This window comes from Papio anubis, chromosome 19 (genome assembly GCF_008728515.1).
Source record: "Papio anubis isolate 15944 chromosome 19, Panubis1.0, whole genome shotgun sequence".
Taxonomy (NCBI): Eukaryota; Metazoa; Chordata; class Mammalia; order Primates; family Cercopithecidae; genus Papio; species Papio anubis.
In genome coordinates this window covers 56,415,508-56,559,686 of record NC_044994.1, presented here as the reverse complement: position 1 = coordinate 56,559,686, position 144,179 = coordinate 56,415,508, and the positions used below count along the sequence as shown (strand labels likewise).

Here is a 144,179-nt window from a genome sequence, read left to right as displayed (position 1 = left end):
TTGTTTGTTTTGTTTACATTAGAGAAAGAATGGCTTTGTGCTCAGTCTGTGTGTTCCATTTGAACTAACCATTCCAGAATTTTATTTTTGCAGGAAATAGTTTCTATAATTATATGAGTCTCATTTCCCCCAGTAACATTTTTCTTTTTTTCCTTATTTTCCTACAGACTTGACCAGGGACATAGGTGTAAATTAAAAATAAATAAATAAAAGCAGAAAGAAAGAAAAATTTTATCAGCATAAAAATGAGAAAATCAAAAAGTTGCAATATTTCAATGTATTATATACTTTCCCCTTGCTTCCCACTCCTATTTTTTTATTTTTATATTTTTAATTTCTTGGCTTGAGCAGCATTAATTGTCATCTTGTATCTCTTTGGCTGCTTCTGGAAGTACTTAAGTTGGAAACTATGGTGACGCAGATATCAGCTTAAGCACTAGGGGGAATTTGCAACAAATTCTGGGACTGTGTTATTAGAGTCTACCGAGTCATTTGTATAGCATGGGGCACGCAGAGTTACTCAATGAGAAATACTCTAGGCAACTAGTAAATGTTTAATAGTACAACATTACCAATACTTCCCAAGTAGTCACACAATACAGATTATTGTTTAGTTATGTCAAAATATAATTGCTATATCCCATCGAAAGCCATTAAAATCTAAATATGAGGTAGAGGAAATTGACAAACAATCTCATTGCATTGCACAGGCATCATTGGAATGATTCACCTGACCAAAGTGACCAATGAAATGGATTAAAGGAAGTGGTTAACATTAAATTTATTGTAGCAGTAAATTTAAGCCGAATGGTAAAAAAAAAACTTCTTTAAAGTTCTGATAGGAGCAGAGATTGAACTAATTGTGAGTTGAACTGTGACCCTGCCCCCGAAACTCACTTAAAAGGAGAGATATAATTCAAATTTTTAAAATCTGGGACAAATACCCAAAACTGTTTCTCTGAATCATTCCCACCTGATAAAATCAGAAATGCAGAATGAAGCAAGATGATATCCCAAGGGTAAGTAAGTAATTGTCGTTAGATAATTAAGCCTGCAGACAACATGACGCAGGAATAAAATTCTTCCCATAGAGATAGAAAGCAAAGAGGAAAAAGGGGAGAGACACAGCAAACGAAGGCATGACCCAAAGAAGATTCTTCGGACTCCTTGCCCAGGGCTCCTAGACAGGTGCACATTTTGGCTGCGTATTATAAAGTTAACAACTTAGCCAACGTTTTCTTTTATAGAAAGAAACTTTTGATTCTCCTAACCATCTTGTAAAGGAGGCAATGTTGAATGTCTGTTTTGCAGAGGAGGAAATTCACCTCTGAGAGGTCACTGCCTTGCCCAAATTTGTCAATTACTAAATGCACCCATTTAGGATTTCAATCTGGATCTGCTGACACTAAATTCAGCGCTTTTCCCATCATGTTTTCAGTGGGATCCCCTGAGGGGAACCACGAATACCTGGAGGCAAAGGGTAAACAGAGTTGGATGATAAGAAGGTAGGAAGTGGGGAGAGGAGAGGAGCACAAGCAAAACAAGGATGAGCATAAAATAAAAACACATTTTGCCCCTTAAGTGATTTCAAGTATGGAACTTCTTTGTAAACTTGACAATGTTTCATGAATGTATTTGTAAATGGTGTCCAGTCTTATACAAGGAAAATGAGGGCAACCACTCCCCTGCCTTTTTTTCTGCTTCATCTTCTGCCATAGGAGCCCTGGCTCTGGGCCTCAAAATGAAGGTGGGGGAACTGGTGAATAGAACAGGGCAGGATTGTAGTCACGAGTGGAGGTCTTTCATCCAAACTTCTGAGTTTGACAATTCAGTCTGACCCTTTCCACTTGTGTGTTAAATTATAAACCTAAGTCTCCGTTTCCTATCTTTAAAATGAAAAAAAAAAAAAAAATAGTGCCTCTCAGGGTTTAGGTGAGAATTAAATCGGGTCATTTCTGTGACATCCTGTGCAGAGTGCCTGGTAGACACAATACACCCGGTGAGGGCTAGCTTAGGTAAACAAGTTTTTGTGAACTAACTTAGTAATCTAATCACACAATAATATTGTTTTATTGGAAACGTCATTCTAAATTTTGACAACCTATAAATGAGGTTTTGAGTAAGTTATAAACTGCCTAAGAAATTGTGTTGATCTTAATTTTTAAATAAATGCAATTAATAGTATGTTCTAATTTTAATCCCTGGAAAATGAACCAAGGAAAAATGAGAGGGCTACCTACATGAGACGGTTGAAAGAAAAACACTGCTGAGAAGCACAGTTTAGACCGAGTGTGGTGGCTCATGCCTGTAATCCAAGCACTTTGGGAGGCCAAGGCCAGAGGATCACTTGAGCCCAGGGGTTTGAGACCTGTCTGGGCAACATGGCAAATCATCGTCTCTATGAAAAAATACAAAAATATCCAGGTGTGGTGGCATGCCTGTGGTACCAGCCACTTGGGAAGGAGATTGCCCTGTTTCTCGTCCACTCTCCACATGTTATCTTTTCTGGCTTTTCTTCATTCTGTTTGTCCTTACTGGAAGGAGGCTCATGTTTGCAGTGACTCATTTAGACTTTTTTGGGGGGATGGAATTTACTGGGAGAGAGGCGTTTAGACATTAACCAAAGCAGCATCAAGAAAAAAAAAAAAAACTATTTGCATGGAATTTACATTCACCATATACCAGTGAGTAACTATCTGCAACTCATAATCATTTCAGAAACCAGGGATGACTGTCTTCATTTAGAGTGGTGAATCAATGTTAGGCATCCTAACAGGAAAAAATTAGTTGGCCATAAAGATCTATACTCATCTCTCTGCCCTACTCTTCACTCCTTGAGATCATTGTATCAAACTGTACTCACACTTGAGAATTTACCTACTTTTCAGAGATCTTAACATTGTTCTAAAATGTTCCGTTTTCATGACTCAACCCAAGGATATCAAAGTACACCCAGAGTGTTGAGAATGTAATTATGTAGCTAATATGAGTTTGTGGCAAAATTGTGCTCAGATTCCAATTGTGCCACCAACAAATTTAGTGTTCCTATAATAACTATGGGAAAGAAGCCTTCAATAGTAATAATATATCTAACATAAATCATCATTAATTACCAATAATAACTCAAATATCACTTTGTAAAAGAGGTTTTCCCTGATCATCCTACGTAAAATAAATACTTTCCAACCCTGTCACTATCCCATGTCCATGTTTTATTTTCATAGCATATAGTAATCATATTATTTCTACAATTGTTTATTTGCTCGTATATAAATATGTTTACTTACATATAAGAGCTGAGATTTTGATTTTGTAGCCATGGTCTTAGTGAGTCTGAGCAGACGTTTTAACAGCAAGCCTGGAGGGGGCTGAGAAGCCAGAAACAGGCCTCTAAGATGTCACAGACACTAACTTGTTACGAAAACTTAAGCAAATCATAGAGTCGCCTGGTCTCCAGGTTTCTTTCTTTGCCAAACGAGCTAGTAGTGCCGGCCCAGCCTGCCTCTCAGGCTCAGTGAGGATCCTGTGACCAAAGATGGAGACAGGGTGGAGGGGAGGACGAGATGTTCCCAGCAGGAGAGAAACAGCTGTGAGCAATGAAGAACCCAAGAGAAGCCCAAAAAGCAGATAAACGAAAGGAAGGCAGGGATTTAAAGAAAGCTGCTGAGGAGTGCTTAGGTTGGTCTAGATCACCACTTCCCAGGGCAAGAACACACAATGTGGCACAGCTGGGGCTACAAGAGACTCAGAGGAAAGTGTCAGAGAAGCAAGAAAGGGGCAAAGATGAGCATTGCATCTGCACGTTGCAGCCTTGAGTGTTATATGGAAATAGATTCAGTTGGTTGGCAACAGGTCCGAAGGAGATGCCAATATGTAATATGTCAGAAATGCATGTAGAACCACAACAAAAACCTGCAAGGACCAAAGGAGAAAAGCACATGACTATGTTTTGAACACCTAAGCTTTAAAAAGTACAAGCAACACATTCTAATATGTGGGCATTTACTTTATTTGGGGGTTCTGCTTATTTTTTTAAATGGACAGGCCGCCACAGGAAGTAGGAGTGCACGCGGTTACTTTAACCTCAAGCTTTCTACATGTGTCATTCTCAAGCACAGAGCCTTTCTCTTGTAACTACAGCTGTGGAAGCTCAGTGGTTTATCTGTTCCAGGTGGATGTCCTTGCTGGGTAGGACAGTGACCACATTCAGGTGATCCTCCATGTTGGGCATCTCAAGGACTTGTGCAGGAAGGTCCTTAGTGGAACCTCCTTTTAAAGTTAAATGGAGCATGTATCATCTCCACAGGTTTGCTCTGAGACTACAAAAGTAAAAACAGTGAAATAATAAAGCCAATCTCTTTTTCTTTTGCCATTTAGGACATAGAAAATTTATGTTTATATTCATCCTCCAAATTGCCTACAGTTGGTGGCAAAACAAAACCGTCCATCCATCTTTAGAAATATCTGTGATTGAACGTTATTGTGATGACATAAAGAGGGGAGGAACCTAAACAAAGCTGCTACTAAAGTCCAAAGTATTCAAGTTCCCTTATATATTAATTTCATTCGAGTGTACTTTTTTGACTTCCAGATGCAGTTAATTCACTTCAAAGGGCTGGGAAATACCCACACCATAAGATCTTATCAGGATAACGATTTTTAAAGGACAAATCCGTCCTTTCAAGAACATAATTTAGAAGCCTCTCCAGCTCAAGTAAAATCTGACTCATCTTAACTAGTCTGCAACGTTGAGCTGATTCTGATAATTTCTGGAGTTACTAAATAGCTAAGAATGTGACAATGCACTAGGTGAGTTCTCATAATTGGACTACTTTAGGGAAATTTTGTTATGACCATAATGATACTTTGTTTTTCTCTTTGAAATGCTAGTTAACAGGTATATACACCTGCATTGTGTATATAAGCCAAATGGATGAGATTTTTCTGTGAAATAAAATATTCTGTTTTGTTAGCTGCTTTCTCCAGCAAATCTATTTGCTGTGGGGTATGCTGACCCCTTTAAGCATGTCTTTATGAATCCTGCTAAAATACCCCATTTTCTACACACTATGATTCCCCAACCGGGCTGATCCTTGGAAGGACCTGAAGGGGCTCTTCAAAAATATGTATACTGAAGCTCATCTTACAAATCAGAATCCCCAGGAAGGTGGCCCTAGAATCTGCATTTTCAAAAATCACAGCCATGACATCTATATAATTTATTGTTCATTTTATAACCTCAAAATGTGAATGTGATTGTAATATTATTGGTAAGGGCATTACTACATACTTCCAGATATGACCCATGTGTTTGGCTAGAGGTTTATGTTTCTCCTTAAAGTAATTTGCTACTTATTTTATATGAAAAGTATTTATTCAGAAATAGAAAGGCTATTCTTACAGTTGACAAGAACAAATGTTAAATTTACCTGTAATTTCAAGCATTCCTTGGTGGGCTGGAATAAATGCGTTTGATAGCACAGTGGCTTAGTCATTGCATGCAGATCCGTTCCTTCTTGTTAAATAACATGTCTTATTTTGGTTGTGGCCTGATATTTGGGACATTTTTGGACACTCAGAAAAGTTGGGAAACCTGAGGGTGCTAAGTAGAAGAGCAGGGAGCCTGGAACCTTCCACCTTGACTGTGCATTTTGTTCACCAGTTCAGCTTGGCTTTGTAAGGAAATCATACTCATTTTACAAGTGACCTGCTGGTGCAGCAAACCACCATGGCACATGTATACCTGGGTAGCAAACCTGCACGTTCTGCACATGTATCCCAGAACTTAAAGTATAATTTAAAAAAGTGACCTGCCTGTTAGTTCCTCAGTTGTCTCTTGTTGTTTTTTCCTATTGCCTGACCTTATTTCCAGTTAGCAAGAAGTAAGTGGCTTGATAGTAGTTTAAGCGGTCTTAACCAAGGCTTATTTTAAACACTTTCAAGTTCTATATTTCATATCATTTTTTAATTGTACAATTGTATTGCTAAAATAGGATTTCTATTTTTATACAGGGTAAAAGACAGTGGAAATTTTTAAAGAAAGATTCAACAACAAAATAAATATTTTATAAATCAAAATCTACTTTTTATTTCATATGTAGCTAGGATAGCCACTTGGAAATTAATTTGCCTCCCTAAGGCCAGAAATAATTTAGCAATTCTTAAGGACAAAAATTTTGAGGAATACTTTTAAGAGATAAACAAATTAAGCTGCAAGACTACAAGAGACCACCTTATCCAACCTGAAAGCCATTGCTTTTGTTTGGTCTTTCTAAGGTGCATTTTTTCTGGTTCTCTCTGAAGGAGATGGCATTAACCAACACCAGCTGATTGGAAGATGTGAGGTTCTTGGGTGATAAGAGATCCTAGATTTCACCCGTGGGAAGTGAAACGTATGTGTGCATGTGTCTTTATAGTAGAATGATTTATGATAAACTGTATTTGTCCATTCTTGTATTGCTCTAAAGAAATACCTGAGACTGGGTAATTTATAAAGAAGAGATTAATCGGCTCACAGTTCTGAAGGCTATACAGGAAGCACAGTGGCTTCTGCTTCTAGGGAGGCCTCAGGAATCTTCCAATCATGGCACAAGACGAAGGGGGAGTGAGGCGTCTCACATGGCAGGAGCAGGAGCAAGAGAGAGAGATGGGGGAAGCGCTACTCACGTTTAAACAATCAGATCTCATGAGAACTCACTATTGCGAGAATAGCACCAAGGGGATGGTGCTAAACCATTGATGAGAAACTGTCTCCAAGATCCAATCACCTCCCACCAGGCTGTACCTCCAACGCTGGGGATTACAATTCTACGTGAGATTTGGTGGAGACACAGATCAAAACTATATCATAAACTATGAAAAATTCATGCTTCAGTCGGGTCTGCCTAAAATACAATTGAAATTGTTACAAACTAGCACCTGAAAGTTAGAATCCTAAACTCTTTTGTATTTTATATGAAACAAATTCTTGTATAAAATATATTTTATATTCTATATTAGCATGTATTTATCTATCTGTAATATCTTTTTTATTTTCCCACAGTTTTGCATGCATTTATCTGTAAGATCTTTTTTTATTCTGCCACAGTTTTGATAGCACAGGCAATTCTAGAGTAGACTAAATAAAGACAGAAACAAGAGGTTTCCACTTTATTTATGGAAACATGTTTTATTGTAACTTACCAAGAGAAGTGGATGAGCTGCTTCTGCAAAAATTCCACTTGCCATGTGGACTTGATTGCAGCTGGAGTTACTGATTTCAGACAGGAATGCTTGAATATGTGAATAGACTCTTGTATCTTGATCACATAAGATAGAGTTAGAAAATGCTTGAAAATGGGAATTGTGGTATCTAGTACTTTAGTATTAACTGAAGTTGACAAAAAAAATTAAATACTATTAATTCCATTATTTGTACATGTTTATTTTATATGAAAAGTATTTATTCAGAAATAGAAACTCTAATTTTACACTTGACAAGAACACATTTTAAATTTACCTATAATTTCAAGCATTTCTTGGTGAGCTAGAATGAACATACTTGATAGCACAGTGACTTAGTTATTACATACAGATCCATTCTTTTGTATTAAGTAGCATGTCTTATTTTGGCTGTGGTCTGTTATTTAGGACACTTTCTGGGCACTAGAAGTAGAGGTTGGGAAGGCTGAGGGTGATAGAAGGGTAGTAAACCTAGAGTGTTTTGTCCATACTGTGAATTTCGTTGACCAGTTCTGCTTTACTTCTGAAAGAGATAATGTTCATTTTACAGGTGACCTGCCTGCCAGCTCCTCTCTATGTCGTGCATTGCTGTTATTTCTCATTACCTGACTTTATTTTCAGTTTGCAATAAGTAACTTAAATTCTTGCTTTTCACCAAAATGTGCAGCCTGACCATCTGAATAAACGTGGAGAGCAGGCGTCAGAGCAACACGAGAAGTAAAGGGAGACTTGGTACATCCCTGCCTTAGACAGAATTCATCCTATCTTCCCCACCAGCTGGCCCAGAGCAAACAATACTGACATATTAATTTTAGTACCGTTGACATCAGGAATATGTACTTGCTGTGTGTTTTAATAAGAATTATGAGCCATAAAATTTTGTCTTATCAGCCCCCACCATGGATGATACTGGGGAAGCCCACATCTTTTATGAAGTGACAGATGGCTGTAGACAAATGAAGGTATATGTTATACATTTCCCCCAGAAATTAACATATATCAATAAAACTCATAAAGTCAAACCATCTTTATATAGTTACAATTTCAAAATATGATCTATTTGTCTCTTTGTGGCTAGCATTCCCATATTCATCTATATTTTTTGATCCTTGTATTTGTTGAACACTCACTATCATCTAGGGACTGTTTGAAGCAATTCCACCTTCTGGGTGGCTTTTGGGATTGCATTATGAAATGTCTGTGAGAATAATCTCCCTTTTGCACTTACTGTTCGTGGGAGAGAATAGCTCTTTTTCTTCAAGGCACATTGTGTCCAGCTTAACTATTTGAGTTTTTTACTTTGTCACCTCTTATTTCAAATCTCAACATGATGAATCCTTTTAAAGAAGCAGAGTAGGAGTTTGTGTATATATCTACATTCTAGACACAAAGGACAAATACTAGAAGAAATACTGTTTATTTCTGTAAACATTTAATCCTCATGGATTGAAGATGGACTGCTGTAATCGAAGTAAAAATGAAAGCAGAAACAATATCTACCTCCTCATTTGAAGAACTTGAAGTTCTTGTTAATTCATCCAAGTGGAGCACCTACAATAGAAAACAAAGAACCATCTTCAAAGGCTTTGCAAATGTTATGCCAAAAGACCAGATAGTGACATAGCAGGCCATTTTCTTGCCATAAATGATACACTTTTTACATTTTTATGAATTTTCTGTTATTCATTCCACCTGTCCTTTTTCTGTTTCTTACTTTTGTTCCTCATTTTTAAAAAAATCATATTATTTTAAAGAAGAAAAGTGAGTTTGAAAACAAAATCCTTCAAGTGCTCTTAGGCAGTGTTCTGAGTGTCGGAAAGTTAAGAATGGGAGATAGGCATTAACTCATATATATGTATATTCACCATTATAACCCTTGTGTGAGAAAGCAAACTGAAGGTTTAAAAAGGTTTTAAAATAAATTCAGGCTTGCTTAATTGTATTTCACATTGACCTCAAAATTATATGCTGGGTATAAAGAAACAGGACAGAAGAAAAAGTACTTGCTATATTATTCCATTTATTTGAAATTTTAGAATAGGCAACCCAATCTATGATGGTATAGAAAAAGCAAACTGAAGGTTTAAAAAGATGTTTTAAAACCAATTCGGGCTTGCTTATTTGTGTTTCACTTAAATTTGTTCATCTGTGCTTTGCTAGTTGTAAAACATAGTAGGAACCTCATAAATATTTGATGAATGAAGGATGAATAAATATTGAATGGATAAATGAATGCATTTTAATATCATTTGCAGGCAGTTAATATTATTTATTATTCCCTGACCATATACAAATAGTGACTTGAATTCACATAATCGGTAATTATTTTCAGGTTACCTTCACAAATATTATCTGATTTGCTGTGCACAGTATCCCTTTGAGACTCCAGGAGCTGATATGATGTTTCTTCACTACTATTAACATGTTTCCTGTAGTACTGTAGTCACAAGGCAACTTGATATGGTTTGGATCTCTGTCGCCACCCAGATCTCACATCAAATTGTGATCCCCAGTGTTGGAGACAGGGCCTGGATCATGGGGGTGGATTTTCCCATTTGGTTTTGTTCTTGTGATAGAGTTCTCAGGAGATCTGGTTGTTTAAAAGTGCGTGGCCCCTTCCCCTTCACCCTCTCTTCCTCCTGTTCTGGCCATGCGAAGTGCTAGCTTCCCCTTCGCCTCCCACCATAATTGAAGCCACGCAAATGCTGCCAGGCTTCCTGTACGGCCTGCAGAACTGTAAGCCAATTAAACCTTTTTTAAAAAAGGAAATTGCCCAGTCTCAGGTAATTTTTTTTGGAAATGGAATCTTGCTCTGTCACCCGGACTGGAGTGCAGTGCACGGTCTGGGCTCACTGCAACCTCCAATTCCCCGGTTCAAGCAATTCTCCTGCCTCAGCCTCCCGAGTACCTGGGATTGCAGGTGCCCATCACCATGCCAGGCTAAGTTTTGTGTTTTTAGTAGAGACAAGGTTTCACCATGTTGAACTACGCTGGTCTCAAAACTCCTCAGGTGATCCGCCAGCCTCGGCATCCCAAAGTGCTAGGATTACAGGCGTGAGCCACCATGCCTGGCCCAGTCTCAGGTATTTCTTTACAGCAGTGTGAGAATGGACTAATACACAACTACTTGGCTTACTTGAGGTATAAGCATAATTTCCTAAGGTCTCTATCAGAGAACAGCTAAATCAAAAACCTGCAGATCTCTTCAAATATTTAAACACTGAGTGCTTTTATCATGTTTTGTGTAGTTCTTAAGAGTAGAAATGAAATACACGGGCAGCAGATACAGAACAGATATAATAACCGATATTAAAACAAACATGAAAGAGAGCTTGGTGTGCATGTGTCTTTAAAGAACAAGAAAATTATAATGGAGCAATAGTTATAGAGAAGTAGACACTAGCTCAATGTGAGGAACAGCTTTCTAACCTTTAGATCTGTCTGAATGTTTTTGAAAGGCCCCTAAGTGTTAGAAGACACAACACTGCTCCATAATCTAGAGAATGCATGAATGGCGCTCCCTGCCGTTGCTTCCATCATCATCATCATCATCATCTTCTTCTTCTTCTTCATCAGCTCCATTACCGCCAGCATCAAAAGAAAAGTACAATAATTAAGCCTGCAATTTTAAGCATTTGGCTCAATCTTTGAACGTTTTGGGGAAGAATCATTAAGAAGAAAAATATGAGAATTTTTCTTCATTTTGCATGGGAAGAAGAGAAGGAAAAGTTTATATTATTTGGTTCTGTTCTTACCCAGCCAGCTTGGCTGTCAGAAACAAAGAATTATTTCCACTCTAGACTCTCTGCCTGACTTGTGCCCACAGCACTGCAGGCCACACCATATCTCTGGTTGCAAAACCTGAGGCAGCACAAGTGCAGCCAAGGCTCCCAGCCAGTCTCTCACGATGAAGAAAGGGGGTGAGGACAGAGGGATTCTACCCTATGCGTCCACATCCCAAGATGATTGCAAAGATTCCCACAGCTTCCTCATTCTCAACTATGTCTCTGTCTCCACAAATATATACTTACCAAACACATATTATGGGTGAGTCACTCAGGAGCTATTCGAATGCATGGAAAGAGAAACAAATGAAACACAAAACAGCTTTTACATTTAATTTTTCTTTTTCTTTTTTTTTTTTTTGAGAAGAAGTCTCACTCTTGTCCCCCAGGCTGGAGTGTGATAGTGCGATCTCGCTCACTGCAACCTCTGCCTCCTGGGTTCAAGCGATTCTCTTGCCTCAGCCTCCCAAGTAGCTGGAATTACAGGTGCCTGCTACCTTGCCTGGCTAATTTTTGTATTTTTGGTAGACACAAGGTTTCACCATGTTGGCCAGGCTTGTCTTGAACTCCTGACCTCAAGTGATCCGCCCACCTCAGCCTCCCAAAGTGCTGGGATTACAGGCGTGAACCACCACCCCTGGCCAATTTTTCTTGTTTTTAAAAATAACATTAAATGCCGTATTCGATTACAGCTTCTCAATTAACTTCCAGTTTAAAACCCAAATTGGGAGACGCCTTGTTCCACTAGTTAATTATTCCCTCTAAAATAAAGTACAGAGATAATTAAGGCAAATTGAAAGATCCCTACTAAGAAATATCTTCTCCACTCACCTGAAATTCTCAATTGAGTTGCAGCACTATTTACTCTTAGAAGTGTAATTGTGTGGATTGTAAATTCTTTCATTAGATTATAAGCCTCTTGGGGACAGAAGCCTTGTGAAATATTCTTTATGTGATCTGTAGTCATTTGTTTATTCTTTTTTTTTTTTTTTTTTTTTGAGACGGAGTCTCGCTCTGTCGCCCAGGCTGGAGTGCAGTGGCCAGATCTCAGCTCACTGCAAGCTCCGCCTCCCGGGTTCCCGCTGTTCTCCTGCCTCAGCCTCCGGAGTAGCTGGGACCACAGGCGCCGCCACCTCGCCCGGCTAATTTTTTTGTGTTTTTAGTAGAGACGGGGTTTCGCCGTGTTAGCCAGGATGGTCTCGATCTCCTGACCTTGTGATCCACCCGTCTCGGCCTCCCAAAGTGCTGGGATTACAGGCTTGAGCCACCGCGCCCGGCGATCTGTAGTCATTTGTTTATTCATCCAGCAATTATTTAGTCAATGGGCGAAAATAGTTTTTTAAAGGCTCCTTAGTACTGGGTGCTAGAGGCACTGGTCATTTACGATGCAGAGAGCACAATTTTGCACATTCCTGAACATTGTATACTTATCATCTGACTTGAGTTATCCACTTGTGTCTTAAAACACATTAATTTCAGTCCACCTGGCACCCAGATTGTGTTTTGAGAAAACGGAACACATAAGAGGAAGTAGAAGAGAGGAAGTTAAAAGGGCCTGAATTTTGGGAAGCATTTTGGGCTGCTGACTCATAGCAGGATGGCTCTTGGGAGCTAAGAATGTACAGGAAGGGATGGAGCTGGGGACTCCCAATTTTCCATGGGCCAGGTTGGCCTCATTGAGTGTGTCTCCTCCTTCCAGCCTTGGCTATCCCTTCTTCAACTGCTCCACAGAAGAAAGCTGGGGACACTCTTACCTTTTACACCCTTTTTCGAAGGAGGCAATTTCCTAGGAAACTTTAGGTGAGAGTGGACCTTCTCTTGTGTTTACAGAGCCCAGCATCCATAAAATCTCCATACCATGACAATGTTTGAAATTGTAACCTGATTGTCTTTTAGACATGACTGAAAGTGTGTTGTGATGCACCTTCTCCGTGTGAGATACACTGTTGCCTCTGGCTCCAAAGAGCCCCACAGCCAGGAGAGACAGGGCAGTCAAGGGACAAAAGAAGAGATTCTCAGTTGTGTGGCCATAACTCCTTTCTTTAAAGACATGAAAGCAGAATTGTGCATTTGCTGCACTGAAAGAGCCTCTTTCGCTACTTGCATCTGGAATACAAAGGCAAACATCATCAACAACAACAAAAATATAAATTGAAACACCACTATTTAACAGTGTATTTCAAATTAGGGCAAGACTTACTTTTATTTTGTCAACACAAGTGCTCGGAGAGGGACTTTGGGGAAGCAAAAATAATGCAGATTTTATAACTAAATGCATTTCCAACTCTGCCATATTCTAATTTTATGGCCAGTTACCTAAGATCTTTTGGCCTTTATTTCCTTTTCTGGAAAAGTGCTTAAATAACAGCTTCCTTATAGGATTAGTGCAATGATTAAATCATGTGATATTTACGGAGTTCCCAGGACAGTGCCTGCAAATGGTGGTCAAGTATGGCCATTTTGTTACTATTGCTGTTGTTATTGTTAGCTTAGTTTATTTCCCTTTGTCAGAGTAGTAACAAAAAAGACAATGTTATAATTTTGATTCCAATAGACACATGACCTCACTGCATCTTGCAGAAGTACACAAAAGGTGCTAAAAGAGAGGGTAAGTATGCACCAGCCAAAGCGAATTCCCATCCCCATTTCCCATTGGAAAAACATCTCAAAGTGCACATCCTTTCACAGTGGGTTGGCAGTGCCATCAACATAAATAAAGGAGTATACTAGTTTATCTATATTTTTAAGGTGGGGAAAAATATAACTAAGCATATTATCATCCTATAGAATGAATATTCTACTTTCTTCTTTGGAGTCATCTTCAAATATTTACTGAGAGACAGTTTCCTGGTCTAAGGTTTTTGGAACTGGCGGAGCACACCTGGGCTTAATGCCTTTCTGAAGTGGTTGCTCACAGCCAAACTAGGGTTTTGGAACTCTGAGTCTCTTCAGAGAGCTAACACAAAGCCATATGAGAGAATTCCAGGAAGAACATTCCTTCATTCCTGCCTTCCTCCATTCACTGAATCCTCCCTTGCACTGGGCACTGTCTGGAGGAATAAGGCTAGATAACAACTCGGGAAGTTCAACATTGCTGCTGCTGCCTGGTGCCTGCACTGAAGTTGCAGATGGAATCAGGCAGTGGGAGCCCATGTACTGTGTTCTGCATCTCCCTTCCTTGCCGGCGGCTGCTGCGTTAAAGAACCATGGTGGGGTCTATGGCCCCTTGGGATTAGTGCTGGGACTAAGATGAGGGGAGACCCTAAGGAGTCCCTGCTGTACTGTGTGGACTCTGTCCTTGCAGGGCCCTGAGATACCGAGAGTGAGCTTCTCTTTAAGAATGAGTCACACTTTGTATAACATTTAAGGAGGCACTAACACTCAAGGTCATAGAGTACAGGGCTGGTACCTGAGAGTCAGTGTCTCCTTAAGGTTTGCACCTTAGCAGCCTCCTTTGCCTCACCCTATTCCTGGCCCTGCTTGAGACACCTGGTCAGGTCTTTGGATACAGCAGGGAGCAAATCTTTTGGTGGCTGTATTTCTGTCTTACGTCACATCACAGCTCCAGTGAGCTCCTAAAGTATCAGAAGTAAAGTGTTTCTGCTCTCTGCTGTTGATGCAAATGGAGCACCTCAGTCAAGCAAAGTCAAAAGGTCTGAGGAAAACAGGAAAATGCCTTGTTCATCCTGCAGGTTTTAAAACGGGGAAGACACTCATTATGAAAGATTCCTTTAAAAAAAAAAACATGAAAAGGAAAACTTGTGGTTGCTGGGTTTGGGTGAGAATATGAATGGGAAAGTCATAATCCTTTCTTCTGAAAGATTTAATTTACTTTGTGTCTTGCCAGCATCCGGAGGCCCTGCAGCAACTCTCTCAGCATAGGGATGTGGTTCCAATAAAACTGCCTTAAGAATTACTACACAGACAAGAGTCAGCTTAAATACTTTGACTGGCTGGGTGGTTGACATTTCGCAGAGACCAGAAATTTTACCACTTGTTTGGAAAGCTAACACTCTGGTCACATCAACACAGAAATAAAAGCCTCTAAGACACCATGTGTCTCTGTTGCCTAGTTGTCCCAGGACTAGAAGGTCACACAACTGGGAAGAAATGGGAGAGAAGGAAAATTGGGGATCAGATAGGGTTCAAGTCACAAGGAAATATAAATAAAGGTAAAGGCATGGCCATATTTCTAAGAGCTTGCAAAATACCGACTTACTGGTTTTTCCTCTTCACTCAACTGAGAAGCCTGTCCCTTGCTAACTCATATGGATCATTCTAATTAGACCCACAGAATCCCAGAAGCGTGTTTGCTCTGCTGTAGGGACAATCAGTTGAAATGCCCAGTCTTGGGTCCTTATAATGGAAAGCTTAAATCAGACAAATTTGAGTTCTAATACAAAACCTGTCTTTTGCTATGTATGTAGCAACTTACTTAACTTTTCTGCACCTGTATACATAAACTAGGGATAATAGAAGCTACCTTACACTTCTACAGTGTTTGTTAAATGTGGCAATGAATAGACAGCCTCCAAAGAGAAAAGTCACTCAATAATGTTATCTTCCTTCGCCCTTCTAAGAAATATAGTTTAACCCAAAGAGGAGTCATGGATTTGAAAAGAAAAGGATCTGCCCCCCAAATCCTACAAGTGGAGAAACTCAAGGGAGCTTAGGAGGGCTACCTGACTTGCTCAAGTCCACACATCTAGAAAACACCAAATTCAGAATTCTAAGAGCCAATTTTCCTCTAATTTTCCAGCACCTTTCCCTCTAATTTGACAGATAGAGACAAAATGGCCAACTAAACACAGCCAGTAAGCATTGCCCCCACGAAGAGAGAACAAAATATTCAGTAAACTGACATACTTTGAGGAGATCTCTGGAGTAGCAACACCAATAGTTGATAGAGAAAAGATGCAGACACCAAGCCTGAAGAGGAGGAAGCTAGGAACCCTGCATGGGGTTGCTCAATGCTAGGGCTAATTTCTAGGCCTGAGCAGTTTCTAGGGAAGGGGTGAGTGTAGGGCTGGAGGGGCATTCCACTCTTGCCACAGACCTCTGGGATCTTAGCTACAAGAGATGTCATGCCCCTTATAAACATTTGAGCTGGCAGGAGGAGCTCCCTGGAGAGTAGGCAGAGACCCAGCTCCAACCTGGGCAGAATCCAGGGAGTTTTGCACATGTTGCAGCTGCAGCAGCAAGATGTCAGAGGTGCCAATCCCCAAGGGGACCCCATCTCCCTCTGAGTAGCTCTAGCCCCAGCTGACTGCAGGGCCAAGAGAGAGTGGGGCCGGTTTCTCAGCAGGACTGGGGTACTCCTGTTCTGCAGGCTCTCATGCCTGACAAGCCCTCCCAGGGACGCTGCCTGGCCACTCCCACAGAAGCAGGTGCACAACACAGCCTCCACTACTTAGTAAGAGTGTTTTACCAGTGGCTCCACCTGAGTATTTCCCTGTGGCCAGGGAGCACTTCACATCTGTTGCCTGACTCCAAGGGTCCAGAAGACAGAGCTTCAGGCCAGTCCTGGCACTCCAGGGCTGCAGTGATCTATGGCTAACACTCAGTTGGAGAAGGACACCCCACCCCCACTCTCATAATACTGAGAGGGGTGAGACTCATGGGTTTGCAGGCTGGCATGGGAATAGGGTATGCCTCCCTACGTAAGACCAGACCAGGAAAAGTGTGGCCTGTCTCCTAGCCATGGCACCTGCCTGAGGGAGCCCCACAGCCCTGTTAACCCAATAAAAAAACACAGACACAGTACCAGTGTTTGCAGGGGGCTCTCCTGAGGCCCAGGAGTGAACCTAGTGAGGGGGTCATCTCTCTGCATCCCCACCACAGAGCATGGCTACTAACACGTGGAAACACAAAATAGCCATGCAACTGAGTAAGGGCCTATCTGCTAGCCATCACTCTTAAGCAACATCCACTGGATCACAGCCCAAATCACATCAAAAATTATTCTTCCAATAGACATTCCCACGACACTCAGGGCAAGAATCCAACCACAAATAAAGATCTTGTACAGAGACTTAGCCCTCTGAAAGCATCCAGAAATAAAGCCAATTGACTATACTCAACTTATGCCATAGTTAAAGAAACACCAGCCCTTTCAGATGAAAAAGAATCAGCTGAAGATCTCTACAACTCAAAAATGCAAGGTATCCCCTTATCTACAAATGATTCCACTAGCTTCCCAGCAGTGGTTCTTAAGCAGATTAAAATGACTGAAATGACAGACATCGAATTCAGAATATGGCTGGCAAGGCAGTTCATTGAGCTTCAGGAAAAAGCTGAAACCCAAACCAAGGAATCCAGAGAACCCAGTAAAACAATCCAAGAGCTGAAAGACAAAATAGACATTTTAAGAAAGAACCAAACTGAACTTCTAGAACTGGGCAATTCACTACAAGAATTTCATAATATAATTAGAAGTGTTAACAGCAGAGTAGAATAGACCAAGCCAAGAAAAGAATATCAGAGCTCAAGCACCAGTTCTTTGAATCAATGCAGCCTGACAAAAATAAAGAAAAGTAATCTTAAAAATGAATCAAACCTCCAAGAAATATGGGATTTTGTAAAGAGATAGAATTTAAGACTCATTGGTATTCCTGAAAGAGGGACGAGGGTAAGCAACTTGGAAAACATATTTGAACATATAGTCCACAAAACTTTCCCCAATCTTGTTAGATTGACATACAAATTCAAGAAACACAGAGAACCTTGGTGAGATACTATACAAGACCACCGTCTCTGAGGCACATAGTCATCAGATTCACCAAGGAAAACATGAAAGAAAAAAAATCTTAAAGGCAGCTAGAGAGAAAGGGCAGGTCATGTACAAAAAGAACCCCATCAGGCTAGCAGCAGAACTCTTAGCAGAAATCTTAACAAGTCAGAAGAGATTGGCGGCCTATTTTCAACATTCCTAAAGAAAAGAAATTCCAACCAATAATTTCATATCCCACCAAACTAAACTTCCTAAGTGAAGGAGAAATAGAATCCTTTTCAGACAAGCAAATGCTGAGGGAATTCATTACAACTAGACCAGCCTTACAAGAGGTCCTAAGAGAGTGCTGAACTTGAAAATGAAAAAATGACACCTGCCACCATAAAACTACACTTAAACACACAGCCCAGAGACACTATAAAGCAACTACACAATCAAGCCTACAAAACAACCTGATATAAACACAATAACAAAATAAAACTCTCACAAATCAATATTAACCCTGAATATAAATGGTCTAAATGCTACACTTAAAAGGCATAGAATGGTAACTGGATAAAAAGGCAATACCAAACTGTCTGTTGTCTTCAAGAAACCCATCTTACATGTAAGGACACCCAAAGGCTCAGAGTAAGGGGATGGAGACAGATTTACCATGCAAACAAAAAACAAAAAAAGGAACAGGAGTCACTGCTCTTATATCAGATAAAACAGATTTTAAATCAACACCATTCAGAAAGGACAAAGAAGGGCATTATATAATGATAAAGGGTTCAAGTCAACAAGAAGACTTAGCTATCCTAAATATATATTCACCCAACATTGAAGCACCCAGATCCGTAACAAGCCCTTCATGACCTATGAAAAGATTTAGACAGTCACACGATAATGCTAGGAGACTTCAACACCCCAGTGACTCTGTTAGACCAATCATTGACACAGAAAACTAACAACGAAATTCTGTATTTGAACTCGACACACAACCAATTGGACATAATAGACATGCACAGAATGCTCCACCAATCAACCACAGACTACACATTCTTCTCATCTGCACATAGAACATATTCTAAGATCAATTGCATGCTTGATCATAAAGCAAGTCTCAATAAATTAAAAAAATTGAAATTATAACAAGCACAATCTCAGACCACAATGCATTAAAAATAGAAATCAATATCAAGAAGATCTTTCAAACATACACATATACACAAAAATTAAGCAACTTGCTTCTGAATAATTCTTTTAAGGCAGAAATTTAAAAAATTGCTTGACGTTAGTGAGAGACATCCAGGATGCATGGTCTATATTCTCAAGAAGACCTAGCTCTTTCAGAGAGCCAACTCACCTCACTCAAAGGAGCCATTTAAAACAGAGACAGGAGACGGGGGATCACTCATTGAGGAGCTAAGGACTTGTGTGGAAACACTTGAGTGAGAGAAGGGGACAGTATTCTTCTTGCTCTGGAGAGAGGTGAACTATAAAATGAATATTAAAATCTTCTCTAGGTTCAAAGAAACACACCTTGAATCAGGTCGTCCAGCAGTTTGAAGAACCTGACTTCTCTCATCTACAGTCTTAAGGAGGATTTGGATTCAAGGAGGAAGAGGAAAAAAAAAGGAATTCATAATGAAAGAATAAATGCTATCAACTTCTCAGAGACCCTGATGCATCTAGAGACACTGTTCACTGATAGACCCAAGGAACAGACACTTTTTAAAAAGTTAATATTCACTAAATGTCTAGTCACAGAACCAGAGGTTATTTGCAAAGAGGTGGCTGGGTGTGGTCAATGACATCTATGCTATTATCTTTAATGAAACATTTACAGGTTGCTCTTGCCTATAAAGTCTATTATCTATAAAGACTCTAATTAATAGTTAGGAGTGAGGTGGTGCATCTCTTCCTATTGTACAGGATGTTTAAAGGCACAGATCACTGGATATGGTCACCCCTAGAGCCCTAGTCGCATAGAAACTGCATCTATCTAGTGGTCCATGGCTCTTACACTTGGCTTTCTTTGTGCTACAATGGATGGCTCCCATCTGGTATGCCCTAATTTAGGTATAAGTGACAGGGATTTGTAACCTAGGGAATCTGTGAATGGGATTCAGGAACTCTTTGAACTTCTTAAAATTATATACATAAATTCTTTCTGTGTGCATTTTTGGGTATCCCTAAATCTGATTTTCAAAAGGAGTGCTTATTTCAAAAGTAAATAAGCGTTACAATAACAGCTCCAGTGGCCTTGCGGGATGCCCCTGCCATCCAGCTTCTCCCCTTCTTCTGTCATCTCCTCCCCTCTGCTCTGGATGGTGATGTTTTGGTTGTTTAAAGATTGTGAAGTTGAAACTTGAGAAGTCCTCCTCTTTTACATTCGTTCAGTCATTCACAAAGTCCTGAGCAGTCAGGCTGCCTCCCAAATCTGTCACCTTCATTCACTATGTGCATTCCCAAGATCCATCTTCTGGGTTAGGCCACCATCACTTCTCACCTGGACCATTGTCCAGTTCTCCCTATCAAGTCTCGTAACACTCTAGCCCCATACCCAGAAATAGCAAACACACGCCTTCAGAAATTCAAACCAGAGAGGTTCACTCCTCTCCTTAGAGCCCTTCAATGCCTTTGCAGTCATCTTAGAACCACAGCAAACTCTTCATCCTACTGTCCAAGGCCCTCTGTGGCCTGCTTGCTGCCCCTCCCCAGCCCACCTTTCACTGCGCTTATGCCCTCTACATCCTTGCAGAGTCTGAGGAGCCTGTGGTCTCTCACTGTGGGCCCTGAATCATACTGTTGCATCCACTGGAACCCTCTCTCCTTCTCCTCCCATTCCTCCTACTCCTACTCGTTGTTCCACATCTGAGCCACAGCATCCCTTCCTCCAGGAAGTCTTCCCAAACTTCAGGACTGGTGTAGAAACCCCTGCTTCACACATCCATAGCTCATCTGCCCTTACTCATCACATTTATCTCCCTGCTATACCTGTGGAAATTGTGACCACTCCTTCTAGCCTGAGACTAAGACTCTTAGTCACACTGAAGGGTATGGTTTGAAGAGGCACAACCACGGGGTGGGAGAACAGTATAATGTAAAAAAGATTGCGTTTCAAATGTCTAGAAAGAATTTCTGTTCCATCCACATTTTCCTTTCCATTCTGATCACTTTTTCTTTCTTCTCAAAGAACTAATAATATAGAGTTAGGTTATTTTGCTTTGTTTAAATTATACATCATTCATTAGAGTCAAACTATTAGTCACTTTAGTTTCACTAAAGTATTCTTATATTTCAAGGACAATAGAATTCTTGTTTTGGTTCACAATGCTATAGGCAAGGAACAAAGAGTATCAAGGAATGTCCAACTATGCAATTAAGTTTTGTTAGCCAGGCTGTTACCTGTTTTATTAGGTAAGACTTCTGTGGCTTTCTTTTTTGAAGGTGCTGCTGATATCTAAGAGGAGGTTTATGTTTATAAATACTATTCTAGCCATGGGTTTTCACACATTCTAGGGTTGTCTGCAGGAATAGAAATAAAACATTAGTGTCAAGAAATGTCCAGATGATTAAAGATACATATACTGCCTTTCCCTGGATAACTAGCATCAATCAATCAGTGAAGTTGTCTACAATGTGCCAGAGATTACAAAGGGGGCAGAAGCTGTCTCTTCTCTCAGTGAGTTCATACTTAAGAGTTTATTATTTGGAGAGATTGCAATATTATTCTTGTTATATAACCTCTCAGGAAGATTATTATAAGTAATATCAAGCCAAGGGAAATCACCTAAATGTCTAAACGACCCAAACATAAGAACACATAACCATTATGGACTTGTCCAAGTTTGTAAGAGGTGTGGTGTTCCAGGAAAATCTGAGGTCATCAGCGATGCTTGATCAGTCAGTAGGAATGTCAGGGAAGAAGTGAGCCATGTGACGTCTGGGGCATGAGATGAGAGGACTCTGAGCACAGCTGAGGCACAAGTGAGCATGTTATGATGGAAACAGCACACATGATCCTGGGAAATTGCCTTGCCTCTCTGAACATTATTTTTCTTACGAAATAGGAATAACAATAATCATCAGAGTAACTCCCACCTTACACAAGTGTTCTGACAATTGAGATGAAGCCTGGGAAAGTGTTTTATAAGTGATGAAGCAGGAATGGCAATGAAGAAAATGATGGTGAAGATGATGACAGCAATGCTTCGCCTGGGCATTGAGAGAGGAATGAAACACACTTCTTCCTACCCCTCTAAGAACCGAAGATCCAGTAGTGCTGCTTCTCCCACCTCAGAAATCCGGATTATGCCTTCATACGGGCTTTGGCATGTGACTAGCAGGACACAGAAAGTTCTCAGGAGCCTCTGGTGGTGGAGGTGGGAATTAGGGCTGGATACAGTCTGCACTTGTACTCTGATTTTGTTTCTTTCTTAGGACTCTAAGGGAGTTTTTTCATTTAAAATGAGAAAGGGATACCTACCACATGCCATTTTCTGTCCTTAAAGAGTTTATTATCTAGTGAGATACCACTCCACACACATGCACACACATACACATATAAACATGCACACACACAAACAGGACATGGCAAGAAATCTGAACCCAGCTCTCACGCAAGGATGCACAATGTGTTCTTTGAGTCCAGCTGAGTGGAAAGCTGTACAGAGAACGTGAACATGGCCAGTTTCTTGAACAATTAAACGAGTTTTATCAAACAAAGATAGAGAGAGCATCCCAGTCAGATGGGACAAGCTAAGCAATGTGAGAGTAGTGGATTTGGTTTCCAAATAGTACAAGGTACCTTCAGGTTAGAGTCTTTGGCAGGGAGTGGCAAAAACAAATAGGAAAAGGAAGATAGTGTAACATTGTGGGAAGGCTTTGAATATTGTACTAGGAAGTTTAAACTCTATCCTGAGAGGGTGAAGAGCTGTCAGTGTTTTATAAGAATATGAACTTAATCTGATCTGTGTTTTAGGTAGAAAACTGGCATTTATAGATGAAAACATAGAATATCTTCACAACTTTAAGTTTAAAAGTCAGAGAAAAGTAAGAGTCACAAGAGACAGGTAGATCAGATACAAGACCAATCTAGAGAAGAAATGCAGCCTCAAAAAGGTCAGTGTTGGTGAAAAAGAAGAAAAGGGGATATATTCAAGAGTAGTTTTCATGGTAATACCAAAAAACAGTTCCATTGTGAAAAAGAAGGAAGATACAAGCATCATCTTGATGTTTCGTTCTTGAGTTTTAGACAGTGAACCAAAATGAGCACCAAAGACCATCTAACAAACTCAAGGAAATGAGTATTTCCTCTTAGATATGCTTACTTTCACTCTAGGATATTCAGGTGGATTTACCAGGAGGCAATTGTGAATCAGGATGAAGTTAAGCATATAGGTAGTTGTCATCAGCAATTATTGAAGCCATGTGACTGTATGGAATTACATATAGAAGGAATTTTGAAAAAGAGGAGAAGAACCCTGCAAATATCTGTGGTTAATAAACAGATTAAAGAATTATGACCCTGAAAGATGAAAAGTCATCTTTGTATAGAAAAGAATCCATTACAAGGTCAGTGACATGGCCTGGCCTTATACTAAAGTGGTCTTTCCATCTCAAATCATGTTTCTGAAACTAATGAGTATATTTATTCTAAAAATATACTGAGCGCCTACCATATATCAAGTATTGCTCTGGGACTGTGAGGATAATAAACAAGTCAGACATGAATCCTGTCCCAGGAAGCACGAATTTCACTGGTAAGAGAGGAGCTGAACAGATGTTATATTTGCTACCATTGAACCTGATGTTTGACAACATTCAACAGAAAAGGTCGATGATTCCACAGGCACCACAGTTTCAGAAGCTGTTTCAAGCTTATGAAAGTTCCACTTTCATGATCTAAAGCCTAGATCATGACTACACAATATAGCCATTCTCTGAATAAGTTAGGACCCTTAAACATGAGGTGGACATACGGGCAGGACCAACCAACCAAAATTGCAAGGCAAGTTTGTATTTAGTTTGGTGTGAATGGTATGCTATAGTGTGAATGTTTGTGGTCTCCCCAAGTCCCTGTGTTGATACCTAACCCCCAACACAATATGGCCACCATCTGAATACATGTTCCCATCACCTGTTTCCTAAGGTCATGCTTTGAACGGTAGTAGATGGGAACGGTAATCAGAAAAATCAATTCCTCTCTCAAAACATGCCACTTAAATTCACTCTCCATAAACGTCCCTTAAAGGTGTAATAGTTCGGGTGCTGCAGGTTAGTGGTTAAATTATTTTGGTCAAGAGATTTTCTACATATTTCAAGTCATGTCAAATTTACTAATTTATATCATATTTTTAGATTCCACAGTATTTGTTGAAAATTAGGTATCTGCCAGGTCTGGTATTAAGCACTGCAGAGCCATGCAATAGGCTATCATTGATTTATACGGTTCCTATTCAGGTAAAAGTCTTTTTTGATGAAAATATAATTCAGTGGACTCTCATTGTTTACAAATTCATAAGTAAGTTCCATGATCTTATGATTCTCAATTTATTTTTCTTCTGTTTATAAAATTACAGATGGCTTATTATAAATATTCATATATACAAATCGTTTTCCCTCATGAATTTAAATCCTACTATTTAAAATTAGTTAATCAATCTATGTATCTGTATAAGCAATTTTATGTGTAATAAATGAGCCACATTGAATCAAATCAAACATATTATAAAAGAATTCTTGCTTGCTTGCTTGCTTGCTTGCTTGCTTTGCCTAGAAAACAAAGAAAGCCCTAGTTGTCCTACAATTGGTCAGAGGAAAACAATCACACTATACAGGTATATTGTATTTCTTTATTCTGATAAATAGAGAAAAAACTTATAAACTACACAGCATATGAAATATGATTCTGTAAATCACAACTGCCAACAGTTAAAAGATCTTTAATATTTGAAAAAACTATGTACATATTAAGTCTTATTAAAGAAAGGCCAAAATTTGTCAATTGAAAGCATTAATGAAATATTTTGGTTGGTCCTCAATCCCAATTCTATATTTTTTACCATCTAGATTATACATTGATTTAAAATCAAACGTATGAAGGTAAACTCTAATATCTTCATAGGTCAACAACAAAAATTTATCCTTCACACTTATTTCTAGAAAGCAGCTGGGCTTATTTCCTAGATTGTTTACAATGAAGCTAGAATATCTGCAATAACTGTAGAGTTTCAAAAAGGATCCCTAGGGCTACTTCTACATTCTCCTTCCCAGTTGAGCACTCTCCATAATTTCCAGATGGGTCATGGAGAAGAAACGAGTGTGGGAAGAAAGACAATGAAATTAGAAATGGGCGAGGCACATGGTGGTGGAATGCTAAGAGCAGGGATCAGGACAATCAACCAGGTGTCTAGGAAGGGACAAGTCACCAGTGTCATCTGCTGACCAATGGTAGGAAGAAATAAACTCAAAGGAAACACCACATTTTTCTAATTAAACTCAAATCTATTGACTTGTGGTGGTTCTTTGATGTTGTGGGGACTGCTGTAATAGAAACCAGTTGGATTTTCAAGGGCAAGAAACTTTGCCACTGAATAAGATGATGTCATCCTTCCTGATGACAAATAGGAATGGGTGGTCGGCTCTAAACAGCGTGGACTCAGGGAGTTGCTTTTCTACAATATTACTTCCTGTGGCAGCAGTAGCCTCCGTGCCCTCCTCATTGACCTCTATGTAAGATTTGTGCATCAGTCTTGATATATACAGACGACCCCCTGAAGCAATCCCAGAGAGATCTGCTTTGGATTCATCAAAGATATCTTTCAGCCCTAGGGGTCTCAAATATTGTTTCATTTCATAATTCTTCTCTATCTTGAACTGAGGAAAAAATACCTCAACATACTTAGAGGTCATTCGCCTTGGATTGGTCCATTCCATTAGATTCTGAAAGGTCAGTTTGTTTTCAATCTGTAAAAATAATTCAAAGATAATTTAGAATCATATGGTTAAGTGATAGATGAAACAATAGCTACAAAGATACATAGTTTTCTATAATTTATCCCTTCCTGGATATTTGTGTTCAAGTACATGAATCGGTCCTTGGAAGTCTTGAAACAGAATATGATTAAAATGAATAGTTCAAGTACTTTTTAACAAATCCAATGTTTAATTTGCTCTACTAGGAGAAGGCATGATTTATTTGCATCTTAGGGCAATTCCACTCTCTGTTCACCCATGAGCAGATACAACTAAAGTGGAGCAAAAGACGGGTGAAGGAACCTGAGAATCTGAGACCATCAGAGGGAGAAAGGAGCCCAGTGGTCATTTAAATCAGTGTTTCCTAGCCATCTCCTCATCATGAAAGATAGATAAAGTAATGTTTGCGGAGCTTAGTGGAGTAAACCAAAGGGACCCCATGTGGCCTGAGGCAAGGAGCCCAGAGCTCCAGCCTCGAAGGTTTGGGTGATCAATATCTCCCAGTACAGTTACCCATACTGTATCAAATCAATTTCTTGTTCTCAACAGATGAGGCAACTGAAGTGCAGGAGGCTGTAGTTCGATATGCCTGAAGGCAAAGCAAGCAACCTTAGTTACACAGCTAGAAGAGTCCTTAGCTCTCTCTCCAGCAGCATCGCTGCCTACAAACAATTCACAAAGCCAATTCACCAGCTCTTGAATACTGAGAATTGATCACAAATTCTCAATTTAGAATAAGAAGATTTTTCAGAAACACTGTTTAGAAATCTTACGTAAGGACATTTCTTCTCAAATTCAGGATCAACTTCAATCTTAAACAACTTTTTACTGATATTAAATTCAACTTGTATTCTTATCAAGGACCTAAATTTGTACAGTCAAATTTAGTCTAATTTGAATTTTTTGCATTAATTATCCAGTTTTGTGGTTAATCTCTAATATAATTTTACCCTGTTGGAATTTTTTTTTCATTTAGTGCACTGAGATCCAATTTCCTCATCATTTTCTGGTTATGAAGGATTATGCAGGTATTTAAGATTGTATAGTAAGTAGGTTTATAATAGTCAGATTCGAACATTATTAGGTAAATCTATTACAGAAAAGGAAAATTCAGACAGTAAGTGCAAGAACAAAACTATGTTGTTAGCTTACTTTGTCTGGGCTACTTTTTCTGTTGCAGATTATTTCAAGTTAAACTAATTGCTGTATGCTAAAATCAGATTATTATGAAGATTATCAAGTGAATAATAAATTTAATATGAGGACCAATATTTTATATGGTCATACTTTAGATTTAATAGTACCAATGTTATGACATTTCTCTTGCTTCTCATGTCAAAACAATTTAGATGAAAATGTAATGAAAGAAAGTTATTGCTAAAATTTAGTAGTCTTTGTCTATGTAGAAAGTGTCATTCCAAAGCTTTACAGTCATGTTTTTAAATCATAGTAATGTCCCTTGGATGGTAGGCATGTCTATTTATTTATATTCATTCCACTGTCCTGTTAGTCCACAGCAAATATTCATTATTGTCCAAGTCAAAACAAAACGAATACTTTTAAGTGTAGTTGTAACTTTTCAGTGTAGCTGACACACATATATGTGTGTGCACATACATACACACAAATATGCATATCTACACATATGTGTCTATCAGAAAAATTGACTAAATTCTATCAACCTCCCTTCCCTATCTCCCATGCTTGCTGTAAATATCAAACAAGATAATGTAAATGAAGCTCAGAACACATGGCCTGGGATGTAGTAGGTGCTAAATAAATGGCACCTATTATTCCTTTTAAATGAGAGAATAGAGAAGAGAGATGAGTCCAGGCCTCTGAGATTGCAGATCAAACTCAAAGAGCCAAGTTCAGGAGGAGGAAAAGCAGAAAAAGGACTGAAAAAAGATCAGGCTTTGAGATACAGTGGTGGTGTCTGGCTTGCACGGCCCCCACCGTCTTCCCATTGCACTGTGTTGGTCCATTTCTCCTGCCACATCAGTCACAGGGCAGTCCCTAAACTCTGCTTTTCACTTGAGACACAGCAGCATGGAAGGATGAAACTGCCTTTGGAAATTACAACAGTAGGAAATCTGACATAGTTGACTCCATCTTGCTGCTAACCTCCAAGCTGTTGTTGGTCATTCTTTGGCATAGGCTAAGCTAACTTTGGAAGAAATTTAGTTTATAGTTTAAATGTAAAGCAAGAATCATAATAGCCCTTCCCAAAACTAAACCACCTTTGTAAAACTAATGAAAGACCGCACGGTTATGATTATGAGAGAGGCCTGAATTCCGCCACGATGTAGGCATAGTAAACATTAACCAATCATTGTTATGGAGGCCATAAAATTTGTAACTCCACGAATGACTTTTGTAGATAATATCACTATTGTAGAACCTAAGACTGGCCTTTTGAAATGTCTTTTCAGACTTTTACATTTCTGATACTAACTCCACTTGGACTCATGACTCATGACTCAACCGGTCCTGTGGCTCCCACAGAGTCCAAAGGTGGACTCAGTGCATGAGAACAGTTTTACACACCCTTGTGATTACATCCCCACCCAATCAACAGCACTTATTCCCTAGACCCCTGCCCGCCAAACTATCCTTGAAAACTCCTAACCTCCAAACCTTCAGGGAGATTGATTTGAGTAGTAGTGATCTCATCTCCCAGGTGGCATGGTCGGCTTCGCATCAATTAAACTCTCTTTACTACAATGCTGTGCCCTCAGTGACTTGATTTTTCCTGTGCAATAGGCAGGGAGACCCTCTTGTGCAATTACAGTGAGACCATACATTTTAATTCTCAAAGGCTCAGGTCTGTATCACATCATACCTGCCTAAAGATGCTCAGTCTAGCAAAATTTCAATAACACATAAAAGACTGTATTCATGACCGAACACCAAAAATACCTAAACTCACGTCTTTTTAATTCCATAGCTGACATTTGAGAGGGTTCCAACTTGATCAGTATTCAACTAAAATTATGCTAAACTGAGTTAAGTCAATCTCAGCAACTATAATGGTGTCTGGCTCGTACGAGGTACTCCTTAAATATTTGTCAAATCATTTAACAAGCAGGTAAGTCTGTAATATCTCAATACCCTGAAATCTTGCAGTTTATCAATGAACACTGAATCAGCAGTATCCTAAAAGTCTTATTTCCCAGTAGTGAAAATGACAGTCGTAACTTACTTCAGAGAGGTCATTGTCAGGCAGCAGAACGTACATGTTTATGCCACCATTGTATCTGAGCTCAAGAACCTTCATTGGCGGGTCCTCGATAACAGACAAATTGAACTTCCGCTCCTGGTGCATCATGGCCACTGACTTCCCAGAGCACTGAAAGTCAAGTCACAAAAAATTATTTATAATCCCACTTCATTTTACTTATTAACCAAACACATATAAGAATATTGTACTTGGTCAATAAATGATTGCTCAGTTGATCCTGCAGATTTTTTCCTGACAAGTTACTAACGGTGGTTGCATTGGTGCAAATCTTAGTGGTAAAGCCAAGACTTCAAGTTTGATTCCTTGAGTTTAAAATAACTGCGTGACCTTGGGTGAGTTACTGTGCCTCTCTGTGCCTCCATTTCCTCATTTATAGAATGGGAGTGACTATAATCCCTGCTATACAGGATTGTTGTGAGGATTACGTGAATTAATATGTCTAGCACTTGGAACATTGCCTTGCACTCAGTCTTTTAACTGAAAAGTCTCTATAATAAGTAATGAAAATGTACTAAATAACATTAAAGTGAAAAATGAATGCTATAGGTTTTTTTTCTCTTCTCAGAAGTAAAATACAGACTAGTACTAACAAAATTACACAATTTAAGACCAGGTACAGTGGCTCATGCCTGTAATCCCAGCACTTTGGGAGGTCCGGGGAAACTACTTGAGCCTGGGAGCTCAAGACCAGCCTGAGCAACATGGCGAGACCGCATCTCCACTAAAAATCAAAAATAAAAAAAAATAGCTGGGTGTGGTGGAACATGCCTGTAGTCCCAGCTACTTGGGAGGCTGAGGTGGGAGGATCACCTGAGCCCAAGAAGTCAAGGCTAGAGTGAGCAGTGATTCCACCACTGCACTCCAGCCTGGGCAACAGAGTGAGACCCTGTCTCAAAAAACAAACAAACAACAACAACAACAAAAACACAATTTAAGCATGAGGTCTTGGAAAAATAAAAATTCCTGCAAGGTATTTGATAATGTCCTTCAAATTCACCAGGGCAAAAAAAAAAAAAACAAAAAGTAGCTCTTATCTTGAGAATATCATTTACAGATTTAGAGACACCATTGAGGTACAATAAACTTTCTCCTAGTGATGTTATAATCTGCAAACTTGTCAACATTTCTGTAATATCCCCTTTTAAGAACAAACATCCTACATGGGGAGGACAGAAAATTCTCTGTCCTTGAACTGAAGGTCCTTCTCTCTCTGGAAAGGTTGCCTTTTTTGACTTAGAGTCCAATCCTCAGAAAGAACATACATGAAATCTATCTGCTTAGTGAGACAGGTCCGCAGAATTGAGCCTGATACACATGGGGACTGGGATGTGACAGACAGGATGTCTCACTGGGGCAGGGGAAGAATCACACATCCGGGTTATGCTGAAGAGATTATGTTACCGATTTTTAATATGATAGAACTAACATTGACATCAGAGATCCAGATTCCATAGCATGTTACATTACAAGCTGTCTGTTACAGCTACATTACATAGGGTGTGTGGACCAGCAGGGAGAGTGTTTAAAACAATGTTATTCTATAGTAATGCTTTTTAAAATAAAAAAAAATAGGAGAAAGGAATAACACAGGAAACAGGAATGCAGCTTCTGTGAAGCAAGGCAGGAATCCTAACACAATATTCCTGACTGCAAGAGCTTTGTTGTTTCTGCTGTACAAAGATTACTGTGTACAAACTGGTTTTAAAACCCAAGAATATATGTTTTATAAAGGTTGGTAATAAGATGTTTTAGATCAAAAACAGAACTAAGTGAAGAAATACATATGGCTTATTCTTGGAAATGCATACCTTTACTAAACATAGCTTTTCCCCTTGTAAAAGAAAACGCATTTCCTACTGTGACTCAGGAAAATCATTGATAGTAAATGATTTTAAGTGCAGACCCCATGGTTAAAATAATGAAAAATGAAAAATACACTTTTGTCATATGTTTTCTTATAGGCCTCCAATTATAATATCTTAAGACACATTCATGCCACTTCTTTCCATTTTGAATGTATTTTAAAGAATACCAATTTACAAGACACCTTTGGCGATGTTTCATAGCCTGCATGACAGGGAAAATAGAAAGTTTGCTTTGTAAAGCAACTGACCATACAATATTGGTAATGCAAAAGAAGAAATGAGTTAAAAACGGTGAATCCAGAGTTTACTATGTAACTATCACAGTCCTGCAAAGGAATACTATTGAGGAAAAATTCTAAATTAAACAGGAGATTGACAACATACCTTGGGAGATTTGAAACGGCAATTTGTGGTTTCACTCTTGGTGAAGGCTGATTGCCACTTGCCTTTGAAGTACACAGCGTTCACCAGCACCATTACAGCAGATGAGCTGATGCCACCGTCACCAATCACGTTCTTGATTTTGCCTTTTGAAAAAAAAAAAATTGAGGGGAGAAAGGTTTATTTTAATATAATTTTTAAAATGATTTAAAAGACCATTAATTGGTATGAAGTTTTTTCTTATCACATAATAACACCAATAAGAATATTAAGAATAACCTATGAGCAATTAATGTGTCCAGCACTTTCTAAGCCCTTTAGATGCAATCTTTGGTTTAACCCTCACATAATCCCTGTGAGGTAGGCATTATTATTGTCTCCATTTCCTGTTGATGAAGCTAAGGCACAAAGAGATTAAGACACACAACAAGAAAATGATAGCAATAGGATTCCAACCCAGGAAGACAACCCCAGAGTCCCTGCTCGTAGGTACCAAAATGCCTTTACTGCATTGACTAGGCCACCTTTTGCTACTACAGTACTTCAATCCATTGAAAGGGTAATACCCTCCTTCATTCTACAGTAACGAGATTTTTGCTGGACGCTATGCACTATTCTGCATATTTGAATTACAAATGTGAAAGACATAGCCTGTGCCATCATTGAGCTCCCAGTCCAGCACAGAAGCGTCAACATCCGAAGAGCAGTTGTAACCCACCAGTAACATCGAGGTCTGATTTCAGTGCACTGTGAGAGCACAGATTAAAGGCACCCAACTTTTTCTGTGGTGTTCTGCTTTAGCTGAAGGACAGTGGGGAGCAGGGAGAGCTTCCATAAAGCAGAGACTATTTATTCAAAGGCACAGAAGCCTGGAAGGGCAAGGTGTATTTGTCGGGGAGAATAAGTTGGCAAGATTGGAAGCAAGGGCCTGATAATGAAGAGGCTTGAATGTCTGGTAAGAATTTTGTATTATTTTGAAGGTGATGGAAAATAATTGCTCAGGATTCATTGAAAGACAAGAAAGGTCATGGTCATGATGGATCTGACTTGCCTTTCAAAAGGATGGTTCTGGTATTGTGTGGAGGATGTGGGCTTCAAGACCTGGGTAGGGTTGTTTAGAATACTGGCAACATTTTAAAGGGTTTCCTCAAATAAATATTGAGTACATATGCTTATGAAAAATTAGAGTAATTATGCATAGATTTGCACAAGAAAGGAAGACAGAGAAATAACTACTCTAAATAGAAAAAATTGTTAGCAATCTGATGCCCTTATATTATATACTAAATAGAATCCCACCTAGCTTTTAGAAAAGGAATAATTACACAGTTTCTCTTGATGTATAAGTGTTATATTTGAAACATGTAATGGCTAAACATCAAAGTAACCCACTATGAATATAATGAGGAATGAATGAATAAAAAGAAAGCTTATACACTGCATTCTTAGTCCCAGGACTAAGTGTATGCTGCTGAAAGTTTGCATTTAAAGTGCAAGATATATTTAGCTCATATTTCTGAGGCATAGCTAGGCTCAGTAAATGCAGGTACAATGTTTAGAGTACAAATCAAGGCCAGCCCTTAGGTAATGAAACAACTAGTAGCTTTGGAATTGGTTGATGAACAAAGTAAGGATTAATAAATTTCTTTATTTGCTTTGCACTAAACCAGAACATTAGCTGGAATTCAGTTTTTAGTTGTGACAGAGACTTACCAATAAAGAGCTGTACTTTTTCTGGAAGGTACTACCTTTGTTACATAAATTATTTTGGTAATTAAAGAACATTTTAAAATGAGAGATATACTATACATCCTTGGAAAAAGCAATGTTATGAAAATATATTTCTTTGACGGTAGAATGTTATAACTTTAATAAGATTCAGTCCATAAAGGAATAATAAAGTATGAAAATCCACCCTATCTTTAAAAAATAGGTTGATTATTAAATGAAATGCTATGCTGTGGTCATTGAAAATAATAATGTGGTCATTGAAAGTAATGTCAATAAAATAATAACTTAGTTTTTGTTCACTAACTAGGGTGAAATATTGAGGTTAATTTATCAAATTAACTCAGCTTGTTATTAATTTATGAAATGATCACAATACTATGTTTGTCCTGAAGGTTTTACCAATGAAATGAGAAAATGTAAAAGACTGAACTTCTGAAAAGTGCAAAGCATTCAAATTATTAAAATTATTCAAAACCACATTGCAGACAAATACTAAAGCAATTTTAAGTAGCAGCAATCATTACTTTGAACTAGGAGCTCTTCCATGTATGTACAAAAGACTCCCAGCTTTTGTTCTCAGTATTAACATATAACTGACAAATCTTGTAGAAAAATAGGGTATTTCAATACTCACCATGTGTTTCACTTTCAACCCACTTATTAATTTTACGTCTAGTGTCTTCTAAATGATTTGTAAAGTCAACTCGCTCCACTTTGGCATCGTATAATTTTTCGGCACACTCAATGTAGTCCTACAAAGAAGAATATAGGTCTTGCATTTACAAATCATCACCAACTAAGTATATAAGAAATGTATTTTTGAACTTTTTATTTTCACTGCTTTATTCAAAGGTTCAACTCTGCCTCAGAGATAAGTATGTAAATATAGGGATATATAGAAATCGGGCTGGAAGGGGATCTGGTGAATTTGAAGTTGAATTTGTACAGCAAATACTCTGTTTAAACTTAAGTTTATCTGAAATGGATTTGAGGAGGCTAATAGAGAATAGATAATGTCCACCCTTTTACCACTGCTTTCTCATGTTAAATAACTCAACAGCCTCCTAACCAGTCTCCCTTGCCTGTGTCATCCCTTCCTGCTGCAAATTTTTCAAGGCTACATTATTGCTCTCAAGACAAAGCTCAAGCCCTTGAACCTTGCCGACAAGGCTCTGCTGATCCCCACCCTGCTTACGTCATAGCCACTTTCTCCTTAGTCTGCTCTCCCACCATACCACATTCCTGACAGTTTCTCAAAAATGCCATGTGTCATCTCTCACTAGAGGTGTTTGAACAACGTTCCTTCTGCCTGAAATGGCCCATATACCTCATGATTATGTCTTACCCATTGTCTAGTTCCAAGTATGGCTGTCTGTCCTTGACAGATATCTTCTCTAGGTTCCACGTACATTTTCTTTCTTTCTTTCTTTTTTTTTTTTTTTTCCTTTTTTTGAGATGATGTCTCACTCTCGTCCCCTTGCAGGCTGAAGTGCAATGGCGTGATCTCGGCTCACTGCAACCTCTGCCTCCTGGGTTCAAGCGATTCTCCTGCCTCAGCTTCCCAAGTAGCTGGGATTACAGGTGCCTGCCACCATGTCCGGCTAATTTTTGAATTTTTAGAGATGGGGTTTCACCATGTTGGTCAAGCTGGTTTTGAATTCCTGACCTCAGGTGATCCGCCCGCCTCAGCCTCCCAAAGTGCTGGGATTATAGGCATGAGCTACCGCGCCCGGTCCCATCTACATTTTCTAATAGTCTGTTTACCTTGATTTTTTTCTTAACAGCTGTTATCATAATACATCCTTTTTACCTTTGAGATTGTCTGAGTCCTTCACAAAACAGCAAATTCTGTGAAGTCAAGACTATATATGCCTTGCTTATGATTTTATTCCCAGTACCTAGCACATTGCCCTGGACATAATAGTTGCCTAAGAAATACTTGCGGCCGGACGCGGTGGCGCAAGCCTGTAATCCCAGCACTTTGGGAGGCCGAGAGGGGCGGATCACGAGGTCAGGAGATCGAGACCATCCTGGCTAACACGGTGAAACCCCGTCTCTACTAAAAAATACAAAAAGTTAGCCGGGCGAGGTGGCGGCGCCTGTAGTCCCAGCTACTTGGGAGGCTGAGGCAGGAGAATGGTGTGAACCCGGGAGGCGGAGCTTGCAGTGAGCTGAGATCTGGCCACTGCACTCCTGCCTGGGGGACAGAGCGAGACTCCGTCTCAAAAAAAAGAAAAGAAAAGAAATACTTGCTGTTTTTAATTTTTAAAAAGTCACAATGATCTAATTTATCAATACATTAGTAATTCAACAAATATACACATATATATCTTTGTGGAAAGATGTTCAGAATTAGAAGAAAAAGATGTATTACGAACCAGGTATTGTTAGTGGATTTCCTATTAAAGTTTATAGGATTTTCATCCTAATAATGAAGATTCACTAGTTGTCCTTTGTCTATCCACAGGAAAAGACTAGCTCTCTAATGCAAGCTTTGTGTGTGATTTCCTTGGATACAGCTCTTTTCATCTACTGATTAATTCATTCTTCTATCCACACATCCATTCATCCACCCACTTTGACACAAAGAGTAGTTTTAAGTAGTCCATGGCCCAGGAAGGTTGATACGTGCAAGAGGTTGATACATGCAAGATGTCAGCAAGGAATAAAGATAGCAGTCGGAAGGGACAGGATAGTTACATAGATGTTGCTATTCTCTACCACTTCCAAGAAACTCAGACCAGACATAGGGGCTCATGCCTGTAATCCCAGCACTTTGGGGGGCTAATGTGGGCAGATCACCTGAAGTCAAGAGTTCGAGACCAGCCTGGCCAACATGGCAAAAACCTGTCTCTACTAAAAATACAAAAAAAAAAAAAAAAAAAAAATAGCAGGATGTGGTGGCACGTGCCTGTAATCCCAGCTACTTGGGAGGCTGAGGCAGGAGAACTGCTTGAACCCGAGAGGCTGAGGCTGTAGTGAGCCAAGATTGTGCCAATGCACTCCAACCCAGGCAACAGTACCAGACTCTGTCTAAAAGAGAGAAAGAGAGAGAGAGAGGGAGAAAGAGAGAGAAACTCTAGAAGAGCTAGAAGCCACTAAGCATTTATACTTTTTAAAAAAGTCCAACTAGTATGTCATGTTGATCTCCTTCTAAGACTTGTCTATGTCCTTAAAAAATACATAAAACTTAAGTGACATAAAAAATAAAATTTGGCCAGGCAAGATGGCTCATGCCTGTAGTTCCAGCAATTTGGGAGGCTGAAGCAAGAGGATCACTTGAGCCCAGGAGTTCAAGACCAACCTGGGCAACATAGAGAGAACTTTTCTCAACAACAGAAAATTTAGCTGGGCATAGTAGCACGCACCTGTGGTTGCAGCTACTCAGGAAGCTGAGGTGGGATTACTGCTTGAGCCCAGAATGTGTTTCCTGCCATGGATACCCCTAAATGGGCTGACTGCTCCTCCATTCCATTTACAGCTCGACATCCCTACCAATGGACACATTCTCTTCTGTTTTGAAGCCTGTCAGTCTAGTGAACCTGAATATGTGGATTAATTGGGTAAAAAGTTGAACTTTGGAAATGGTGATTTTTCAAGACATCTGAGAACATAATAAGTAGCAACGAGAAACAAAACCATCTTTGTATGACTCAGTAAAAAGACACAAGCCTTTGTTCAGATAATGGATTTAACAAGATTCAGGTCCTTCTAACAGAGGCAGTTTCACCTACCTTATGAAAGCCATACACTTTTTCCGCAAAAAGACCGTTCACAATGCTGAGATCATAATCCTTGTGGGATGCATTTATATCAGAAAAAACTCTTTTCAGTTGAGACTGGAACCCTGGCTGTTATTAAAAAGATGTATAAAAATTTAATTTTGGACTGCAAAGATATGCATAATCTCATTTACACATAAAATAGAACATGCATATTATACCATAAAATAATTTTTAAAAATACTTTAAAAATAGCAAACAAGGCCACATACATCTGTGTCTTACCCTTTCTCAAAATAGTGTCTGTGATCAAATGAAATAATTTACTAAATACTTGGCCTTAAAATAAAATTGTTAACAGAAGATAATGATTTTGCATAATATATATATTAAATAATTAATTTTACCAATGTAAGTTGTCTATGAATATACAAAGAAAAAGGCAAAACATTTAACGTCATCCTTTCTTGCCAAAATATGGCCAATATGTAAATAAAATGTTAGTAAATTAATAAATAACAAGTAAATTATCAAAAATTCTACTTGAAAAATCCACAATCTGGAAATCTGAATAAAGCATGTTTCTTAGCTTTGAAAGGATAGTTCCACATTCTCCAACCTCCATCTCTTGGGCTCAAGCTAACCTCCCCCATAGCCCCCCAAGTAGCTGGGACTATAAGCTAATTTTTGTATATTTTGCACAGATGGGGTTTTGCCATGTTGCCTAGGCTGGTCTGGAACTCTGGGGCTCCAGTGATCCACCCGCCTCAGCCTCCCAAAGTTCTAGTATTACAGGCGTGAGCCCCTGCACCTGGCTCACCATCTCTTTTTCTAAAAGAACGTATTGTCTTTACCTGACTATTAGAAGAGTTTCCATATCCTGAAGCAGTGTTAACGTGAAGCACCTGTAAACAGGGCACAAAGAAAGCAATCATTAGAATCAGGGGTTACGAGAACAGTTTGCAAGAGGTTTTAAAAATAAAAATATTATTTCCCAATAAATGTGTCTAATTGCCATTCCAAGTTCATTAGTGTCTTAGAGCTGATTCTCCCCATGACTCTGAATGCACATCAACAGGCATACTTGGTTTTAATTTTTATTGCATTTTCTTTCTTTACCACAACTTGATTTTCTCTTAGGTTTACCAGGATTTTGGAATCTGTGTCAATTTACATAAATGCTATAGTGACATCGCTTCCGGTTAAATCATGCTTGTCCAGTAGTCAGTCCACACACGGATGTTAATGCCTCAGTGCACAGCTCTCCCAGTCTGACACTGAATGAAAAGCATATTTCAGCAGCGAAACTCTACAGTTTTCAATATAGTCAGTGAAATGTGACCACCATCCTCACTATACAATGGTGTAACTCAGAATACCTGTGGACTGGTCGGGCGCGGTGGCTCACGCATGTAATCCCAGCACTTTGAGAGGCCAAGGCAGGCAGATCATGAGGTTAGGAGATCGAGACCATCCTGGCTAACACAGTGAAACCCTGTCTCTACTAAAAATACAAAAAATTAGCTGGGCGTGGTGGCGGGCGCCTGTAGTCCCAGCTACTCGGGAGACTGAGGCAGGAGAATGACGTGAACCCGGGAGGCAGAGCTTGCAGTGAGCTGAGATCTGGCCACCGCACTCTAGCCTGGGCGATGGAGGGAGACTCCATCTCAAAAAAAAAAAAAAACAAAAAAAAAACAAAAAAAACCTGTGGACTATTTTGTGATTTATGGAATGAATAAGCCTCTTTCTGAAGTGACCGGGCAGCTATAATTTTAACATTTGGGCCAATACAAATTAGGTCATCAATTCATGTGTTAATTTAATATTTCTTAAGTTTTACCTACCAGATTTTCCTCTTATTTTTTGTAATTTTGGAATCATGGAACCTATCAACATTTCCTACCAATGATTATTCCTACATTTCTTGAAATGTCATTTAACGTAAAAAAGCACTGTTTTACTTAAATAGGCTCTAAAACTCTATGTCATCATCATTTTTAAAAAATATTTATTTTTATTATACTTTAAGTTCTGGGATACATGTGCAGAATGTGCAGGTTTGTTACATAGGTATACACATGCCATGATGGTTTGCTGCACCCATCAACCCATCATCTACATTAGGTATTTCTCCTAATGCTATCCCTTCCCTAGCCCCCCCAAACTACTGACAGGCCCCGGTGTGTGATGTTTCCCTCCGTGTCCATGTGTTCTCATTGTTCAACTCCCACTTATGAGTTAGAATATGCAGTGTTTGGTTTTCTGTTCCTGTGTTAGTTTGCTGAGAATGATGGTTTCCAGCTTCATCTGTGTCCCTGCAAAGGATGTGAACTCATCCTTTTTTATGGCTGCATAGCATTCCATAGTGTATATGTGCCACATTTTCTTTATCCAGTCTATCATTGCTGGGCATTTGGGTTGGTTCCAAGTCTTTGCTATTGTGAATAGTGCTGCAATAAACATAGGTGTGCATGTGTCTTTATAGTAGAATGATTTATAATCCTTTGGGTACATATCCAGTAATGGGATTGCTGGGTCAAATCCATATGAACACTTAAAAGTCTTTCTTTCTCCCCTTCCCTCCCTACCCCATGTTTTACGGAGTTTTCAACATGTAGAGCTTCCGCTAACTTTCAGCTTATTGAGAGTACAAACTCATAGTTAGAATTTGTACTATCTCTAATATTTGATATTATCCCTTATATTTCTGTCTGATTGTTTATAACTACACGTTGTCTCACACAAAGGCCGCACTGTACAAATTTAGTTAAGGTAGTCATTTGTACCGACCAAATTTAAAAACTATATTTTGTGTATCAGGCATAATTTTGACCATATTAGTCTGATAGAGGATTTTCTCACAGCAATGTATATACAGAATAACAGTTACTAAATGCTTCCTCCCCAAAGCTGACTGTTTTTAATCCCACCATCATTGCGTGCATCAACCTCACCGTGGTAGCTTCTGACAAAAGAAGAGAACTTTTCAGCACTTGCCCCTTCTGTTCCTTTAATTCAAAATTATTTTATGGAGGTTTATAAAATTTAAAATGTGTTGAATTTGGAGATTTTTACATTAAGTGGGTTTAAAGAAAAATTTCTTAAATTCATAGTATAATAAAACTGGAATGCTTAATATTTTTCAGTTTAGAAACGTCCATACTTACAATAAAGTTCAAGAAGTCATTGCAGTTATTAAGTTGTAGTTTGCGGGCCGGGCGCGGTGGCTCACGCCTGTAATCTCGGCACTTTGGGAGGCCAAGGTGGGCAGATCACGAGGTCAGGAGATCGAGACCATCCTGGCTAACACGGTAAAACCCCGTCTCTACTAAAAAATGCAAAAAACTAGCTGGGCGCGGTGGCGGGCGCCTGTAGTCCCAGCTACTCAGGAGGCTGAGGCAGGAGAATGGTGTAAACCCGGGAGGCGGAGCTTGCAGTGAGCTGAGATCGCGCCACTGCACTCCAGCCTGGGCGACAGAGTGAGACTCCGTCTCAAAAAAAAAAAAAGTTGTAGTTTGCATCATCTGATTATTTACAAGTGATTTTTATTTCAATAGTGACTATGCATGGCATGTTTTCACCTATGGAAGAATTCAAAATTCAAAATTTTGAACTAGGACCTCCAGCGACTGTGTAACAGAAACCCTTGAACAATTCCAGTTCAACAGCCCATGGGAACATCAGCATTTGATTTATAGAAGAGCTTTCTTAGTCTTTAGATCTGTAGATTTGATAAACTGTCACTGTGAGCCTATGGTATTGAAGGACCTGTCACATCAGTCTACAAGAACATCTATGCATGTTATGATAAAGAAAAGACGATGAAAACATAAGAAGTCTTTTAATCTTCAACCTTTCACTATATTTTGAGAATCTTGCATCTTCGCAACAGCTCTACTTGAAAATAGAATAAGCTCTTGGCCAACGTGGATTTTCAATGCCTTTAAAAATATGGCAGTTATCTCTTCCCAATTGAAAGAATTCAGAGAGAGAATATGCTGAGTACTCTGTATCCTTAAACAATCCTGCCTCAGTTTTTTAGTCAATTTTATTGTGGCTGCGACTTCATTGGTGAACAGTGGTGAACAGTGGGGTTGGTCACTTGCCACTAGGAAAGGAAGATTCAACAGGGACCTTCCACTCCATGGAATTATTTATTTGGGCTACTACAAGAAAGGAAATAAAAGCATGTATATTTATACTTTGGATTATATCATTATAATTATTTCATCCTATGTCAGAAAATAGATGAAGTTTGTCTCTAAGGGCTCCCAGAATGAAAAGTTTCAAATGAAAGTCATCACTGTCCATCATCTCAGTATAAGATGGAGAGAGAGATAAGCAGTGACCGGCTGGAACTTAGGTGGTCCCTTTGTATCCTTCTTTCCTAAAATGAGGGGTCAGGAGTTGATGGGACCAGCTCATTAATCTTTGAAACAGTTCAAGGAGGAAGGTTTAACCAGTAAAGGCTGAGAACATATTGGAAGTCATATTTGATTATGAGATAATGTCTTGAGCAAAATATACATAGCTATGTAAATTTATATAAATATAAGTTATAAAATATAATTTGACTGATATCTGCTCTTCAAAGTTTTAAACCTTCTACTCATTACAATCATGCATCACTTAACTACGCGGATTTTTTCTGAGAAATGTATCATTAGGTGATTTTGTCATTGTGCGAATGTTACAGTGTGTACTCATGCAAACCCAGATGGTATGGCCTACTACACAACTTGGCTACATGGTATGGCCTATTGCTCCCCAAATACAAACCTGTAATGCATGTTACTGTACTGAATACTGTAGGCAGCTGTAACACAATGGTAAATATCTGTGTATGTAAATACATCTAAGAATAGAAAAGGTATAGCAAAAAACTGTATAAAAGATGAAAACTGGCAAAACAGTATAGGCACTTACCATGAATGGCACTTGCAAGACCGGAAATGGCTCTGGGTGAGTCAACGAGTGAGTAATGAGTGAATGTGAAGGCCTAGGATGTTACTGTATATTGCTGTAGACAAGCACTGGACACTTAGACTACACTAAATTTATGAAGAATAATTTTGTCTTCAATAATAAGTTAACTTTAGCTTACTTTAACTTTTTTACTTTATAAACTTCTTATTTTTTAAAAACATTTTGATTCTTTTGTAACAACACTAGGCTTCAAACACAAAGACATAGTACAACTGTACAATTAAATTTTTCTTTATATTCTTATCCTATGAGATGTATTTATTTAATTTTTTAACTTTTTAAACTTTTTTGTGAATAAGTAAGACATAAACACTTTAGCCTAGGCTTACACAGAGTCAGGATTGTCAATATCACTGTCTTTTTCCTTCACGTCTTGTCCCACTGAAAGGTCTTTGGAGCATTAACACGCATGGCACCATCATCTCCTACGATAACAATGCCTCCTTCTGGAATCACTCCTGAAGGGTCTGTCTGAGGCTGTTTCACAGCTAACTTTTATTTTTCATACGTAGAAGGAGTACACTTCAAAATAACTACTAAAAGTATAGTATTGTAAATGCATAAATCAGTAATAATCACTTACCATTATCAAGCATTACGTGCTGTACGTCATTGCATGTGTTAGGCTTTTATATAACTAGCAGTCTAATGGGTTGGCTTATGCCAGCATCACTGCAGGCACGTGAGTAATGCATTTCGCTATGATATTATGATGGCTGCAACATCACTAGACAATAGTAATATCTCAGTTTCATTTTAATTTTACCGTACTGCCCTCATACATGTGGTCCATCATAGACCAAAATGCCATTATATGGCCTGTGACTCTACCTTGTAAAAAGAACCTAGTAATTTATGTGAAGCCTTGCAGAGAAAGGAATCTCCCCTTCTCATTGGCCAAAATTTATCTTAAGACAGACTGTAACTTTTTAAAACCTCCCTGCAGTTCTTTTCTGATTTTATTTTATTTTTTTAAATAGTCCTAAAGCTACCATTGGAAAGAATTATTTAGGAATATACGCATGGAACAAAAATATAAAATACCATGTTAAAGTGATTCAAACATGCTAACATATTTTCTGAGATAATGCTTGTGGCACCCAGGCAATAATTTTAAAATTATATGACTATCCGGAAGTCATTCTCCTGAACTTTTTGAATAAAACTTTAATAAGTTTAAATATTTAACATTATTCTTTGATCATTACTAGTATTACTCTCTTTTGATATGAATTTTGTTGATTTTCTGATATTCCTAACTGAATGTTAGTAAACTGGAAGGGTCAAATATTGAAATGATATGTGTCTGTTTTTATCTTTACAAAGACTTAAGAAACTGTAGATTCAACAGTAAAACTACCATGACTAAAGATGCATAATGATGCTACAGATGGAGCATCCTAATCCAAAATCCAAAATGCTCCAAATTCTGAAATTTTTGAGCATCAACATGACACAAGTGGAAAATTCCACACGTGATCTCATGTGATGTGTCCTGGTCAAAACTTTGTTTCATTAAAAAAAAAATTTTTTTAATGTTGTATAAAATTACCTTGATGCTATATGTATAGGTTGTATACGAAACATAAATAAATTTCATGTTTATACCTGGGTCCTATCCCATCTCATGTATAAACAAATATGCTGAAATCTAAAAAAAAAATCCCAAAAGGGAAAAATTCCAAAATCGAAAACACTGGGTCCCAGGCATTTTAGATAAGGGATAGTCAACCTGCAGTAAATATTTGTGTGTGATAAATATTAGATAAAAATTCAAAGGGCTTGTTTATCACAATTCTTCCTCTTCTTACTTTTCTCATCTAATTTTTTGGTGTTTCTACCTGAAATACAAGGTGTGCTATACTTTCATGTTCCCTCATATGCTTATGTAGGGAAATCAGAATTTTTGTTTCTGATAAGTGGTTAATGAATTCAGATGATGGCAATGAGGAAAATCATGGGTCTATACAGTGTAAGCAATTTCAGGACATTTGGATTAAGGATTTTTACAAAAAAGGATACTATGAATCATCCTTGGGCTTCTACCTGTATATTCATGCCAAATTATGAAATTATTATTTCTTCTTACAGAGTGGTAGAATAAGTAATATATATTAATGATTATTTTTAAATGCTTTTTGTAAAACTCGGTTGCATTTTAGAAAATTCAAATTTGTAAACTTTTAAATAAGATTATAATCCAAACATATGACTTCAGAAAAATACATATGTGTGTATATATATTCATAATGTATTTCAATGGAAATGTCTTGTGAGAGAGAAGAAAGTCCAAACATATGACTCTCATACATATGTAATCCAAACATGTATAAACTGTATATAATATATAAAATAATGCATTTCAATGGAAATATGTGGGGGTGTGTGTGTGTGTATATATATATATACACACACACAAGTATATGTATAATGAATTTCAATGGAAATGTCTTGTGAGAGAAGAGAGGAGCGGGTAGCTTATGAAATAGGAAAATCACTTTTTAAAACTTTTATATTCAAACATTATAAGAAAGAAAAGCATTATTAGAGCTAAAAATGAAAAGAAAAAAACCGGTCAGTCTGAACCCATGACTTGGTCAGTAAATACGCTTTTCCAGCTCTTTCACTCAAATGGTGAGCAGCCTTCATGGCACTTCAACTGTATTGAACCTCCAGCACACTGATTCTTGACTTTACTCAAGTAAACATATATATTTGCTCTATAATATATATTTAATAGAGTAAACGAGCCAGAGTTTCATGAGGAATAGCTGAGCTCCTCTTGGAGCCAAGATAACTCAAGATAAGCCCAGAATGTCTTGTCAGAAAGCAAAAATATTGTAAAGTTATTGGGAAGGATTGTTTCAAAAGATTGGGTTAAAGAGATATCTACTGGCCCAGCTATGACACTTTGAGCATCAAAAGGAAAAAGAAACACAGATCCCTGGGGATGCTTAAAAGAGACACACAGTTGGAAGCCGTAAATTGAGTCTGGATTCATCTAAAATAGAAATGTGTGATTCATGGTGACGAGGGTCAAGTGTTGCAATGAGAAACAAACTGAGGCAGGGGAGAAGCTGAAAATTAATTTCCTAGAAGACATTTACAGAGGATTAAAAGTGTGCACAGATAAATTAGATGAATGCTTTTGTGTCTCTAGTTGCCTTTTCTCCTCTTACATAGTTTTTCATGCAAGATCATAATAGTAAGAGTTATAAAAAGTCACACAAAAGTCACACATGAGAGTAATTGATGAGGCAGCAAAGAGTACAGAGCAAACTCCAGCAGAACAGTAGCTCTCTCAGTCCACTGTGACTCATGAGCTGTTGACCCTGGCCCACCAGGCACAAGGTGCAGGGCAAGGAGACCTCAGAAGGTATACCAGACAGGATCTGAAAGATTGCCCCTCACACGAAAGCACACAGTAAGTAAAAGCAGTGTCTTCTGTTGCATTAAAATCAAGCTTTAGTCATAGGCATGGTGCCTGCACATCATTGTCTAACACATTGAACAGTGATAACGGTAAGGTTTTTTTCTTTATTTGTTTTATCATCAAATCAACATCCTCTGTGCACAGGTGAAGACACTAGTGCCCACAGAGATGAAATGATTTTCCCAAGGTCAGAACTTGGACCCAATCTTCGAACTCCCGGACCAAGGCTATTTCCAGGATACCAAGTCATCTCACTTGGTTCTGAAATGTTATGAATTTTTATAAATGAATACATTTTTATTTGTTGAATGTTTTTCAAGGGCTTTATATTTATTTATCAAAATACTGACTTGAAAATACTGAAGCTTCACAATGATGTACTTTGAGCTATAATTTCAGTTTGGTGGCTTCAGAGCAGTTCTCAACTGGAGACTGATTTTGCTTTTGAGAGTATTCTTTGGAAATACCTGGAAATGTTTTTGGTCGTCATGCTGGGGGAGGGGTATGCTGCTGGTATTTATTGATGAGAGGCCAGGGATGCTGCTAAACGTTGCATAGGACAGCCCCTCACAACAAAGATGTATCCAGCCCAAAGTGTCAGTAGTGCCAAAGGTGAGAAGACCAGTTGTAGAAGATCGTCCTAAGTTTGAATCTCAGGTCCACCATCTACCAGCACGCAGTATGGTCACCCCTCCACAAAATCAGGATAATATTCCCACTTCAGTGTGTCAACGTGAATATCAAATAGTATCATATTCTTAGGGCTTATCCCGGATCCTGAACACTGATAAGGTTCTCAGCAGACCGTTGTTACTATCATCTCACTGAAGTGTAGTATCCTATGTTCTAGGTTGTAAACCACTCTAGCGCTTGAAAAACGGCAGTCTAAGACTCTGTAGTTGTTCTCTAGCAATTAGTATTTACTAAGCTATCCAGATAAAGGAAGGAATTATTCTAGCTTAAATTATCAACACAAATGATTTTCCATACGAACTGAGGTATGACAGGTTACAACAGGCACCAGATTCCTCTGGCAAGCCCTTCTGAACTAAAATAGTGGGAGGAATAGTGCAGCAAGGAGTGGGCATGGGGAGGTGGGGACAGAAAGGGACGACATCAAGGCCTCTGCATGCAGCCTGGACCTGGCATCTCACCTGCTGTTGAGCTACTGAGTTTCAGTGGCAATTTTCTGAGAAGGGAGGGAAACCTTGACCATTCTACTTCCCTGTAAAGTGCACCCAGAGCTGTGTGTAAGGGTGTGTTAATAAGCACTCCCTGAAGGTGGTGGTGCGGGTGGTGATGATGACAATGCGAGGACTACTCAGGTACACTGCTATTATCTGGAATGTACTATGATGTTATTTGTGCCCAGGTAACGAGTCCTGAATCTGGGACGTCATTGGAATCTCCTTCTAACTCTCCTATCTCAACCGTGTCTACGCAGGCAGTGGTTCTCAAACTTTCAGGTGCACCTGGAGAGCTCATTAAAACCCAGAGTGCTGGGACCCACACCCATAGTTTCTGATTCAGTACTTCTGGGGTAAAGCCCAAGCATTTGCATTTCTAACAAGTTCTCCAGGCGGTGCTGATGATCCTGGTCTAGAAAACACGCTTTGAGAACCACTGCACTAAGGGAAAACGTCAAAGCTGCAGTGCTTGGAATATTTCTGCTGCCTCTTGGCTCACAAACAAGTGCTGCAAGCTGTGTGCTTTCTTCACACCCAAAGAGGGCCTCGTGGAGATGTGTGAAGATGTGACACCTTGTGCCCTCATGATGACCTCCATTAACATGGGGACCACTGCAACGAAATGTTCTCGTGGGAAAAACAATTTGTCCCAATGATGAACTGCAAAAGCTGAGACTGACCTTATCAATCTGAGAGACACAGTCACCTCGAGCACCCAAGCGGACCAGGGCCAGGGCAGCGAAGAGGCTCAGAGAGGAAAAGAACACATTTCCATTTCCTTGATTATCATCCATCTCTCTGAACAGGTTGAAGCAAAACTCTGCATTTGCTGCAGCAAGGGAGGCCATTGTGAAATGGACTGCAGCCTAGAGGACAATGAGAAAATGAAATTAGCTCCTGGTACATCTTCTAGGAATATTATATTTTTAGATTTAATTATTTTTTATAATTTAAAGCTTCATTTTTTTCAGCCTTGGAGGTAATCATCACATAACTCTAACAAAAAGGGAAAAGTTCCCTTGGCCCAGTATCCTTGTCACTAATACCCTAAAACTGTCTCTTCTCATTGGTGGACATTTCTATCCTCAGTGGCCTGTGAGTGGCCTGTTTCCGACCACCAAGCAGACACATTCATGGAGCTCACTATTTCTCAAATCACCCCAGATTTCTGAACTGAAAGAGAGCAAAAGTAAATATTACAATATTAGACAGTCTACTTGAGGCACTACAGCCTTTGCTTTCTAAACCATCTGTAATTCAATGCAATGTTAAATTTTTGAGGTTTAACACATCATTTTTAATCCATTCTCTCCATATGGCCTCTGCAAATTCTTAGAACAATCATACATTCTACTTTTTTTTTCAAAACTGTCCTAATTTTCAGTGTTATGCATCATTGGTCCCATAAGTGTATTAATTTGTTTAAAACCATTTTCTGATTTTTTTGGAATGTAAAATGTGATTATCAGAGTATGGATCAAGAACATGTACAAGACTTTTCAACACATAGGCCTATTTCTTGCCAGAGAACCCAGGGCGCAGTAGCAAATTGGAGATTGTCTTCAAATTCACGATGTTGTTTCTGAAATACAGAGGGCTGCCATTGCCATGGAATTCTTCAGGGATCCACTTGGGTAATTTTTTTTGCAGAATTTCTCCACAAGTCAAATTGATCTCAAAATCACAGTTGGGGTTGTCTCAGACTAAATGAACTTACAGGAATTCTCCAAATTATTCCTCTTGAGTGTCCAATAATATTACATCTGATGGTGTGGCAGGTGCCGGGTGTTGCAGATGCCAGGAGTCACAAACCCTTAGGGGACTTCATCCAAGTCCCAACCCTGTTGCTGCTGTTGCTAGTAGTTGTGTGAACTGGGTCAAGTCTTTAATTTCTCTGAACTTCTAAGTTTCACCTTGTTCAGTGAGATGATCTATGTACAGGATCTAGCATAGTGATTCTCAACAGAAAATCATACTTCCTTGTACCTTTTGTCCCATAAGAAGAGCACACATAGGCATCTGGGGACTGGCATGCTGTGGGTGAGGAAGGGGGTCACAAGGAGGGAGAGCCTGAAAGGAGAATATTCTAAAATTGCCATTGTGTTGGCTTTGTCGCAGTCGCAAATACTTAAGGCCTTTTAAATTGTGAATGAAATTAAAATAAGTTTTTTTTTAACTTTTATTATGTCAAATGGGAGTTTGAGTTAAAAAATAAAAAAAATAAAAAAAACATTTTCTAGTACAATGCGTGATCCAGAGTAGACATTCAATGAATTGAAGCTGCTGCATTTACTATTTTCTGTAAAGTGGTAATAGCCTGTCCTGTCCTAAAAGACAGCAAACGTTTCCAGAAAGAATGTCCCTGAGGGACCCATACTCTGCACTGTGGAATTCCAAGCACAGAGAACACCACCGAGGCATGACACCCTACATGATGCTGTTTTCCAGGGTCAAATTTAGCTATGTAGAATTCGTTATAAGTCATACTCCTCAGTTACACCCAGGCACATAAGGTGAGAAAATCATTCACACCCCACATATCTTTAAGAAAGAACACCTATGTTCTTTCAAAAGTCACCCAGAAAAAAAGTATGTTGATTTTATATCTAATCCAAGTAATCCAGGGTAAAAAGCTGTGGCAATTGTGATTAAAGCTACAGGAGAAACTATTTGCAACAAAGGAGATGAGAAACAATGCCAGTTAGGGCTGGGTACACAGGATGGGAGTTGGCGGGAAAAGGATGGCTTTATACAGTGAGTGATATTAGCAGTGCCAAAGGCCCTCAAACTTTTAAGGGATTCAAATCGTATTTTAGACCTAAAAATAAGTATTCCTTCTAAAACATGAAAAAAAAGATCAAAATTAACAAGTTTACAATTAAATATCTGAAAACGAAATCTATGCTGATGTTTCTATTTAATTTAGTATTCGTAAGAATTTCATTAATTTTAGAAGGAAATGGTGTGCTGGATTCTCTCCATCCTAAAGGATTTCCAAGGCTTCATGCTGGTTGCTGAAAATCAGACAGTAGTACATGAAATCAGTTGTTCTTAGGAAAGTAACTTCGAAAGCAAAGTCATATCAATCCTTTCAAAGTATTTACAGTGAAAATTATATTTAGTAGAAGATGGGGTGTATTGCAACGTTTTGATAAAATGTGAGCTAGAGCTTATAAAATAAGACCTGAAAGATTTTTAAATGACACTGTTCAGAAACGTGCTTGCACAGGTCAATGGGTATCTGGAAGCTATCATGTCCCAAAGTGCAAAAATACACTTTAAGGTACATTTTTCTTTGTTCAAGTTCCAATTCTTCTTGTTGTTTTATAAATTATGCCTTACTATTTTAACCTTTGGGGCAAAAAAACATTTTTATACTTTTGAATAGTATTCTTTAATCACTTTCTAAGCACCAATCACAAATTTTCACATTCTAAACTTTTAGGCATCCTATTTCCATGGTAAATTATTAATGAAACTATAATCTTATTAAAGAAAAGAGAAGCTACACAAAAATGTGTTCATTCAAGATACAGAATACATAAATGTTTAGCTTAGGTAAGTTTTATGGCAGAGAAATCATACTAGAAAAAAAATCATGACAGAGAAACATGAGCCAAGACATTCCTAGATAATTATAAATTCTCAAGTCATAACTCTTAAAATGATAGATGATACTAAATAGTATATACTTTAACATTCTTGTAGAGACATGTTCATGTATGTTTAAAATAAATACCAAAAAGTATGTTCCATTTCACATAATTATTTTTATTATCTTTCTCTATGCAGGTGCACTGTTTAAGTTCCAGGAATAAAAGTAAGATTTGTTTCTCCTCATCTGACATAAAGTCTGATTCTCATTGGCAAATAAACAATTATATTTAAGGCTGAACTGATCGTTTTACACACGAAAGTTTTCATCAGGTGACACATAAATAAAAATTAGTATGAGACCAAAACTGTGATTTTTCCTTTCACCTATAAATACTTTCACAGCAACTTAAATAGATTAAACATTAACAAAAAATAAACTAAGTTCAGGCAAGCCACCAAGAGCTACCAATTGACTTGAGTCCCAGTTAAACAACTAAGAAAATCGAAAAGGAAAACAAATTGCATTAAACCTACCTAAGGAAGGTGTCAATATGACACTACCCAGTATTTCATTGTCTGGACATGGCAATGCAGGAAAGTTCTTTCCAAATTATAAAAGAACTTGGCTTTATAGTCTAATTTTCCATTTTGCTAAAAATATATTATATTCCTCTGTGTCTTGCATAAATATTTTAGCTTAACAAACAAGCAAGCGATTAATTTATAATTTTAAACTTAACACAAATTAGCAAGTACTAATGGATGTTTTTACATCCCAAACTTCAGACTTGAGGGTCTAAAAGTCCACGGCAGCCTGAAGCCTATTTGATTCCTTATGGTCTATTTTAATCTGAGAACGTTTTTATCCCTTTCATCCTGTAGCCAATACATTATTTGTGTCAAAACAACAATAAAAATAGATATTTTCTCACTAAAGCTTCTTTTTAAAGTTTAATTAAAAGCAAATGGTAGTTTTTAAATAACGCATAAGAAAATTCAGGCACAAAACACATTCAATGAAACATGAAATTATGATACTATTTTATGGACCTAAACTTATTACACCTAACTGATAAATTATGTGCCTTAAATGCTTGATAAAAATATTATCTAGTCTTAGGATACTTTTGCCTGTACATAGAAAACTAATTATAGTTCATGATACATTATTTTTTTAAAAACTTTTACATTTACTGAATTAGGATATATATATATATAGGAAAGAAATGAATAATCACTTGAATGTGATTAATTTTTATTCTTATCAATAAGTCAAATACGATGCTACACAGATACTGCTGGGAGAAATATTTTAAAATCTTTGTATTTCTTTTAAAAACATAGTTTCAAATTTTGATAAACCTCTAATCAAAATAGTATATTATGCACTTAAAAGAGTTCAATTCTAATCTCAAAATTTAGTATATTCCAACCTATAATGCCTTAAATAAGAACACAGGAAATATAGAATCTAGATTTGCACATAATCCCCACTTATCTCTTCAAAGATGGAACATAAATTTTTCAGCTGTCATCCGATTCCCATGGCATTCTCCCATGACACCACTTAAATCAGTCATAGACAAGCTGTAAGGTGGAGAAGCAGACAAGAGGACCAGTATCCGATCTGGATATTGTTTATGAGTTTAATGTCTCAGACACAAAGTAACCAAGATCTCTCTCTCTCTCTCTCTCTCTCTGTATGTGTGTGTGTGCTTGTGTGTGTGTGTGTGAGTGTGTCTTTTTTCGAAGGATCTGGCCAGACTTTAAATTATGAACTTCAGAAATATTTACCTTACTGTCTTCATAGAGGAAGCTGGCCGCTGGTTGGGTGAGTCTGAAAGAGTTCCTTGCATTACTCTGAAATATAAAGCCTCTGACTCAGACACTCCCAATTTTTTTTTTTTATGATGGCCATGATAGTTTTAAATAATGTCATTAAAATGAATATGTTCAGGTGCTTTATAGAGCAATTTAAAAGAAGTCTGTAGAATATTAACTACAGCTCTAATTCAAAGTAGTCAAATATATATTTTTAATGAATCAAATTTTAGCATGAAATGTTATTTCATTTGATATTTAATATCACATAGTATTTTTATGTAGTGAATTTAGATATCCCTACATTAAGGCACAACTGGCACTTCCTACATGTGGAAATTCAATTACTGATTTTTGTTGTTGTTTATTTGATTCCTCCCTGCTCCAATTTTGGTGTTTGATGAACATGACTGAGCCCCACCTGAAATAATTCATATTCTGACATCTATAAATTCAGCTATCATAGAGGAGTAGCACTGCAGTCCCAGAGAGGTGAAGAAAGCAAAGTGCTATAGAATAGAGTGGGCCTTTTCTCATCCATAAAATAAAAATTCACACCAATTACATTTTCATTAGTATACACACACATATATATGTGTGTGTTGCTATTTATGTATATAATCACCAGCATAGTATTTACGCTGTATTTGGGGAGGTAGGTGAGCTGTCCCTCTCAGGAGAAGTAGGGTTGTACTTAGTGTTTCTGACTTTATCTTACACATTGTTTCCCACAAGTGTTTGCCCATACTGCCTTTATTTTCATTGTATGGTTAATGCTAAAATTGAGTATGCTGACTGTTTGAAGCTCTCTAAGGTGAATATGCTATCAGAGAGAGAGATGCATTAGATTATATTGAGCACATGGAGAAGGATATCTACCACCAACAGAAAAGAAATACGTTAGTGATAGGAACTTAGAAACCAAACAAATATCCAAAAATGAGTAAATTTGATAATTATTAACTCCAGAGAAAGCTTACATTGTGAAAAGTATATCATAGTACACTTTATAGATCAACTGTGGATAAAGTTATCATAGTCGTAATGATTTAAACCCCCCCAGTCCTCATTGGACGTCCATTGGGACCCACTTCTTCCCTTTGTCTACCCGAGCTTCTCACAGACCTTGGTTTATCTAGTATACCCAAAAACTATGCTTCACACCGGCACATGGTCTTTCAGTTTGCACTATCTTAAGGCACACAAGAAGGTTTCTGACCACAAAACTCTACCCTCATCTTCTCAAGACTGTCTGAAATCACCATGGTAGTAGCCATCAGTTCCCACACCACTGATAGAAGTAAGGTTTAGAAGGCAAATAAGTCAGGCACGAAAGAATACACACAGTAAGATGCCCTTCATGAAAAGATCAAACCAGACAAACTGTTCTTTTAAGGATGCTTACGTGGGTGGATAGACTAAGCCAAGGATATAACTGCTTTAGTTACCCTAGTGGGAGGGGAGGTTTTGTTGGTAAAAGAATGGGGAGGGAAGTTTTAGAGGTTCTGGCGATGTTCCATTATTAAGTTGTACGCATCTATTGAATGCACCTTTATGTAGCCACATTATATTTCATTATTTTAAAACTCAACAACAACAACAGCAAGAACAAAAAACCAAGAAGCCAAATGACCAAATGCCTCTGAGATAGGGTCATGGCACATTGTGTATAACTGATAATTGATCTATTCCTGATAGCAGGTTTTGATGGACAATGGGATGGGACCCCAAGCCAAGGATACACAGGCGTCAGTGAAGTAAATGGGATGCAAAATAAGTCCAAGACTGACTGACATGGCCCAAGGAAGAGACTAAGTGTCACAGTGTTCTCTCCAGCAGAATCTAAACCCAAGCACATTTGTGTATGGTGATACAAGCTGCCCCACTAGAAAAGCATCCCTCCAAGGAGGCGACCTGGAGAGATTTCAGACCTCTGAGCATGATCATTGGCCATTTACATCTTCCTTGAGATTCGTTAGTGAACTTACCTCTCACCTACAACAGAAGATAAGAGCAACAATGCAAATCAAAAATTGGATAAGCAAATCAACAATGTACTCATGCTAGCATCTGATACCCAGAAGCAGTGATGGCAATCTGATCTCCTTTCTCTAGGTGATCGGTTCTCACTCACAAAGAAAATGTTTCCATTCTCAAGACAGTTCAGCCCTAGGTGTTTTTCCCCATGCACTTAGGAAGGTGATGAAGGAGAGCTTTGAAGGGAGCCTGTTTTACCACTACCTAATGAACCAAAGTCAGCATTTCTAGACAAAAATGTGTTCTAAAATTCTGAGAATTCAGTTTTAAAGGCTGTCCAAAGGTGCAGCCTGCACCCTGCACAGGCAGCTGCTTATTGATGGGTAGACCTGGCTTCTGGGATGGCTTCCCTATGACTCAGAGCACAGCACTGTCTCTCAAGAATCTTATAAGCATTTAGGTTTTGAACCATGTTTCAAAATAGTATCTGACTAAGGTGGTTGTTATGTGGTTCATTCAGTTTGTATGTGAATCAGATTTGAGGAGGCGATATTCCCATCTCTGTTTCTTATAATGACAATGGTTTTAACATAACCATAAAAACAAATTTCAGAATCAACAGTATTTGTCAGCCCGGGTCAAAACATACTCTTCTGTGAGAAATGCACAAATAGACTAACTAGACATCAAATCAACAAAGGCACGATAGCAGTGACAACAGTGACTTGGTGAGTTTAGGGTGCCATTTTATTGCAACTTGCCACTCATCTTATAGCCTAATTTCTTTCAACCCTATCCTGTGTAAATTTCCCTGGCATAATGACCTAAAATAGAATCTCACACAATGTTTTTTATCATTCTCTAATCTCATATTTTCATCTTGACCTCTGACCTTTTTAGCTGGCTTCTCTGTACTGCTTTCCATCCTTCCCTCTTTTTCCCAATTTTCTCTGGCTTGGAATTTTCCAGAGAAACATTTGCGCTGTTAGTTATTGCACCTGGCTTCTCTAAATGCTTACCTGAACTGAGCAACTTCAGATAGGAGGTGAAACTTGGTGTGTTCATTCATTCTTGTCATCCTGCCAGCCTCTCCTCCACCCTTCTGATCTGGCAATGGAAAGCCACGTCTGTACCACCCAGATCCTTCCTCCTATAATACAGGCTAGAGTTTGTTAAAGTGGGTTTGCACTTTGAAAATTGGCCAGGTGTAGGGAAAGGTATGTTGGGCCCAGTTGGTTGCCTACACCTTTGCCATCAGAACACACCACAGAGGGGCAACAACACATTTCAGTTTCTGGCTCTAGCCTCATGAGGTTGAGCTGTACGTTGCACCTACCTTCACCTACTATGCACGGAAGTGATTGCAAGCCTGGTCCTTCTGCCTGAGTGTTTTCAAAACAGCCAACACTTATCCAAGTAACTGGGTTCTCTATTGTAAAAAGCTATTGGAATTAGAAGGTACCATCATCTTCCACTTGCTCGCCTCTCAATTTTGTGTAGTTTTGCCTCTTTCCCAGGAGGGGGTCCTGTTAACTTGTCCAAAATCGAATAGAGTAGTTATTGCTCACCTCCATGATTGTTTATGAGTAGTATAATCATAGAGAAAAGTAAAGTTGCAGATAATCCCTGAAATTTAATTTTGATTTAGCAGTTTTGATGAACTTTCTGAAGGAGAAGGTTGTTATTAATATGAAAAAAAAATAAGCCTACAAATGGATTCCCTGTTCTCCATATTCTAATTGCTGTGTTCATAGGCTGAATATTTTGAATCCCACATCCTTTCGATTTCTTACCTACTGAGGATATAAAGTACTTTAAAGTGGTGAAATGGTCAATAGGTAAAAAGCAAGTGACCCAAGTGACACACACCCTGGATAATCTTCTTGGAATTACCAAGAGTCATCCATAATTAAGGCTCTACTCACCATTGTTTTCTTCTTCACTTTAACTCAGACATCCTTCCCACTACTGTATTTGCAACAGTTGATTTACAATTAACCAGTCCCAAAGTGACATAAGTCTGAGAAGGAAGCAGTCATGTGGATTGATGTGTTACATTAATTATTCTCCCTTGCCATACAATGATAATCGAAATTTCCATTGGCCTTGCCAGTTCATGCATATAGATGAGGAAACATGAATTGTAATAACCTACATTTTACTGTCTCTTGTCCTCACTTACCCAGGGCTGAAGCTTGCTAAGAAGTTTAAGGCTTCCCAAGGAAACAGATTTGTTCCTCAGCTGCAGCCACCACACGGGTCTTCTGTGCTTCTCTTCTCCTGCTCTGAGCCCTCATCAATGTTCTCAGTCTTCAGAGAGCACCAGTGTCTCTGTCAAGAATACTATTTCCCCATGCCTTCATAGACACCAAGCCACAGGGTTAGCATCATCACTTGGTCCCATGAAGAACTGAGAAGAAGAGCCCTTCCTCACTCTTTTGATACCAGGCACCAAGCAGGGAGGCTAATTGTCCCTGCATCTTCTCTTGGTTGGCATCTCATCAGTTCCAGTGGCAGATGCTTATCCTTGGGACCAGTTGAATAACAGAGACTCTTGTGTTTCCTCATTCACCCACCTTATCCATCATTACTCATGCATTCTTTTTGTAGGTTCCTTGACTCAATTAAAATGAACAAGTGTAAGGAGACACTTTGTGAGGCTTCCAAACCATCATATCAGCCAACTACTTTTCAATCCTTTCTACTATTACCACTAAATACTCTATCTGTAAATTTTTATATGAAGGCTTTGTCCAAAGTATTTCTCCCCTTTTTCCCTAAATGAACCACTAGCCATACCTTCTCTCTAAAGGCATAATATAAAATAAATTTTAAATGTCCACCTTTCCCATCAAAAGCCTTGAAAGCAAAACAAAGTGGTCTTATCTGGAGCCAAAGTTATTCTCTTCTCCAAAACTTGGGTGTCCTATAACACTAGGGAGTGATTTTTAAGTAATTAGGGGATGACCAACCTGAGCAACATAGCCAGACCCCATCTCTCTAAAAATAATAAATAATTATTATAATTAGGGGAAAGCACTGCCTTTTCACAAGTCATTCTCATGCTAAATCTAAAAGAAACGTGATGGTTTTCCACATAGATTTGATGTCACAACTGCCAATCTCAAAAAGGTTTTATTCATAGTAATTCTCCAGCTACCTAAACAACTTTTACCATTTTTTGAAGATTTGTTTCTTAAATTAACTGAAATTCAATACATGGGTGGCCACAATTATAAGGCTATATTCTAGATACCAGGAGATATAAACTCCTTCAGTCCAAAAACCAAAACTTATTCCTATTTCTTTCCCATTGTGTATTATAGTGTCTGTTAAGATACTTAGGGCTTAATAAATGTTACTGAATTAACGAAATGTGCTAAGGTAAAACGAAACAAGTGATAGGACAGAAAGGCAAGCAAATGGAAGTGCTCAGGATGAAAGAATTGGAAGTGGGAGTCTTAAGTAGGCCTCACAAATAAGCTAGCATTTGATCTGGATCAGGGAAAATTAAGATGAAAAGCATCCCAGGGGAGAGAGAACAGCATGAACAAACACCCACGGAATTAGTGTACATGATGTGTTCTAAGAATAGTTAGCAAATACCTAATAATCTGGTGTGGAGTGGTGGGGACACTGTAGGCTTGACTGTCTGATGATGATATCATTAAGAGACAGAGAATTCAGCAGGAGGACGATGAATGATGGGGAAAAAGGAAATAACAAGTTTGGCTTTGAATACATTGAAATTGAAATGCCCATAGAACATCCATTTGGAAAAAGTAGTTGAATATTTAAGCCTGTATATAAAAGAAGTGGCTGGTGATAAAGATGCTTGTTTGGAGTCTCTGACATCTAGATGGCAGCTAAAACCTTTGATGTGACTTCCAGACAGAGTCCAAAGCAATAAAAGGAAAAACATTGGGAAGATCCCTTGGGAAATTCCCACACTCAAAGGATAGGCATAACAATAATCCAGACTTCCATAGAGACTTGGAAAGGCCAGACAACCAGCTGTGGCTAGAAATTCAATATTTGTAGAGGAGCTAAGTAGCAAGATTATGTGACTTTTCTATAGTCGTAATTGAAAGTCCAAGAGCAAGGTAGAGAAAAATCAATGGTTAGGTTGCGAATTATGAATGCAGATGTGGTGGACTAGAATTTAGCATTAATGAGAGTGCAGTTGAAATAGCAGACCATGAAGACCAGCCTGGACAGTGCACAGTAAAGAGGTGGGCATAACCCTCCTCACGATCTTCCAGAGATTGTTTCAAGACCATGGATATCAACACATCAGGTTCCCACCCCCAAACTCTTGTAACTGGTGAACATAGTGAGCCTTTATAGGCTGAATATAAAAGAAACTAAGAAGGCTTGCTGGACTTTAAGATTATAGACATCATTACACCAGAAGACAAGGTGTCATTAAGCATGTTTAATGGGAGGGTGGAGTACACAAAGGCTGTGATTGCAGGTAAAGAGCTCAGAATTTCAAAAGTGAACCATTTCCAAAAGATAAAAATGTCCAGGGGTGCCCAACAAAATGGAGTGCTGAACTGGTTAAATGGCTAGAGAGTAGATGGTATCCAGTGTGAACACTCGGGACAGGGATAAGCTGGAAGAAAAAACTGAGGTACAGATGTCAAAATCCTCGACGATTCTGAAGGAAGAACTTGGAGCTTGGCAGGTAGTCATGACCAAGCTTGGAAAGAAGGAGCAGATGTAGATGTGTAGGGCTTCAAAGGAGGAAGAATAGTAAAAGAAAACGACCGAAAAATGACTTAAAAATGATGGCAAAGAGCCAGAAGAAAAGTCTTTTTCTCTTCTTGGCCTAAATTAAGGTGCACATGAGAAATGAACAGCTTCCACATGAGAGGAGTTTAAGGAAACTACTAGGGATTAATTCAGGATTACATGAGGTGTCAGTAGAGGAGGCTGTGAACTCTGGTTACATAGAGCTCTGTATTTAGGCTGAAGATTTAAGAATTCTTTGGTGACCAAATACTAATGGCAAGGGCATGGTAAGGGGGTGCTAGATTTAGTGTAGTGCCCAGAAAATGGAAATGACCTGGGTATACTTCATGTTCCAAATTAAGGGATATTCTTTGCACATCCTTAAATATATAAGCCTATTCCCTGGAAGCTGATGCCATTTGTGTTTTGTTTGTTTGCTTGATATTATTTTTGTTGGTTCCAAATTCCAGACATTGAAATTTTTATATAAACTGTGTTTACCAACTCTAATCTTTCTAATCTATCTGTTTATTTGAATAAAATCTTGTAGTAGCAAGCTCCATGGCTTAATCGCACATTCTATCATGTGAATTCATTCTAAGTGATTGCATGTTAGGTCTATTTTTACTTCTTGATGTATTCTCTGTTGTTTTACTGTGGGCAGGACATAAAGGAATTCAATTACTCTACATCTCTTGTTTACATGTAAATAGTTACCCTCTCTTCTCTTCTTGCTTTAGTTCCTCCACCTTCTTCTGTTTCTCTTTTACTTTTGAAATGAATAATCTCAGCTTTCACTTGGCAATAAATAACATGATATAGTATTCTCCTCATGCATTTAAATGAATGCAGTCAATGGAACTTCCTGTAATCTTTCTGATCAGAATTCCAACTGCGGGAGGCCTTGCTGGTTTCCACTTATTTGTGCTACATCATTTCATCATGTTGTCATGGCCCCAAACAACAGAATAATAAACGGTACATTCTTGAAGAATCAAGTCTTGAAGAATCACTATTGTTATCAGTGCTACCTTTTCTATTTGAATTTTTTAGTTCTATGAGATTCATGAACAAACACAGGGAGGTTTCCTAAACAAAATCCAAATCTAATTTTAGAAGCAAATTAAAGTTCACTTTCTACCTCAGGATTTCAACTTCCCAAAGAAATGCAATAATTGGTCCCATTTCATCTCCTAAATTATTTTATCACCACATTTTGAATGTCATTATTTGTCATGAAAAAGTAAATGTTCTAAATCTTTAAATTTATTAAGCTTTACCTTGACCAGTTTCAGTGGTCAGGTTCAATATAAATGATGTGTTTAATTTTCCTACAAGCCTCTGTTTTCTTATCCTTTAACATTATTGTTCTGTTTGTAAATGGGAGCTTTAAAACCTCTACCTATATTCTTCCATTTGCAGAGTGATGCTTAAGTCCTCACTTTAATTTTAATTAAATATGCAAATTCAGCAGCCTTGAAAGTAAATACATATCCAATTTTTCCTTTATTAATAGATAGTAAGCTAAAGGAAACTTTAGACATTATTTAAGTCAAAGTCTCCCATTTTACAACATGAGAAAAGTAGGGCTCAGAAAGTTTGTGTCTTTCTCAAAAAAGAAGGAGTTGATCCTCTCCCTTCTCCCGCCCTCCACCCTCAAGTGTACGCTTATTACCGAGAGAGGAAGTAATCTCTACACAACGTCCCCGCCAACATGCAGTTTACCTGTATCACAAACCTGCACATGTACTCCTGAACTTAAAATAACAGTTTTTTAAAAAGCAGTTGAAATAGATCCTAGGGTGCCTATGATTTTTTTTTTTTTTCTTTTTGAACCATGAAGCCTTCCTGATCATTTCTGGGCTTGCCTCCCACTAGATCCTTTTAAACTTATCCTTAGAAGTCAGAAGACAATACGGCTACTATCTTGACTTATTCATAAATATCCCCACAAAATCTGCTTAAAAAATCACAGTCCATCTGTTCTCATAAAGGTCTATGAGAAACAGAGAATTCCATACATAACCTTATCAAAAACAAAAGTAAACCCTTTCAACTCAGAGTAGTTTCCTTACTATTTTTGTAGTAATAACTTTTCAACTTATGCGAACCCTTAGAAGGATGCCTTTAATTTATGGGCAGAAGTTGCAATAGCATGTATCAATTGTGTCTTTAAGAAAAAAACAATATGTTCTGTGTATGTGAAACACACAAGAACACATGAAATAAGTATAAACTAAAGGGAAGTCTAATAAGATTAGGAAACTATTAAGAGTTTATCTTATTGTGGTCGTTTCATTTACAATTCTATCAATTTCATTATAAATAAAACATAAAATAAAAGTAAAACTAAGAATAAAAACTGGGAGCCATCAGGATCCAGTCTGTGCAGGAAACCATATTCAAAGAAAACACAAATCCCATGTCATTCACTTAGGCTTCCTTAAGGAGACCTCCCTAAGGATTTCACAAAGCATGCCAACTTCTTTTAGTACTTCCCACATTCTTTTAAAGTATTTCTTCCCATCCCCAAACTTTCACTCACATCAGCAACTAAATGCCCTTTTATCTCTCTTCAAATGCACTGTTTCCTCACCACAATTATGCCTCCCTTTCCCTTTTATCTCTTACTTTCTCGTACATGTTCACGCTATCCCCATTCCTACTGCACCCAGTGACATGTGACCCACCCACCCCACTCCACCACGCAAAATGCATGCACATCTTTGGAAGTTCAGTTTTTCTCCCACTCTGGCAACATCTTCTCAGACTATCAGCCCCCTTTGTTCCGATGAAGATGAATAAAATTTTATGGAATCTCTCTGTGTGAGTGTGTGTGTGTGTGTGTGCATGTACAGACTGGAAATAAAATAAGGTAAAGTTTGTAAGTTTCTCATAGAGTAACTATGAGAAAACTCTAAAAGGGGAAGAAAGGAAGGAAGACTGGCTAGGAATCTCAGGACTTGAGGGGCCACCTAGTGTTACATTTGTTGTTGTTGTTGTTGTTTTCCTTTACATTCCAGCCTAGGTGCTATTGCAAACCACACCCTGCTGCTATAATACTAACAGGGGCAGGGAGAGAATCTCTCTAACTAGAGGTCCAGGAAGAAGAAGAATCCTTTGGATGATAATCACTCCACTACAAGCAGATGCCACAACAGAAGTAACACCCTCTATCTTCCCCACTGACCTGGTTGCTGTAAAAGCTGTAGGGTAGAACCATAATGACAATCCCACCCTACACTAAGTAAACACAAGCAGAAGCAGCAGTGTCCTGCCTCCACCCTTTAATGGTGACTGGACACACAGATAACAGAGCCCTTCCCCTTCTACTCACACTGTGTGCACAAAATCGTGAGGTGGGATCCTATCAACTACCACCTTGAAGAAAGTAGACACTAGCAAAAGTGTAGCACCCCTTCCCCTCCCAGGTAGAGAGTTTGAGGACAATCACAAAGAAGTGGGAGATAGAGAAAAGAATGATTTAAATTTGTATATGAAGTCCTGATTTCACCACTGTTCCATTAATCTGTGAAAATGAACAGAATCAATAGAGCAAAAGCTTTGTTGACTAAATTATGAGATAGTTTCAGATTGACTGCTGGGTAGTGCAAAAACAGGGCAGATGAGAATAGTACTAGGAAGATTTTGACAATTAAATTGCCATTAAAACCAGAACTCACTGATTGCCATTAAAACCATTGCTGTCTATTTAAAAAGCAGATTTAAACAGGAGTCAGAGTCTCATTATATAATACTCAAAATGTCCAGGACAAGATACAAAGTACTTGTCAAACCAAAAACCAGGAAAATCTCAATTCATGTGGCAAAAGATAATCAGCAGATGTCAACACCAAGATGAGACGGATTTTAGAATTATCTGACAGGGATTTTAAAGCAGCTGTTATAAAAAGACTCTAACAAGCGGTTTCAGACACTTTTATAATAAGTGGGAAAATAGAAAATAAATAATAGCAAATAGAAATTTTAGAATAAGAAATATATTAATAAAAATCAAAATGTACTAATGAAAATGATGGAAAAAATTAACTTTTAGAGAGCTCAACAGAAATTTTTCAATCAATTTTTCTTTTTCATTGAATTTCAAATTTTCTGTTCATCTCTCTTCAAGGGCTTGTGAGACAACAATAAAACATCTAACATGGTGTCATTGAAGTGTAACTCCAAGTTATTTACCCAAGAAAAAAGAAAGATTATTTGCACAAAAGTGCTTGTACATAAGTGTTACAGTAACTTCATTCATTCACGATAGCTAAAAACTTGAAACAAACCAAATATTCCTCAACGGGTGGTTAAATAAAATAAAGATAAATTGTGGTATATCCAAACAATGGAATACTAGTCCATTTTTTTAAAAGAGCAAATTATTGATACACTCAAAACCGTGAATGAATCTCAAAATCACTAAAGCAAAACCATAATCTGATCTATGGTAACAAAGAGCTTAGTAGTAGACTGAGGCCAGGCATGGGGGGAGGACAGATGGCAAAGGGACCTGGAGGAGTTTTGGGGGTGATAGAAGCATTCTATGAACTGATGGTGGCAGTGCTTTCCTGGGTGTGGCAATGGGTTTTTGCATTTGTCAGAGTTCATCGAATTACATTTTAAATCGACACAATTTGTTATACATAACTGTAGTTCAATAAAGCTGACTTTTCAAAACCTTAATAGGAAGAAAGATATGCAAAATGTAACGAAAAGATCTAATTATATTGCAAATGTATGAAACGAACTCACTGAAAGGGAAAAGGAGTGAACCTAAGTGATTTTGGAAATGAGTGGAGTTTGTAAGACTAAAGGCAAAAGAAACTGCACGTAAGCACTGTGGCCCGGTCAATAAAGGTGTTTCTCACAGGAGCACAGGTAAATAATTCTGATATCATTATAGTGGAATGGAAAGATTAAATAAATGGATGAAAGATGGTGCAAGTCAAATTTTCTCACTATTGGAGTGGAAGGTTGTAGAAAAGCAAGAGAAGAAGGGTAGAATGATCTACATAATTAAAAAAATGAAGAACAGTCTCAAACCAATAATCTATACTTTCACTTCAAGAAACTAGAACAAGAGCAAAATAAACCCAAAACACACAGAAACAAGAAAATCGTAAAGAAAACAGCAGTAATCAATAAAAACAGTACAGAAAATCAATCCAAAGGATAATTTCCTAAATTAATCAGTAAGATTTAACCCCTAACAAGACTGTCAAAAAAAAAAGAAAGAGAACATATAAATTCTCAATATCGGGAAGGAAAGAGACCTCAGACTTCACAGACACCGCAGATATTAAAAGAATTTTTTTAAAAACACTAAGAATAACTTTATGCACATAAATTTAACAACTTAGGAGGGCTAGACCAAAGCTGTGAAAAACTTCAAACTACCAAAACTCACCCAAGATTAAACAAATAACCTGAATAGTTCTATACCTATTAAAAATTAAATGTGTAGTTTTAAACCTTCCAAAAATAGAAATCTTAAGTCCCAGATGATTTTCTTAGAGAGTTCTACTAAGTATTCAGAGAAGAAATAACACCAGTATTACACAATCTCTTCCAGAAAACGAGAGATAACACTTTCCAACTCATTTAGGGGGCCAGCATTACCCTAACACTATCATCAGACAGAACACAGAATGAAAACGAGAGAAAAATATCCCTGATGAATGTAAAGGAAAAATCCTCAATAAAACATTAGTAAATCAAACCCAGCAATACATAAAAATTTTAACACATCACAACCAAGAAGGAATTATAACACATCACAACCAAGAAGGATTTATGTTAGTAATGCAAGGCCAGTTCAATATTAGAAAGTCTGTTAGTATAATCCATTAACACTCCAAGGAAAAGGCCAGGGAGGAAACACAGTCTTTCTTTTATTTCCCACAGACTCAACTGTAAGACCTGGACAGAAAGTGTAGATGGATATTTGAAAACCCTAAAAAGTAAGTATCAACAGACTGATCTGGGAAGAACAGAATTCTATATACAAACAAGACAATGGTGAGTTTTCCCCTCTATTATTCCCATCCTGAATAAATACATTTATTTATTTAACTCAGCCCACCCCAGAACTCTGAATTGAGTATTGTGAAGCAGACAGAGTGAAATCCAGGATAAGCCCTCTTGTTCTGGCTTCAGTAGCAGAAAAGAGAGCTCTAAAAAGTTCAGTGACTGTGGGGGAAATCTCTGCATATATTTTTTTTCTCTCCATTGCCTCTATTCTTTCACCTCACAGTCCCCAACTGGACCTGTGTAGGTCCATGGTTATCCAGCAAGAATGGCCTGGAACGAGAGTCTCTACTCTTTTCAGCATAGGACAGGAGAAGGCTAACCATGCTGTGAACAAGATGTAGAAATGGAGACGAGAAAAGTAATGGATTTATGCAAAGTGTATTTAGCAGAACTTGCTGATTGGATGTGGAAGGTAATGAAAGAAGTAGAATAATCACTTCAAGGTTCTTTGGTTTATATAACTAAGTAGATGCTTTGCTTTTTACCAAAATGCAGATAACTACAGGGAATTGAAAGTTGTTTTGATAATGTTACGTTTGAGCAGCCTGTAGATGGTAATGTCAGACAGATAGTTTTATCCAGTTCAGGAAAGAGGTCAGGGCTGGGGTTGGGATGGTAGCAATCAGCATATAGATGTATCTTTTTAAGTTGGGAGATGAGAAGTCATCTTGTTTGCTTTGGGAATCATCTGGTGGAAGAATAATAGATGGTGAAGGAGAAAAAGAAGGATAATTTCAGAAGAATATTCCTGCAAAAGGTGGGCTATAGTATGATCTCCAAGGGCATGAGCAAAAGTTTAGCCTTCAGTGCAAACTGGACCACCTCAACATAGCATCCCTGACCTGGAAAGTCCAGGAAGTGCTATGCCATGATTCTCAGTAAGTTTTATTTGTTCAACGATTTATTGAATGCTTACCCAAATGTAGGCCATGGGTATATACATTTTTGGAAAAAATAAAACATGATGCCTTCTTTTAAAAGTTAGGAAAAACAGGAATTTGGTAAACAAACATACACACTGTAGCCAAGAATGTTAATACCCGAGATTCATTCCCCCTCTTTTTCTTTTAAAAGAAACCAAATTATTTTTAGTTGAAAGAAAACTAATGGAAAATGGGAGAAGCCATTGTGCCCCGTTTAAAAACAAACTAAAAAATTCCCTCTTCCCTTGCAGATGGGGAGGAACACGTGTCTAAATTCTGACCAATAGTCATGCAAGTAGAAGCTTCTGTCTGTGGCTTCCAGGAAACTTTTCTAAGAGTTTGTTAGGTGCCCATTTTATCCTATGCTCTTCATTGCTCTTCCCTGGAATGTAGGATGCAGGAGGTAGAGCAGCATCCTTGTGATGGAGGCGGCAACACTGAAGGAAAGAACAAAGGAATTACAGAGACATGTATCCTGATAGCCTTGAGCCACTAACAGCAAGACCAGTAACCACTTTTCTAACTCTAAACTTCTAATTACATGAGAAAATGCTGTTTTTCAGCTGCATGAAACCTGTCGAATTAATCCTAATATATTAAACACACGCTATAAATAATAAGTGCTATGAAGGAAAAATATCAGTTTCTAGAAAGAGAATAATGGGTTGGTAATCACTTATTTAGATTGTAATGTCAATAGAGGTATTTCTAAGGAAATAAATCTAAGTCAGGATCTAAAATATAAGAATGGAGCTGGAGTGTATGAGCAGGAGAGGAAGGGAGAGAGCATTCTAGAAAGAAAGGACAGCAAGAAGAGTGGCATAGGATGAGGAAAGCCAGGGACTGTGTAGAGGCTATAGGCCGTCAGAAAGAATTTGAATTTTCTCCTAAAAGGGAAGTGAAGCAAGTGAAAGATTTTAAGCAAGAGATGGCTTGTTCTTATTTTGCTTTTTAAAAAATAACACTCTAGCTGCTCTAGAAAACAAATCAGAGATGGACAAGAGTGGAAACAAAACAAACAAAAGACAAGTTATTTGAACAGACCAGGCCAGAAATAATAGGGATGTGGACTAGGGAGTGCCATCAGAGATGGAGAAAATGTATACCAGATAAATTTAGGAGGTAGAATCTTCAGGCTACACTGATGGATTTTATAAGGAAAGGGAAGACAATGAAAAAAAAAGCAAGATAACATCTGGACTTACGGCTTTGAAAATTGAACAAGAGTTTGTAACATTTTTCTAAGAGATGGAATATTGCAGAGAATGAGATTTGGGGACTTAAGTTTGAGGTGCTTATTGGCTATTCACATATAGTTGAATCTACGGTTGTGGGAGGCGACTATGAAGGAAAGAACAAAGGAATCACAGAGAGGTCAGAAGATTTTATTTGTCATAAATAAGTTATGCAATTTGTTGATGGCCTTTTACATTTCTGGTGATAATTTTTACATAGATGTAATTTATATGTTTACATAGTGAAAAATATATCATTTTTTCTGTGATTTATGTTTAGCAACTCCTTTCCTTTAGATATGAGGTGATGACATACATATGTAATAATAATAATAGTGGTTAATCAAATATACCGCTGTTATATCTCTAAGTTCTCTTTTCCCAAAAGACGTGTGATACCCATTCATCACAAGCTGTTGTAACTATCTAACAGTCTATTTCTGAGCTACACTCTGCTCCATTCATCTGTACATTTATTTTTTTTGCCAATTAAAATTGTTTAATAAGAGTATGTTTCAGTGTTTACTAGGAAAAGTCCTGTATAATTGCTCATCATTTTCAAAACATTTTTACCATTTCTACTCATTTAATTTTTCCAAAGGAATTTTAAATTTATTTTTTGAGAGAAATATCTGACTAGAGAATATAATGAGTATAGTGGAATTATATATTTCTATGATTTTAGAAACACATCGAGTCACATGTTACTTAAGAATAGCCTTGGTGCTCGGGAACAGCCCCTCCTGAGAGATGAGTGAGAAGTTTCCTCTTGACTCTCCACTCAGCAGCCACATAGACAGGGACAGCCAGAGTTCAAAACCCCTTTGTCACTCTTATGTTTATTTGAATATGAATTAGTCAGAATACAATTTGTTTTTGAAATCCCCAGACACAGTAATTGGGCTAAGGCCCACAGAACAGTAGAGTGGTAACACCTTCTTAGTTTAGCAAACCAAATCCCACTGCCCTCACATCATTTTACCCGAGACATTGGGAACCATCGCTGTAAGTGATTGAGAAAAATCCATCCAAGTCTATTCAGGTTAATAATCACTCATAAAAATTCAACTCTTGGGAAAATGTGTTTCTTTTCCCTAAAGGTTGAGTAAGCTTCACCCTAGGGCCTGCCTCTAATTTAGTTCATACCATAGAAATGGCATGCAGAGTTTCTGTTTTCATAACTTGGGAAATACTACACAATTGTATTGTAATGCAATTCTCTACAGTGACCCATTTAGTAACACAGGTCAAACTTGTTCTTTTCTGGGTTCATTGGCCTGAAAAGCATTCCCAAGTCATGGAATTCTCAAAGAATAGCATGGTGAAATGTTAGGATTTAAGACATTAGAAATGTCCTTGATTTAGTAAAGTAATTACTGCATGTTCACAGGACACGATCTGTAATAAAGAAAAGTAGCTACAATATTCTTTACCCAATGGCCAATAATTTCTGCCTCATTAAACCCAAGTCAAAGGCATCAATGAAAGCTGCAACTCATTCTTTAGCCCTTAACTTCCGTCTCTGACTTTTTATTATTTAAGGTAGTCTTTGTAAGTGCTTCATATTTCTATAACACTTTAACATCAGACACTCAATTTTTGGATTAATATCATCCTTTAGGCAGTACGTGATGAATTTGACCACTACCAAATTTAACGACTTCATCAGAATTATTTTAAAAGAAGACAAACCTATTTTTAGATCCTCTCATAAATGAAAAGTGGATTACTTACCAATTTTTTAATATTATAATATTTAGACCAGCTCCAACATAAAACCATTTTAGATTGAAAATGATTAAATACTTACATAATACCAGCAGAAATTCTAAGAACAGTTTATTCTAGTGACTAAATTACTTTCTAGATGATGTATTAGTTGTTTCCATTTGTTAGCATACTATTTCTTCTTGTTAAAAAAAATAGTAGCAGGAAAGTTGAAGCACAGAACATGGTAGAGATATAGAATTTTCAACAATTTCCTGTAATACTCAGAAAAATTATGTCAGCATTTTGATTATGAAAAGCAGAGGCTCATATATTATTAGCAATGGTGCCCAATCTCAGTCCAGAGCAAGATTTTCATCTACCTTGTAGTCTAACCCAAATTCACCCAAATTCCACAGTTAGAGAAATATGTTTTATGCTACACTACAGTACTAGTATAAAACTGTAGATGTTTTATGCGACATCTACAGTAAAAGGGGGGCTTTTTACTGATGCAATCTAAAAATAGGAATATGACCTAACCTCAAGGCAAATGTCATCTACGTCTTAATCCACAATTTTCTGCTAATATTATGAACATGCAGGTAATTAAATTTAATGTTTACTTTAAAATATTATCTTGTTATATTTATATAACTCCTGTTTTATGATCAAATAGTGGTGGTCGAGAAATAAAAATGAATCCAGAAGGCATTGCTGACTCTCATGAAAGATATCATCACATTAAATGACTCTTCTCATAAACATTTGTACAAGGAAAGTAAAAGATTAAAAAGTGCTCAAAACCACAGAACAAGTGAGTATCAAATGTGTTGACAAAGATCAGGCCTTCTAACTCTTGTTAGTTTTCTGCTCTCCACTCCCCCAGAGATGGCGGGGAAATAAGGCAAATCAGATCCTTGGCACATGCAGTTCTCCTGACTGTGCCTGCAGCTAGTATCCTCAATACATACAATCTCTTCCCATTTCCTTTCATCTCATAAGTATATCCAGGGGGCCTCAGTGTCTCCAAGCACCTGATATATACCAATGCACATAATCTGTAAATCAGACTCAATAATAGTGGAATGTTCTGGGCAAGAGAGTTCTGAATCAACCTACAAAGACTATCTCTCCAGAGATAAGAGAAAAATATTTCAATCTTATTTTAGAGAGCAGCCTGCACATTAAGCCAAAGAAGATAAGTATAGTAGAACTAATTTTAATAAATTTGCCCATTGAAATCCTTCATCCAATGGCCTTTTCCCCCTCCAATCAATAGATTCATTCATCCACTCATTGACTGAACAGATTTTCATCACAGGCCTGGTGGGTGCTGGGCCTGGCACTGCAGTGCAGGGTTACTGTGGAGCAGAAGACCCAGTTCTTGCCCTCCATGGGCCCACAGTCCACTAAGGGAAACAACTCACAAGCAATTACGTGGTGGCATGAAAAGTACCATAAGCGATGCTGTTTGGACAACCTGGAAATAGATGTCACTGAGTCCTAGAAGAATTAGAACTGTTTCCACAGAAAGGTAAACCTGAAAGATAAGTTGGATTGGGTCAGGCCTAGGACACAGAGAGGTGGCCCCAGCAGGACATGACAGGTGTATTAGTCTATTTTTGCACTGCTGATAAAGACATACCTGAGACTGGGAAGAAAAAGAAAAAGAGGTTTAGTTGAATTTACAGTTCCACATAGCTGGGGAGGCCTCATAATCATGGCGGGAGGTGAAAGGCACTTCCTACATGGCAGCAGCAAGAGAAAATGAGGAAGAAACAAAAGCAGAAACCCCTGATAAACCCATAAGATCTTGTGAGACTTATTCACTACCATGAGAATAGTACAGGAAAGACCAGCCTTCGTGATTCAATTATCTCTCCCTGTGTCCCTCCCACAACATGTGGGAATTCTGGGATATAAAATTCGAGTTGAGATTTGGGTGGGGACACAGCCAAACCATGTCATTCTGCCCCTGGCCCCTCCAAATCTCATGTCCTCACATTTTAAAACCAATCATGCCTTCCCAACAGTCCTCCAAAGTCTTAACTCATTTCAGCATTAACCTGGAAGTTCACAGTCCAAAGTCTCACCTGAGACAAGGCAAGTCCCTTCTGTCTATAAGCCTGCAAAATCAAAAGCAGGTTAGTTACTTCCTAGATATAATGGGGACACAGGAATTTGGTAAATACAGCCATTCCAAATTGGGGAAATTGGACAAAACAAAGGGATTACAGGGCCCATGCAAGTCTGAGATTCAGCAACACAGTCAAATTTTAAAGCTCCAAAATAATCTCCTTTGACTCCAGGTCTCACATCCAGGTCATGCTGATGCAAGAGGTGGGTTTCCATGGTCTTGGACAGCTCTGCACCTGTGGCTTTGCAGGGTACAGCCTCCCTCCCAGCTGCTTTCATGGCCTGGTGTTGAGTGTCTGTGGCTTTTCCAGGCACACAGTACAAGCTGTCAGTGGATCTACCATTCTGGGGTCTAGAGGATGGTGGCCCTCTTCTCACAGCCCCACTAGGCAGTGCCCCAGTGGAGACTTTGTGCCCCTTTGTGTGGGGGCTCTGATCCCACATTTCCCTTCTGCACTGCCCTAGCAAAGGTTCTCCATGAGAGGACCACTCCTACAGCAAACTTTTGCCTGGGCATCCAGGAATTTCTATACATCTTCTGAAACCTAGGCAGAGGTTCCCAAACCTCAATTCTTGACTTCTGTGCACCTGCAGGCTCATCACCATATGGAAGCTGCCAAGGCTTGGGTCTTCCACCCTCTGAAGCCACAGCCTGAGCTGTACGTTGGCCCCTTTCAGTCACTGCTGGAGCAGCTAGGACACAGGGCACCAAGTCCCTAGGCTGCATACAGCACAAGGACTCTGGGCCTGGCCCACAAAACCACTTTTTCCTCCTGGGCCTCCAGGCCTGTGATGGGAGGGGCCGCCATGAAGGTCTCGGACATGGCCTGGAGACATTTTCCCTATGATCTTGGGGATTAACATTAGGCTCCTTGCTACTTATGCAAATTTCTGCAGCCAGCTTGAATTTTTCATCAGAAAATGGTTTTTATTTCTATCACATAGTCAGGTTGCAAGTTTTCTAAGCTTTTATGCTCTGCTTCCCTTATAAAACTGAATGTCTTTAACAGTATCCAAGTTACCTTTCGAATGCTTTGCTCCTTGGAAATTTCTTCCACCAGATACGCTAAATCATCATTTTCAAGTTCAAAGTTTCAGAAATCTCTAGGGCAGGGGCAAAATGCCACCAGTCTCTTTGCTAAAACATAACAAGAGTCACCTCTGCTCCAGTTCCCAACAAGTTTCTCATCTCTATCTGAGATCACCTCAGGCTGGACTTTATTGTCTATATTGCTATCAGCATTTTGGGCAAAGCCATTCGTCATGTCTCTAGGAAGTTCCAAACTTTTCCATATTTTCCTGTCTTCTGAGCCCTCCAAACTGTTCCAACCTCTGCCTGTTACCCCATTCCAAAGTCGCTTCCACATTTTTGGGTATCTTTTCAGTAACACCCCACTCCTGGTATCAATTTACTGTATTAGTCTGTTTCGTGCTACTGATAAAGACACACATGAGACTGGGAAGAAAAAGAGGTTTCATTGAACTTAACAGTTCCACATGGCTGCAGAGGCCTCAGAATCATGGCAGGAGGTGAAAGGCACTTCTTACATGGTGGTGACAAGAGAAAATGAGGAAGAAGCAAAAGTGGAAACCCCTGATAAACCCATCAGCTCTCATGAGACTTACTCACTATGACAAGAATAGCATGGGAAAGACCATCCCTCTTGATTCAATTACCTCCCACTGGGTCCTCCCACAGCATATGGGAATTCTGGGAGATACAATTCAAGGTGAGATTTGGGAGGGGACATAGTCAAACCCCAGGTCAGGGGTAAGAGAAAACATGGAAGCCCTTCCAGTTACCAGATGAGCTACTGGTAAAAGGCAGAGAGGGAGAAAATGAATAGAAAGAAAAAAATAATAATGGAAAAAGAAAGCCTGGTACTACAATAAAAAAGAAAAGAAGGATTCTTAAAAGTTGGTTTTGGAAGGAAAAACCTACATATGCCCAGAGAGGCCTGTGTACTCTCGGTTAAACTCCTTTGTCATGTTTTCCTGTGAAGGAAAATAGATATTGTTTTCCAACTGTCAATTTTAATTGGAAAATTTTTAAACAATTTTAATTCTTTAAACAACAATGCTCCAGCTAATGGCATTACTGACCCTTGCCTACTCACTTTTTAAAAAATTCAGATTACAAATCACTTGGAGAAACACAATACATTTAGTAGTTAAACACCAGCTTTAAAAAACAAAAATGAGATGAATTAAAATATAAGATAGGATAGGATATATCAGAAGAGTAGAATAGAATAGGATAGATCATGAAGCCTACTCATAGCAGGAGCAAATGTTGTTTGTTTTGTGTTTATGCACCCATGCATATGATCAAGTAGAAAGTTATTAGGGGGTCATTATCAAAATGACTTGACAGCCACTCACCAAGAAGTGGGTCCACATCTAGTGATGATTCCACTCAAGGCTTGACATCCCTTTAAAATTCTTCTTAAACATTTAAGGCTTAATATGGAAACTCTTGGACCCTACCATGCAGCACAGTTCTTGCTCTTCACGCTTTGGTACACTTGGACTCTGTGAGGAAGCCTGTGATGAGCTGGGCTTTCTGCCAAAGCAGAGAGTATAACCCTCACAGTGTTCATTCTTCTTGATGAGCGGGTAGAGGGCTAGAAGGAGGTGGGGGCATCGCATGCTGTCACCAAGATTGTCATGAGGATTTCCTTTGTAAGCTTTATAGCAGAGACCCAGATAATATGACCTTCTGGTCACTGGAGGGAGCAGGCCTTAAAGAATTCTTTTCTTATTATAAGAAATATCCCTGAAATATCTTTCTACAATCAACTGCTACCTCTCCAGGGGCCAGGGGCCAGATACAGAGGATTTGAGACCAGCTGACAACAGACACATTATTCTTATTTAGAACCAGTTTCTACACATGGGTAGATTTCCCAGTGCTTCAGAGAATCAGAGCTTCTTTAAGAAAAGGGTTCATGGATTTTTGCTTCACTTTATATTACCTGATCTTTTCTAGACAGTAAAAAATTTGGTCACTATAAAATTGAAGTCGTAACAGGCAGAAAGTGAACAAGTATCTGAGGAAATAGATATTTGTTCTATTGCTGTTGGTGGTGTCTGCTTCTGGGCATAGTTGCTTTTGGGATAAGTCATGGTAACAATGCTACTAAATATTTCTGGGGGTTTATATCTTTGAACATTTTAAGATCACGTTGATCATGCCTTTGTTATCTGCTATATAGGCCAAAGTTGGCAATGACAATGATACAGTATGTGTGTTTGTGCATGCATGCATGTACTTTAGAGAGAGAAAGAGGGAGAGAGGGAGAGATAGACAGAGACAGAGACACAGAGAGGTACAGAGAAGCTAAGCGCCATGAGAATGTGGCAATATGACAGTAACACAAAGTATGAAGAAATGCTTATTAAAATAGAAGGACAACACACCCTTCTGATTCTCCTGATGAAGCTACTTGTACTTGAGGGAGCAGATTAGCGATCCATAGGCAATCAAGAAAGGAACCCTTGGCAAAACCTAGGAAGGTAAAGTAGATTCTGGACCGAAGGGGTGCTCTGCTATTATTTTGTTTAGCGTAGTGCCAGTGCTTACAGTTAAATGAAAGATTAAGCAATGCATTGTAGAAAGTTACAGAATGTGTTTCATTAGGAACTCCCTAGAGCAGAGAGTGGTCAACTTTTTCTGCAAGAAGCCAAAGAGTAAATACGTTTGGCTTTGTGGATATATCTATCCATCACAATTCAATTTTTCAGTTGTGGCATTAAAGCAGACATAGGAAATATGTAAACAAATAGGCATGGCTGTGTTTCGATAAAATTTTATTTATGAAATCGGGTGTCCAGCCAGTTTTGGACCAAGGGCCAGAGTTTGCTAACCTCTACCCTAAAGTCCTGGGCAAACAACATGGTTAAATCTTGACAGATCTGTAACTGACTTTACAATTTATTGCGCCAGTTAAACCCAGCAACAGATAATAGCAAATTAGCATCTCTCTTGACTTTCACAAGCATTGATATTATTAGTACTATTTTGTTTTTTATTCCCATTTTGCAGCTGAGAATTGAGATTTCAAGCTATTCAACTGCTTTTCCAAGACTATATATGTTGTAATGGATGAGAGGGGATTTACACACCATTTTTTGACTTTATACGAATCAGAAAACCTGGAAGCTAAATTTTCATTTTGTGGCTGACTGAATTTCCTAGACAAAGAATGTGAAGCTCAGAGTGGGAGAAAATGTTTGCAATCTATCCATCTGACAAAGATCTAATATCCAGAATCCACAAGGAACTTTAACAAATTTACAAGAAATAAAAACAAACAACTCTATTAAAAAGTGGGCAAGCACATCAACAGATACTTCTCAAAAGAAGACATTCACATACTACTAGCTCTTAACATGGAATAGAAACTTTCAAAAATCGTGGTAGCAATTGAAATAGGAAAAGCTATAGAATTGAGTGAAGGAAGGCTTTTAATTCACTTTATTGCCAACTACAAAGAAATTAGAGCCTTTATAAGTGTCTTCATTTCTACTCACAGAACAGACACACACACACACACACACACACACACACACACACACACAAGATACCCCAAGACCCTGGAAACAACTGGCAAAATCCAAAATACAGGACAGAAATATGGGAGGAAAACAAAGTGCCACGCCTTCCCATCCTAGAGATCCTAGATGTTTATTAATGCCCTCTAATCTCACAGAATCTTCTTCTCAATCTCCTCAAATTATGCCAAGCATGAAGGAGGAAACCTCCACCTATCCTCCACCCTGATCTCTACCAAGATGGAGTGGAGACCTGGGCCCACTCTGTTGGATAAGAGTGAATGGCTGTTTGGCTTTAAAAGATCTTTAATAAGAGACCGGTTTCGGCTTATTACTGCATTGCTGTGTCCTCACTTGATCCCTCTGCTGAGTCCTGCACATGAGTCTGGAACTAAACCACTCACAAACTGGTATTCCGTGTTCCATGGACAGAAAGACAAGTTACTCTGTGATGTGCAGGAAAATCCATTCCAGTTTGCCCAAACGTTTCACACACCCACACGGTCTAATGATTTTCTGGTATCTGGTACATGGTAGAGTTTACAATTTGAGATTGAAACAGGTAAAAACATGTGGAAGAAAACATTTCTGGCCTTGGCTTTGTATCTGCTAGGGCATGTTCTTGTTAGTTAACACCTGTGTACGTTGAGGAAAAGCACCTACTTTTAAACCACAAAAGTTCATGTGTAAACACTAAATATATTAAGTATATGAGTGTGTGTGTGTGTGTAAACCCTATATATAATATTTATATTATATTGTATTATGTTGTAAGTGATGTGTGTGTGTGTATATATATATATATTTATATATCAATGAACATTGTTACTATTTCTTTCCACCTTTCTTAACTCACTATAAAGACCTTATATAAGAACTTTATACTTTTTAGTCATGAAATGATTCATTTAATGTCAATAGTTGAATAGAAGTTTTTGTTTTAGAGACAGGGTCTTGCTCTGTCACCCAGGCTGGGGCGCAGTGGCATCATCATAGCTCATGGCTGCCTCAAACTCCTGGGTTCAAGCAATTCTCACACCTCGGCCTTCCAAGTAGCTGGGGCTACAAGTATACACCACCATATCTAGCTATTTTTTAAAATTTTTTGTACAGACAGGGTCTTGCTATGTTGCCCAGGCTGGTCTCCAATTCCTGAGCTCAAGCAATCCTCCTGCCTCAGCCTCCCAAAGTGCTGTGGTTACAGGCGTGAGCCACTGAACCTGGCCTAAATAGGGACTTAAAACTTTCTTCAAATTGCAGATCTGTTAAGCATAGCTTGCTTCACAAATTCATCTTTTTAAATGATACTTTTTCAAGCGAATTTTGCTCAGCTAAACCCCAAACTTCAGTGTCTGGTACTGAAACAAGCTAGTTATGAAACAAGAAGGTCAGTAGAAAGAAACGAAGCTATTCTCATTTTAGTCTTTGACTTTTGTCCCTATTCATGCCTCCTGCAATCCAAAAATTGCTCTTGACTTCTCATAAAGAAAAATTGAAAACAAGGAGCACATGAAATGAAATGAATCCATGAAAAATGTATTTTTCATCCATTTCAGAAGAAATAGAAGGAAAAAAAAAGTAAAGGCCTCTAACTATAGCCTGAAACACCACCTCAACTTAAGACCTCCGTTTAAACATTGCTGGGCACTAGAAAATTGTTAGGACATTTTCCCTGCCTGTCCTTCCAAAGTCCGTGATCTAGAAATACATTTGAAAATCAGGCTACAATGTAAGAACAGTGATGGTGGAAGTATTTGTAAAGTGCTTTGCGGAGGTGGAAGAGTTACAGAAGGCTTGGAATGGAAATGATGCTGAAACTCCATCTGGCAGAGGAAGGAGACAGACTAGCGAGGTCCGCTGGGTAGAGGGCGGGGCTCCAAGGGAGGGACTGATACCTGCGTGTCCTGCCTGCCCCTCTAACTTGAGTCTCTCTCGGGACCACCGTAATGACTCGCGTTACCTCTGACCAGCGTCTTTGCTCCTCTAGGGAACATCCTTAGACTATAGGGCTCATACCTACTAAATGCCTCTTATGATTATCGCTTTACTGATGTTCTCCTCAGCATTACCTATGGCAACAAGACCAAGTTCAGAAAGGAAAACATAATCTGATTAGTTCTTCAAGAACAAAGAAGACAATCTGTTTTCATTTTGTAACAAACTCGAACCCAGCCTTTATTCATTCAATATAAATGAAACTACATATTCCCCTGGAGTGAAATTTATTTCTTCCTAATTCTATCCTCTATCAATCTCTAAACCACATTTCAGACAAATGGTAGACTTTATAACTCCTTAAAAAAATCTTCCAGAATAGATTTATTTAAACTCTGTCAAGAAATCAATGCAATTTTATTTATTAATGTAAGTAAACTACTATGTTTATAAATTAGCATTAAAAACCCTGCCAAAGAGTTTGGATGAAAATCTTCCAGATACAACTATGATTAAATACAAGATGTCCTGCTGTTACCATTTCTGTTCCAACAGCCACAGATTTTAGGATCCTTTCCCTTCCCATGAGCAGCCCACATTCTAGTTTGTCTATATTGAGGGCAAAAATATTAGCAGAGATGTCAAGGTTGTAAGCCATTGTAGAAGACAGTTGTAAGATGGAGATATTCTAAAGCTCAGCTGTACATGGTTTGGGATTTGTTGGAGAACCTATGATTATGAATCATTCTCTCAAGTACTAAAAGTGCCTCATATTACTAAAAATTTTTTTGAAACCTCAAACCTCTCAAAAATGTTGCTCAAGTTACCAAATATCATTGATAAAAATAAAAATATAATTGACAAGGAGTGTCCAATACATAGCAGACCTCTTAGGGAGTTATCATCATGGTTGTATTGTGATCGACCTGGGAGTTGGCATGTAACTTGTCACCTGGGTTGTGAATCATTTGCTTAATAAAAAAGTAAAACTAGCTTATAAATATCAATTCATTCATTCACATATATTTAATCAGTAGGTCTGTGACACCAGAGATAGAAAGCCCAGACACAGGTAGTAGATATAGTTGGTGTGTGAGCTATCTTTTATAAGCTTAGGGGTCTATTCAGCAGTCGGTAGGCATTTCTTCTTTCATAAGGTAAGGAATAAAGCTGAACTTTCTCTATTAAATATGTTGGCCAATGTTTTAGATGCTGCCGTCGTTTGTCATTCTAATCCCCAAGATTAGTCTACAACAACCATGTGGAGAACAGAGATTGACTGTGGTTACCCTGGAAAGGGGTATGTGTCTTCCAGAATCCCAGATGCTAGAGGTAAACTGTTCCTTTGACAGCAGGTGAATGCTCAGGGCATGCAGCACCTCAGGCACTAGGGGCTGTCCATCCATCCTGGGGAATCTGAGCATACTCAGAAGCCTAGAATAACCCAGTATAAGTAAGAACGCCACTCACCTCCTCTCACTGCAGTCTGCAGCCTTCACAGCTGGGCTTCAGTTCCTCCTGCTTCCTACCTCCTAAGACTTCTCACTCCTCCCAGCACACCTCTACCAAGGTTCAGGGAAAATTCCCCAGACTTCCCTTTGGCTCAACTCCCAAGGGAGAGGTTGATGACAGCAGGAGCAGTGGTGACAGCACTGAATGAAAAGTCCCTCCTTTATCCCAGACTGCACAAAGAGGAAAATCATGGAGGGAACATCAGGAAGGGACTCTACGGGGCTTTCCTGTCCAGCTCAGAAAGGCACTTGGCATCCCCCAACTCTGCAGGAAGCACAGAGGAGTGCCCCAGGGTATCATGTTGCTCATCCTTCCATTGACCAACAAACCAGAGAAGCAAACATTCTAAAGACTTTCCTTTCACATTCCCATTCCAAATGTGTGTGCCTGGATGTAGGGCAAGTTGTAGCCTGGGAGTCAGGAATCAGAGCCAGCAGGTTAGAACCAGGGAAGGACGCAGGAGGGAGCCAGAGCCATGAGAAGAGACTTTGGACAATCCAATCCTCCACCCAGGACCAAGGTTAGATGCCTAGGTTTTATCTATTTCCATGACAGTCATGGACTAGGGTTAAAATGGTCTCCCTGAACGATGAAGTAACTCAAGTCACAGATCTCATGATAAGCTTGCAACATATAGTGGTTTTTACCAATATCAAGTGGCAATATACAGCTCTGGAGAAACACTGACAGCCCACAGCAGAGACCAGATATTCTGAGCCAGACTCAAGATATACCTTCCAGAAAGTGTGCCCTTAGATGCAGAATACATGAGGTGGGGTGTCACAGCTAAGGCTTAGAGGCACACAAACCTGGGTTCCAATTCTAGCTCCCCATCTTGGACCCATGTGACCTTCAAAAGGCTCTTCAACCTGTCTGTATCTTGCTTCACTTGTTTGAAAAATGGGGAAATTTTTCATAACGTCATAGTTAAGAGGATTATAGGTAACATGTAGAGTACTTAGTACATAGTAAGCACTTGATAAATGTAGCTATTATTATAATAATAGGTTGAGACAGGAAAATCCAGGATGTATGAGTACTCCACCTATCCATATATTGCCTATTATTCAAGGCCACCCAAAGTTCCACCATTTCCATCACCTTCCATATTATTATGAGCCTATATTGAGTTCTTCATTTCTTAATAATATTATTTTATTGTATGATTTTACTAAATATTTCCACTGCTGTATAATTTTAGATTGTCACTCATAAGTCACTACTTATGTCACTTATAAGTCACTAAATACAAAATCTTTTCCTAAGCACAGAAACCAAGCCATGCTGTTTTAAAATCTACGTTGTGTTGAACATACTACAAGAAACCTGGTAAGCACTTGATAAGTAGGTACTTAATTAATTGCATTACAGGTACTGTTTTGGTTGGTCATCATAATAAATATCCATTGTAAACAGCTTAACAGTTCCTGCATTACCTTTCAGAAAAAAGACCTTTCATTTTTTGCACTGCTCCATCATCTGTATGGAGAATACAAATCTTACCTATCTCATTAAAATATTGCCACTTTAACTTTGATATTGAATACAGTCATGGCCCTTTGAGTATGGAGACATAAATATGAATCACTATACTCATATATTCACTAGTAAAACCATTTCAAACCTGTGGGGGAAGATGAGGTTTGGCAACACAAATGTCATTCTCACCCGCCTCACCCTATTCCCAATATAATGTTATTAGAAATGACATAAAATTTGTAATAAGGGAAACCTCCACTACTGTTGGTAAGGGAATAATGTCATTACCAGAAAGTTCATGGAAAGATAACCAGAGTTCACTTGCAAATCACCATTACAATGAGCAATGACCTTGAGGGAGCAGGCGATGGAACCCCTGCCCTCCACACCTGAACATGAAGACAGAAGGGTGGACGTGTGGGGAAGATGGTGCAGGCAGCAAGACCAACCACGAAGAGCTTCATATGGAATCTCTTTTGCTTATAAAGTGATGGGATTTGAGGGCAGAGTGACAATGGATCCTAGAAATTCAGATGGATATAAGGGCAAAAAGCCCCTGAAGAGGGATTTCCTGAGATGACAAGACATGTCCTTACAGTAGACAAAAGTGGCCTTGAAAACCAGATGTGCAAAGAAATTCATCATTGGCAAGGTTTTGGAAGAATGAATTCCCAATGTGGCTTGTTATAAATTAGTGAATAAAGCAGGGTTGTTACAGTCAAAAGTGAACTGGATGCCTGGCTACAGAGGACTCTGCACCTAGATCAAGTGTTTGGAAAACAACCAACACCACAAGAAAAAAGGAAAATAAAACAAAAACAATCAAAACAGTGAAGTGACTGCACAGAAACAAATTCTCCCTACTAGGCTTGCTCATCACCCTGAATCTCTTCTTCTGTCCTGACATTTACAACAGTGAATTAGTAAAGTTTAAGTACTGATGACATTTATAAAGGGATCAAAAAAAAAAAAAAATCAAAGTATGTGAGAGACCAGAAAAAAAATTGAAGAATATAACTAACAGGAAGAAATGAAGGAACACTTAAACAGCAGGATAGATATATCATGTTTATGGAATGGAACACTCAATATTATAAACATGTCAATTCTGCCAAATTTTCCATCACGTTTTTTTGCTATTCCAATCAAAATGTAGCAGGTTTTTTGGTGTATATGTATTTGTAAATTGCCAGGTTGATTCTAAAATTTATATCAAAAGAAAGAAGGCCAAGAATAATGAAGACAATCTTGAAGTTTAAAAATGAAATTGGAGTCTTACATTAGCAGATGCCAACTATAAGGCTACAGTAATTAAGACTATGATATTGGTGCAAAGATAGGCAAATAGAGCAGCAGAATAGAAGAGAGAGGCCAAAAACAGACCAGCCAATTTCATGTTGCTTTCAAACAAAGTCACCATTAAGTAAAGGAAGAGGGACAAAGAGCCTTTTCAGTAAATGGTCTGGATCAAGTGGATATCCATACTTTTTTCAAAAAATGAAGTTTAATCCATATTTTACAGGGGTCACAAAAATAAATTTCAGAAGTCTTATAGATCTAAAGGAAAATGATTAAACAATAAGACTTCTAGAAGATAACAAAGGGGAATATCTTCGTCAACTTGGTTTAGACAAAAATGTTAATGGATCACAAAAAGCATTAGCTATAAAGAAAAAGAACAATAAACTGACTTCATTAAAATTAAGAACCTCTGGTCATCAAAAAAAAACTCCCTTAAGAGAAGAAAAAGACATGCCACAGAGTGGTAGAAAATACTTGTAGAGCTCCCAGATAGCTTCTAGATGGTGGAGGTTCCAGGAGGTTGGCATGCCCAGGGAGGACATGGAAGCTCCATGACCCTTCCGATAAACAAACAAACAAACAAACAAATAAATAAATAAAATATTTCTGGAAAAGATCTACTATCCAGAATGTATCAAGCACTTCCACAAATCAATAATAAAAGTAAAGATAGCCCAGTAGAAAATGTCAAACAGGAACTTCACAAAAATTTGAACAGAAACTTCACAAATGAGAAAATCCAAATGTCCAAAAGCTTATGAAAAAATTCTTAACATCATTAGTCACCAGAGAAATGCAAATTAAGACCACAGTAAGGTACCACTGCACACCCATTAAAGTGAGCATTTTTAGTAAGACTGGTAATACAGGTGTTGCTGAGGATGTAGAGGAACTGGAACTCTCATATACTGCTGATAGAAGTATAAATTACAACAACTACTTTGGACTACTCTTGAGAAGTATCTTGTAGAGCCAACCTTAGGTCTCTGTTATAATCCAGCTGTTTCAGTTCTCAATAGAAATGCATACCAAATTAGCTGCATATTCTGCTTATTTCATGGTTTGCACCCTGTATACTGAGTGTCAAATTTCAGAAATGGGAAGAACCTAGTCTCCTTAAAATTCAGTATGTGCAAGCAAAATCTTGACTTTTTTTTTTTATTATTATTATACTTCAAGTTCTGAGATACATGTGCACAATGTGTAGGTTTGTTACATAGGTATCCATGTGCCATGGTGGTTTGCTGCACCCATCAACCTGTCATCTAGGTTTTAAGCCCCACATGCATTAGGTATCTCTCCTAAAGTTATCCCTCCCCTTACCCTCCACCCTCAAGAGGCCCCAGTGTGTGGTGTTCCCCTCCCTGTGCCCATGTGTTCTCATTGTTCACCCCCCACTTATAAGTGAAAACATGGCAGTGTTTGGTTTTCTGTTCCTGTGTTAGTTTGCTGAGAATGATGGTTTCCAGCTTCATCCACGTCCTTGCAAAGGACATGAACTCATTCCTTTTTATGGCTGCATAGTATTCCATGATGTATATGTGCCACATTTTCTTTATCCAGTCTATTATTGATGGGCATTTGGGTTGGTTCCAAGTCTTTGCTATTGTAAATAGTGCTGCAATAAACATACATGTGCATGCATCTTTATAGTAGAATGACTTACAATACTTTGGGCATATACTCAGTAATGGGATTTCTGGGTCAAATGGTATTTCTGGTTCTAGATCCTTGAGGAATCACCACACTGTCTTCCACAATAGTTGAACTAATTTACACTCCCACCTATAGTGTAAAAGCATTCCTATTTCTCCACATCCTCTCTAGCATCAGTTGTTTCCTGACTTTTTAATGATCACCATTCTAACTGGTATGAGACGGTATCTCACTGAGGTTTTGATTTGCATTTCTCTAATGACCAGTGATGATGAGCATTTTTTCATGTTTGTTGGCGGCATACAAAAATGTCTTCTTTTGAGAAGTGTCTGTTCATATCCTTTGCTCACTTTTTGATGGGGTTGTTATTGTCTTGTAAATTTAAGTTCCTTGTAGATTCTAGATATCAGACCTTTGTCAAGACTTCCAAGACTACTGACATGACTGTGAGTCTAGAAAATTGATTAAGAAACCTCAGTGGTGTCTTTGTTCCAGATCCTATACATTTTCTTCATGAAGACAGTGTACATGGAAAGCCTAGAAGGTAGATATGAAGAATCAAGGAAGTAAGTAACCCTCAAATATTATTCCTAAATATTGTCTCCTGCATTTCAATTTTAAAAATTAAGCAAATAATAAATATACATTAATAAGGAATTATTTATATAAATCCTGCTGTATCCCATAAATGAATACAGTACAGCACTTAATAATTATTTTGTGGAGAATGCTTATTGAGAGAGATATGCTAAGAATATGTTAAATACAAAAAGAAATTTAACATGGTATATGTAATATGATCCTTTCTAAAATACAAATTTAGATATATGTGAATATACACATAGGAAAATTCTGGAAGAATATTTGCATAATTTTAACAAAGTTTAGAGTTGAGGGAAGAATTATTAACAAGCTATTTCTTTGTGGTTTTCTGTATTTTTACATGTTTATGCCACTGTATAAATTTTTATAAATAGACCTCTTTATATTTTCAATGAAATTAAGAGTGTAGAACCTATTCCACTAATTATTGTTGGTATTTTTTCCCAGTATTTTCAGAACATAGCTTTTCACTTTAGAAATATTAAAACTGAGGTGCAAAAAGCTTCAGTCTGGGAAAGTAAGTAGCCATCAGTAAAAAAATATTATATCTAAAACTGGTCAACAGATAGTAGATGTAGAGTAGATGTATATTCTTGATCATCTAAGAATGAAAAATGAAGCCAGCAAAATAGCAATTTGGCCTAATAACACAGCGTAATTATAGAGCAAAAACAGATCCTGAAGTTTGAGGACAAGAGTTTGAGGAGAAGCAGAATTAGCATTGTCTCAGAGAATCTCCTCAAAGGTACTTATTAACTACAAAGTTGGGGGAAGTAACTTGGCATTGGAGAAATCAGCAATCATCAAACTAATCAAGTGATCTTGGTAAACATCACCCACAATGAGACACACCAACATTATAAATACCTTGATGCTGTGCACTGAGGACACAATATTATGTCCTGCGTTTTTGCCAAAAATGCATACCCTCATTTATAATTGGATAAGTCAATACTAATGGACAATCTACAAAGTGCCTAATCAGTACTCTTCAGACCTGTCAAGGTGACAAAACACAAAGACCAAAGAACTGTCAGAAAATGGAGGAGACTCAGAAGAAATAGTAACTAAATGTAACCGGAAATTCTGGGTAAGATCCCAGAACCAGAAAGGTGGCATTAGTTAGAGGGTAGGGGGCACAAATGGGTACAATTCAAATAAGGTGTTTAGTTTCATTAATACAGTTGTACCAATAGTACTTTTTACTCTAGATATTTGTACTATGGTTATGTAAGATGTTAATGTTTTGGTTAATGGGCTGAAAGATATAAGACCACACTTCGTACCATGTTTGCTTTTTTATACGACAAAGATTCTTCAAATTAAAACAGGCTTTAAAAAATGATGTGCTCAGAACATGAAAAAATAAAGCAAATAAAATTTCAAACATCTTTGAGCCCCTACTGTAAGCCAGATACTGTTCTAGATGAGGTCATGAGTGAGGCGGCCAAATTTCCCACTCTGCGATGTATACTCCTTTTATAGATCTGGCACACAATGAATACATAAAGGGGGAAATGGAGCGCTTACATTTATACTGAAAGAAAATTTAATGAGTAGAAATTTGTAATAATAGATATTTATAATGCCTAAGTGAAATAGCCCAAAAATTATTTTACCAGGAGGATCCAACATAAGATTTATAAATTAAATACCGTATACCTACCACATCCTCCTCTCCCTCCTACAACCGAGTCTGCTATCTAGTGTTTGGATGGTAAACTGCCATCCATAGTTCCCTAGAATCTGTACAAAATCTTTCCATGGGTTTTGACCTGCCAGTTAGCACGTATGAATTAAATATGTTCATTTCCTTAATCAGAAATGTCAAGTGTTCTCTACAGCTTTCAAATAACATTCAAATTTATTGATACGGGATTCAAATGAGTGCACAATCTGGTCTCTGTCTATCAAGTGTAAACCAAGGAACTCCTGGGCGAGGCTATAATTGAGCTCAATAATCAACACTGGGGAACTGAGGTGAGCAGATCATCAGAGATCAGGAGTTGAGGACAACCTAAGCCAATATAAGGTGAAACCATCAAATTAACGAAGCGGGTTCAATCCAGCGCAGGAGGCTAAGAACAGGAGAATCGCCGAGACCAGGAGGCAGGTCATGATGAGCCAAGATCATGCACTAACCGGGCAATGCGTGGAAACCATCAAAAAGAAAAGAAAAGAAAAGAAGGAAGGAAGGAAGGAAGGAAGGAAGGAAGGAAGGAAGGAAGGAAGGAAGGAAGGAAGGAAGGAAGGAAGGAAGGAAGGAAGGAAGGAAGGAAGGAAGGAAGGAAGGAAGGGAGGGGAGAAAGAAGGAACTCTGGAATTTCTTCACCATTATATTTATTAACTTCATATGTGATCCTGGAGAAATCTTTCAAATTTGTTGGGTTTTAGATGATTTATGTCTAAACAAAGATACTTAGACCAAATGATCTCAAAGAACTGTCATGGCCGTAAGTATGATAAACCTATATCTCTCTGAGCCCTTTTACCCCTTCCCTAAGATCCTCCATTTGGGGTCCGATGCCCTCATCACCCTCATCCCCTGTCCTAATGATGTCCTGCTATGTTTGACCTCCTAATCCTACTCATGTATCAAAACCAGCTAAAGTCCTAACCCCTCTACAAAGCCTTTCCTGATAAAAACATTTTTCATCTAAATTCCTATACTTACCTTGACTATATCGTCTAAACCCAAAAGTAGGAAACATGAATTTGCAAAGAACTCTGACTTGTAAATATTACATAAACTTTTAAAGGGCTAAGAAAGAACAACTTTTGGTTATATAGTTAACCAATTACTTTAACTTCATTAAAAAATACTATGATACATCAAAGCTAGAAAAATCAGTGTGTGGCTCCTGATGCCCCTTCAGGAAAATGATACAGCCTGGTGGTTATGTACCTAGGTTTTGGACTCAAAAGATCTGTAGTAGTTGTATTTTTCAAAGATATTTACAACAAAAGTTCCTATCCATGGTTTTCTAGAATTCTGCCACTTGCCCTTAAGAGTTAGAGTCTAATTAACCTCCCCTTGAATCTGAGCAGGTTTGGGATTTATTTATAACCCATAGAAGGTTGTAGAACTGGAGCTACTGCATGATTTCATATATATATGAAATATGTATATATGAAATATATAATGTTTTATCTATTATATATAACTTATATTAAATAATATATAAAATATCCCTAGCCAGAACAACTAATCAAGCCCTTCACAAAAAAAAAAAATAGAGATAATGAAATGACTGCTGCTCTCTTAAACCACTCAGGTTTGAGGTAGTTTGATATGCAGTAATAGTAACTGAAACGAAACTTGAGTTTAGATTCCGGTTCTTCCACTTACTGTGTGTCCTCAGGTAAATTGCTTAATCTCTCTGAGCCTGCATTGCCTAAACTTGAAAATGTGGTTGATTGTATCACCTACCCTGTTGCTGCTGTTGCAGAACAAATGACAAATAACTATAAAACACTTAACACAAGCCAAGCACAGAGTAAGACCTCAATAAATATCAACTATTATTATTAATAATTGGTATTTTTTTTATGATTCTCTGATGTAGCCCTTAGGATATTTGAGAACCCATGTTTTCCTTGCTGTATTTGGACAAAAGCTTAAGTGACAACTGTAAGTTACCCAGCTATGATCTCCTACTGAGCAACAGGTACATGTCTTTGGCAATTGCTGTGCTTCCTCACTGTACCTTTTCTTTTATTTTAAACACAAATAAAATTGTATTTGTATATCAAAGGCTCTACAAAATTATGACACAAAGTTAACAGAGTTGATGTCAAAACACAAATAGGTTTGAAGTTATAGACGATAAATCACTTTGTTTCATTCAGCCTTCCCTTGATTACGTTAGCGAGCATCCCTGGTATGCTCCCAGTTAAATCTTAAGTATGATGCATCTCACTATATCTTTTCTACCCTGCTGCTGGGGAACTTATTTCAAAGGCATCGACCTCTGCAGCCACCTGCACAAAAGGGCCAGAACAGTTGTAAGTTCTTTGAGGAAGGCTGTCCCTGAAGCTAAGGTGTAGCTGTTGTTCTCATCAGCCCAAGCCACCGCCAATGGTGTTCTTGCCTGTCCTCTCTCCTGGGGCGCTTTCCCCTCGAGCTGTCTACATAATGAGGAAATAAAAATCTTCAAAGGGAGCTAACTCACTTGGCTTGGTAGAGCTAAGCAAACAGGTTTTGGGGTATATTACAGGTTCCCCCACCTTCTCAGAGACTGTTTAAACCTTATCCCATTCCTGATTTTCTTGTAGGCTGTCCTCCCAAGATCTACCCCAGAAAACTCCAATTCCAACTTCATCTTATAATAAAATACAGATATAATAATGTTAAATGGGACTTGTCTTATTTCTGAGTTTGTCTGCTGGTCCAAGGCAGATATTAGCAGATAATAAACACGCATCTTGCTGTAAACAGGGCTACCAGGGCATCCACTCAAGATAAGCCAAGACACCATGGGCCTGGTCTGATGACCCTGACCCCAAGACTCACATCCGAGGTACTGGAGAGGATGCTGAGGATTTTCCCCTGGAGGTTAGAGAATGGGGGTTTCTTTGGAGGAAAAAGGGAAACGGATACTGCCTCTCTCCACATGAAGGAGAGGGGGATAAATTCTCCACACCTTATACCATAGGCGGGGGAGCTGGATTTAAGAGAAAGAAAAACACACATACAGAGGGAGGTACTGTTTGGGTGAGGGAGAAAGGACAAGATGGAGGAAGGTGAACAAGAAGGCACAATCCATGTTGCTTCTGGGTTCTTCCTCACCAACATTCCCGCGCGCCGGAAAATGCAGCCCGCCCCTGGAAGATGCAGATCAACTGAGCATGCACCAGGTGATGTCAATCCGAAGAGATCGAAACTTACCTGGCCACGCCTATGGAGACGCCCCTATCACGCCCTTATCCCACCCACTGCCCTCCCCCTTCCAGTACCAATGCATAAAACTCCGCTGCCGGCAGGAGCCGGCATGACTTCTTCGGCCCCCGTATTTGTGGACCGGAGAACATCACCCGAGAGCGCCGGCGCGACTTCCCTGGCCCCCCACACCTGAGGACCAGAGAACTTCGCCCGAGAGTGTAGCATATTTGCAATAAAACACTGCCACTTTCTTATGTACTTTGGCCTCTTGTTTAATTATTTAGCTCTCCTAAATTAAATTAAATGAAACAAAACAGTTGGTGCTGAAACCCGACCCAGGAGGAGACCCTTCCTCAACATCCCCTAGGGGTCTAACGAACCTCCTCCACAGCGAACCGACTCCCAACCCAACCAGCCACGAACACCGAACAAGTGTTCCAGCTTTCCACTGGTGCCGCTCTGAAAATTTCTTCTTTGGTGAGTACTCCCCTTTGTTAACCATCTCCGTCCGTTTCCGTGTCCTTGGCCTGGAGTCATACGTACGCCCAAGGACGTAGCCACCCTGTGGCACAGTGAGGCCTTCAACCCGGAGAAGTCTGTCTTGAAGTTCCTCAATTCTCCGTTAGTGGCTCCAGGAGCCCCCGGTCTCTAGCAGCGGCAAAGGACGCTTTGCCACTGCATGAGGTCGGTTTCCATTTCTGGTGGTTAAACAATGGGAACCTCACAATCCAAAATCCCTAGGAACACCCCCTTAAGGTGTCTCCTCCAAAACTTGGAAGCCTTACGTTTAGCTCAAGATTTAAAATGAAAGCGGCTAATTTTCCTCTCCACTGTGGCATGGCCGCAATATAAATTAGACAACCAGTCTCAATGGCCACCAGACGGCACACTTGACTATAACATTCTATTAGATCTCTCTAATTTCTGCCAAAGGCTTGGAAAGTGGTCAGAGATTATCTATGTCCAAGGCTTTTAGGACTTGCGCTCTCACCCAGACCTGTGTGCCCAGTGTTCAATGGCCCAGGTCTTGTTAGTTAAAATCCAGCCCTCGGCCCCCACACCACAAGCAGAGGAAGATTCTACTTCCATCTCAGATGGGGCCGATGGCAGACGACCCCCCTCCCTATGGACTTCCTACTGACGCTCCTCCTTCAGCCACTCCTCTCACCCCTCCCTATGGAGCTCCCACCGCCCCGCCCGACACTCCTCCCTCAGCCACTCCTCTTACCTCTCCCATTTCCGTCCACACTCACTCCAAGACCGCGGTAATGGCCCCCATTAGTCAGCCCTCTACCAGTCAGCCTGCCCTAACCTCCTCTACCAGTCAGCCTGTCTTAACCTACCTTACTGGTCAGTCTGTTCCAACCTCCCTTGCTAGTTTGTTGCTCCCCCCCCCACCCCCCGAGAAGTTGCCGGAGCTGAAGGCGTGGTTAGAGTCCACGTCCCCTTTTCCTTGGCTGATCTTTCCAAAACTGAAGAACGACTTGGCGACTTCTCAGCCAACCCCACCTAATATTCCAAAGAGTTTCGATACCTAGGCCAGGCATATAACCTTACCTGGCATGACTTACATGTCATTCTTACTTCCACTCTTAACCCAGAGGAAAGAGAGTGCATTCTCGCAGCCGCCAGGCAACATGCAGATCAATGGCATTTAACCGACGCCACCGTCCCGTTAGGAGAGATGGCTGTCCCGTCCATAGAACCAGATTGGGACTACCAACCACAGCAGCCCGGCCGCCATAGGAGAGACATTATGGTTCAATGTCTCTTGGCCAGTATGCAGGCAGCCTCTAACAAAGTGGTCAATTTTGATAAACTAAAGGAAATCATCCAGCACCCAGATGAGAACCCGGCTTCCTTCCTAAATCGCCTTACAGACGCACTAGCCCAATTTACTCGGCTAGACCCTACCTCCCCAGCCGGAGCAGCTGTCCTAGCCTCCTATTTTATCTCCCAGTCAGCCTCAGATATTCGAAAAAGCTAAAAAATGTTGAAGATAGGCCTCAGACTCCCATACAGGAAAATTGGCCTTCAAAGTTTTTAACTCCAGAGAGGAAGCAGCTGAGGCCGCAGAGCTAGACAAGGAGAAAAGAAGGGCTGTGCTTCAGGCGCAAGCTTCAGTGGCTACCGTCCAACCTGTGTTGCTCACTTTGCCAGCAGGGAAAACCAAAGATAAGTCTCCCAAGGGCTCCTGCTATAAATGCGGAAACCCAGGACACTAGGCAAACCAGTGTCCCCAGGCCAAGCTGGCCACTCCGTCTCATCTGTGCCTTAAGTGTGGCACAACTGGGCATTCGGCAAAAAGGTGTCCAAATCCTCGCCTGCCTACCACGCCGTGCCCAACCTGCCAACAGGAAGGACATTGGAAGTCTGATTGCCCCGCCAGCAGGGCAGGCATTGCGCCTCAACGTGGTGCCTCTCCTCAAAGGCCGGAAGGCTCCTTCCAGCTCCTACACCTGGATGACGACTGACAGTGCCCACACTTGGAGACCCCTGTCACCCTCGCCGAGCCTAGGGTAACTCTTCAGGTAGCGGGTAAGCCAATTTCTTTTCTCATCAATACGGAGGCTGCCTATTCTGTTTTGTCAACCTATGGAGGTCCTAGCCAGTCATCCACTATCTCAGTAGTTAGGGTAGACAGTAAACCGTCTAACCCTCGCCAGACCCCAATGTTAAATTACTGCCTGGACTATGCATACTTTGCCCACTCTTTCCTCATCATGCCCTCTTGTCCCACCCCCTCTTGGGACGAGACATCTTAACCTAACTCAAAACATCTATTCCCCTTCCCTTTCTCCAGGTGACCAGGTTCTACTCAAGGATCAACACCCTCCTCAAATTTTCCCGCTTCCTCACCATTCTTCGTCTTAACTTGACTGACTTTTCCCTCATAAACCCCATAGACACCCTCCTTCCCGACCCATCCCCCAACCAGTAGGTTTCCCAACTTTTTACTCTCATAGAAGACCTAGCTTGGCAAGGTGCCCTTTTTGATTTCCTAATTCCCACACTAATCCTCTGCCTTATGTTACATCTTGCTCCCATTTTAATAAAATTTTTCCAAGCCAAGGTCCAAGAGATCACCCGAGTCACCTTCAACCAAATGCTCCTGCATCCCTACACCCAACTGCCAACCTCAGACCCTAACTACGCCCCCTAACAGCAGGAAGCAGCCAGACAGACAACGACAACCCAAATTCTTATAATCAATAAGAGGTTGGACTGTTTGGGTGAGGGAGAAAGGACAAGATGGAGGAAGGTGAACAAGAAAGCACAATCCATGTTGCTTCTGGGTTCTTCCTCACCAACATTCCCGTGCGCGGGAAAATGCAGCCCGCCCTGGGAAGATGCAGATCAACTGAGCATGCGCCAGGTGATGTCAATCCGAAGAGATTGGAACTTACCTGGCCACGCCTATGGAGACGCCCCTATCACGCCCTTATCCTGCCCACTGCCCTCCCCCTTCCAGTACCAATGCATAAAACTCCGCTGCCGGCAGGAGCCGGCGTGACTTCTTCCGCCCCCGCATTTGTGGACCGGAGAACATCACCCAAGAGCGCCGGCGCGACTTCCCTGGCCCCCCACACCTGAGGACCAGAGAACTTCGCCCGAGAGTGTAGCATATTTGCAATAAAACACTGCCACTTTCTTATGTACTTTGGCCTCATGTTTCATTATTTAGCTCTCCTAAATTAAATTAAATGAAACAAAACAGGTACTTGCCACTGGGAGAAACTGACATCTCTCAGGCAACTGGATGTTTGCTGGGATGCGGAAACCTTGAGCCTTGTGAAATAAGGAGATCAGGGCTGGGCACGGTGGCTCACACCTGTAATCCCAGCACTTTAGAAGGGCAGGGTGGGCAGATCACTTGAGGTCAGGAGTTCAAGACCAGCCTGGCCAACATAGTGAAACCCCATCTCTACTAAAAATACACAAATTAGCCGGGCGTGGGGGTCGGTGCCGGTCGGTGCCTATAATCCCAGCTATTCAGGAGGCTGAGGCACGAGAATCCCTTGAACCCAGGAGGCAAAGATTGCAGTGACCCTAGATCATGCCACTGCACTCCAGCCTGGGTGACAGCAAGACTCCATCTCAAAAAAAAAAGAAAAAAGAGAGAAAGACTTAGTTATGGGACTGAAAGAGAAGCTACAGAGAATCAAAATTAGAACTCAGGTCTCTAAACTGCAAATTTAACCCCACCCACAAATGTACTGACTGTTACTATAGCAACAGCACAGAGGACAGGACATTGACTCTGAAACCGGGACTTCCTAGGCTCAAATCTTAGCTCTGCAACTAACACTGTGATCCAGGCAAACCAATGACATTGTCCAAGTCTCTGTCTTCTCATCTTGGACTAAAAATAGCAATAATACATGCCACATAGAGTTATGGGACCAAATTAGTGATATCTGTAAAATGGTGCCTGGCATGAAGTTATAATACTGCAATAAATGTTAGCTCTTGTTTCTGTTGTCATCATGGACTTCCACAAGGACAGATTACATCTTTTATTCATCCTGTGTTATTGCCTCATCCACAAGGAGGAGCTCAATATACACTGATTGACAAAAGGATTATAACTTTAATGTAAAAGCTGAATAAAATTTCAATGAATAATTGGCAAAACTGGTTACCTTATTTAACATTAGGAAACTTTGTTTTAGAGATGTCAGAAGATTCTTGATCATCCCTAACAATTTTTTTTTTTTTGAGACAGAGTCTTGCTGTGTAACCCAGGCTGGAATGCAGTGGTGGGATCTCAGCTCACTGCAACCTCTGCCTCCCGGGTTCAAGCGATTCTCCTGCCTCAGCCTCCCGAATAGCTGGGATTACAGGCACGCGCCACCACACCCAACTAATTTTTGTATTTTTAGTAGAGACAGGGTTTCACCATGTTGGACAGGCTGGTCTCAATCTCCTGACCTCATGATCTGCCTTCCTCGGCCTCCCAAAGTGCTGAGATTACAGGCATGAGCCACAATGCTTGACCAATCATCCCTAACAATTTTACAAGATTTAAATCGTATCCTAACAAATCAGCAACCACTAAATGATAAGCTCTCTGTTATCAACACCTTGAATTCAGTTAGACAGTCTGGGCTTCCCCTTTCTAAACTGTAGCTTAGATCTTCTGGGAACCCAGCTCAACACAAGTTGTATTTTAAACCATCTGATATATGTAGTATGCAGACTCTTTCATTTCCTTTCTAAGAAGAGAACGTGTATGTAGAAATAAAACATTTTTTTCTATACTGCAGCCTGAAGCCACCATAACTTGCTTATAGAACAATCTTATTAGAATTGTCAGTGGAGCTCTGTCATGGGCCAAGTTCAGTGCACTAACCCCACCCAGCTTATCTCATTCAGGCCATTGCTCTTCACTTTGCAATTCTAGAACACAGTAGGCAGGCACTAAAAGCATCAAAACAGTTAAAGAATGAATTCTGTCATTCATTCAACTGATATTTATCGAAGATCTACCATGCTCCTGGAATTGTTGTTGCTGAGACAACACAAAAATATAAAACCCCTGCCCTCATGAAACTTACATTCTAGTGGGGAGAGATTGCCAGTAAACAAGATAAATAAATAAAGTATATGTCAAGAGAGAAGTAAATGCTGATGAGAAAAGTAAAACAGCAAAGAGGGATTGAGAGTGTGTACTGAGGTTGCAATTTAGATAGAAGCTCAAGCTCAGAGCCTGATATCTCTGAGTGGGAATTAGGAGCATGGCCAGGGTCCCAGATGGACCCCTGGGATTATGCAGGAATTCAGGTGGCATGGGAACACAGGAAGAAGTGCTGAGGGAGCCTAATGGAGATTATTTGCATGAGGAAACAAGAAACATCCTGGACAGAATTTAAGCTCAAGTGAAGAGTCAGAGTCAGGATGTCCATGACCAAAGGACAGTGGTTCAGGCTGGGAGATGAGGGGTGATTAGGCAAACAGCGCTCTCTCTGCTCAGGTCAAGCTCCTCCCCAGACCACAGTCTGAATCTCAGGAAGAAAAGGCACCATGGAACAGTTCAAAGAACTTCTGCACCATCTAAACAAGACTGGGAGGTCAAGTCAGCCCCAGTTGGAATGACAGAATGGGAATACAGCCAACAGATGGTGAGAGTCTTCCCACCCCAGCTTCTACAACGAGCCCAGAAATACCTGACAACATCAAATTCTCAAGCCTTATGGGCAAGAGCAGCAGCTCCAGGAACTCAGGGACACCTGGCCAGAAGCAGTTCTAGACATGGCAACATCAGGAGGGTCGGACCTTCATGGACCTGTCAGCTAAGTCATAGGCTTCACCATTGTTCTGTGAGTTCAGGACATGGAAGCAGATTTTTCACTGAGTAAAGCATGAGGAGTTCGGGAAGAGGGGTCAATCTCAGAGAGGGTTTGGGGGAACCAGGAGGAGGAGGAGTGGGATTCAGAAGAACACAGTTATCAGTGGGATTTAATCCAGACTCTTAGTTTGCTGTTGTCTGGAAGACACAGGCTATAAGGGTGATACAAATATTTAAGTAACAAAAAGCATAATTTACAAAAACAAATCTCTGGCTCAGATATAGAACCTGGAGTCTCTAAATACTGCATGTTATCTTATAAATGAGAACTAAACAATGGGTCCACGTGAATGTAAAGATGGAAATAATAGACACTTGGGACTCCAGAAAGGGGGAGGGTAAGAGGGCAATGATTGAAAAATTACCTGTCAGGTACAATGTTCACTATATGGGTCATGGGTACACTGGAGCCCAATCCCCAACAATTGACAATATACTCTTAACCCCTGGATCTAAAATAAATGTTTAAAAGAGAAAAAACCTGGAAACCCTGCCAAATCCCAGTCTGGTAAATTCCCAACCAACAGTTTTTTGTTTTGTTTTGTTTTTTGTTTTTTTTTTTTTTTTGAGATGGAGTCTCGCTCTGTCGCCCAGGCTGGAGTGCAGTGGCCGGATCTCGGCTCACTGCAAGCTCCGCCTCCCCAGTTCCCGCCATTCTCCTGCCTCAGCCTCCCGAGTAGCTGGGACTGCAGGCGCCCGCCACCATGCCCGGCTAATTTTTTGTATTTTTAGTAGAGACGGGGTTTCACCGTGTTAGCCAGGATGGTCTCGATCTCTGGACCTCGTGATCTGCCCAGCTCGGCCTCCCAAAGTGCTGGGATTACAGGCGTGAGCTACCGTGCCCAGCCCCCCAACAGCCTTATTACCTCTTAACAAAGAGACTTTTCAACAGTGATGGTCAAAGATGCTTGGAAACTGTGCTGGGAAATCCTTGGCATGGTCATGTCATGGTTATTGTAGGTGACTATGACTCATGTTCAAATTACTGGACAATTCCATCACCCAGTTAAGCACCTAATGGTGCCTGTCACTGTGACACCCAAATTGTCAGAGATGCTACATACACATAACCAAAATAAGCCACCAAGTCCCTATCTTAGGAAGACAGCCCTCACTCTTTGAAATTGGGTCCACTAAAAGGACCCTGCCTATAACAGTCTTCTCATGACACCAATTACCCAATTGTCATTACTACCCTAAAGCTGTCTGCTCTGCCTTATGAAGACACGGACTGAGGCTTTGTGTTATTCACTGTATATCTCTGTGACTTAACATGGTATCTGGGCCATAACTGGTGCTCAATAAATGGTTGTTGAAGAAATTAATCTGCTGGGTAGGGTGGTGCACACCTGTAATCCCAGCTACTTGGGAGAATGAAGCAGGGGGATAGCTTGAGTCCAGTAGTTGAAGACCAGCCTTGACAAAATTGTGAGATCTTGTCTCAAAAAATAAATGAAATTGAATAAGGGTGTCAATGAATTTTTAAAATGAAAATCTTTTAAGGTCATTTACTCTTGTCAGTAAATCTATTGTTGGCTAGAGGTGTATGTTCCTTTTCGGGTCCTGTTGAGGCCAAGCTGGGTACCTCATTGATCTCTGCTTTTTCTGTTGACACAAAGAAAGAACAAGTGCCATCACTGGATAGGATAAAAGGGGAAGCTTCCTCTACAAAACTAAGGTACCATAGGAAGAAGACAGAGGGCAAGAGAGTGTAATCTGTAAAACTACATCAGTTTTCTGCATAAAATGTTTCAAAACATGGAAGAATATAATAGAAGTGGAAAAAATTTAGAAAATCACTCATGTATAGATGCCACTGGCCTGAGTTTATGACAAAATGAAGTGGAGAACTGAGAAAATAAAGACTCCTAAATATCCTCACTTGTGTTATTGAGTTAAAGGGAAGTTGGAAAAGATTCAGAATAGCCAAGATAATATTGAAGAAGAGCAAAGTAAGAGGATGCCACAACCTGATTTCAAAACTTACTATAAAGCTTCCTAATAAACACCGGCGCAGAACTGGGTGACTAGTAGAGTGTCAGGGGGCTGCCGTTGCCAAGATAACTAGGGCTTCTTACTAGCAGCCCTTTTTCCTGCTGCCTTTTGTAACCAATGACCAATAGATACAGCAGTCTTCAACCATGGCATAATATCCAGTAGTATTTAGGTAAGGTGATCATATCATTTATCCTCCAAATCAAGACACTTTTGAGAGTTTTCGCATTTCAGCAAAGCTATTGATCATTACACCAGGACAATAGGAGTAGACCAGGACCAAGGCAGGAATCCCAGGCTTATATTCGCCTGTTAATTCAGATATTTCAAGGGACAGCATGTGGGGAAGGAACTAGATTTTCCAAAGGCAGGAGTTTCTGAGATTTTTGTTCCCAGAAAATGTTCCCCATTAAGTCCTCACTTTTGCCATTCCATTCTTTTCCTGAAAATTTCTGAGGAAAAAAAAAAAAAAAAGATAACAGATCTAGAAGTAGTAGAAGGAAAAACTAGACTGAGCAGTAAGTACACAGAAACTTACTGTGCCACTGCCCAAATGGTGACTTCTTTTCACTTTGTCTTTTAAATTTACATCAGGTTACCCCTGGAGGGGCCTCTGAGCAGAAACACCTCATTGAAGTTGTCTTTAAGTTGTCTTTCGTGTGCACTATGCCCTTTCCATGCCCCACTGGTGCCCTGTGACTAAGAATCTGGTTTGATGCTACTGACGGCCTGTGGGGGAGCACCGTGCTTCCTGTCCATGAGAGGCATGGGTGTGAGTGCTGTCACAGGGAAGCAGCAATTTTCCTGAGTCACTATGATATCATAGGTACAAAACATGGATTTGGGGGCTCAGTATTTGTCCAGTAAGAAGGAAAAAAATGTATTAATAAACTCAAAAACTTTAGGTGTCAGAAGAAATGAGAACAATAGAGACAAAAAAACAAATACTATTCATGAACAAATGAGGAAAAAAAATAAAGACTTGTCTTTTGTGTTTTGAAATCCAGGTCAAGGAGATCTTCTTTCCACTTTCTGTCCAACTTCCTGTTTTAAATTTAAAAAAAGAATTGTGGATACACAGTAGGCATATGTATTTATAGGGTGCATGTGATATTTTGGTGCAGGCATGCAGTGTGTAAAAATCACAACATGAAAAATTGGATATCTGTTCCTTCAAGCATTTATCCCCTCAATGCATAATGGATAAATGCTTTATAAAATATCCAGTTATATTCTTTTAGTTATTATAAAATATACAATTTAATTATTATTGACTATAGTCCCCCTGTCGTGCTTTCAAATACTAGGTCCTATCTATTTCTTCTAACTATATATTTTTGTACCTATTAACCATTCCGCCTCCTCCCCAACCCCCCACTACCCTTCCCAGCCTCTGGTCACCATCCTTCTATTCTCTCTCTCCATAAGTTCACTTGTCTTGACTCTTAGATTCCACAAATAATTGAGAACATGCAGTGTTTGTCTTTCTGTGCCTGGCTTATTTCACTTAAAATAGTAACCTCCTGTTACATTCATGTTGTTGCAAGTGACAGAATCTCATTCTTTTTTATAGGTGAATGGTACTCCATTATGTATAAGCATTACATTTTCTTAATCCATTTATCCATTGATGAATGCTTAGGTAGCTTCCAAATCTTGGCTATTGTGAACAGTACTGCAACAAACATGAGAGTGCAGATATCTCTTAGATATATTGATCTCCTTTCTTTTGGGTAAATACCCAGTAGTGGAATTGTTGAGTCATATGGTAGCTCAATTTTTAGTTTTTTGAGGAAACTCCAAAGTGTTCTCCATTGTTGTACTAACTTACATTCCCACCAGCATGTATGAGGATTCCCTTTTCTCCATATCCTTACCAGTATTTGTCATTGCCTGAATTTTTAATAAAAGCAATTTTAACAGGAATGAGATTTGATTTGCATTTCCTTGATGATCAGGGATGTTGAGTACCTTTTCATATGTCTGTTTGCCATTTGTATGTCTTCTTTTGGGAAACATCTGTTCAATTCTTTTACCCAATTTTAATCAGAGTGTTAGATTTTTTCCTATAGAGCTGTTGGAGCTCCTTATATATTCTGGTTATTAATCCCTTGTCAGGCGGGTAGTTTGCAAACATTTTCTCCCATTCTGTAGGTTATCTCTTCACTTTGTTTATTGTTTCCCTTGCTGTGCAGTAGTTGTTTTAAGTTGATATGATCCCATTTGTCCATTTTTGCTTTGGTTGCCTGTAGTTGTGGAGTATTACTCAAGAAATTTTTGCCCACACAATTGTCCTGGAACATTTCCCCAATGTTTTCTTGTAGTAGTTTCATAGGAGTGTATTGTTTAACTTCCATGTGTTTTAATAGTTTCCAAAATTTCTCTTATTATTGATTTCTAGTTTTATTCCATTGTGGTCAGAGGAGATGTTTGATATTATTTCAATTTTTTTGAATGTTTTAAGATGTGTTTTGTGACCTAACATATGGTCTGTCCTTGAGAATAATCCATGTGCTGAGAAGAAGAAGAATGTCCTGAAGCCATTGGAAAAAGTGTTCTCTAAATATTTATTAGGTTCATTTGGTCTGTAGTACAGATTAAGTCCAATATTTATTTGTTGATTTTCTGTCTGATATTCTGTCCAGCACTGAAAGTGAGGTGTTGAAGTCTCCAGCTATTATTGTATTGGAGTCTATCTTTCTCTTCAGCTTTATATATTTGGGTGCTCCAGTGTTGGAGGCATATATATATATGTGTGTGTATATATATATATATAGTTTTTATATCTTCTTGCTGAATTGACCCCTTTACCATTTATAATAAGCTTCTTTGTCTCTTCTTACAGTTTTTGTCTTGAAGTCTGTTTTGTCTGATATAAGTAGAGCTACTGCTACTCTTTCTTGGTTTTCATTGGCATGGAATACCTTTTTCCATCCCTTTATTTTCGGTATATATGTATCTTTATAGGTGAAATGTGTTTCTTGTAGGTGACAGATCATTAGGTCTTGTTTTTCATCCATTCATCCACTCTATGTCTTTTGATTGAAAAGCTTGGTTCTTTTACATTCAGTGTTATTATTGATAAGTAGAGACTTAACTCCCACCATTTCATTACTTCTTTTCTGGTTGTTTTGTGCTCTTCTCTTCCTTCTTTCCTTCCTTCCTGTCTTCTTTTAGTGAAGATGATTTTCTCTTGTGGTATGCTTTAATTTCCTGATTTTTATTTTTTGTGTATCTGTTGTTGTTGTTGTTTTTTTTAAGGTTACCATGAGGCTTGCAAATACTATCTTATAACTCATTATTTTAAATTGATGACAAGTCAACACTGGTTGCATAAACAAACACCCGTAAACTGGTTGCATAAACAAACACCCATAAAGAAAACTAATAAAACTCTACACTTTCACTTTGTCCTCCTGCTTTTTAACTTCTTGTTGTTTCTATTTATGTCTTATTGTACCATCTGTGTCTTGAAAAGTAGTTACTATTTTTAATTTTTTCATCATTTGATCTTTCTACTTAAGAGAAGAGTGGTATACACACCGCAATTACCGTGCTTTACTAGTCTGTTTTTTCTTTTTCTCTTTTTTTTTCTGAGACAGAGTCTTGCTCTGTTGCCCAGGCTGGAGTGCAGTGGCACAATCTCAGCTCACTGCAACCTCTGCCTCCCAGGTTCAAGTGATTTTTTTGCCTCAGCTTACCAAGTAGCTGGGACTACAGGTACATGCCACCACGCCTGGCTGATTTTTTGTATTTTTAGTAGAGACAGGGTTTCACTGTATTAGCCAGGCTGGTCTCGATCTCCTGACCTCATGATCCTCCCACCTCAGCCTCCCAAAGTGCTGGGATTACAGGTGTGGGCCACTATGCAGGGCACTATTCTGTTTTCTTTGTGGTTACTATCACCAGTGAGTTTTGTGCCTTCAGATGATTTCTTCTTGCTCATTAACATCCATTTCTTTCACATTGAAGAACTCCCTTTAGTATTTCTTGTAGAACAGGTTGGGTCTTGATGAAATCCCTCAGCTTTTGTTTGTCTGGGTAGCTCTTTATTTCTCCTTCATGCCTGAAGGACATTTTCATTGGATATATTATTCTAGAATAAAAGATTTTTTTCTTTCAGCACTTTAAATATGTCATGCCACTCTCTCCTGGCCTGTAATGTTTCCATTGAAAACTCTGCTGCCAGATATTTTTGGAGCTCCATTGTATGTTATTTGTTTCTTTACTCTTGCTGCTTTTAAGATGCTTTCTTTATCCTTGACATTTGGAAGTTTGATTATTAAATGCTTTGAGATAGTTTCCTTTGGGTTAAATCTGCTTGGTGCTCTACAGCTTTGTACTTGAATGTTGATATCTTTCTATAGATTTGGGAAGTTTTCTGATATTATCCCTTTGAATAAACCCCTATCTCTTTCTCTACCTTTTCTTTAAGGTTAATAACTCTTAGAATTGCCCTTTTGAGGCTATTTTCTAGATTGGTATGCATGCTTCATTCTTTTTTATTCTTTTTTTCTTTTGTCTCCTCTGACGGTGTATTTTCAAGCAGCCTGTCTTCAAGCTCACCAGTTCTTTCTTCTATTAAATTGATCAATTCTATTAAAAGGCTCTGATGCATTCTTCATGATGGCAATTGCATTTTTCAACTTAAGAATTTCTGCTTGATTCTTTTTCATTATTTCAATCTCTTTGTTAAATTTATTGGATAGAATTCTTAATTCCTTTTCTAGGCTATCTTGAGTTTCTTTGAGTTTCCTCAAAACAGCTATTTTGAATTATCTCTCTGAGAGTTCACATGTGTCTCTTTCTCAAGAATTGGTCCCTGGTTCATTATTTAGTTCATTTGGTGAGGTTATGCTTTCCTGGATGGTCTGGATATTTATAGATATTTGTCAGTGTCTAAGCAATGAAAAGCTAGGTATTTACTGTATTCTTTACAGTCTGAGCTTATTTGTGGCTATCCTTGAGAAGACTTTCAGAGTATTTGAAGGGATTGGACCTGAAGCCCCATAATGCTGTCAGTTTTGCAGACTCACAGAGGTACCACTCCGGCAGTCTTGGATAAGACCTGGAAGAATTCTCTGAATTACCAGACAGAGGCTCTTGTTCTTTTCCCTTACATAGTCCCAAACAAACAGAGTCTCTGTCTGTGTGTGTCTCTCTGTCTCTCTCTCTCTGTCTCTCTTTCTCTCTATCTGTCTCTCTGTGTCTCTCTTTCTCTCTCTCTCTTTCTCTCTCTCTTTCTCTCTCTCTGTACTGAGCCATCTTAAACTGAGGGTGTGGTGATGCAAGCATCCCTGTGGCCACCACCACTGAGACTGTGGTGGGTCAGCACCTGAAGCCAACATAGCACTGGATATTGCCCAAGGCCCTTTCCTTCACAGCAACAAGTTCCTCCAAGCTGCAGGCATGTCCATAGATGCTGCCTGAGAGCCAGAGATTGGAGTGAAAAACCTTACCAACTTACTTGATATTCTACTACTGCTAAGCTGTCATCCAAATCACAATACAAAGACTTTCTTGCTCTTCCCTCCCCTTTCCACAGGCAGAGGAGGAGCCTCTCCCTGTGGTCACCACCACGCTGATCCACACAGGTTCTGCCAGGCCACTGCTGATGTTCACTTAAAGCCCAAGGGCTCGTTTGTCCACTTGTGATAAATGCTGCCAAGCCTGGGACTCACCTTTCAAGGCAGTCAGCTCCTGTCTGTCTTGGGGTGGATCCAGAAATGGTGTCCAAGAGCTTAGGCCTGGACTCAGGGACTCCAAGAGCCTACTTGTTGTTCTACTCCACTGTGGCCAAGTTGGTACCTAAGGTGCAAGACAAAGTCCTCCTTTCCTTTTCCCTCTGCTTCTCAAACAGATGGAGCCTTTCACTGTAGCCACCACAGTTGGACGTGCTTGGGCTCATCTGAAGTCAGCACATTTCAGAGCCCAAGGCCCACAGCGTACTACCTGAGTATTGCTGCTGGTTATTCAGGAACCAAGGGCTCCTTAGTCAGCAGATGACGAATTCTGCCAGGAGTGGGTCCTTCTCTTCAAGGTAACAGGTTTCCTTTTGTCTCAGGTTGTCTCTAGAAACGTCCAGGAGCCAGGTCCTGGAATGGGGGCCTCATAACTCTGCCTGGTGCCCTAACTTACGGTGGCTGAGCTGGTATCCAAGATGCAAGCCAAATTCCTCTTTGTTCTTTGGTTCTCCTCTTGTTAAATAGAAAGAAAGAATCACTTTTGTTGCTGTGAGCTGCTCTGCCTGAGGTCGGGGGAGGGGTGACACCAGCACTGCCTTAGAAGCAAGTGTCTCCCTAGGTCACGTGCCACCCTAGACCTCTGGCTCTGAGCCCAGCCTAGCACTAGGAATTTCCTAGGAATTGAAGTCCTTGTGTCTTACATTGTCTTTCAAGCTTACCTAAAACCCCAAAGCGCTTTAGCCTGTGGTGGCAAGGTTTTGCCAAGAAACTCTAGTTCCAGCCACTGGGATGGGTGACTCCCCTCTGGCTAGGGCTGGTCCAAATGCTCACTTCGTGCAAGAGTGAGCTGGCTGAGCCCAGCACGGCCTTATTCCCTGCTAAACTTTATTCTCTACTGTGATAGAGCAGTACCGAATTCCATGTAAAATCCCAAGTTGCTGCACTCTCCCTCCCTCAAGGGCATAGACTCTTTCTCCATGTTGCATGGCCACTGCGGAAGAGATGGGGAAAGGGTGGCATCAGCAATTCAAGATTGTCTCTCTTGCCCCCCTCATTTCCTCTTTCCAAGACATGAAGTTAAAACCAGTTACTGTGATTGCTCACCTGATTTTTGGTTCTTGTGACAGTGCTTTTTTTTTTTTTTTTTTTTAAAAAGACTAAGTTTCACTCATGTTACCCCAGCTGGAGTGCAATGGCGCGATCTTGGCTAACTGCAACCTCCACCTCCCAGATTCAAGAGATTCTCCTGCCTCAGCCTCCCGAGTAGCTGGGATTACAGGTGCCCACTACTATACCCGACTAATTTTGTGTATTTTTAGTAGAGACGGGGTTTCACCATATTGGCCAGGCTGGTCTCGAACTCCTGACCTCAGGTGATCCACCCGCCTCAGCCTCTCAAAGTACTGGGATTACAGTTGTGAGCCACCACGCCCAGCCATGACAGTGCTTTTCTATATGCAGATAGTTATTAGAATGTGGTGTTCCAGCAGGGGAAACAAGTGGTAGAGGCTTCTATTCTGCCATCTTGCTCTGCCCACACAAAACTCCCAATTTCCTTCTTTAAAAATCAATATTCTTGGCCAGGCATGGTGGCTCACGCCTGTAATCCCAGCACTTTGGGAGGCCGAGGAGAGTGGATCATTTGAGATCAGGAGTTTGCGACCAATCTGACCAACATGGTGAAACCCCATATCTACTAAAAATACAGAAAAATTAGCCAGGCACGGTGGAACACTCCTGTAATCCCAGCTACTTGGAGGCTGAGGCAGGAGAATCACTTGAACCCGGGAGGCGGAGCTTGCAGTGAGCCAAGAATCACGCCACTGCACTCCAGACTGGGTGACAGAGTGAGACTCCATCTCAAAAAAAAAAAAAAAAAAAAGAAAAGAAAAAAAAGAAAAAATTAGCATTCTTAATTTTTTTGAAGAAGTTTTAGTTTTAAAGAAAAATAGAGCAGAGAATATAGGGTTCCCATATATTCCCTTAGTCCCTCCCTCCCAGTTTTTCCTGCTATTAACATTTTGCAGTAGTGTTATACATTTGTTATAATTGATAAGCTAATATTATTATTAATTTAGATAGTTATTAACTAAATAGAGTATTGTTGACTAAATTCTGTAGTTTACATTAGAGTTCAATCTTTCTGTTGTACATCCTATGGGTTTTAACAAATGTACAATGGCATGCATTTTCCATTACAGTATCATAGAAAATAGTTTCACCGCCCTAGAAATCCTCTGTGCTTCACCTATTCATCCCTCCCTTCCTCTCCGCAGTCCCCTGACAACCACTAATCTTTACATTGTTTCCACAGTTTTGTCCTTCCCAGAATGTTCTAAATTGGGATCATATAGTATGCAGCTTTTCAGACTGACTTCTTTTACTTAGTAATATGCATTTAAGTTCCTCCATGTCTTTTCATGTCTGGATAGTTCATTTCTTTTTACTGCTGAATAACATTCCATTGCATAAATGTGCCACAGTTTTTTAATCATTAATGCATTGAAGGACATTTGGTTGCTTCCAAGTTTTTGGCAATAATGAATAAAGCTGCTATAAACATTTGCGTGCAGGTTTTTGTGTAGACATAAATTTTCAGGTCATTTGGGTAAATACCAAAGCGTACCACTGCTGGATTGTATAGCAATAGCATGTTTAGTTTTGTAAGACACTGCCCCAAAATACCACTTTTTATACCCATAAGCAATGAGTGACATAGTTTCGGTTGCTCCACATCCTCAACAGCATTTGATGTTGGCAGTGCTTTGGATTTGAGCCATCCTAATAGGTTTTAATTTGCAATTCTCTAATGACAGATAATGTACAGCATATTTTCATTTGTTTATTTGCCATCTATGTACCTTCTCTGATATGGTGTGCATATATTTTGCCCAGTTTTAACTAGCTGTTTTCTTATTGTTAATAGTGTGTGTGTGGGGGGGGGGGGGGGGGGGGTTAGGGTGGACAGAGTCTTTCTCTGTCTCCTGGGCTGAAGTGCAGTGCTGTGATCTTAGTTCACTGCAGCCCCTACTTCCTGGGCTCAACTCATGCTCCCACCTCAGTCCCCCAAGCAGCTAGGACTAAGGCAGGTGCCACCATGCCTGGCTAATTTTTTTTGGTGGGGGGCGGGGGATGGGAGACAGCGTTTTTCTGCTTGCCCAGGATGGTCTCAAACTCCTGAGCTCCAGCAATTTACCTGCCTTAACCTCCCAAAGTGCTGAGATTATAGGCATAAGCCACCATGCCTGGCCTCTTATTGTTGAATTTTAAGAATTCTTTGTATATTTTAATACCAGCTTTGTTTTTATCAGACATATGTTTTGTAAATATTTTTTCCGCTCTGTGGCTTGTGTTTTTATCCTGTGTCTTTTGAGAGCAGAAGTTTTTAATTTTAATTAAGTCCAAATTATCCATTTTTTAATGGATCACACCTTTGGTATTGTATCTAAAAAGGCATTGCTAAACCAAAGGTCATCTAGATTTTCTCCCATGTCATCTTCTAGAAGTTTTGTAGTTTTTCATGTTATACTTAGGTGAATTATCAATTTTGAGATATTTTTTGTGAAGCATGTAAAATCAGATTCTAGATTATTTTTGACATGTGGATATCCAGTTGTTCTACCACCATTTGTTGAAAAGATTATTCTTTCTCCAATGAATTGGCTTTGCACCTTTACCAAAGACCAATTGATTTTATTTGTGTGGGTCTCTTTCTGGGCTCTTTATTCTGTTCCACTGATCTATTTGTTATTCTTTCAACAATATGTCACTGTCTTGATTACTGTGGCTTTATGTAAGTCTTGAAATCAGGTGGTAGACATCCTCTGACTTTCTTCTTCTTCTTCAATATTGTATGGGCTATTCTGAATCTTTCTCAGCTTCCCTTTAACTCAATAACACAAGTGAGGATATTTAGGAGTCTCTTTTCTCAGTCCTCCACTTCTCTTGTCATGAACTCAGGCCAGTGGCATCTAGACACATGAGTGATTTCTTAATTTTTCCCCATTTCTATCATTTTTCTTTCATATTTTAAAATATTTTATCCACAAAACTGCCTTTGTTTCACAGATTTGCTTCATCAAAGATATCTATAACTTCTGGTCAGAGATTCCAATCAGCATGAGATATCATTGTTACTAACAATTTTGATATGTCTGCCACAAAAGTAAACAGCAGTATGCAACCTAATGCCAAGTCTAACGTGATGCCAAATTAAGTTTAAGCGAGGCATCAAAATAAATTATGAGATATTAGACTATATGTAGATGATTGAATAAAACTGGGTAGGAGACTCTTTAAAACTTGTGCAGGTCATAAGGCAAAACATACTTCAATAAACTCTTACCTTGTCCCTCCCTGTTTGCCCATAGGCCATCTTGGGAGGTGACCCACTTTGTGCCTAGCTGCCACCAGCTGGAAACATTTTTGGAATGAAGAATGACCTGCCCAAGGAGGAGGGACCAGGTGGGCCAGGTAGGCAAGTGGGAAGGGGTGCGACCACCTGGGTCAATTTCTCTCTAAGCCCCAACAACACTCAGATTTTTTCTCCTCCTGGAGGGTGTGGCTGTCTCTGCTAAGTCACTGATTCATGGACTGAGATTCTGCCACGTAATGTGGTGCCTGAGGAAGCAGGCACTGCGGACGGGGAGCAGAGAGGAGAACTGAGAGTGGAGGGAACACCAGAGTGTATCTTAGCGGCTCACAGTGCTACTCCTTCCAAGTGCTGACCACTGGCCACACAAAACCAGTGGTAGCTTCAAAACCATACAAAACTAGGTGGAAGGCAGGACTTGGCCCTCAGGCTGCAGTGTGCTGGCCACGGCCCTCGAATAAGAGCTAATCTAGATCCACCGTAGCAAAGCCCCAGAACCATGCTTCCATAGGATCAGGCTCTGTCGCCAGTAAAATATTTTTTAAAAGAAAAATATATTTAGTTTGGTGCAAAAGTAATTGCAGTTTTTGCCTTTAGCAAAAACATGTGTACATACACACACATGAATATATTTAAAGAAATAATGACTGAACACTCTAAAATCTAATAAAAAATATTAACCAGTAATGCCAAGAAATTAAAAAAATCTCAAGCAAGAGGAAGAGATCCTGACAAAAAGGGAAGGGAATTTAATCATTATGGTTATGGGGAATGTTACTGGGGCCAGCAGCTCACCAGCAGGAAGAGCACTGCCCATGGGAGGGAGCAGAGGGGCCCTCTGTCCAGGGAACCCACAACAGCTCCTACAGGCAAAATGTCAGGTCCAGAGCATGACACCAGCTTGTAAATCTGCAGGACTGTCTCATTCCCTTGTCAATTTCTCCCTTACTGCTTCTCCTTAGGAGTCAGAAATAGCAGGTGGGTGAGGGAACAGCCACCCCTCTCTTCCAGATCCCAGGCTTCTCCCTGCACCTGTTGCAGCTGGTGGGCGGGAAGAAGATACACTATTAAATTAGGCTTGTGGTTAGGATCAGTGCTTCTCAAACTGTCATGTGCACACAAATCAACTGGGGAGCTTGTTAAACTGCAGGCTCTGATTCCTTCCGTGGGTTTGGGTTGGAGCCAGAGACTTTGCCTTTCCATTTCTAACAAGCTCCCGTGAGACCAGTATTGTGGTCCCCAGACCACCCGGGGAATGGTAAGGGTTTAGATTACTATCTGGGCCCAAATCTTTTAATTCCTGAATCTGATTATGTTTGTGATGTGGAACAATCACAGATTTTCTAGATTTTAGGTGTAACCAGAAAGCCATGAGGACTGCCAGAGTTTTCATGCTGGGGCTAGGGATGGATCTCTCTCTAAGCAGCTCTACAGGGACAATAGGAGGGAAATACAAGGCTGCTTTTGTGGCTTATTTCCATGAGTCTTGCTGGTTTGTTACATTGTTTATACTGGCAGACGCAGAGTTTCTGTTAGCTCTTTGAAGGGTGAAAATTCACCTCCCTGCCCCCTCGGTGCCTCTGATGGTTAATTCCATGTGTCAACTTGGCTAGGCCCACAGGTATTTGGTCAGACACCAGTCTGGATGTTGCTGTGAAGGCAATTTTAGATAAAATTAACATTTAAATCAGTACACTTTGAATAAAGCAGATTACTCTCCATAGTGTGGGTAGACCTCATGCAATCAGTTAAAAGCCTTAAGAGAAGATAGATCAAGGTCTCATGAGGAAGAGGGCACTCTGCCTCCAGACTGCCTTCAGACTCAAGCTGCAGTATCAATTCTTCCCTGGGTCTCAGGCTTGCCCTGCAGATTTTGCACTTGCCAACCTCCACAATTGCATGAGCCAATTCCTTTAATTAAACTCTCTCTCTCTCTCTCTCTCTCTCTCTCTCTCTCTCTCTCTCGCTCTCTCTCTCCCCCCCCCCCACCAATATATGGAGAGACATAGATAGATAGATAGATAGATAGATAGATAGATAGATAGATAGATAGATAGATAGATTATATAAAGATAGATATATGTATGTTTTACAATTGACAGTGGTGAACATATATATAGTGGGAACATTAAGAAAAAGTCTGACATAATAAAAACCACAACACAGGACTCTATGGGCTGTTTTCCAGTCAGAACAACCCATATCTCTCTTGGCGTGTACTCTCATTCAATAAACTCTCTGCTCTCTTAACTAAATTGTCACTTGGCCAAATTCTTTCTCTCAAAAATGACAGAAACAGAGGACCCCCACACTTCCAGGTAACAACCTCACAATGTTTAGGGTGAAAAGTAGATACCAAAAAACCATTCTTATTTTTCCTACACCCATCATTGTTGTTTCGTGTCTCTCCATGTTACCACAGTTAAATCCACTATGCCTGTGGACTCTTGAATTATCCTGTGACGTTAGCCAAGGCAACTTCTTGTCTTTATGCCATGTGACAGATGGGCCTGGTAGACAATCACTGGGACAACCACATGCAACAAGACAGCCATTCAGTGCAGCAAGGAAGTTGCATGCTATTTTAAGTAGATATTCTTCAGTCTTACACTTTGCTGAGATTGTTGCTTGTTTGCAATTTTATAATATCTATATTGAAGATTAAAGTAAGCCATATTCTTCAATGCCCCAAGGAGAAGGGAAAAGGTTTCATTAGCTGCCAGCACTGTCTATCCTAAAAGAATGTTGCCTATCACCTAGGAGGGAAGCAATGGCTGACCTCCAGCCACCTCTTCTAAGATGGGGCTAGGGAAGTTAGAAGTGGGGGACTCCTGCTCTACTAAGACTTCTGAGGAAGTTCCAGGAGAAAATATTCACCAAGAAGGCACTGAGAAGGCAGTAAATGCTTTATAGACACTTTTTATCTGATTATTGCTCTATGTTATCCTGAGTATAAAAGGAGGCTTCCTTTAAAACAAAAATCTTCTGATTGACTTATGCCTTTTTCTGGTTTGAACCTTTATTTGCTGAAGATGAAGGTGGGTAGGAAAAGGAGGGAGAGAAGGAGGAGCAGAAGTATGAGGAGGATTGGAGAGAAGAGGAGGAGGAGGAGGAGGAAGAAGAAGAAGAAGAGGAAGAAGAAGAAGAGGAGGAGGAGGAAGAAGAAGAAGAAGAAGGAGGAGGGGGAGGAGGAGGAGGAGAAGAAGAAGAGAAAGGAGGAGGAGGAGAAGGAGGGAGAAGAGGGAGAAGAGGGGGAAGAGGGGGAAAAAGGGAAAGAAGGGGAAGAGGATGAGGAGGAGGAGAAGGAAGAAGGAAGGGGAGAAGCAGGAGAAGGAAGAAGGAAGAGGAGGAGAAGGAGGAGGAGAAAATCTATTGTTCAATTCAGTAGTATCATTCAATTCAATTCAACTCAAGCAATTGGCCAAAAATTCCACTGAAATATTGACTGAATTAGACTTCTCCACGTTCAAAGTATCCTTTTATAAGCCATTTGATTGCTGCCATATGTTACAAGTCTTCACAGAGCTTTAAGGTATTCCATGCATTTATTATTCTCAACACAGAATTTTGAACTAAAACTCACCGCATTCTATTTACATATGTAAGGAAAATATTTAAAAATCCAAGCAAAGCTGAAGCCCTTCAGCTGGTTTTCTTTAAGCAGAGATGTCACGTCACTTATTCAAGATCTCACAAATATATACAAGTCAAGAAAATCTAATCCCTTAAAATTTTACTCATTGACTTGATCATGTCACTGGACAGCAATCAAACGAGACACCACAGATAAGAAAGCCAGAAAGCTTTCTGCATAAATCCACCTTATTCTATGATTAACAAAGCCTTAGCTTCACAACTCATGAAATTGTTGGAAGAGATCCTACACCTGTTTTGCAGATGAGCAAACTGAGGCACAGAGGTGTGTGAGGTGTGAGCTTTTTGGCCATGGGAAAGTCACAGGATTGTCTCTGCATCTCATCTGCAACTCTGACACTTGCTCACCCCCATCTGATTAGGGAGAGGCAAGCTTGCCACAGAATAGAATTACATTGGTATGAGTGTGCCTTATAAAGAACAAGAAGGGGTGGTTCGCCTTGAACTGAGCTCGCATGGGTAGGCTTTTCACAGCGATGCTGTCCCCAGTGGCGGCTGCTGCCTCCGTGCCCTCTTCGCTGACATCCAGGTATGACTTGTGGATGGCTTTTGATAAATATAGACCCTTGGTTGGTGACATTCCAGAAAGATCAGCTTTGACCTGGTTGAAGAGATCTGTCATCCCTAGAGATTTTAACAGGGAATTTAGCTCATACTTAATTTCAAGTTTGAATCGGGGAAGATGTACTTCAACTTCTCTTTCCATCATGTTAGAAGAGCTGGTCCACTCATGAAACGTCCTCGAATTCAGCTGCTTTTCTATCTAAGAGACAAAACACAGACAAGCCCACATGAGTCAAACACATGACCTCTACATTAAATGTCATATGTTTTTATAATTCTCAGTGTGAATGTTTCAGCTTCATCACTTTTTCTACCTTTAATACAGTCTACTTACCTGGGAACAAAATCATACCATTAGCCACATTTTCCCTTTTCTGTCATCTGTTTCTCCTCTAAATTTCATAATTAAGCTTCTCAAGTAGGTATCCTACAGTCTTTTCCCTCAATTCCCTCAGCACACATGCTTCACTGCACTTCTCCCACTATCGCCTGTGAAGTTGTCATGGTCCTGTTTCGTGGATGGACTCAACCATTTCTTCTTGGTTCTCATATCTGAAACATTCCACGACACCCTCCTTTATGAGCGTGATTCTCGTTTGGCATCCCTGATGCCAGGATCCCTGTGAATTCTGATAGCTTTCATCCTTCTCATGCCCTTCTCTGTCACTGTCTCTGGTAGCTGCTCCTGAAGCTGAACTCTGGGCCACCTGTGCCTCTGCCCAGCATGTCAGCTGCCACATCAATGCTCAGGTTTCCCAAAGCAGCCTCAGCACTCTGACTTCTCATTTTTCTCCATCCAGTTTCATCATTTGTTTGTAAATCTTTCAAACGCCCCCCTCAGGCACTGAACTCTCCAGCCAGCCCTGTCCACAGCTCCCAGCTCCAAACCACCATGCTGTGTCACATCCCATCTTTTTAATCCAAGAATTTAAAACAGTTTTGACCACCGCTGCCTACCATGACAATATATAATCCACCATAAAATAAATGTGGTTTTTCTTCCAAAGTGGCTTTTCCTTTTGTCCTTTTCTGCCCACATCCAAGAGACTATGACTTCATGCCACAGCTGACGCTGCCCTTCTTCTAAGGCATTTGCACTGCTCTTTGCTCTGCTCAGTTTAGCAGGGCCCCTGTGATTCTCCTGTTCATCCAGCAAGGCTCGGACTAAAAGTGCTCTGCTAGGAAATCCTTTCTGACCCCTTCATTCTAATCCCAAAGTCTACTTCCAGAAAACTTTCTGCAGAGTCTAAACTGCTCCCAAACTGCTTTATGCCTCCAACTGTCTTTCACTCCAGTCAACCACAGGCCCTCAGGGACCTGATTCCCTCTGACTTGGCCACAACCATAAGCATACCTGTTCTCATGGCCACAGCGCACTTCTGTTACTACAGCTCCCTCTCAATTGGCACCCGTCTCACGTCTGAATCCAAATGCGTACATCCTGACCCTGCTCTTTCCGGAAGCCTTCCCTACCACCCGACACACATGCACACCTTGCTCATCTGTGCCACAGTGTTTTCGTCTCAAGCCAGCACTCCCTGGCTTAGAAGCCCCTAAGTGTTGGGCCATATCATCCCTATGTGTGTCAGCTTTGCAGGCTCCCAGAAGTTCAGCTGTCAGAAGCACAGCCTGCTCTGTCCTGGGCAGCTTCGGCTGCAGCTGGGGAAAGGGGGATGGATCCAAACTCCTTTCACTGCCATGACCACTTCTTAACGGGTGTGGTGCACATTTCTCCACAAAACTGAGATGTTAATAATGGCTAGCCCATGAAAGTACATTACAATTGGCTCAGAAATACTGCCCCTGAGGGTAAACTGGCTGGATCAGATTTCTGCACACTAGGAGCCCAAATAGCATTATAACTTCATTACTGTAGAAAGATGTCCCCCAATCATCAACCAACCAGTACTTGTGTGTATTTGTACAAAACATCACTTCTGCCTCCATGTGCCTTTCTCATGTAAGAATAGCTTGTTCTCCATAAACACATTGTCCTGAAAGGCAGAGGCCACGTGTCTCCCTGCTACTTTCGCAGCCCCTGGGGCAATCCTACTGAGGCTTAGATTGTGAATCAATGACTACACTAATGTCATGAGATACACTGTGTGTGTGTGTGTGTGTGTGTGAACATGCACACATGCTTTAACTGCTTTCTAGCATTCTTATAATTTTACCTGTTTCACATTAGCTGTGCCTACTGGAAGCAGAATAATCATGCTTAATTTGTTGTTAACGTAGGGCAGCTCAAGAACTTGCATCTGTGGCTCCTTTAGGAAGGCCAGTTTAAATGTTCCAATTTGATACATCATTTCCACAGTTACATTTTTACGCTGTGAAGAAGAAAAGGATTATAATTAGGTAGTATATATAGTTACATATGTGAGTGCACATGTGTGTATACTGATTACTTTGCATAACATGAATATCTGCATGAACACTCTAAAGACATGGGTAAAATAGAAACTACAAAGTAGATTCCTTATTACTTCCCTTTGCAAAAATTATCCATTTTTTTTTAATTTAAAATAAGTCATGGTTATAGACTGAATTATTCTAATTATATATATAGATAGCTTGGTCTACCAAAAGCAAAGTCAGGATTTCTAGCTAACATGACTTTAGTGGAAAAAAAAAAAAGGATACATCATTAAATCATTTTCTTTTTAATCTTTCCTCAAGAAACTCTCTAGAAAAAAAAATAACACAGATAACTTTAGTGTGCTGCTGGAGAAAATAACCACAGTGTACATGGAAAGAATAAACCAATAGAACATTAAGAAAAGAATGGGTTTTCTTCTTTGCCAGAGAATCTTAGTATCCCAAGTCTCCAGTTGGGTGCTCTGTGATAAAAGTTATTGTCACTTAATAGAGGAAAAATTAAAATGTGTAGAAAATACAATAAAAGAACCAACAGAAACCTAGACTAATATTTTCACTAAATCACTAAATCTTTCTAAGTTGTCCTTAAATGATTACTGTATTCTCCAACATTTGTCATCAGTCTGAAAATAAAATACTTACCTCACTTAGCTGAAAAGGACTTTTAACTGTCTCTCTTTCTTGAAATTTATTTTGCCATTGTCCTTTGAAATATATGGCATTCACCAGGACCATTACAGATGAAGGGTCAATTGTGCCCTTTCCAAAGAGATTTGTGACTTTTCCTTGTGTAAAAAATAAGATAATTGTATTTGGATTTGAACTTCTTGATGATAGGGAGGTGAAGAGTCATGAGAAATTTACAGCCATTTCTTTTTTAAGACTAATTGTAAATTTGAGATACCAGAACTCCTTTCATCTCCTGGCCATGGAGCCTTCTTTGTCAAATGAAGTTTATTTCAGGGAATATTTAATGCTTTGTTATTTAACCAGAAGGCAGCATCCAGGAAGCTGCCAGTATATTCATGATGGATCAATTTGTCTTACGCCTCATTATATCGAGTGATTTCTTCTAGATTACTGCTTATTTAAATATTATGTAATAATTTCTTGTGGCTTACTTTTAATATTTACAAGACTTTATGCTTACCAGCACTTCACTACATGCAAATATGTTAAGTATTTTAAAATACTTATTCTTTCAATGCACTACAATTAGCGTATTACAAATATGTATACAAAAGCACTTGAAGTAAACACATATCTGAAAATCAAGATTCATAAAATTACGCCAGGAATTGCTTGGTAAATAAAACTGATCAAAATTAAACATCCAGCCCTCTTGGTACATTTTGGTATATTGCAATTTATAAAACCTTTTTGGAAGGTAATCTGTTATACAATATGAAACACAGGAATAGCTGAACATCAGCTTTAAGCTTCATGAAGGTTTTACTTTTCACTGAACTTCTAGGCCTAACACAATCCTAGCATGTGATAGCAATACCTAACCTTAAGTGTACCATGTATATTTTTGGTTGAAACAGTAAATAAAGATATAAACAAATGATGAAATAACATTAATATTCTACATAAATATATAACATGTGAATCCCGAATGCACACCCATGGCAGACAACACTAATCATCTTTTCATTCATGCCAAAAGAATTTAGGCATTTTTCTAGATTCTGGGCACTGTTCTAGACACTGTAGCACTAAACTCAGACTATAACGCAAAACTAAACAGACAAAAATCTCTACTGTCACAGAGTTAGTGTCTACCGGCTCAATTGTGGGCTTTTTCAAGTAACCTAAGTTTAAGCCTCAGACTCTCAATACAGATTTTCCAAGCAGCGACTACCAGTGGATTAGAGTTAGCACAAGAGATGAGGCATATTTTTACACCACTGTGCTAGGTAAATTAACAGATATGAAAAAATATATACACCTTTCAAAGCATTTTCTGACTTAATACAAATAATAGAATAGATACATATGTTAATCTGGTCACCTATTACTAAACTTGACATCTGTCAGTTCCTCAATCAAAAAGATACTATTGAGAGCTCATCACTGTTAAGTGATATAATGGGAGACAAATATATTAGAAAACATTTTCTTTATGCTAAAAGAAATCTAAAATAATATAAAGCTAAACTAGAATTATTAAGTGAATTCAGCAATGTTAATATACAAAAGTAAAGTATATACTTATACATCAACAACAAATAAACCAAAATAATAGATACCAGCTAAAATTCACCAAACACCTCAAATACCACCTAGAATCAGTTTATCAAAAAATGCACAAAACTTCAACATAGGAAAATACAAAATGCTACTAAAAGAAAAAATTAAAGAAGACCTGTATAGAGGTAAATTTCATGGTCATGGATTAGAGTTTGAATAAAGATGTATTTTCTCTCCAAATCTATAGATTCTACGTAAATCCTATTAAAATTTCAACTGATACATTCTATGGAAGTTAACAAGCTAATTTTAAAATGTATATGGAAATACGAAGGATCAAGATTTGGCAAGGCAACCCTAGAAGAGGATCAACATTGGAGGGATTATACTTCCAGCTTCCAAGACTTATTATAAAGCTACTATAATTGTGGCATCATCATGAGAATAAACAAATTGACGAATGAAAGAGAATGGAAAACCCAGGAGCAGATTCACACAGATATGGTCATCTAATTTATGATAAAATTTACATTGCAGTGTAATAATGAAAGGATTCTTTATTCAATAAATAATGCCATATAAATTAGACATCCACGTGGAATGAAACTAATTTTAAAATGAATCCTGACTTTAATAAAAAATAAAACTTCTAGAAAATAACATATGAAAATATTTTCATGAACTAGAAAATATTTTCATGACAATATTTCTTTAAAATCATCCAAAAAATGTGTGCAAAGACACTAACTATAAAGGAAAAGATCATAAATTTTATTCCTTTGAAATTAGAAACTTCCATTCATCTAAGACATCACTAAGAGATGGGAAAGATAAGATGCAAAATAGTAGAAGTTACTTGCAACATAGGTATCCAGTATGTGCAAAGAACTTCTAAAAATTTATCAGAAAAAAAGAAAAACAAACAAACCATTCTTACAGGTGGGCAAAAGATTTAAACAGAAACTTCACAAAGGAGGATATGCAGCATATGGAAAATTGTTCAACCATGTAATTCATAAAGGAAATGCAAATTAAAATTAAAATAACTACAGTGGCTAAAGTTAACAAGCCTTACACTACCAAGTGTTGGCAAGGAGGAGGAACAATTGAAATTCTCATTTCTTGTTTGGGCAAATAAATTGACACAACCATTTAAGAAAGTTGCTTGGCATCTACTACAATTGAATGTATATATGCCTTATGACCAGCAATTCCATTCCAAGGTGTACACCCAATAAAAGTGCATACATATGTGTATCAGAGATATCTATCAAAAATATTCACAGCAGCACTATTGATAAGGGATCCAAACTAAAAATGTCCTAAGTATTTATTAACAGTAAAATGGGTAAGTATATTTAGAATATTCTGAGAATGAAATACATACTAATAAAAATGAACAAACCATGCAACGTGTAACTATGTGGATGAATCTCACAAACATATATTGGCCTTAAAAAACCCACATAATTTATGATTCCAATTACATGAGATTTAAAAACAGGCAGAACTAATAAGTGGTAACAGAAGTCAGAGAAACCTTAATGTTTGGGGGAAAAAAGGGCTTATTTCTAGAAGAGGATTTAAGGGGGCCCTTGCAGTGCCTCTTTCTGATAACTTATGTCTTATTTTGCTGACCTGAGTAGTGATTCATGAGTATATTCACTTTGTGATAATTTATCAAACAGCACACATACAATAATTTACTTTTCTATATGTATGTATATTTAAATCATAAAGTTTATTTTTAAAATCAAGATTTAAGGGATGTATTAACTAATTGTGATATGTCAATGTTATTTGGTTCCTGATTCAAACAAGAAAAAAAAAAGAGCCAACAGGGGAAAAATGAAAACACACTGAATATTTAACATGAAATGACTATTTTTAATTTTTCAGATGTAATAATAGTGTAGTGGTTGTATTAAAATTGTCCATATTTTTTAGGAAAACAAAGTGAAATATGTGTAGGAAAATGATATAATATCTAGAATTTGCTGCAATATAATCTTAAAGAGGTATTGGAGAAAGGGTGAGAGATTACATGAATAAGGCCAGCCATTAGTGAGAAATGTTGCAATTCAGTGATGGGTATATAGGGTTCACTATATATTCTCTCTACTTTTGTATATCCTTAAATTTTTCCTTAACCAAATGTTTCTAAATAAAAATGAATATATCCTTGGTACCAAATATTAAATGTGCCATTTAAGAAATATTTAGCAATATATATGGGTTTTTAATTGTGAAAAGTAAATTTAAATTTAATTAATTTTAATTGCAGAATGCACCATACATTTATGAAATAGAAATGGTGTTCATTCACAGAGTCACTTTGTATATATTCTAGAACAACTGATTGTAAAGGGTATTCCAAAATATGGCCCCATTCCTTTCTTGCTGATCTGCCTATGTCAGGTGCGGACTTCAGTCAGCTTCCTCGTTAGCAAGTGGACTCGGATTGCTTATCAATACAACACAGAATTTAGAGACACCTATTGACTTATCCTTACCATTAGTTTTGTTTTCAACCCAAGCATTAATTGTTTTCCTCGTTTCTTCTGTAGACAGTTCAAAATCCACAGTTTGCAACCTGGCTTGATACCATTTCTCAGAACAGCTTAAATATTGCTATAAAAGACATGATAATTGAACAACAATTCAAAAGCAGTGTAAGGAAAACAAAATCTATAGCTCGATGTATTCTAAAATTCTAATGCAGAGAAAAAAGCAGTTCCTATAAACAAGTCTGAGAGGAAGCAGAATGTGTATGTACTTATTTTTAATGAAATAAATAAATTTAACAAAATCTGAAACCCTTCCAAAAGGAATGTTCAGAAATGTTTTGTTGTTACTTCTGTCATGATTGGCTGTCTTAGTTTTAAAGTGTTCAAAGCAAAATGACAAATTGCAATACAATGAGCACCTTCTGACTCTATTCCTACTCTTTCCTCTTCAAAGTAGACATGGAAGCTACTGCTCTCAGATTATAGACGGGAAAACTGAGAAGGGTGGTTAAGTGACTTGCTTTCCTGAGGTCTAACAGAGGGTTGTTCCCATGATATGTATCAATCTCCTCACAAGCTGCCATAAATATAATTAATAATAAAAACATTCTCTGATGTAAATAGTTGGCATTTCTGTCAAATTTATATAAAGTGTGAGCAAAAATATCTTAAGGAATTTATTATTTCGTTCACCTATAACATATTATCCAAGTGAAAGTGGTGTGCAAACTCAGTATAAAGAACTTACTCTTTCTTTTAACCAAAAATTCTTACTCCCAAGCCCCTCCTATGTAGCATTCTGGAGCAACTATTGATGACCACCCATGGCCCTAGATTTCTATAGAACTGGAGACTTTCCATTGTCTTTCTGTCAAGACAACAGTGATATCTACATGGACCCAAATGAGTTTACCATGATGCAATTCCTGAGACCTTAGGAGCATACCTCCACAGCCCAGTGGGACCTGATGCCCCAACATGAACTGAATAGAATGATACAAGACTTCGAGATATGGAAGATGTGCCTAGCATAGAAGAAAAACAAATCTTAACTAATGTTATGGGAAGTCAGGGACCCCAAATGGAGGGACCTGCTGAAGTTGTTGAAGAACATAAATTAAGAAGATTTCATGGACATTTATTAGTTCCCCAAATTAATACTTCTATAATATCTTATGCCTGTCTTTACTGCAATCTCTGAACATAAAAATTGTGAAGATTTCATGGACATTTATCACTTCCCTGATCAATACTCTTGTGATTTCCTGTGCCTGTCTTTACTTTAATCTCTTAATCCCATCATCTTCATGAGCTGAGGATGTATGTTGCCTCAGGACCCTGTAATGATTGATTTAACTGCACAAACTGTTCATAAAGCATGTGTGTTTAAACAATATGAAATCTGGGCACCTTGAAAAAAGAACAGGATAACAGCGATGTTCAGGGAACAAGGGAGATAACCTTTAGGTCTGGCTGCCTGAAAGCTGGGAGGAACAGAGCCATATTTCTCTTCTTTCAAAACCGAGTAGGAGAAATATTGCTGAATTCTCTTTTTCGGCAAGGAACAGCCCTGAGAAAGAGAATGCATTCCTAGGGGGAGGTCTCTGAAATGGCTGCTCTGGGAATGTCTGTCTTATATGGTTGCAGATAAGGGATGAAATAAGCCCCAGTCCCCCATAGTGCTCCCAGGCCTGTTAGGATGAGGAAATTCCCGCCTAGTAAATTTTAGTCAGACCGGTTGTCTGCTCTCAAACTCTGTCTCCTGATAAGATGCTATCAATGGCAATGTGTGCCTGAAACTTCATTAGCAATTTTAATTTCACCCCGGTGCTCTGCCCTCATTTACTTTGTGATATTTTATTGCCTTGTGAAACAGGTGATCTCTGTGACCCACACCCTATTCGTACACTCCCTCCCCTTTGAAAATCACTAATAAAAAATTGCTGGTTTTGCAGCTTTGGGGGCATCACAGACCTGCCAACATGTGATGTCTCCTCCGGACACCCAGCTTTCAAATTTCTCTCTTTTGTCCTCTTTCCCTTTATTTCTCAGACCACCCAACACTTAGGGAAAACAGAAAAGAACCTATGTTGAATTATCGGGGGTGGGTTCCTCTGATAAATTACAAGCAAAATCTGGGCCTCAGAATGAATCTTGTCCTGAGCTGGATCCAACTGTGGTTGAAATAACCTTAAGTAACTCTCCATAGCCCAGGAGATGGATGTTTTTCCAGCCAGAATCCTGAAATAACAAGGTCCCTCTCATGACATAGTTCAAGACAATTTTCATGATGCTAATGAGGACCTTCTCACTTCAGGAACAGATGCCATAATGATCATCCCAAATCCACATTTATCTACTGTTATGTCTGGGTCACTGTTTTGAGAAGGCAAAGTCACGAGAGCAGGCATCCCAACTCGAAGGACCATGATTGTTAATCCCTGCCACTCTAGACACTCTCCATACATCATTCCCTATATGCTTCCAGGGCAGTAAAATAAATCATTCCCTATATGCTTCCAGGGCGGTAAAATAAAATACCCTCTAAATGTCTATAATACCTACCCCAAGTTGCAAATATTCTGACTATCAGAAGCTTATCACATCCAAGACATAACCTGATCTACCAGGCCAGGGAAGAACATTAGAAACTCATGGTTTCATCCAGCTTCACGCAGATGGCATTTAAATAACCCTAGTCAAACAAAAGCTTGCATTTCACCTCAATCATAGCAAGATCATGTAGCAATTAAAAACAGGAAGATGGATTTGGATAGGGGTCAAATCCAGGTTTTGCCATTCAAATATCTCTGTGATTCTTGTCAGCCTGACTTTTCAGAATCTGCTTCACAGTCTGCAGAATTAATGGATATTTTACACCCATATCTTAGCACAATGTGAGGATTATAGGAGATAATGCCTGTAATGAGCTAAGCAGAATGACTGGCACAGAGTAAATACTCAATAAAACTACATAGGGCCACGGTGTTGGGAAAGGGCATAAATGGTGTTAGAATATTGGAGCTACAAAGAACTAAGCCTAATCCTCTCATTTTAAAGATAGAAGTGACTTGCCCAAAGTTATGTATTCTAAATGGAAACAGAACTCCTGTCTCTTGGCTCACAGTCCAATGTAATTTCAACTACTTCTTTATACTCCACTATTAAGAACCTATGAAAATGATATGAAACATTGGTTTTGTTTTTCTTCTGGTCCACAGGGATGATTCTTACCTACTTTGTTTTGTGCTTCATCCCTGACCTTGGTTCTTGGACAGCATTAGGGATCTTGAAAAAGTCATTTTTATGTAATATTTTATAACTTTACATGAGAGTTTCAATAAATCCATTTCACTGAAACTGTAAGTCAGCTCAGATTCAGCCTCTTAATGATAAACGTTCTCACTCTTCATCAATTTTGTGGTATGAAATTCAGAGGATGCCAAGAAAGTTGTTGGCCATTCTTCCAAATGGACTTACCTGATGGAATGCCATTGTCTTTGTCCCGTAGAGCCTGTTGGCAATGCTGAGGGTATAGTTAGAGTCTGGCTGGTTGATTTGAGAGAATAAGACACCAAACTCGGAATGAATTCTTCCGGCTTGGCTGCACTGAAGCATTAGTAAACAAAGAATGGTGTATTAAATTGCTTGATTTTTGCCATTGGAGAATGATAACTATCTAGAGAGCAAGGTGTTTGCCACTGAATAAAAGGGCTGTGAATACAAGGAAATTAGTTTAAAGCATTTTCTTCTTTGGATTTTCGCTAGCACATTAATTTCACCACTCTGTAACTTTAGTTGCAGTCTGTGTGCAGAATTGTAAGTTACTGTATAATACATGTGTACTTGTGGTCCTAACGATTTAATTCAAAGGCAGTTTTCATAAATAAACAGATCCTAGTGGGGTATTCAGGGCAATAATTCCAGTGTTATTGCTGCCCTTGTACTTATAGAATCGTTTCTTTTCTCTTTCACACTTTTTTCTACGTCTCCATTTTTCATGTGGTCATTTGATCAAATACCTCAGCCCTTCACTGAACTTAGTTCACACACTAATTTGCTTCTCAGTGGTAGCAATTCTGTTAAGCTGCAGCTTTGTTGCATTTTAAAGATGGCTAAGAATTTATGGACATTATAGGGAATATGCCTATATTCCCTAAAGCATTCCCTAAAGCAAATGTTCATAAACTATGGACTTAGAACTTTTAATAGTCAGCTAGGTTCCGTGAAGTTGGTGTTCTGTGAGTCTGTATGCATTTGTGTATTTTCTCAACCAATCACAATCAAACAGAACTATTTTTTTGTAGGAGTTCTATATAATTTTGATGTCAAAATGAATCCTTCTACTGGAAAAAACTAGAGACCATAGTCCCACAGCGTGTGGATTGAGAAGCATCAGGCCATGTTTTCCCAGCACATGAATTATATGGCCAAGCATCAGGGTCCTTTCTCAGTCCCCACTCTAGACAGAAAAATCTAACACCACATAGACAAGACTGGCAGACTCAACGTAGGGCACCCTCCATAAAGGAACAAAAAAGCTTGAGTAAGGATGGCAATAAATCAGGTAATAAAATCTAAGAAACTTTACTATTGTTATTATCATTATCATTATTATACTAAACTCTACAGGCTGTAGTTATCATCAGGAAGGTTAAAGGGGGACACAGAGCTGTTTCCCTCATGGACAAAAGAAGGAGCTCTTCTACTCAATGCTCAGACAATTATTTCATCCTCCTCTTAGGTTAAAGAACATTTGACAACTCGGCAATATTATCATACCTTAGATGAGTCCTTGAACCCTGGTTTTAATGAGTCTACAGTATGATGAAAATGAAGCACCTAGAAAATTAAAAAAAGGATCCATTGGCATCAGAAGCAATGTACAGTCTATCAAGGTTGACAGTTGTAAGGATCTATTTTTCTATTTTAGATCAAGACCAATAGTGATAGCTAAATTTAATAATGTTGCTTTCCAAATCCTGAACTAAGTCTTTACATATCTTATTTAACCTTCCCAAAAACTGTATAAGTAGATACTATTACCCTCATTCTATGTTAGGGAAACTATAAGTTTAAGAGAGATCGAGCAGCTTGCGTCAGACCACTGTCAGGCTCCAGGGACTAATCTCTTATCCGCTAGACCCTTCTGTCCCTACTGCTCTTAGGCTGATAACTAAGACAGTACCCAGCACAAACAATAATAAGATTTGCAAGTATCCTAAGAGTTGTTAAGTGATATTCTTCTAGACTTTCCACTGCAATAAAAATATATGTAATGGGAAAATCTCTAATGTTAGCCTATATAACCTGAAAAGTCACCTTTCCTTTCTGAGTCTCAGTTTTCAATCTGTAAAGTGTGGATAATAATTCCTAACTGTTATGAATTTGAAACATAATCATGAAAATTTTTTTAACTTGGTAATGTCTAAAATAGCATTACGTTTATTGTAAATTTAACCTTCTACAGGACAATCATAGTAACTCTGTCACATTTAAATCACTGAATGAAGAGACCCTAAAAGTAAACTGCAGAGATTTATTTGTGATACCACTGATAGTAAAAAAGAGACCACGTGTTGCTTGTATTACATTGCTTGCACTACAGCATACTCCGTTAATCAAACCATTATCAATTTTTAAGAAATATGATTTACTCAATGTGGTTTTTTTTCTCTCTCAAGATGGCAATTTTATTGGTATAAAGATAGAATTAATTTGGCTGACCCAGAGCGGGTGCATGAAAGACTTCTGGGCCCTGGGCAAATCTCTGTGGAATTCCATACCTTCTCTAGTTGCTCTGCACTCTCTCCCCTGGCACCAAGGAGGACCATGCTTAGAGCATAAAGTAGACTTAGCGGAGAAAAGAAGATGTTATCTCCTATGTTGTTACTGTTCAGCTCTTTGAACACATCAAGGCAAAATTCAACGTTAGCTGTGCTGAGAGAACCCATTTTTATGCCAATGACTGCCTGAGAACAGAAGGAAAAAAATTCTCAGAACATCACTTGAAGTTACAGATAGTATCTGGATTTCAGTTATTGCACTTCATGAGTTTAAGTATCAGGGCATACTGCTTCATGAAAAATTACATACCTTTATCACAATTCTGAGAAATTAATAAATGCTAGAGAGGGGAATTCACGTTAGTTTTACACTGCAATGAACAGAAGAGTCACTATTCCTTCAGCCAATGGTTAAAATCTATCTTACTATCATTTGTGTACATTTTTAAATAATCTAGAATTGTTCTGGAGTGAAAGATTAAAAGGAATTGGATTTTTGCATTTTGAATTTCCATACTTTAAGACATTCCTCACCCTGGAATTTGTGCAGTAAAAAATCTTGAGCTACACAAGATCAGCCAATCAAGACATTTTCCCACTAGACTACCCACTTTTGCAGTGTCACAGGAGGAGAACATCTCCATCTCAGTCGTTTTTGTACAAACAAGTTGACAGCACTTACAGAATTTCCAGCATGTTTTTATCTCCTCAGTGGGACCTCATTCCCGGTATCCCTCCATGAATGTAAGACAATACTAACAAGTAGGTCCTGCCATAAGAAAGTGGTCAGAGCTCTCAGCCTGGAGGCCACAGCTGTCATGTTTACGAAAATAGAAATGGAAAAGGAAAATCCAAGAGAAGAAAAGATGATGCTGGAATATGTGTTATCTCAGGACAAGAATATGTCAGGAAAGAAGAGTTCATTCTATTCAGTTCCACAAACATTAATTGAGCATCGCTCACTGTAGAGGGCTATGGATATAAGAATGATCAAGAATAGTTTCTGCTCTCAGGGAGACTTCATTCTTCAGGAACTTCATTGCCATCAGACACTTCCTTCTTTTAACTTCGGAGTCATCATTCTCTCTTGGTCCACAGCCTGCCTCCTTGACTGCTCCTTCTCAGTCTCTTTTGCAGAATTGTTCTCAATTTTGAACCTCTAGACATCACAATAAAGCAGAATTCAGATCTTGAACCTCTTCTCTATGAACACTCATATTACAGGTGATCTCATCCAACCTCATTCCTCCTAATATCTAATTAGGAGGAATGTCCTAATGTCACTAATATGCTATTAGCTCCTGCATTTATGCTTGCCTTGAATTCCAAACCCATATATCCAACTGCCTACTCAACATCCCCACTTGGATGTCTAATATATATCTCAAACTGAACATGTCCAAAAGCGAATCCTTGGTTTTCTAATTCCTCTCTCCAGCCTGCGTCCCTCACAGCCTTCTTTACCTCTGTAAATGACAATTCTATTCTTCCAGTTTCTCAAGCTAAAAACCTTGGGATCATCCTTAAGTACTTTCTCATTCTTATTCAATCAGTGAAAAAAATCCTGTTTTCCCCATCTTTGGAAATATTCCTCATCTGCACATTTCTCATGCTCCCCAGTTTTAACAGCATAAAGGTGCTCCTGAATTACTTAAATAATCTCCTATCTTCTTTCTACTCCAGTCTTTATCCTCCTCCATGATATCTTTGATAGACTAGTATTTTTTAAGTATCAGTTAGTTAGGTACTCCTCTGTTCAAAAACTCCACTGTCTTCCCTTTTACTCAGGGAGGAAGCCAAAGTCCTTACTGTGACCAACAAGGCCCTCTGTGATCTGGCCCTGGCCACCTGTCAGACCTCATCTCCTACCACTCTTCCACCAGCTCACTCTAATTTAGCCATATCACCTCCTTGCATACCTTCAACATAACAAGCACATTCAACCTCAGGGCATTTGCACTTTCTATTCCTCTTCGATGATGTTCTTCCAGAAGATATTTGAATGGTTCCTTCCAGCAGTTTAATCATATCTGTTCAGATAGCATCTCATTACTAAGGCTGTCCCTGACCATTCATTCTGTTTGAAATCTCAGCCCTCAGCCCACCATTCCATTACCGTAGCACATACCACCACCTGGCTTACTACATATGTATTTATTATCTGATTCCCTTCCCTCTATAGTACATTAGAGCAAGGACTTCATTTTGGTGTTACATTTTATTCCAGCATCCAGACAAGTCCTATCCATAGAATAGTGACCCAGTACATGTTTGCAGAAGGAAGAAATGAAGAAGAGAATTTCAATCCAGTAAGTACTATGTGATATGCTGGTATGCACATAATCAAGTAGAGAGGAGAGAGACAGAACCAAACTGAGAGTTATAGTTAGCCTTCCTGGAGGAGATAATATCCCTGCTGCTTTTAGAAGAATGAAATAAGCATCACCCATGTATATACATATAAGAAGAGCACTCCTGTCAGAAGGAATAGCATAAGCAGAGACTCAAACACCTGAAAGATAAATTTTATATTATAAGTGCATGAAATAAGAGTCCCAAAGTGGTGGGCAGAAGGGCCAAATATAGGCAGGACTATGGCCTTAGAAGCCTGGCATGCCCCTTGATGAGAAATCAGAGATCACACCCCACATAGCTCATGATGGAGTTGGTTCTTTATGTCACTTAGTCAGAAGTTCATATCATCTTTCTGATCATCAATTTATAAATCTCTCTCCTTCTCTTCTTCTCTCTCCCTGGACAGCATATTAAAAAAAAACAGGTTGGCTGCCCACCATTCAGCCCTTCCCTTTCACTCCCTTGTTTTGTGCTAAGAGAGCTTCCTTTGATGCAGATTTCATGCAGCCATGTGCTTCAGAGGAGGCTTCACCCTTCCTCAGGCCCCAAGAGCAAGCCTGGATTAGTCTAAGCCAATTGAGGGAATTCTATGTCCCAAGTTTCTAGTGTAGGAGTCAGAAGGTGCCATAATTCGTACAAGAAAGACAGGAGAGGTTGCTGGAGGGCTTCTGGAAAAGGCTTCCGATAAGAAGAGATCCACAAGAGGAAACCATCCCTCTTCTTCCTCTCACAGTTGGGTTATCTGCATGTGTCTACTACTGCAGCTGCTATTTTGTGACCACAACGAAGGTAGTTTAAGAGGATAAGCCAGGATTTCAGAGAGGAAGGATGGACAGAACTTGCATTCTCAATGACACACCATTGAGTGAATGGATTACCCAATCCTGGATCTGCCCTAGCTTGAGATTTCTCTTCATGTGAAACAATAATTTTTTCTTATTGTTTAAGCCATTTTAGTTGAATCTTCTGTTACTTGCAGCTAAACGAATTCTAACTCACTTCAAGGGTTGTTCTATACACCCTAGTTCACTAGGGCCAATTAGCCTACTTACTCCACATTCACCGTTCTGTAGCATACTTACATTATTCCCTTGTTTAGTCCACCTGGGATACAGAAATATTTGGTTCTTTTACCTTCCATCTTCTAGACTACAGCTTTGCCCTCTTTTAGAATCCAAGTCTAAGCATATATGCTATAGGACACTATGACAAAGGCCAATACATTTCCCGGCCAATACGTATTTATCCCAGTTGCTAATGATACTACACCAAGCCTGGACCACACTTTTCTTTGCTCTTGACAGTTTTTTAAAAATATGACAGAAAGGTTTTACTAATATCATTTTGCTAAAATACAACTATGTACCTCTGGCAGAATGTTTTCCTTCAAGGTGATTTTAATACAGCTCTCTGGATTACATGTGGTCATGACAGTGTCTTTGACAGCCCTTCGTTTAGTTACTTTAATAATGAAAGCACTTCCAATCGTGAAGTATATCCAAGTCAATTGCTCTTCACACTATGTTCTGCATTTTAGTGAATTAAGTAAGCTAGTGGAGTTGTATTCTGGAAAGTAATGTAAATGTATTTATCTTAAATTTATATCATGTTGTTATAAAATCGCCTATTCACATATCATAGCTATTGTAGCCCTGCAGTTACTAGAGCACCTAAGAAAAGAGTTTGGAATACGCTGATAGGCCACTTACTGTGTGGCAGACACTTTTATTTGTCTGTTTATTTGTTTGTTTCTTCTTTTATAACCACAAGTACACAAGGTTGAGGTCATCACATACTCTGGTTCTTGGCAAAAGCCATCACTGGATTACAAGGCCATTCTCTTCTTTACTTATGGCCTTTGACCCAGTTCATTTCCTTTCTTCTCCACCACCACAGACACCACTTATAATTTGTTTAAAGCATATTCTTTTATTTATACGTGCTTCGGTAAAACATTGATTTCCTCATCTTATGCATTTTAAAATTTTCATAAATGAAGTTATGTTAGATAATACTTAATATAAGCTTCAGGAGGCTGAGGCAGCTGGATCCCTTGAGCCCAGGAGTCTGAAGCCAGCCCGGGCAATGTGGCGAAAACTCCGTCTCTACAAAAAATTTAAAAAATAGCCAGTCACGGTGGCACATGCCTGCAGTCCCAGCTACTCAGGAGGCTAAGGTGTGAGGATTGCTTCAGCCCAGGAGGTCAAGGCTGCTATGAGCAGTGATTGCACCACTGTACTCCAGCCTGGGAGACAGAGTAAGACCCTGTCTCAAACCAAAACAAAGCAAAACAAAAAAATACAAGTTTTCACATGCTTTTCACTTAGTACTATATTTTTAAGATTCTTCCATGTTATTCTGGGAATATAGTCCGTACCTTCTAACTGCTCCATTCTTTTGCTTCCACCATATTCATTTGCCCATTCATTTGCCAATGACAGATGCCCAAATGGTTTCCTTCTTCGTGCCACCACTAGCAGTGCCATGATGAACATCAGCACACCTACTCCCTCACACAGCTGTGTGAGAATTTCTTTGTAAAGGAAATGGCTAACTTACAGGGTTCACGTATGTGCCAGGTACTACGTATGTATTACTCACAATCTTGAGTTTTTCAGGGTGAGTGATGATGTTCGCCTCACTTCACAGTTAGATCTTACAGCTCTTCAAGTATTGAGCTCATAGTACCAAGAAGGAATACTTCAGGTTCAGGTTTTACTCAAAAATCATTAGCAATACATAATTATAATTAATTCAAATGAACTTTGTATTAATTATAGTTTGAATTAGAATAATTCAAATTCTAATCAATAATATTAAAACTCTGTCTTGCCAACAGACATGCTAAATATCAAATGAACTTTGTTTATTGGCAAGACAGAGTTTTAACTATATTATTAATGTAGTGCCAAAGTGAATGGGCTTTCCTCATTCATTTTCCAAAATTCTACCTTTCTAGCTGTTTGCAGAGATCTTTCACAATGGAATTTCTATGTTAATCATATATTTAACTAGTTTTATTGACAATTCCCTATACATCTGGGTGATTGTCTTTGCACATGCAGAGGTGTATATGGATGGATTGACAGATTTTGGTTCATGTAATATGTTGGTCTTCCTCACTACGTTGAATATTCTTTAAGGGCAGAGAAAATTCATCTGTGAAACTGTCAGTGTCTTCCACATTCACCCAGGAATCAATACTTGCTAGGGAAACCAATATTCTGGGTATTTTACAACTTCAAGTCTAATTAATGTTGCCTAGTCCATTTCAGGGAAGCAGAAGTCCCAAGTCTCCCATAATTTTATCAAAGATCTATATGGACCCCCAAAACAGCCCACTCACGTGATAAGGGAAAGTTGGCTGTGTCTTGGGAAGAAAAAAATCTTCTTCAAGCAAATGAGGTGTGCCATCTGAAAGTTGTTATGACAGAAATGAAGAAAAGAAGAATATCTGTCGCTGTAGCCCTTCAAGGTTGAGAAGAGGGATTTCCAGAAGAGAACTCTATTTGGAATATGTGTGGAAGGGAACACATCTTATCTTATCTGAAGGGATACTAACACTAAAGGACTGCAACAGACAGAGGGTCTGGTTCTGTCCTCTTAGGGGAAATAATCTCCAAGTGTGGCTAAGGCATCAGCATCTTACAATCTGTACCATACCCTAGGTACGTTCTTCCCCTCTCACAAGACTCTTCTCTCATGACCACTTATCTAGCACCTACCCCTCCTTCCCTAAATCAGAGCTATTCTTTTAGTCTCACTCTCTGCCCTACAACTTTGTGAATTTCACATATGCTCATTCCTAAAAATAGTAGAAATTTCAGAATGTTCACATAAACATAAACCATGATATTTTACCTGCATGTACAGAATACACATATTACTTAGGAGACTAATTTTAAAGCTATAAGAGGAAACTGAGAGGCAGGAAAAGAAAGGAATTGTCTCCAACACATAGTGATTAATAAAGCTAGCATAGTAAGTTAAGATCTTCTGGCCGGGCGCGGTGGCTCACGCTTGTAATCCCAGCACTTTAGGAGGCCGAGGCGGGCGGATCAAGAGGTCAGGTGATCGAGACCATCCTGGCTAACACGGTGAAACCCCATCTCTACTGAAAAATACAAAAAACTAGCCGGGCGAGGTGGCGGCGCCTGTAGTCCCAGCTACTCGGGAGGCTGAGGCTGGAGAATGGCGTGAACCCGGGAGGCGGAGATTGCAGTGAGCCGAGATGGCGCCACTGCACTCAGCCTGGACAACAGAGCGAGACTCCGTCTCCAAAAAAAAAAAAGATCTTCTAAGGAGCTAAGAAGTGTTTCAATACACAAAGGCCACAGCATGCATGACTAGCTTGTGTTTTGAATGAAGATTAGTAAGTAGAAAATATCAACAGAGTTCCATTTTACTAAACGAAGATCTGAAATCAAGTCAGCCTGCCTCAAGATTTTTAAATGCATACTATCAATGACATCAAAATATGCTAATGTATTTATCAAGGGATCAGCAAAAGTCATACTCAATTAAATAATAAGTTAGTTGCCCCTTCACTTGGTTCATTATGCAACCTGTCCAAATGCTATGGTTTACTCTTATTTATTGTCCCCTTTGACAACAAGCACAGTTGAGATAATAAAGTACAGAAACATTTCTCTTACCTTTGTTACTTTCCAGTGGTGAAGTTCACAGTGTAGCAAGTTAGACTGGAGCTGCGTCCCTCAAAAGGAAATATAAAGCCTTCATATTTTGCCCCTCCCTTTTCATTTGTGTCCTTAGTGATTCAGCTCTTCACCTGCTGGTTGGAAAGTACAGCCCTGAAAAGGAAGTCCATCAAGAGCTTCTTTAAATCCCCAGAGCCCAGCATGGTGGCTCATTCCTGTAATCCCAGCACTTTGGAAGGCTGAGGTGGGAGGGTTTCTTGAGGCTAGGAGTTTGAGGCCAGCCTGGGCAACATAGAGAGACCCTGATCTCTATTTTAAAAATTAAAAAATAAAAATAAAATTTTTAATGAGATCCCCCAGAGACTCCCAAGATGGCCAGTGCTTTTTAGAGGAGCGCCCAGTTCTTTTTCTATTTATTTATTTATTTATTTATTTATTTATTTATTTATTTTGAGATGGAGTCTCACAGGCTGGAGTGCAGTGGCACCATCTCGGCTCACTGCAACCTCCACCTCCTGAGTAGCTGGGATTATAGGCGAGCACCACCACACCCAGGCAATTTTTTATAGTGGAGACAGGGTTTCACCATGTTGGTCAGGCTGGTCTCGAACTCCTGCCCTTGTGATCTGCCTGCCTCAACCTCCTAAAGTGCTGGGATTACAGGCGTGAACCACCATGCCTGACCCTGCACCCAATTCTTAACCTCCTTCTGTTTTACTAAGGGAAAACATTGACAAGCCTGGCCTCTATTCAAGAAGAACAAGCTGTCTGTCAAAGAGATTGCCATCAATCCAACAAGTTGGCAGTGCCATATGCAAAATTCCAGGGATCTCCAGTGTCCGTGCACATAGTGCAAAGCTACTCTATAGGAAAGATCCCAGCTGTGGCAGATGCTTCCTGGCCTGAGGAAGACTCATCCCAAGATCTTCTGGGCTCTCTTGCATGGAGCATATGTTTTTATGTGGAGCTTCAGCAATCTACTGAAGGGACAGGTAAATCCTGTCCCATAAAAAAACACAAGAGTTATTTTGTTAGTAATAACTCAAGCAAGAGTTATTCTGTGGTTTCAGTTTAGAAGCTTGGTGGGAGCAACAAGCCAGCCCTACCCAAAGTGAATTCAGAGGCCGAGTTATGATTCAGGAGTGGGGAAGAAAAATTACAGATTAGCGGTAGGAATGAGAGTTAGAGACAGATCATGTTTGGGGTGTGTAGTAGGCAGAATCAGTATTCTGAGAAAAGCCCAGCTTCCCAAAGACCAGTCTTGACCATGCAATCCACAGCCCAGCCTCCCCAGGTTGATACCCCTGCCAATCAATGATGACAGACTGCACCGCACTTATGATAGAAGAAATTCCTTTATGGCCAGTGATTTTCTCTTCATTTTCAGCGCAGAATATTTCTTCTCTTATTTCAGACTAAACCATTCTACAAGACAAGAGAACCAGAAAACATGGTTCTAAAATTATAGTCCTAATACCCATTTTGCCCACAAGGTTCTCATAAAAATAACTGTACACAACCAGTCACACAGAACTAAAAGGGATCCCAAATCTGTCCAGTCTTTTTCTGCTCAGAGCACATGTTTTCTGACATGAATCAATTCCAGCTGGGGGCTTTCAGGGCTTAAAAACCTCATATCTACCATTAGGGCTGATCTTCTACCTTTCAACTTTGTTTTCATCTCTCTTTAGATTCCGTAAAAAGGGAGTTGAATTTCTTAGCTTTTTTTTTTTTTTTTTTTTTTCTGTCTAAGCATTGGGGTAATCAAAGAAGGTATTTTTATGCCTTTGATCTAGACTGTATTCCTGCTATTTTCCCTGTCGGAGAGGAAGTACTTATTTCTGATTTTTCCTTCCAGCTGGAAGGACATCCGTTAGCATAACACTCTTTGCCTCTCTTTACCCTCGAATTTACTCCTGCTCCCCAATGTCTTAGCCTGGATTCCCTGAAAGCAGAGCCCTGGATAAAGGTTCACATGCATGTAGTTTATTCAGGAAGTGGTATCAGGGAAAAAAAACAGAAGAGACAGAGGGGTGGAACAGAGATGGAAAGAAAGCTAACACGATTCTTACAAAATTGGCCACTGGTACCTGAATCCATGGACTTTTGGAGGAATCTTACCAAATGTGCCTCAGAGCTGTCCACCCAGAGGAAGAAGAGGGGAAGCGTATATCTACAGTCTTGTATCCCCATTGGTCAAGGAAGGTCCCATGGGTGTTAACTTGGATCGCACTTGAGTGTCAAGTATGCACATTCACACCAAAGCATCATCGCAAAGCCCTGGAGCTGGAAGCAAGGTGTGAGAGGAAGTGCTGCCAGATTGCAATGCACCAAGTTATTTAAAGCCTATGCAGAACTGGTGCTGGCCTCAGCAGCAGCTGGATTAAGAGGTAGGGTGGCAGAACATGAAGTGACTAACAAAAGGCATCTAACACATCTAACCTGTGTTGGTGGGTTTGGAGAAGAAATGCCCTCAAGTTTTGTTTTGTTTTATCTTGTTTTGTCTTGTCTTGTCTTGTTTTGTTTTTATAGGCAGCCAAGCATCCAAAGGAAGTATGGATTCTCATCTATTCCTTCTGCCCTAAGTTTTCCCAGGGCCAAGCCTGATTTTGAAACTTCAGTAATCCCTATGACTAGGTTGTACATCAAAGAATTAGAAAACCTATTATTGGCTCATGCCTAATCCCCAGACTCCAATCTATCATTACGTAATATATATTTTTATTCTCTATCTGCCTGACTTATTTGACTTTATCTTCATTTTTTCAGGACTCAGGTGAGGTGAGGGGAGTTATTTATTAGGGACTTCATAACCTAGGACAGTGATCATGGGCTGGAGAGCAGAGGATGGACTAATTACTGCCCCCAGCCACCCACCTTGTCTTGGGTAGGACACTTACATCACCTGTAACTGATGGCCCTTGGTACAAGTTAGAGGAGGAGGAGGATTTCAAGGAAGAACCTGGAGGCAATCTGGGGGAATAAGTAATCTTAGCAGAAGTTGCTTTAGTGGGGTACTGAGGGAAAAATCTAGGCTGCAGTGCATCATAGAACACACTACAGAAGAATACACCCTTTCCCAGAGTTTGCCGGTAAAGTCGTGACATAGATGATGTTAGAGGAAGCCAAGTTGAAGAATCCTGTTAAGCATGACTTTACTCTTACAGGGAAAAGCAATGGACAATGTGTATTCACAATGTGACCACTTCCCCTGCCCTCTCAGAGGAAGGAGATCACAAGAGCTGAAGATCCAAGACCACCTCTGTGGTTTCATTAGTGATATTGTTTGGTGCTGTTTCCCCACCCAAATCTCCTCTCGAATTGTAATCCCCATAATCCCCATATGTTGAGGAAGGGACCAGGTGGGAGGTGATTGGATCATGGGGATGGTTTCTCCCGTGCTGTTATCGCGATAGTGAGTGAGTTCTCATGAGATCTCATGGTTTTATAAGGGGCTCTTCTCGCTTCACTCTCTCTCTCTTTCTAATCTGCCTCCATGTAAGATGTTCCTGCTTCCCTTTCTGCCATGATTGTGTTTCCTGAGGTCTCCCCAGCCATGTGGAAATGTGAGTCAATTAAACTTCTTTCCTTTATAAATTACCAAGTCTCAGGTAGTATTCTTTATGGCAGTGTGAAAATGAACTAATACAATCAGGGGTGATGGGTAAAGGGAAGGTGTGCGTACAAAAGGGAAAAGAAAAAAATTTACTGTAGAATCAAGATATTCTAGCAGATTTTTTAAGAATAGAATTGGACAAAGAGAAATCTGTTTAGACAGCATTAGCTGTTTTTGGGAGCTTGGGGTGGGAGTGGGGATAAAGACGACTCTGGGAGCCTCTGCCCTATGAGTGGGGGATTGAAAAGGGTAGAGAATGATGACTTTCAGGAGTTTTTACTCGCATTATGGATGTCATCCTTCTTTTTAGGATTGCAAAATTTAGCAAATAAAAATACAGGATGACCAGTTAAATTTGAATTTCAGACAAATGATGGATATTTTTATAAATATATCCCAAATATTGTATGAGACAGATTTATACTGTATAAGGGGCATATTTATATGAAGAAAGTATTCATTGTTTATCTGAAATTCAAATTTAACTAGGTGTTCTGTATTTTATCTGACAACCTTACCTCTTTGGCATTTTCTTGACAGATTGTGGTAAATACTTACATTTGCTTACATTTCTTTGATCTCATTGTTCAGCTCCCACTTATAAGTGAAAACATGAGGTTTTTGGTTTTCTGTTCCTGCATTAATTTGCTGAGGATAATGGCTTCCAGCTTCAACCACGTCCCTGAAAAGGAAATGATCTTATTCCTTTTTATGGTTGCATAGTATCCCATGGTGTATATGCACCACATTTTCTTTATCCAGTCTATCATTGATGGGCATTGGGGTTGATTCCAAGTCTTTGCTATTGTGAATAGTGCTGCAGTGAACATATGTGTGCATGTATCTTCATAATAGAATGATTTATATTCCTTTGGATATATACCCAGTAATGGGATTTCTGGGTCAAATGGTATTTATCATTCTAAATCTTTGAGGAATCACCACCCTGTCTTCCACAATGGTTGAACTAATTTACATTACCACCAACAGTGTAAAAGCGTTCCTATTTCTCCACAACCTTGCCAGCATCTGTTGTTTTCTGACTTTTTAATAATTGCCATTCTGATTGATGTGAGATGGTTTCTAATTGTGATTTTTATTTGCATTTCTCTAATGATCACTGATGTAGAGCTATTTTTGTGTTTGTTGACCACATGTATGTCTTTTTTTTTTTTTTTTTTTTTTTTGAGAAGTGTCTGTTCATATGTTTTGCTCACTTTTTAATGGGGTTGTTTGTTTATTTCTTGTAAATTTGCTTAAGTTCCTCATAGATTCTGGATATCAGACCTTTGTCAGATGGACAGGTTGCAAAAATCTTCTCCCCACTCGTAGGTTGTCTCTTCACTCTGCTGATAGTTTTGTTTGCTGTGCAGAAGCTCTTTCATTTGATTAGATCCCATTTGTCACGTTTTCCTTTTGTTGCTATTGCTTTTGGTGATTTCATCATAAAGTCTTCACCCATGCCTATGACCTGAATAGCATTGCCTAGATTTTCTTCCAGGGTTTTATAGTTTTGGGTTTTACATTTAAGTCTTTAATCTATCTTGAGTTAATTTTTGTATAAGGTGTAAGAAAGGGATCCAGTTTCAATTTTCTGCATATAGCTAACCAATTCTCCCAGTACCATTTATTAAACAGGGAATCTTTTCTACATTGCTTGTTTTTGTTGGGTTTATTGAAGATCAGATGCTTGCAGATGTGCAGTTTTATTTCTGAGTTCTCTATTTTGTTCCATTGGTCTATGTGTCTGTTTTTGTACCAGTACTATGCTGTTTGGTTACTGTGGCCTTGTAGTGCACTTTGAAGTCAGGTACCATGAGCTCCAGCTTTGTTGATTTTGCTTAGGATTGTCTTGGCTATGCAAGCTCTTCTTTGGTTTCATATAAACTTTAAAATAGTTTTTTCTAGTACTGTGAAGAATGTCAATGGTAGTCTGATGGGAATAGCATTGAATCTATAAATTGCTTTGGGCAGTATGACAATTTTCACAATATTGATTCTTCCTATCCATGAGTATGGAATGTTTTTAATCTGCTTGTGTCCCTTGCTGATTTCCTAGAGCAATGGTTTATATTTCTTATTAAAGAGGTCCTTCACTTCCCTTGTTATCTGTATTCCTAGGTATTTTATTCTCTTTGTAGCAATTGTGAATGGGAGTTCATTCATGATTTCGGTTTCTGCTTGTCTGTTGTTGGTGTATTGGAATGCTTGTGATTTACGCACAGTGATTTTGAATCCTGAGACTTTGCTGAAGTTGCTTATCCAGCTTAAGAAGCTTTTGGGCTAAGATGATGGGGTGTTCTAGATATAGGATCATGTCATCTGCAAACAAAGACAATTTGTCTTCCTCTCTTCCTATTTGAATAACCTTTATTTCTTTCTCTTTCCTGATTGCCTTGGCCAGAACTTCTGACAATAGGTTGAATAAAAGTGGTGAGAGGGCATCCTTGTCTTGTGCCAGTTTTCAAGGAGCATGCCTCCAGCTTTTGCCCATTCATTAGCCATGATATTGGCTGTGGGTTTGTCATAAAAAGCTCTTATTATTTTGAGGTATGTTCCTTCAATAGCTAGTTTATTGAGAGTTTTTAACATGAAGGAATGTTGAATTTTATCAAAGGCCTTTTCTGCATCTATTGATAGTCATGTGATTTTTGTCTTTAGGTCTGCTTATGTGATGAATTACATTTGCATATGTTGAACCAGCCTTGCATCCTGGGGATGAAGCAAACTTGATCATGGTGGATAAGCTTTTTGATGTGCTGCTGGATTTGGTTTGCCAGTATTTTATTGAGGATTTTTGCATTGATGTTCATCAGGGATATTGGCCTGAAGTTTTCTTTTTTGTTGTTGTATCGCTGCCAGGTTTTAGTATCAGGATTATGCTGGCCTTATAAAATAAGGTAGAGAGGAGTCCCTCCTTTTCAATTGTCTGATATAGTTTCAGAAGAAATGGTACCAGCTCCTCTTTGTACCTCTGGTAGAATGCAGTGATAAATCCATCTGGACCTGAGCTTTTTTTGGTTGATAGGCTTCTTGATTTCTGCCTCAATTTCAGAACTTGTTACTAGTCTATTCAGGGATTCAACCTCTTCCTGGTTCAGTCTTGGGAGAGTGTATTTGTCCAGGAATTTTTCCATTTCTTCTAGATTTTTCAGTTTATTTGCATAGATGTGTTTATAGTATTCTCTGATGGTTTGTATTTCTGTGGGGTTAGTGGTGCTATCCCCCTTATGGTTTCTGACTGTGTTTATTTGAGTCTTCTCCCTCTTCTTCTTTATTAGTCTTGCTAATGGTCTGTCTATTTTATTGATTTTTTCAAAAAACCAGCTCCCAGATTCATTGATTTTTTGAAGGGTTACTCATGTCTCTACCTCCTTCAGTTCCATTCTGACCTTGGTTATTTCCTGTCTTCTGCTAGCTCCGGGGTTTATTTGCTCTTGGTTCTCTAGTTCTTTTACTTGAGATGTTAAGGTGTCGATTTGAGATCTTTCTAGCTTTTTGATATGGGCATTTAGTGCTATAAATTTCCCTCTTAGCACTGTGTTAGCTGCATCCCAGAGATTCTGACACATTGTCCCTTTGTTTTCATTGGTTTCAAATAACTTACTGATTTCTGCATTAATTTCACTATTTACCACTATTTACCCCGGAGTCATTCAGGAGCAGCTTGCTCAATTTCCATGTAGTTGTGTGGTTTTGAGTGGACTTTTAAATCTTGAGATCTAATTTGATTGTACTGTGGTCTGAGAGACTGTTAAGATTTCAGTTCTTTTGCATTTGCTGAGGAGTGTTTTACTTCCAATTATGTGATCAATTTTAGAGTAAATGTCATGGGGCACCAAAACAGTGTATATTCTATTGTATTCTATAGATACCTACAGAAGTAGGTATCTATCAGGTCCACTTGGTCTAGAACTAAGTTCAAGTCCTGAATATATTTGCTAACTTTCTCTCTCAATGGTTTGTCTAATACTGGCAATGGGGTTTTAAGTCTTCAACTATTATTGTGTGGGAGTATAAGTCTCTCTGTAGGTCTCTAAGAACTTGTTTTATGAATCTGGGTGTTCCTGTATTAGGTGCATTTATATTAAGGTTAGTTAGCTTTTCTTGTTGAATTGAACCCTTTAACATTATGTAAGGCCCTTCTTTGTCTTTTTTGACCTTTGTTGGTTTAGAGTCTATTTTGTCAGAAACTAGGATTGCAACCCCTGCTTTTTCCTGCTTCCCATTTGCTTAGTAAATTTGCCTCCAACCCTTTATTTGAGTCTATGTGCATCTTTGCACATGAGATGTGTCTCTTGAATACAGCACACCAATGAATGTTGTCTTTGTATCCAGCTTGCCATTCTGTGTCTTTTAATTGGGGCATTTAGCCCATCTACATTTAAAGTTCATATTGTTATGCTTCAATTTGATCCTGTCATCATGATGCTGGCCAGTTAATTTTACAGACTTGTTAATGTAGTTGCTTCATAGTGTCATTGGTCTGTGTACTTCAGTGTGTTTTTGTAGTGGCTGGTAACAGTTTTTCCCATCCATTTCCTTGCATCCAAGGAAGCAAGTTTAGTGCTTCCTTCAGGCGCTCTTGCAAGGCAGGCCTGGTGGTGACAAAAATCCCTCAGCATTTGCTTGTCTGAAAAATAATTTATTTCTCCTTCACTTATGAAGCTCAATTTGGCCAGATATGAAATTCTGGGTTGGAATTTATTTTATTTAAGAATGTTGAACATTAGTCCCCAATCTCTTCTGGCTTGCAGAGTTTCTACTGAGAGGTCCACTGTTAGTCTGATGGGCTTCCCTTCGTGGGTGACCTGGCCTTTCTCTCTTGCTCCCCTTAATATTTTTTCCTTATTTCAACCTCAGAGAATCTGACGATTTTGTGTCTTGGGATAGATCTTTTCATGGAGTATCTTATTGGGGTTCTCTGGATTTTCTAAATTTGAATATTGTCCTGTCTTTCTAGGTTGGGGAAATTCTCCTGGATGATATCCTGAAGTGTGTTTTCCAATTTGGTTCCATTCTCCCCATCTTTCAGGTACTCCAATCAGTCACCAGTTCAGTCTTTCTACATAGTCTCATAATTCTTGGAGATTTTGTTCATTCTTTTTCATTCTTTTTTTCTCTAATCTTGTCTGCCTGCCTTATTTCAGCAAGATAGTCTTCAAGCACTGATATTCTCTCTTCTACTTGATTGATTTGGCTGTTAATACTTCATGTTTGCCTCATGAAGCTCTCATGCTGTGTTTTTCAGTTCCATGAGGTCATTTATGTTCCTCTCTAGACTGGTTATTCTGGTTAACCAGCTCCTGTAATCTTTTACTATGGTTCTTAGCTTCTTGGCATTGGGTTAGAACATAATCTTTTAGCTCAGTGAAATTCATTATTACACACTTTCTAAACCCTGCTTCTGTCAGTTCCTCCATCTCAGCTTCAGGCCTGTTCTGTATCCCTGCTGGAAATGTGTTGCAATCATTTGGAGGAGGAGAGGCATTCTGGTTTTGGAGATTTTCATCGTTTTTGTGTTGGTTTTTCCTCATCTTCATGGATTTATCTACCTTTGATCTTTGAGGCTGATGGCCTTTGGACAGGGCTTTTGTGGGATCTTTTTTGTTGATATTGTTGTTGTTGCTTTCTGTTTGTTTTTTCTTCTAACAGTCAGGCCCCTCTTCTGCAGCTCTGCTGCAGTTTGCTGGGGGTCCACTCCAGACCCTGTTGGCCTGGGTATCACCAGCAGAGCTTTCAGAATGGCAAAGATTCCTGCCTGCTCCTTCCTCTGCAAGCTTCATCTCAGAGAGGCACCGACCTGAAGCCGGACAGAGCTATCTTGTATGAGGTGTCTGCCAACCCCTGTTGGGAGGTCTCACCCAGACAGGAGGCATGGGGTCAGGGACCCTCTTGAGGAAGAATTCCATCCCTTAGCAGAGCTGGTGTTCTGTGCTGGAGGAGTGTCCCTCGTCAGATTCAGCCAATCTCTTCAGAGTCAGCAGGCAGGAAAGATTAAGTCTGCTGAACCTGGGACCATGGCCACCCCTCCCCACAGGTGCTCTGTCCCAGGGAGATGAGAGTTCTGTCTGTAAGCTCCTTATTGGAGCTGGTGGACTTCCTGCAGGGAGGCCCTGCCTGGTGAGGAGGGATCTAGAGAAGCAGTCTGTCCACAGCCACTTTGCTATACTGTGGGAAAGTCCACCAAGTCCAAACCTCCCAGTCTCCTTAGCAATGTCAGGGGAAAACCACTTACTAAAGCCACAGTAATAGTGGTCGCCCCTTCCTCCTCCCCTACCCCCTGGGAACTCTATCATCCCAGGCAGATTCCAGACTGCTGTTCTGATCATGGGAATTTCAAGCCAGGGTGTTTAGCTTGCTGGGCTCCATGGGAGTGGGATCCACTGAGCAAGACTGCTTGGCTCCCTGGCTTCAGCCCCCTTTCCATGGGAGTGGACAGTTCTCCTGTCTCACTGGAGTTCTAGGCACCACTAGAGTATGTAAAAACTCCTGCAGCTCAGTGCCTGCCCAAACAGTCACCCTGTTTTGTGCTTGAAACCCAGGGCCCTAGTAGTGTAGGTTCACGAGGGAATCTCTTGATTCATAGATTGCAAAAATCCATGGGAAAAGCTTCATACTCCTGGTGGGTAGCACAGCCCCTCACCACTTCCCTTGGCTGGGGGAGCGAGGCCCCCAACTTCGTGCACTTCCCAGGTGAAGCAATGCTCCACCCTGCTTGGGCTTGCTTTCAGTGGGTTGCACCCACCGCCTAGCTAGTCCCAGTGAGATGAACTGTGCACCTCAGTTGGAAATGCAGAAGTCACCCACATTCTACACTGGTCTCGCTGGGAGCTGAAGGCCAGAGCAGTTTCTATTCAGCCAACTTGGCCCCAGCTTGCCAATCTCTTTAACGAACCCAACCATAGTGTTACTATGCAATCCAGCAATTTCATTCCTAGGTATTTACCTGAGTAGGCTGAAATTCATGTCCACCCAAATAAGTTTAAATTTATGCCACACAAATACCTGCACACAAGTATTTATGGAAGCTTTATTTATTGTCAAAAATTGGAACTAACAATAATGTCCCTTAATAGTTGAACGGGTACACAAACTGTGGTACATCCACACAATGGAGTATTATTTGGCACTACAAAAATGATCCGTCAAGGCATGAAAAGATATGGAGAAACCTTAAACGCATATTGTTAAGTGAAAGAAGCCAACCTATGGCTACGTACTGTGTGATTCAAACTATATAACATTTTGGAAAAAACAAAACTATAGAGAGAGTACAAAGATCAGTAGTTGCCAAGGGTTTAAGGTGTCAGCCTAAAAAAGAAACACACACACGCTAGAGGAAATTATTCTTTAAATATGTTGGGTTTACTTGGGAAAAGAAAAAAAGATTATAGCCTGGAATGCATGGAACGGCAAGCCACCAGTGCCTTCAAAGAGGGAAGGTTAAAGGAAGCTTTTTAGCAAAAAGAGATTTACATAAGCCACTTAGAAATAGGGTTCATTTGTTCCAGAGGTTCAAAGCTGGAGTTGCTGTCAGTTCATTGTTGGAGATGCTGGGAAAGTGTTCCTCTAGGAATATCTTGCCTGAATTAGTGCATCATAAAGAATTTCTGTGATAAATCTTATCAAAGTAGGAGATGCATGAAGGATGAGAAAGAGTTTTTAGAAAGTCCTTGGAAACAGTTCTTCTCTCAGATGTGTCAGCATCAGTCTCCTCTCTTTTGGGTCTTCCCAGATCTGATTTGTCCGAGTCTGACGAAAGTGATTTCTTTCTGGTATCTGCAACTTTCACAAAGGAATGGAAATGGATTGGGAAGGGATAAACAGGTGGAGCACAGGGAACATTTAGGGCAGTGAAACTTTTCTGTGTGACACTATAATTAATGGTGGATAGAAGTCATTTTGCACGTATCAAAGCCTATAGGACTGTATGACACAAACAGTGAATTTAATGTAAACTATGGACTTTAGTTAATAATCAGATATCATATGGATGTAACAAATGTACCACTATAATGCAAGATGTTAATAATAGAGAAAACTGTGGCTGGGCAGTGTGGAGGTACGGTATAGGAATGCTCTGTACTTTCTATTCCACTGTTCTATAAACTTAAACAGCTTAGTTTAAAAATAATAATAATGCTGTGCTTTTTTCTGGGTTTAAGTTTTTTTTTTTTAATATTTTTTATTTTTTTGAAACAGCGTCTTTCTTCGTCGCTCAGGCTGGAGTGCAGTGGCAGGAACTCAGCTCACTGCGGCTTCCACCTCCCAGGTTCAAGCGATTCTTCTGCCTCAGCCTCTCAAGTAGCCAGGACTACAGGCATGCACCACCACACCTGGCTAATTTTTGTATTTTCAGTAGAGACAGGGTTTCACCATGTTGGTTAGGTTGGTCTCGAACTCCTGATGTCAGGTGACCTGCCTGCCTCAGCCTCCCAAAGTGCTGGGATTACAGGTGTGAGCCACCACACCTGACCATCTAAGCCTAAGTCTTAAGAAGATCTGATCATTTCAACTCAGGCTCTTAGGAGTCTATAGTCACCATTTGAGTCTCGCTGGGGGAAGCATGTGAAAAAACCACAAGGAGGGAGCAAGTGGAAAGGAAGAGGTCCTGAAACAACAGAGAAGAGTCAAAGAAACAAGTCGATAGGGAGAAGCAGAGCCCGCTCATTTTCCCAGTTGAGTCATTGCAGCCAGCCCGAAACTATTCCAGACATTCTAGCAGAGGCAACAGGCATGTAAGTGAGTGAAGGAGCCTTCTTGGACCTTCTAGCCCTAGCAGACACAACACAGAGCAGAAACGAGCCATCTCCACTGTTCCATTCGAATCCCTGACCCACGGAATTGCAAGTAAAATGGTTGTTATTTTAAGCCGCTTAGTGTTAAGGTTGTTTATTATGCAGCAGCAGGTATGTGAAACACCAAGTAAATTTTTTAAAATGTTCAAGAAAAGCTGATATTTCCTTTTGTTTCTCTTCCCTATAATGTTTGGCTCTATGCAAGTGGAAAAAAGGAGTGTGCTTCTGTGTTCTGTCCGTTCTACCAGAATTTTAACTGAAGTCATTAGGAAAGGTGTACCTAGTTGAGATAACTACTCTTATAAAATCTTTTAATATGGAACAGAGGGTGGCAGCAGGCAGTCAAATGCCTAGGCAGATAGGGACAGGGCCCCGGTGAAACCCCACCTCCAAGCCAAAGAAGGTTTAAAGCCTGAAAGCCAAGCTACAAGTTAAATCCTCAGACCAGATTGAGAACTTGTCTTCCTATTTGGCATGCTTTCCTCTGATTGGTCCCCACCCTTAACCTATTTTACATATACCTACCCTTTCCTAATTGGTTTTCTACATTGTCATGCCCACCTTCGAGTGGTGTCTTCACTTTAAACATTTTTGCATACTCACAAACCAATCAGCATGCATTCCCCATTCTGAGTCCATGAAAGGCCCCGGACCCAGTCACAGAGGGACTTTCACACCTTGAGGTAGGGGGACCACCCCCACGTTCCCTCTCCACTGAAAGCTGTTTCATCGCTCAATAAAATTCTTTTCCATCCTTCTCACTCTTCAATGTCCTGCATATCCTCATTCTTCCTGAGTATGGTACAAGAGCTCAGGGATCACTGAATGTGGGTACAAGCTATAACACAGGCAAGCTGGGACATGCCAGCATGGCCGAGTGGGGCCCATGTGGAGCATTGCCAGCCAGAGATCTTCAGCTTGCAAAGC

At 39.3% G+C, this 144,179-nt stretch overlaps 2 protein-coding genes across 4 annotated transcripts; both read right to left on the bottom strand.

The window, feature by feature from the left end:
- Positions 1-24,564: 24,564 nt before the first annotated feature.
- Positions 24,565-78,688, bottom strand: SERPINB7 (serpin family B member 7). 3 transcript variants are annotated; one of them, XM_009192877.4, is made up of 8 exons: positions 78,376-78,688; positions 46,928-47,113; positions 37,496-37,546; positions 36,654-36,770; positions 33,554-33,671; positions 31,192-31,334; positions 28,904-29,050; positions 24,565-25,692 (listed from the first exon to the last, which is right to left on the bottom strand). In XM_009192877.4, the coding sequence occupies exons 2-8, from the start codon at positions 47,093-47,095 to the stop codon at positions 25,294-25,296; spliced, it is 1,143 nt and encodes a 380-aa protein (XP_009191141.2). In that variant the 5' UTR covers positions 47,096-47,113; positions 78,376-78,688; the 3' UTR covers positions 24,565-25,293. The 3 variants fall into 3 exon arrangements, with proteins under 3 accessions (XP_009191141.2, XP_009191140.2, NP_001162540.1); XM_009192876.3 differs by lacking the exon at positions 78,376-78,688 and adding an exon at positions 51,639-51,747; NM_001169069.1 differs by lacking the exon at positions 78,376-78,688 and having other exon boundaries at positions 25,294-25,692; positions 46,928-47,095.
- Positions 78,689-110,751: 32,063 nt separating this feature from the next.
- SERPINB11 (serpin family B member 11) lies at positions 110,752-123,990 on the bottom strand. The gene is given in 7 exon segments (NM_001168915.1): positions 110,752-111,156; positions 113,132-113,287; positions 113,979-114,121; positions 118,043-118,160; positions 121,517-121,645; positions 122,819-122,878; positions 123,823-123,990. Coding segments are annotated over 7 exon segments (1,179 nt in total).
- Positions 123,991-144,179: the final 20,189 nt, after the last annotated feature.

Excerpts from the sequence above, each read along its gene's own strand:
- SERPINB7 (XM_009192877.4), bottom strand. The coding sequence starts at position 47,095 with ATGGCCTCCCTTGCTGCAGCAAATGCAGAGTTTTGCTTCAACCTGTTC. Across the intron at positions 33,672-36,653 it reads AAGTGTATGGCTTTCATAAG|GACTACATTGAGTGTGCCGA; the intron begins GTAGGTGAAACT and ends TCTTCTTTGTAG. Across the intron at positions 25,693-28,903 it reads CTGACAATGACCTCTCTGAA|ATTGAAAACAAACTGACCTT; the intron begins GTAAGTTACGAC and ends TTATTTTTACAG.